This window comes from Phocoena sinus, chromosome 2 (assembly GCF_008692025.1).
Source record: "Phocoena sinus isolate mPhoSin1 chromosome 2, mPhoSin1.pri, whole genome shotgun sequence".
Taxonomy (NCBI): Eukaryota; Metazoa; Chordata; class Mammalia; order Artiodactyla; family Phocoenidae; genus Phocoena; species Phocoena sinus.
The window spans coordinates 157,106,247-157,250,425 of NC_045764.1; the positions used below are offsets into that span (position 1 = coordinate 157,106,247).

At 38.5% G+C, this 144,179-nt stretch overlaps 1 pseudogene; it reads left to right on the top strand.

Annotated features, from left to right (window-relative positions):
- Nucleotides 1-107,429: 107,429 nt before the first annotated feature.
- On the top strand, nucleotides 107,430-108,968 carry LOC116749733 (annotated as a pseudogene).
- The last annotated feature ends 35,211 nt before the right edge of the window (nucleotides 108,969-144,179 follow it).

Genomic DNA, 144,179 nt, shown 5'->3' on the forward strand with positions numbered 1-144,179 from the left:
GTGATGATCACAGTTGGAAAGGTCCCTGATCTCATAGAGCTTATATTTTTATTCTGACAGACAGAAAACTAAATGAATCACAGAAGTGTTAGATAGTGATGCATGCTCTGTAGAGATGAAAGCAGAGCACTGTGAATGAGAGTGGCTGGGGGTGACTTTAGATTAGTTTAAAGAAGCTTCTCTAAGGAGGTAGCATCAGCCAGTGATTCAGGGGGAGTGTGGAAGGGAAGAGCATCACAGGCAGAAGGAGCAATGAAGGAAACTCCTCCTGCCAGGAACATGACTGACACATTCAAAGAAGGCCAATAGGGCTGGAGCGCATGGAACAAATGAGAAGCTGAAGCTTTGATTAGGCATTGGAAGTGGCTTGGTTGTGTGTCAGAATGGGGTGGGGACAGCGTAAAGATAACACTAATGATTCAACATCAAAACATTAGCAAAAATAGTATTTGAAAAGCAGTCTTGGGATGGAGGGCAAAAGGCTGAAAATTAATCTTTGATTTTAGTCCATCTTCTGCATTAACATACCTGAAACCTGGACAAACCTTATACGTAAGTGTAGGCTGTTGCACCAAATATCCTTAAAGAAGGGTCAGAAAATAAAAAGAGAAAGAAAAAAAATTCTACACAGTTTAATCCAAAATGGATTCGCAGGGGAAGGTCTTTCTTCTCGAAAGCAATTATATTTTACAGCGTATTCTTTTCCCTGTTGTCTCAGCTTCCCATGATGCCTGACTTCATTAAAGCCTGCAGGAAACAGTATTTTCTGTGATGTGCTAGTAGAATTATATCTTCTGAGCTGCGACTAATTGTTTTGACGAAAACAGGAAAACTGCAGTATCACACTATATGAGAAGAAGAAGATCAATGCTTGCACACTGGGCAAACTCGGAAAGAAAGGAAACAAAGAGAAAAATAACAAAACCACAGCACATTGTTTTATCCGTCACATTTTGTTTATATAAAACATAAAACTAGGAGAGAGCTTGGCTTAATGACAGATCAGAGTGCTGTTTGAGAAAAACTCGGAGCTTTGTACAGGCATTTCTGTGTGTGTCTGTGTGATGTGTGTGTCTTCTCAAACACAATTTTTTGCTTATTTTGTTACAGTCTTGATTCCTCAGTTTTTAAAATGGGGATAAGTGTGTTTATTGTAGCCCTATCTCAAGAAATGCTGACAAGATACAGTTGTAGTGAAAAGAGATACGATAGCTGAAACACCTGAATTGTTATTGTGCCCTGTCTACTTTAATAATATGATAATAATAATACTATGAACTCAAAGTAAACCAACCACTTCTTTGTAGCTGTGAGGATAATTGGGCTCTATTTTTACCTTTGTCTCCAGAAGTGTGAGGCCCTGCGTCACTCTCCTCTCTACTCTGGGAACCCCACCTGGGTTACTTGGATTTGATCAGATCAACAGTGAAGTCCTTCCCTGTTCTGAGGTCTGTGATCGTAAATATATATCAACCCTTAATATCTCCTCCATGTATTTTGACTGTATAGCCACAGGGACTCATGGTTTATCTCTCAGTAATGTTCTGGTAATTGTAACAAATGAGAATAGAAAAGAGATAGAAGAAATACTTTATTTGAAGTCTATTTTCAGAAAGCAAAAAGCCTTTATATATCTACCAAATCCTTCCTACTTCTTATCACTATAAAAAGGAAACAAAATCATTGCTGGAACCAGAGGGATGATTGACCTGTTTGAGATCTGTGCTTACTCACGTGTGGTCTGAGAAGCAGCACTAACGTCACTTGGGAGCTTGCTGGCAGTACAGAATCTCAGGCCCTACCCCAGACCTAGAGTCAGAATCTTCATTAGAACCAGCGTTCTAGGTGAATCATTTGCCTGTTAAAATTTAAGAAGCTCTATTTCAGATGAGGTGTCCATTCTAACCTGGAACAGAGGAAACACACTGTTACTGCAAGAGACCCGCCTGCAGCGCACTGGTTGCTCTTGCCCTATACCTTGAAGTTTGTCTGCAGAATCACTTACAAAATAGTGTACAATGTAAGAAGTGGTATTCCTCGTTCAACTTCAGAGCTGAATCAGTGACCCGTTTCACTGTTGGTGGTTACTGTTCAATATTTAAAAGTGTAATTCACATTTCTGCTTGCTGAGATGAGCATATTTTGAAGAAATGCCCATGCTGGAAAAAAAATATTCACCTCAGTTTCTCATCTGAAGGCTATAGAATTGATAAGCAACCTCTCTATCTACTTGTTTTTAAAGTAATATTCAAAATACTGTTCTTCCTTTTGTGTGTGCATTGAATACAAAATTGTGTGTGTGTGTGTGCGCGTGCAGGAAAGGTGGCAGATGGATATTGGCTTCTGTTAAAATATACTTACTCTTGGTGTATGCATAGGGTCATAGTACAGTGGGCTCAAAGATGATTGTCTTGGATGGATATTTCTTTTCCTATTATTAGGGCCTGAAATTGAATAGGTGGTTTTTGTACCACAGAGATGGTGATTTTACCATAGAAGGTAAAAATGAGCTACCTTGAATGCTGTTGAGTTGCTCATTTCACCTGAGGTCTGTTATGTGGCTCTGGGAGATTAGTTGTACTTTCGGTGTATCACTTGGATCCTTTACTTAGAGAAAAATGATTAGAGAATCTCAAAAGAATGCACACAGGCCATACCTTTGACTTAAACAGGAGCAGACCAGAAACCACACAGTGCAAAAGGGAATCTTATTGGCAAGAAGTGGGAAATCTTCTGGAGTCATCAGGGCAATATTTGAATTGGACGACAGCAGAAGTCAACAGACTTCAGGTTTCAGCTTTAAGAGCTGAGTGTGTCTTAGCTGACACTGTATACACTATCAGTTTGGAGACCTCGTTTATAATACAATAAGCTGCTTTGGTCAGTCTGTATAGGAAGGGGGTTCTTCAAGAAATGGGAAAGCACATCAAAAAATCTTTTGAGTTCAGGTCTCCAATAATAACTCCAGACATACAGTTCTTTGCCTCTGAATAGTTGATCCTGTGGAGAAGAAGTAAGAAGCGGGGAGTGATCCAAAAGAGTTGTTTAATTTTATTCATATGGTTGTGGGCTTGACCTATGTCACAGCTTCATAACATGTTAGGTTTCCTGGAAGAAGCATTGGAGTTATGCTAGTTAATCCTTTTATTCTATAGATCGGTGAACTAAGTCCCAGTGAGCCTGAATGACATGCCAAGCTCACAGAGTTCGGTAGCAGAATTAGGACTGGAACTCAGTATTCTTGAATTATAGGACAGTGTACTTCCTGCACCATGAGAAGATAGAATGTTATATGGGCATAGAGAATACAGGAGAAGTTAACCCATGAAAGTTTAAAGCAGACCCCCAGATTACAAGAACTTGTATCCAGTTGTCCCAGACTGCAAATGACCCTTTGCCTAGCCATCAGTGCCATGACACACAGGTCCTGAACTTTTCCAACCTGGTATATGTGTGTGTAAAAGGCTTCCATACAAAGGAAGCTCAAGGGACACCTTCATAACAAACTGGCAGGAGGGAAATCTGCTCAACCAGAAGATGGGAGGTAGAGTGTGGGTAGGGTGCTGCCAGCCCTTTACCGTGCATTCATTTGTTCAACAAGGGTATCTTGGCTATAAGCCAGCATCTGAGTTCAGCAGCAGTAGTGTAAAAATGAGCAAAGTACATACTCTGTCTTCAAAAAGTTTATAATCCAGTGGAGGAGACAGGTAGGTAAATAGGCAATTTCTTTATTCACTGCATTTTTTGAATTCTGTGTCATACACTGTGTTTGTCATGGGGAACACAATAAAAACAATCCAGACACAGTCCCTGCACTCAAGGAGCTCACTATACAGCCAGGATAACAACATTAAAGAAATCTGTGAAGAATTAGTTTGGTGATAAAGGTTTATATCTGGATTTTGGAAGCATAAATTAAGGTCCTTTGATACACATGAGGATGGGGGGTGGGGTTAGGGGAATGATTGACTTGAATTCAGTCACGAAGAGCAGTGATGAATTAAGCAAGAGATACCCCTCAGAGCTCATGGTGTCCCTAGATTTTTCTGGCCCTTTTTCGTAAGTTATGGAATGTCCTTGAGAACATGCAAGGATGAAGATAGATTTATTTCCCTAACTTGAAACAATACCTTCTCACTAGGGCCCTGAGAGTTGAATGAGGCAATCACTTCTTTTGATTTCTTTGGCTAGGAAGAGAGTTTTGGCCCTTTCCCCAGCAGGCTGTTTTCCGCATGCATCACTTTGTGTGACAGCTCACCTATATGATTAGTAGGTACTGACTTAAGCAAGAAACATCCTGCTGGATGTAACTGGACTATGGGGGCTTATTGTTTGGGGCTATTTCCATTGGGATACTGGAGACCTCAGATGGTTTGTTTTTGTTCCCTTTCCCAAAATGTTCCTCTCTGAGGCTTTGAGAATCCAAGTCAGGCTCTCAAGGACTGTTAAGCTTTCTAGAGAGTCTGTAGATGCTAAATAGAGAAATTTAACTCAGAAGATTGTTTACAGGTGCCGAATTGAAGTGCACCCTAGACCCACGATTATTGCTTCTTGTACTCGTGTTAGACTGTTCGCTTTGCAGAGACTGTATATTTAAGTTTACAGTCATTTCCCAAGCAACCCACCTGCCAGCCTTGCCCCTGGAGGTTTAGATGAGACAATTCTGGGTGTGGGAGTTTAAAGCTCTTGTCTTAGAGTACAAAATCATGTTGATAGCAGGAACTGGATATTTTTCATCTTCGTATTGTCAACTCCTAACACAGTCTTGGAATGTAACAGAGTTTTAATACATATTAATTAATTTTTTTAATTGAAAAAATTGGATATAATTTTGGTTAGTTGGAAATCTTGTCCCATCAATGCCACTATCTAGCTGTGTGATATTAGCTCTTCTGAACTTCTGCTTCCTTAGCAGTAAAATGGCAGCATTCATGCATTCAACATATGTTTATTGATCACTTACTGTATTCCAGGAAATGTAATATGTTCTAGAGAGTCTATGAAAGGTAATAGAAGAAATAGTCCCCACCCATTGTGGCTGCTTGTCTGCTGGAGATGAAAGACAGTTAAAAAGCTGATGTAATAGAAGTCTATTCATCAATAATGATGGAAACCAATAGTTACTTGATTAATTTTTAGGTTAAAGTGAGGAGTTATAAAACTACCCACATGCATTAAACATTATTTTTTAATTGTAGAATATACATAAAACTTACCATTTTGACCGTTTTAAACTATATAGTTCAGTAGCATTAAGTATGTCCACATTGTTGTGTATCACCACCATCCTTCTGCAGAATTTTTTCATCTTCTCAAACTGAAGCTCTGTATTTATTAAGCTGTAACTCCCCATTTTCCTCTCTTCTCGGCCCCTTGCAATCATCATTCCATTTTCTGTCTCTATGTGGTTAACTTCTTCGGGTACCTAATATAAGTGGAATCATATAGTATTTGTTCTTTTGTGACTGGCTTATTTCATTTAGAGTGTCTTCGGGGTTCATCCATGTTGTAGCCTCTGTCGGAATCTCCTTTTTTAAGGCTCAGTAATAGTCCATTGTGTGTATATACCACATGTTTCTCCATTCATCCACTGGTGGACATTTGGATTGCTTCCAATGTATTATTTTAGTTTAGACATTTTTATGTAGACTGCTGATTGGAGTTTTCTCTCATTGTTCTCACATAAACCATACCCATAATACATCATCTAGCATTTCCAGTTTTGGTTTCTTTAATGTGGAGAGAGAACCTAGATACTTGTGAAGTAATGTGAGTACAGAATTCCAGATTTTTGTGATTTTTTTCCACAGTCTTTTAAATTAGTGTTGACTATACTAAATTTGATTGACTCATTTTTAGCAACTTATCTGTTCTTTTCAAAATATTTAACTTCTAGAAAAAATTCTCTTGCATATCCACATTTTATCAGTTACATACAGTTTAATTAAATCCTACAATTAGAATAAGAAGTGTAGCTGACATTAAACGGTGTGGAAACAAACATTTAGCTCTTGGTGAACATTTTTTTAGCGCTCTATTTTATTTTATTTTATTTATTTATTTTTGGCCATGGCATGTGGCTTGTGGGATCTTAGCTCCCTGACCAGGGATTGAACCCATGCCCCCTGAAGTAGAAGTGTGGAGTCCGAACCACTGGACTGCTAGGGAATTCCTGGCTCTTGGTGACCATTGATGATGATGGCTGAAAGCCTGCAGGACTGTTAGAGAGCAGGCAACTAGTCAACAGTGTGTTTTCAGAAGAGTTGAAAGGGTTAGTTAATCCAGTTGATCGCTTCATTGGATGTTAAAAAAAAAAAAAAAGAAAGTATCTGTGCTATTAGATGGGAATGCACAGAGGATTTGGGAACACAGAACTTCTAGTTACTAATCCCTATTAGTCTAGGGATAAGAAAGTACCTCCGAAGAAGGCATTCAAATTCATCTTGAGGGGGACTTCCCTGGTGGTCCAGTCGGTAAGACTCTGAGCTCCCAATGCAGGGGGCCCAGGTTCGACCCCTGGTCAGGGAACTAGATCCTGCATGCTGCAACTAAAAAAGATCCAGCATACTGCATCAAATACCTGGCACAGCCAAAATAAATCTTAAAAAAAAAAAATTCATCTTGACGGTTGGGGAGAAATTATCCAGAGAAATCTAGGGAAGATGTTTGAGGTAGAAGGAATAATATGTACAGTTGTATAAAACAGCAAAAGCATCTGGAACATTTAAATATTTTGTTATGTTGGGTGTAAAGGTTGCATCCCTTATTTTTTATTTTTTCCGGTACGCGGGCCTCTTGCTACGGTGGCCTCTCCCGTTGCGGAGCACAGACTCCGGACGCGCAGGCTCAGCGGCCATGGTTCACGGGCCCAACCGCTCCGTGGCATCCTCCCCGGACCGGCGCATGAACCCGTATCCCCTGCATCGGTAGGCGGACTCTCACCACTGCGCCACCAGGGAAGCCCGCATCCCTTAATTTTAAAAGACTTACTGTGTGCCAGGCACTGGGAGATACAATCTAAACAAAATAGACATGGCTGCTACCCACATGAAGATTACCATCTAGAGGTGAAGACAGGTACTTCAAACACAAATAAATATGACACTATGACATGTGTTAGAAAGGAGAAATAGAAGGTACAAACAAGATCCTGTAATAGGGCAGGCAGTGTGGCACAGATATTGGGGGAAATGTTAAGAGAAAGGCTTTGGCAAAAAATGTAAAAGTTTGGAGGTGAATATTGAAATCAAGAATATTCCACAAAGAAGAAACACATGTGCAAATGCCAAGGTGGCAGGAGACATTAGAACAAGTAGGAGAGTTAAGAGTGGGGAGTTGGACTAGTACAGACAAGGTCCTGGTGTCATATTGAAAGACGGTAAGATTTGGGCTAGATGATTTCTAAGCCTCTAAGCCTCCACGTGTCATTCTCTAAATGTCGTGTATGTCAGTTCAGTTAGCATATACTCCTTCCTGCCTTCCTCCATTCTGCAATTATATTTGTTTCAAGCTTTTAGGGAGATGATGAATGCATCTGGATTGCATGGTAAATCTTATCTTCTGTGGAATTCCAATGGTTTGTCAAAAAACTGTATCCCTGGTGACTTAAAAGAGAAATGAGCTATTTGTTGTTGTTGTTAAGGCTTTTCTCTTGTTTTGCATCAAGTACAGAGGAGATACTGAATACAGTTTCCAGAGTCCAGATTAGATAATTTCTACTGTCTGCTAAGCACTGATGAATCCTAATTGGGTGGATTACTTCAAATGCAGGATAGTCGTTATCCAAAGCAAATGAAGTCCACTCTTCCCCTTATTCCCTTTGTGGGTAGCTTGTATATCATACTTGATTAAGTGATGGCAGCTGAGATGGTGGTCTACCTTTAGTCTACTGGTTTAGTTTCTCTGGTAGAATAGTTACGCTTCGCTTATAAAAGTTCTTTCACGTCATGTATTCTTTGTGTCCAAAACTTCCCCTTTGTTACATAGACAAAGAGCTAGTAGAAGTATTCCAATGACCACCCAAGGTGGTCAAACCTTATGTTGGATTTTGTTTCTTTTTAAAGGCAAAGTAAATACTGATTCTAAACATTTTCATGTCTACTTTGTGTATTCTTCTAGGGGCCAAAAGGGCGGGTATGAGTGGTTTCATAAATCATTAATATTAATATTGTTTGACAGTGTAATTATAAAAATATATAATGATAATGAAAGCAGAGGAAATAACATTTGGTTTGATCCCAAGGTCAAATTATTTTCCTTAATTTTATATGTGAAATGCATTTTAAAACCTCTGATCCTTCCTAAGATTTTGCTGCTTAATTTATGAATTTAATTGTGAAATGACACTTCCTTGTATACCACTGTGCAGTAATTCAACTGGGTCTCATTTGAACCTTCCAGTTGTGTTTCAGAATTTCACATGTTTGATGTAAAGCAAGGGGATGCTAATGTTTTGTTTGTTTTTTTTTTTTGCGGTACGCGGGCCTCTCACTGTTGTGGCCTCTCTCGTTGCGGAGCACAGGCTCCGGACGCGCAGGCTCAGTGGCCATGGCTCACTGGCCTAGCCGCTCCGTGGCATGTGGGATCTTCCCAGACCGGGGCACAAACCCGTGTCCCCTGCATCGACAGGCGGACTCTCAACCACTGCGCCACCAGGGAAGCCCGATGCTAATGTTTGAATAATGACGTATTCTTTTGCATCCTCTAGCCCTATGAAACCACTTCCAGTTCCCCCAACATTACCCAAGACTTTTTATGCCTCTGGTTTTGAGTCTGCTGTTTCCTCTCCCTATAATGCTCCTTCCCTTGCCTGTTAAACAGCCACACATCCTTTAAGCCTGAGCTCAGGTGTCATCTGCACTGTGAAACCTCTCTGCATTCCCCTAGTCATAAGTACGTGTCCCTCTTTCCTGTTCTCATAGGATTACACATACACTTTATCTTCACACTTATCAAAACTACTCATTCATTAGTTATTGTGCTAAATTTACTGTATTAGGCATACTACAGAATTGCCTCAATAATTTTCTCCCCAGGTCTGTGAAGTCCTCAAGGCAAGGAGTTCTTCCCTGGCACTGAGTAGGAACTCAGCAAATTTTCGTTGAATGCATAGAGTGGTGATAATGTGTGGCTAACCTGTATCGGATTATTATTTTCACTGAGAGTAAACTCCTTACTTTCATCAGTTTACTTAACGCTCACAGCAATCCTTTGATGTAGTTATCATCATACCCATTTTACCTTTAAAGATATACCGAGGTTAATTAGTTTGCCCAAGGTCATCCAGCTACTAAGAGAGGAAGCTAAGATTTAACCCCCAGTTCTGTGTTATTCCCAAGGACATATAATCTGCCTCCCACTGGTGTGATTTATGTTGAAATCACGGAAGCAGTTGTGTAGAAAAAATTAGAATGGTGATTACTAATAACTCACATCTGAATGGCACTCTACCATTTACATAGAATCTTACTGTGCATTATATCATCCAATTAAAAATTATAAGTTTTTACACACAATACTTTTCCGATTTGAAGGAATTATGAGTAAATTATGTATAAACTAAAGGAAACGACCTCCAAATTTCACCACCCAGAGATAACTTTCATCAGTGTTTTCCATCAATATTTTTTTGTATATTTTCTCTCCCCCCCCATATGTGTGTATTTATGTGATGATGTTATTTACAATGTCCCTTTAATAATTTATCAATAAATATCACTAACTTTTCGTCATGTCTAACGTGGTATTTTATGTTATTCCATTTTGGGGTTGTTCCATAAATTATTTTGTTGGTATTTATGTTGACTCATCCACTCTGATCCCTGGGATTTTTGCTTCCTTGCAGCACTGACCCGTTTTATCTCCAGAGGGCAGAAACTGGACCACTTGTCCCACGTCTAATTACTCTTTGTCTCATTTGCATGTTCCTTTTCTCACTCTAATATTATTAATATAGTGGTCTGTGCTCACTCAGACCACAGTTTAGTCTTTGTCGGACTCTCTGCTCAATTAGGTCAAACTGCAACTGGCTTCCTGACTCTCTTTTTTGTGGGAGCCACGAGTGTGAACATTCCATGATTTTCTTTCTTTGCTTCTGCATAAGGTACTTGCCGATGTGCACATATTTCTTTGACTTCAATGACTTAACCCATTTTATTATTTTTTTAAATTAGACTCAACTAATTCTTTAATCCATCAAAGAAATTCTCCTTTTGATGAACTGAGTCCCTTAAAATTTAGGCAGTTTGCAAATTATCGTTATTAACAACACTATGAGGTCTGTAGGCAGATACTGCTATCATCACTCACTGACAGATAAGACTATGCAGTCTCAAGAAGATTAAGGGATTTAATCAGTGACACTAGGTAGCAAATGGTAGTTTCAGAGCTTGGGTCTCCTAACTCTGAATGTGAAGGTCTTAGCTTTAGCCATACTAGCTCTAATGGTGAACAATGTTATGACAGATTTATGGACTGTAAGAAGTAAGCATGGCTGTCATTTTTGCCTACTGAGCATCACGTTCCCAGTTTCAAACTTTAACTGACTTGAGAAGTGGTTAACTGGTTGTGACTAAGTACAAAAACTGATATGGGATTTTTTACTCTAACTCTTCTGTTAATCAGGTTTTAATTACATTTCATTGCCTGTCTTCAGGATAAAGTTCAAGGTTGTTAACTTGGCATTTAAGATATTCCACTATCTGAGCCCAATCTACCCTTTCCCACTCTATCCTTTATTACTTCTTTACAGAAATGCTTTGTCTCATTTAAACTTTCTCTGCACTGTCGTCCAAATGTTTCATGTGTTCCACATTGATCTTTAATCTACTTTCCTCCATTTACCTGCAGATAAATACATAAAATGACTCACCTCCTCCGTGAAGCCTTCCTTTACCAGGCAGGTAAAAGAGATCACTTATTTCCCTAGAGTCAGAGAGGATTTGACATCTCTTGAATTATATCTTTATGCCATATGCCTTTAAATAGGTTATATAAATGTTTGCTATCTCACGATTTCTATAGGTTGGAATTATAAGCCTGGCGTAGCTGAGTTTCCTACAAGGCTGCAAGCAGTTGTCAGCCAGGGCTGGGTTCTTATCTGGATATAGAGATCATGGGGGTATCTTAAAGTTTATCTGTCATGGATGGTTTAAAGAACTATATGTGAAATGAATAAACAAATAAGTAATTAGACCATTAAGAAAAACTAGGCAAAATATAGGTGCATATTTTTCTGACCTTGCATAGCGAATGACATTTTAAATATAAGGCAATAAAAAAAGTTAAAAGAAAACAAAATAGATTTAAAAAATTTTCTGATTGTAAAAATTATGAAAAATTAGATAGAAATTTTGAGACATGATTTCAACAACCGTGATTAACAAAATGTTAATGTCATGAACATATATAAAGCTTACACAGATTGATAAGGAAAGCAGTAGATGTTCAATAAACAAATGGGAGGGGACATGTAGGAAATCACAAAAAAGAAAATACAAGTGACTAGTAAATGTGTATAAATGTTTATCTTCATTTGTAATTTAAAAATAAAGCAATAGTAATACTTTCAAGTATCAAATTAATAAAATAAGATATAAAATGCTCAATACTGATAAAGATATGGCAAGTGAGCTCTCTCTTATCACTGCTAAGAGTGGAAAATTAGTATAACCATTGCAAATGCAAGCTATTACTCTGTTTCAAAAGCCTCAAAGTTGTACATATTATTTTACCTAGTAATTCCTCTTCTAGAAATTTAACACAATGAAATAATCAGCAATGCAGACAAAGCTTTATGCACAATGATTTTCTTTGAAACACTGTTCATAATGAGGCATTGAAAATAATCTAAACATCCATCAAGAGGGGCAATGTTGAGTAAATTCTGGTGTATCTATAGTATGGAATATTGTGGAGCCATTAAAGTGATATTTAAGATGAATATTTAGTGATTTGGAGAAATGCTTAGATGGGTAAGAAAAAGCAGCATACAAAATTGCTTATAACATGGAACTAAAGTGTAAAATAATGTATTACTAGGAGGAAATACGTTAAGATATTAACAGTGGTTTTCTTGGGATTCGGAATTGTCCCTGTCAGAAAATTGTCCTCAATACAGAGTTAATTGCCTTATTTTGGAGTCTTTGTAAAGTTTATCATATTACACATGTTCTTTCACTTTCCTTTTTTTTTTTTAATAAAGAATTAATGTTGGGGAAGCACATTACCCTGAAATGACCTCAATCAAAGTTAGTTTTGGACACTTGTAGAAGTCACTTGACAAAATTGGTAGAAATGGAGGCAAAGAAATTGACTTCAGATTTAGAAATTATTCTTGGTCAACCTGACAATGGCCAGGGTAGAATGACATTGTATACAGTACACAGTTAAAGAACACTTTAAAAAATAGTAGAGTAATTGAGGTTTGGTATTTTGTTTATTGACATTGTGAATATATTACCTATATACCTAGGAATAAGAAAATAAAATATCCTGATTTATGTGAATGGATAGCTTTAGCTTAGGATAAAATATCTAGTGAGCGTCACAAACATTTCAAAATATTTTACCTGAAGCTACTTAGCGGAAGTGAAAATGGCATGTACCAGGACATTGAGTTAGATGATTATGTGAAGGGTGTAGTTAATATTACTTCAAAGAATGTGAGATAGAAAAAAATAGATTTTTCTGTGTTCTATGTGTAACTTAAGTATGCATTCATAATTAAATTATTAAATATTATAGGTATACATTTGACCATTTGATTTATATTACTAGTAAGTAAATATCTAGCTTAGATAAAAATAATAGCATCAAAAGTTTGATCTTCTAATTGTGAAAATGGAGAATTGCCTAATATTCATGCTCACTTTATAGCTGACACATACTGTTTTATATTTTGTATTTTTCTGCAGTAAAAAATGTATCTTTTCTCACAAAAAAGTCAACACAAGTTTTTAGTTTATAATTTGAAAGGGAACTTAAAATTACAAATACCCTTAGGGGAGGGAAAATATCCTTCATTCCGTTTAAGATAAACAGATCTCAAATCCTTCTTACATTGGTAGTTTGGAAGTGTGTGTAAGAGGCATAGAAATTCCAGGAAACCTAAAGTGCCGGAGGAAAGGATCTTCTATGAATGCTGGAGATAAACTTCCCATTTTTCATGGTTCTTTTTATGCCTTGTTGTCTCACTGAACACAAGTGTAACTTTTTTTTTTGGTCTTAAACTACAACCTATCACTCAGAACTTTTTTGTTCCTTATGCTAAGCTTCACAAAGAAATGGAAAGAACTCCTTTCTCCAGAGGGGTGACAGAAACTTACTGGGCACGTCCAGTCCTTGATCTTGAGATGAAAGTCAGCCTGTGGATGAACGGAGATGGTGTTTAGTAGCCTCTGTGTTGTGACCTGCTGCCTTCTCGGTAAATGAAGATGAGGAAACAGAGGATTCTATGCATCAAGCCCCAGTTTAGCCCCAGGCCTGGCCTTATTTAAAATAAAATAGCTACAGTTGGAAGCAGAAAGGATGTTTTTAAATCTTTGAGCCCCAAATCCATATGATAAAGAACAACACATAGTTGGAGAAACAGAAAGTTATATAATATATTCTTTGGTCCAGTTCTTATTTTTATTTTCTCCAGGTATTTCTCTCTGCTTTAAAATAAATGAAGAATGAGAAATTCTTACCTTCAGAAACTGTCCTAAAATTGAGTATTTCAGAAAAACATTGTCAGCCTAAATGATTGAAACTTCTACTACTCTCCATAGCCTTTTTCCTCCCTTCCTCCCTGCAGAGAGAGGGGCACAGCATGCTGTGATTCTCGTTTGCTGTCAACTTTTGGTTAAAAAACAGATGAAGACTTCTATTAGACTGATAATCTCTTATCCTTGAGTTATTCGTATCTTGAGCAAACTCCACGTTAATGTATTATCCACCATTCGTTCACTGGGGGCTTGAACTTCAGTATTCTTATTAAGATGTCATTTCCAGGACCTCTGTATTCATTTATATTTTTCAAAAGATTGCATAAGAAAGCCTAGGTCTTGCTAACCAATTATAGAAATTCCTTTCAAAATTATTTTGAAAATAATGGCATTAATAGCTACTATTTACCAAATATTACTTATGTGAAAGCAGGGGTAGTTAAGAGCAGATACTTTCAAAGTCTGGGGTGTCTCTTCAAAGTGAGTCAGTTTGTCTGTTAACCTTTTGATGATCATTCCATACTGTCTATTAAATATTATATTTTAACATATTAATTTAATTGTTAAGAAAGATCTAGCAGCAGGTCTGTTTTTTCCCTTTACGGAGTGATGCCTCCAGGAAGAAAGAATGATTATTTGGTCAAATGATTGTTTGGTGTGTAAACAGGCAAACATAATTGGTATTCACGAGCAGGAGGTTCCTCATCTATAGAGTCCTTTTAGAATGATGTACCCAACCCAACTATGATAAACAAACCTAGAATCTGTTGATTCATGGAGGATGGCTTGCTGGAAAATGTCACGTGAGCTAATTAGAATACAGAATGGGAATGCATTATGATCAAACAAGCTCCTTTTTTTGTATGTTATGCTCTTGCAAGCATCACTTGGAGACCACATGTTACATATAAGCTACAGAGTGTCTTTATGTGCTTACGGTCTTAGATTGTTCCCTTCTTGCCTGTGCCTTCTAATTACTCGAATTATTAGTACAGCTCGATATTGGGGAATACCTTTGATTCTTGTGAGCCTGATTTGACAGACATTTCAATCCTTTGTGCTATCTCGAATGCAGACCTTATTCAATACAGGTTTAGGGAGAACCCAGCTTGATTAAATAAGTGGCACGGTGTAATCAGGACCAGGGTCACCTTTAATAGTTATACAGATTATTCATTTCACTTAAGAGTCTTTAATGGTGGGAAAGTATAGTCTCCATTGCTAAAAATTCTTACTATTAAATGATCAGGCACTGACTAGGAGTTTCAAGGTTGGTACAAAACAATCCTTTATGTTTCGCTTGTTTAAGTTTGGATTTGCCCAGAAGCAGGCCCTGAGACACAGAGTAGGGTGTCAGTAGCTTATTTGTGGGGTGGAAGGAACACCTGTAGAAATTGGGGAAGCCATACAGTAAGGGGAAGCAGCCAATCAGTGATGTGCTACTAAACCAACTATGATGGCGGGTGCGTTTTCATCCTAACATAGACTCTACCCCTTTGTCCGGCTTTTCCTTAGCCTACTTTCTATTGTCCCTGTCAGAGCCCCAGAAGGGACATGAGTATGAGTCCTGTCCCCAGATATGTGGGTGAATGAGGCCATGGATGAAAGCGTAGGGATTAAACAAAGAAAGAAAATAAATATCCACAACTGCATCCCTTATTTAACCCTTGGCACAAGCTGTGTCTGTGACTATATGTCTTTTCTTAAGGGTGTGTGATGTCTTAACTTCAAAAATGACCAAGAACCATATCTCTGAGCATGATATATTCCTCACAGGACATATTGTATTGCCTTATATAGATTAAATGTTAAATACAGATTTGTTAAATAATTTTCTGTTGGTCAGAGTGTGGTGATTAGAGAGAGAAAAAGAATTGAGCTACGGAGTGAAATGAATAAAACCTATGCTTCCTGCTTTCTCTTATCTGATCCTTGTCACAAACTCAAACTGTAGGAGTTGACTACCTACTGGACCTCAGAGTTGTTGAAACTGAACACCCACCTTCCTCTTTTGCACATATATTCTCAGGAGAGAGTTCTGTGGATGCATTTCAGAGGCAGCTGCAGGGGCAGCCTTTTTAGTTTGAGTACCAGAGCTGAGTCATTAACACTGGAAAACCTTAGTATTAGTCCACCTCCTCCCCTCTACCTACTGCTTCCCACCCAACATCTTTAAAGAGAAGAACATTTAAATCTAGATTATTTGGGGGTATATACTTTATGTTATAAACACTAAAGTCATTATCCCATTGGCTGGTTGATTTTAATTTGCTTGTCTGTTATCTGCTCAATTCCACAAAGGTTTGGAAGCAGTTATATATGCGTCTGTATAAAGTATAGAAAAAGCTAGAGGAAAAATACAATTGCTAGATTGTTTGATACAGATTAGAATGTAATAAGTGGACAAAGAATTGAAGGATCATAGTGGGAAGTACTAATCAGGAGAACCTTCTCGGAGTCAATTAATATATTATGACACACTTCTATTCAATCAGGTCCCTGGAGTGACCTTTTCTTTGGTTTTCTGCTGAGTTGCTCTTAGACTGTTGGTATAATATGAAGGCTTACCCTTAACTAATATTCAAATTTTTCATCATGTTTATTTCAAAAGAAAAAAAAATGAGAACATCCTCTAAAGAATGGGACTGTTATAGCTTGTATTGATAAGAAGCCTAGATATTTCATAAAGCACAACATTGTAGGACATTATCATAGAAATAGAGAATAACCTTTAGGAGGAGAATCAGAGTTATCCAGAAGGAAAAGAAAATCAGAAAAATGAAAGAAACTTCAAGCAAAAGGCAAACTTTTTAAAGGCTCCCACTGTGAAAATAAGTGACTGTGGTCAAACCCGCTTAAAGCTTTGCTTTTCATTTTGAAGTCTTGGAGCAGGGAGAGATCTTAGAGTTCATTTAGTTCAATCCCTTCATTTTACAGATGACAAAGCTGGAACCCAGAGAGGTTAAGTGATTTGCCCATGGTCACACAGACAGTGTGGGGCAGAACAATAACTGTATTTCAGATTGTCTGACTCCTGGTCCTGGGCAATTTGTACTACTTTTTATTGCTGCTTCCAGCTGATGTCATTTTGGGGAGGAGGCATCCAGGGGCCTGAGCAACATGGGCCAGCAGGGAAAAGGAGAGATGCAGGATGCACAGGAGAGCTGGACACAGTAATCTAGTGGGTAGGCTGGAACAAGCAAGGGCCAATGAACCAAACTCTACAAAGAGTATGGCAACCAATATGACTTTTTCCTTGCAGAACTGAATCTTTTCATAGGATTGCCTAACCCTTCCAGAATTAAACATAGAGATAATTCTACCAAATCAAGCAAACTCTTAATTCTCATCAGCCCTGAATCTCAGAAGCCAGCTATGTAATGAGGACAATTTGTGGCAAACAGTGGTTCCATGGGAAGCGCTAGCAACATGTCCAGAGTAAGTAACTTCATTCCTCAGATCAGTGACAGTTCTGAGAGCACACATGTCTCTAGGTTCAGGAAGTTAGGGTGTTGTTGTGATGTTCCTGAATACTGGAAGGTCAGTGCAGGAAATGGTGGTGGGGTGGGATGGGGCCAGGAGACAGTTCAGGGCTTTCTTTCTTCCCCTTTATGTCAGTAAAGGCATTTTTCCTGAAGGTTGTGAAGAGGGGGGAAAGTTTTTGAATGTTTTATATTATGATTGATGCTGACAAATATTTTCCTAAAAAAATTTTTCTTACCTTTGATTGTGTACAACAGTAGTGATTATGATTTATAATCTTCAAAGTAATACATGTTCTTTTATCTTTTTCTTAGTGTATGAGCAGCATGTGTGATGGTTGCTTGAGGCTCTAAGTGGGCAGTCTGGAAAACGTCTTCCCCTCCACACCCTTTCTCTATGCCTTATGTTCAGAATCTGTCCAGTCGACAGGCTGACGAGGAATGTTTCTCCTTTGAGACTGATTGGAAGAGTGAACAGTCAGAAAAACCTTCTATTGTTCTTTGAGCTTTCCCATATGATAGAGCCCAACCACTAACCAAGTCTCTCTTCATTGTTTTGTCTCTTAGAGGAGAGAAGCGTTTAGAGGCACATTTGAAGATGTGCCAAATGGATTTCAGAGAGCTTTACATTCCTTAACATCCCATTAATTGGGAACAACAGTTGCATATTCACATTTTACCATTTGCCAGATACAAAACTGCACATAGCAAAATGGAATTACTCTTCTTCTTTATTCCTTATTGTCTTGTGAAATAATAGGATACCATTCTATTAGAATGTGTTTTATTTATGTTAAATAATTGGCGATGGAAAAAATAATTGCCAGTGGGATTCTCTCTTTAAGGCAGTGTTAACATAAATATCTTGGGAAAGAATTTACTAAATCTGAAAGTTTATTGTTAGCATTCCACTCTTGTTAAGCAATGCCCCTGTCAGTGTGAATGTACCCTTTTCTTCTCACTTCGCTAAATTTAGCATAGATCATTAAAGATTAGACACTTCTAAATTCCCAAGAACTGCTGGGCCCCATTTCTAAAAGACAGGTCTTATGTTTCCAAATTTCCATTATCAAAGAATTTTGTAGAAACACCCTGGTTAGACTGATCAGTCTTGGCTATGTTTGATTCTTTGTCTGAAATAAAACAGTCTTTCAATGCCCAAATCCTTTCAACACTGCATCTCTCTCATCCCAGTTGTTGACCCTCAAAACCTGCTAGAGGTAGAACAGTTTGGGGATATAAGGAGGTGGCATTCTGAGTTACATCTGCATGCCATCTGGAGTGTTTCTCCTTAGGAGGGTTGAAACCAACAGCAAAAAGTGAGATCAGTTTTGGTTATGATGATGTTAATAATAACAGTTACAAAACTATTGAGGGCCTGTTGTGTAGTAGAAACCTTCTAGAGCTGTCTCCTTTAAACCTCAGAAATGACCCTACAAGGTAAATACTATGAAGGAAAATGTACGTTGTTCTTCATGAGTATAATGGGGGGAAACTATTCTAAAAGTTTTACTGAGGAATAAACATATAAAGCAAAAATCTGATGAGTATCCACTAGAAGAATAGAGAAAAGGATGCTCCTGGTAGATGGTGAGGTTATGCAAAAGCCCAGAGGTAGCAAATGGTTCAAGCTATTCAAAAAGGAGAGAGTGGGCTAGTGTAACTGAAAGCTTGTGAGGGACAGGAGCATGAAGACAGTTAAATAGGCAGGGATCAAAACACGAAAGGGTCTTTTTCTCTGACCTGGTTCTAAGAGTTGGTTATTTATATTGATGCTATCTATGTTCTCAACCGTATCAAGTCAGATAGGGCATTCAGCTACTTCTCTGAAAGCAAAACTGACCCAAGGCTTTGTGTCTGCTGTAGACTTTGTTAGAATTGAAGATACTGACAAAGTTATACGGTAGCCATGTAAACAAATTCAAATTTAAATATTAAGAGTCAATCTTTTAAAAATATCTTACAGCCATATCTACCATTGTGGACTCCAGCCTCCCAGAAGTTTGCTTCTCTCTCTTTTCCCTCTCCTCCCTTAGTCTTCTCCTCCCTTCTCTTAACATTTGTTCTCTCTTATGCTTTCTAATTAGCGCACACCTAATTCCTGCTCATTTTGAGTGCAGATCAGTTTAATAATCTTTTCTTTCTGTTAACTAACATTCTCAGGGTCTCATCTTCCACCTCAAATGACTTGACTAGAAAAATAACTTTATAAAACAATGATAGGTCCTTTTCCATGAGGAATTCTGCTGACATATGTTAAGGTAATATTTTTTTAATCCCTGTACCTGTGAATTGCAAACTGTCACTCTTACTAGTTCATCCACACAAAGAAACACACAAAATAGTACACATTTCATTCATTTTTTGGTGACAAACTTACCACCAAGGGCTGATTTGGATAAGAAAATGAGCTAGATAGTATTTTAGTTGTGGTTGCATTAAAATGCTATCAGAATATTCCACTTTCCTGGGTCCATTACGTATAAGGAAATATGAGTTCTCTTTGTCTATGGACATGACCTGTTGTGACAACTTATTATCTAACCATCCCTTTACACCAAACCTGGGCTTCTTCCTTTTTTTATCTTGGTATGGAATTCAGGATTCTTTTTTTTTTTTTTTTTTTCAGTACGTGGGCCTCTCACTCACCGCTGTGGCCTAGATGCGCAGGCCCAGCGGCCATGGCCCACGGGCCGAGCCGCTCCGCGGCATGTGGGATCTTCCCGGACCGGGGCACGAACCCGCGCCCCCTACATCTGCAGGCGGACTCCCAACCACTGTGCCACCAGGGAAGCCCTGGAATTCAGGATTCTTGGTTGTAAACAATAGAATCTTCTCAGACTGGTTTAAGAAGAGGATATTAGTTAAAGGAGTTTAGTTAGTGCACAGGCTGTCAGAATTGCAAGAGATCCAGTCTCATAAGTTATGCAGCAAAGAATAATACCCAGATATATTGGAAAAGGGGGATGGAGGAGACAAAAAATCTTCTTAGATACTTTGTTTGTAAAGTCAACATAATTTGAAGATTAATTGGATATGGAGATAAGAGAAGGAAGAAATTAAATATGAATCTCAGATTTGTGGTTTAAGAGCTGGTGGTTTGATGATTCCATTTGCCAGACGTTGTAGACATTTGCCATGTGTGGCTATTCAACATCTTTTGAATTCCCTTGTTGGGCCTGAAAAATTTTTGCATTACAATACTGTCACACCAAAGTGGAAGCTAGAATTTATTTTTACAACTCTCTTTATTGCTAAGTTGCATCATAGGAGATACTTATTTTTCCCCAAAAGGAGCAGCGTGAAGAAATAGCATGTACAGACTCAATCTTTGAGATAGCATGGTGGCAAGTCCCAGAGCTTTTGCCTTCCAGTTTGGAGCATCTTCATCTGAGCCTCAGTATTGCTGCCAAGCAGTGGAAGCCGTAGTGTTTTTTGTTAGAACAGCTCTAATGGGATATAATTGGGTCTGAATCCTGGCTGCGTAACTTCCAGTTTTACTGGTATACCCTCCAGCTTCTTTTCAACTAGTCTTCCTCTCCTGCCAGTCTGTATTTTCCAGTGTAGTCAGAGTCATCCTTTTAAACTGAAAATCTGATAATATTGCTCCCCTAATCAAATCTCACCAGTGGCATTTTCTTGGCCTGAAGAATAGCGTCAAAACTCCTAAGATATTTCCTAGGGATGCCATAACAAATTATCACAAACTCGGGTGGCTTAAAACAAAATAAAAGTATTCTCTTACAGTTCTGGAGGCTAGAAGTCTGAAGTCGTGGTGTCAAGGAAGCTAGGCCATGCGTCCTCCAAAGCCTCTAGGAGAGGATCCTTCCTTCCTTCTTCCAGCTTCTGAGAGCCCCAGGCTTTCCTTGGCTTATGACAGCATAACTGCTGTCTCTATACCTCTGTCTTTGCATGGCTTTCTCCTCTTCTTATAAGGAAACCAATCACATTAGATTAGGACCTACCCCAATTCAGTATGACTTTGTCTTAAATGGATCACAACTGCAAGATCCTATTTCCAAATAAAGTCACATTCACAGGTATTGGTGATTAGGACTTCAACATGCCTTTTGGGGTGGGGGACACAATCCAACACATAACAGTGGCCTGTGAGGTAAGCTACAGTGTGACCCGTGACCCCTGTGTACTTTTCCAACCTTACCTTGTTCATGAGCCTCTCCCCTCATTCTACTCTCCAGCCACTCCTGAGTTCTTTCACGTTTTTGAAATCATCATGCCCTCTCTAATCCCACACATGCTTACAAGTAGATCCCCTCTCCCTGGAATACTCTCTCTGCTTCATCACTCTCTCTGCTTCCACCGTCTTCCCTCCAATTCTCACATGTCCTTTATATCTCCTGGACACCCTATACTAGGTTAAGTATCTCTTCATTGTGCTCCCACAACTAATTGGTCTTTCTCCATCATAATTAACACGTCACAATTTACAGTGATTCTCACCCAATACCTTAGCTCCAAGAAGTCTGGGATGGTGTCCAATTGCTCAACAGTCAAACCCCAGAATTAGCATAGTGCTTGTCACATAGCAGACTTTCAATAAGAAAAATAAATTTGGCAGCTCTTTGGTAGTTTTGAATACCTGTGAACCACTTAGTTATTTAGCTTTGGATCTTGTTGGAAGGGCCTAGTATTTTGTCAGTCAATACTCTTTTTTTTTTTTTTTTTTTTTTCAGTACGCGGGCCTCTCACTGCTGTGGCCTCTCCCGTTGTGGAGCACAGGCTCTGGATGCGCAGGCTCAGCAGCCATGGCTCATGGGCCCAGCCGCTCTGCAGCATGTGGGATCCTCCCGGACCGGGGCACGAACCCGTGTCCCCTGCATCGGCAGGCAGACTCTCAACCACTGTGCCGCCAGGGAAACCCCAGTCAATACTCTTTAATACAGGGTCCTGTTAGTGGAAATAAATTGCAGTTATTGGAAGGTTGTATGTCACAGAAACTTTCTACAACTTCCTCTGCATAGGAATGACCTTGGGTAATCGTCCTGTGATAATCTCTTATTGGCAGGCTGGATCCTCAGGTAACTTAATGAAAACACAATTTCACAATACTTTTTAGACTTTGCCCATTTCTATTGATTTATTAAAGTCTTTTATAACAATTTTATGCTAGTCATTACAATGATAATTAATCTATTATTTTCTAATTATTATAATCATTATCAATTTCTAGCAATGTCAAGGCTTCAAACACCGAATATAAAATCAGTGTTTTGTGCAACCACCATAGATTACTGGTTGTTTAGATGAACTGCTTAGCATTCAGGACTGAGATTTCTGATTCCCACTCTATATTCTGTGTCAACTCCTCTCTCACTTACTCATACCTCAAGAGGAAGGCTTGGTATTCCTCAAGTGGCAGCTAATACAAACGTATTTCAGTTTCATCTTTGGATCCTGTTTCTGTATTTATGAGTGATTAGGAGTATGTCTGTTTTAACTGTTCAAAATTACTTTTGAAATGCACTAATTTAACATTAGTATCTTATTCTCTGAACACGCATGCCCTTTCTGCTATCTTTTTGGTTCTTGGAAGAAGAGCATCTTAATGTTTTTATTTTTTAAACTTCTCTTATTGTACTATAAGTTGCATGAAGGATTAAAAGGAAAGAAGAAATAAAAATTCATTTGAGGGCTTCCCTGGTGGCGCAGTGGTTGAGAGTCCACCTGCCGATGCAGGGGACACGGGTTTGTGCCCCGGTCCGGGAAGATCCTACATGCTGCGGAGAGGCTGGGCCCGTGAGCCATGGCTGCTGAGCCTGCGCGTCCGGAGCCTGTGCTCTGCAACGGGAGAGGCCACAGCAGTGAGAGGCCCGTGTACTGCAAACAAACAAAACAAAACAAAACAAAAAATTCATTTGAGGAAACCCTTTATCAAATTTTCTGCTAAGTTAATTTAGGGAGTTCTTAACTACCAGCATTATTTATATAATAGTATATATAGTAACAAACAGATGCTCGTCAGTGGCATATATTGTCATAAGAAATTGCTGAATTTCAAAGTCCAACATAACACTTAAGTAATCTGTTTTTAATCTCCGTCTATTCTCTACCCAATGCACACAAACACACAGACACACACCGATATACCCAGACATTTAACTGGAATTACACGAGTGCAGGAACCACTGTCTGTTCACCACTGTTTACCCAGCAGGGTATCCAACAGGCTAATGAAGAATCATAGGGCCGTGGGGTGTGTTTTAAGAAGTGAAACCCCTCCCCCTTTGTTCCTCCACTGGATGTTTCCATCTTCCTGCTCCTCTCCAGGGATTCCATGATTCTGCAAAGTGTATATCAAAGGATTCAGGGGTTGATTAATTTGAATTGGAAAATTACATCTATGTTTTCACTAACTTCCCAGTGACACTTAGCATTTTCTTCAGCTGAGTGTAAGCCACAAACCTTAGTAATTTTAGCAGTCTTTGTGACTTTTTCACCAAGAGAAACCATAAATATTTCTTATAATGATTGTTGCATATATCACAAAGATATTTTTGAAATTGTGGTAGTATTCCAGCAAGATCTTAATACTGAATGCATAGGAGACACATGTATTATACCACAAATTTGTTTCTTTTTAAAAATTTTGTTAACTTGTCCACTTTTCTTTGTAATCAGTTGAATTTTATGTATTTAAAAATATTCTGTCACCAGAATGACAGAGGATCCATGGCACAAAATGTTTAAGAACTCCTTGCTCTTGGCATTGTGAGCTGTAGTTTTTGATTCTTTCATTTTATTTGGGAGGCATTTACCTGGTGATTTAACAGGTCCCAACACATCAAGGGCGATAGTAACATGGGCCAATCACTTCCAGGTGATTGGCCCCGTGAGTCCTGGGATAACATCTCCCATGTCCCTCCTCACCTCCAGGACTCTCCTCCCCACCACAGACAAGTCCAGGCTTCTAGTTGCCTGCATATGTATCCTTTCTCTGACTTTAAGGTTATTGCAGAACCATTTACCCTTTAGGCAACGTGACAATTTGGGTCCAAGTCCTGGCTCTTTCACTCACTAGTATTCTGTCCTTAGATACTTTACACAACTACTCTGTGCCTCAGTTTCCTTATATACCTGACTATCTTCACTTGTAGGTTGGTGGTGAAGATAAATGACTTACTATATGTAAGGCCCTTAGATGGATGTGTGACAAATAGAAAGCGCTATGTAAATATTTGCTATTATTCTTAATGACTATGTTCATGAGTCCAATAACTGTGTAATAGGTAACTGTAATTTTAAAAATTAAAGCACTGGACCTTCTATTATGTGCCACCTGAGATCATCTTGGCCTCACCCTTGTCTTATTCCAGCTACTGCTGAGGCAACCAGCAATTTATGGGCTCTCACCAGCACATGCACATCCAACAGGGCAGTGCTTCATGTAGATCGTGCTGCAAACCTCTCTTCTCCTGCTCTAGGGTTTCCTGCTGAGGTAGAGGTTTGGTAACCCTGTACATGTACGTGTACAGCTCAGTGCCCAGTCCAGAAGCACAGAGGAGTTAATGTCCCTGGAGAGAGAGGTCAGTGGCTATATTTGCCATGTTTCGACGTTTTTATGTTTCTTGGAGATGGCAGAAATCCTTCCTCTACAAAGGTGTATTCTTCTAGATTTGTGTTTGCCTTCATTAACCTTATTCCATCTTGTTCCATTCCAGAAGGAACACAGAATGCTTGATCTAATGACAGCATTGCCTCAGATCAAAGAATCCAAAGAGGAGAAGCCTAGACGGTCATCCCTTGGTGTCTGCAAGGGGCTGGTTTCAGGACCCTCACAGATACCAAAATTCACAGATGCTCATGTCCCTTACATAAAATGGCATAGTATTTGCACATAACCTTTGCACATCCTCCTGCGTACTTTATAAATCAACTCTAGGTTACTTAAATACTTAACACAATGTAAATGCTATGTAAATAGTTGCCTGTGCACAGCAAATTCAAGTTTTGCTTTTGGGAAATTTCTGGAATTTTTTTTTTTTTAATATTTTGGATCTGTGGTTGGTTGAATCTGTGGGTTCAGAGGGCTGACTGTATTAGCTATCGTGTATTCCATCACCCAGGCTTAATAGAATAACGATGGATTGCCTGTTAAAATCTTGGCTAGAGGACCAGGTCAAGAAAAGCACTCTGTGGTTTTGATGCTGACCTCCAAAATGCAGTACATGAGCCGAATCAATGACCAATGTATAGTACTGTGTCTCCAGTAGCTAGAATATATGGATCCAGGAACCAATGGATGGAAGTAGAATTGGTCCATTTCACCATAACTCCCAGGGATCTATTTGGTATGTGAAATATGTGCTTACTATCCCACAGCTCTGTTCCAATAGAGTTTCCAGGTCCCAGGAAGGATCACTTCAATCAGGATACAGTAAAGAATTTATCGACTGATCTTGAAGCTGTGATTAAGACATAATTTCTTCAGGTTCATCATGCTAATTACCAGTAGCAAAGAAAGAAGCTACTGAACTAATGGGGGTAATCACCTTTATTACTAATGAGGAGTTAGAATTGCTGCTACACAGTAGGAGGGTGGAACAGTTATGTCTAGAACTTGGGGACTAACTTGGGCATCCCTTGATTCTTCCATGCCCGGTGGTAATGGCAACAAGGGCAAGGCAACTAAAGCCTCAACTCTCCATGCAAACTCTTATTTTAACAAAATGTAGTTCATAAAGAATTTACAACAGTGAACAAAGGGTAGGTGTTGAGTAAAGGCAAAAATAAAACAGGTCAATTATATTTTAAAAAGAAACAAACTCATAGAAAAAGAGATCAGATTTGTGGTTACCAGAGGTGGGGAGTGAGAGGACGAGGAATTGGATGAAGGTGGTCAAAAGGTACATACTTCCAGTTATAAGATAAATAAACACTAGGGATGTAATGTACAACATGATAAATATAACTAACTCTGCTATATGTTACATATGAAAGTTAAGAGAGAAACTCCAAAGAGTTCTCATCACAAGGAAGAAGTATATTTTTTTCTATCTCTTTAATTTCTATCTACATGAGATTATGGATATTCACTAACCTTATTGTTGTAGTCATTTCACGATGTATGTAAGTCAAATCATTGCTCTGTATGACTTAAACGTATACAGTGGTGTATGTCGGTTATATCTCAATAAAACTAGAAGGAAGAAAACCAAATCGGAAAGGGTTAGAGCCTCTCTGAGGTTACTGTGAGAAGCTTTACCAGTTGATTTTGATGATTGGCTTAGTGGCACACTCTATTTAGTAACTATATATTCTCACTATATTTGCAGAATGAATATGGATTTCATGTTAGAAGTAGGTTGATACTAGATCAATATTGGTGTTTTTGTAACATTTGCATTTCTGTGCTGGTATCCTGTAGTGATTTGTGTGGGAGTGGGCCCAGAACAATTGTTTCGTTGATGCCTGTTCGTTCTTTCTTGACTTTTATCTTCATCTATCCCAAGTGGGTTGGTAGCATGAGAGAAAAAAAAAAAAAAAAGTTGGGCAATTGCCCATAACATAAATTCATGTTAAGAAACACCAGTAAACAACTGAATTATTTAGTTACTCCACAGACCCTGATGTTTAATAGCTTCTTTAGGGGTATATTTGAGGGTTCCATATTAGCTGACTATTTTCTCAAAGTCATTTTGTGAAAGGCTTTTATTTTATTTTTAAAAATCTATTTCATGAAAGCCCTATTATATTAACATTTCAATAAATGCTAGTGCAAAAGTGCAGAGTTCTTGTATACCCTGTAACATCTTCACATAGTTCACATTATTCTATGATTTCTTTTGTTCATCACATGAATAGGGTAAAGAAGATGAATATAGCTTCCAACTTCACCGTTTTCTAATGGAATAATGTGGGCACATTATTTTTACAAGCTTTGTTTCTTTATCTGTAAACAAGGGAATAGTTTTAATAAGAAGAAAAAAGAACAAAGATCTAACACTCTGAGAGAATACATGCCCTTGGGCAAGTTATGAACCTCGCTGTGCCATGGTTTTCTGATATGTAAAACATAGATGGTTATATCTACTCCATTGTGAGGGCTAAATTAATTGGTATACATAGAACACTTAGAATTATGCCTGGCATGGAATAAGGTGTTTATTATGTGCCAGGTGTTTCATTTATATTATCTCATCTGTTTATCCCCAAAACACTAAAGGTAGGTACTATTTTTGTCATCCCATTTTATAGCTGAAGAAACTAAGTCCCATGGAGATTACTTGGCAGAGGTTGTACAGACAATAAGTGGTAAAATCATGTTTTCAACCCAGACATTCTGGCTCCATTCCATTATATTGCCTCTCTAACAAGCACCTGCCTAACCTCCTGCAAATATTCTAGGAATCGTATGAGACAGTTGAGGCAAAACCACATGATATACTGTAAACAGATACCTAAATGTTAAGCTATTAAAAATCATATATAAAGCTGAAAATAGGTGTAGTCATGTTATACTTACTACTTAAAATTCCCCAATTCACCTCTTTTAGTGTCCATCCAATGTTTCAAAAAATTGACTTAGCATAAGCTTTTTCCTTACCTTGAGTATTTGGCTTCTTTTTATTCTTTATATAATTTTATTCTTCATATAATTCTAGGAGAGGGTTCAGACCTCAGCCAAACAGAATGCTGAATCAGGTGGAATTTTAGCATCAGTAGGGAAGTAGTGTGATGGACAGGGAAACTGAGGCAGCTCAGTACTAGGCCAGGAAGTAGGCAGGTACATGGAGGACAGTTGTGAAGGTGTTCAGGGCTCTTCCCAGACAAAAGGGATGCCACAGAAACAAGAATCCATTCTAGTGCTGGACAGTTGAGTTTATTAACCTGTCTTGCACATGAATTTGTACTAGGAAAATGCCAAGTTAATATACTCGTAAATATTCCAGTGTGTTGAAGGCACCAGTTTTGGAATCCTTGCTTGTGAAAAGTTTATCACATTTTTGTCTCCTTAGGCCATAAAAGCCTGAAGGTAGAAGTGGGGTTATAGTTGCTGAGTCTAAGTGTATTCCCACGTGGAATGCTGGTACTCATAGGACCTACCTTATGGAGTTATTGTGGGGATTGAGTGAATGCAAGGAAAGCAACTCGCACAGTGTCTGATACATAGTCATTGCTCAAAAAAGATTAATTATCATCAACATCTATTTCAGTGAGGCTTCAGCTCCCTGAGAAATCACCCCATTATTTCTGGAAGTCACTAGGGCATATCACTCGTGGGATCACAAAGAAGTCTTCTCAGGGATGATGTGATGGTCTTCAGCTTCCTCCATTTCTGGCTGAGCTTTTAATCCCTGCTGGCTTGTGGGAGACCCCTCTTCATCTCAGCTGGTGGTGTCCAGTGCTGGTTCTGAAGCATGCCATGATTCCACCGTGGCTTTGGGAGTCGTCTGCTGTTTTAATGTGACAGCACGTCTCTCCTGCAAGGCTGCACCCCATTCTGGAGTCTCAGTGTGCTGGCAGCATGTTGGCTGCCTCATCTTATAGTGTTTTGCAAGTAGATACAGAGCTTTCAGATTATAGCGCTCACAACTTTCTCTCTTTAGGTTTGGAAGGATCAGTATGTGGGGACTGCTCTATAAGACAAATTCGGGTGAAGGATAACATTCTGTCCTCGATTTTGCTTCTCAGCTTACCTGCCAGTTTTGTCTGTTCTTAAAATGAATGTTTTCCTGGACAGCCTGTCCATTTCTCCTACAAAAATAAGGACAAAGGTTGTGCTCCTCCTATACAGCCTCCAGACGTTTCTTAATGTCATCAATAAACAATGTTTAGTATTGGACTGAACCATACCTCAGACATACACATGGTCTATTTATACTAGCAAATAGGAAATGAGTACTAAGTTTGCCAGGAGGCATTGTTATTTTGTTCCATTTGAGTGAGTATGCGTAATCACTTGACTCTTTTTCAGTTCTGCTGGATGTTAGCTGCTATGACTTAGGATGACATTGTTCAGCATATTTTTTTTCAGTAATAATGTTTTGTTGAAGGTCATTCTTTCTTTAAGTTTACTACTAAGCAACACAATAGTACATTATGCTACTTACTCTCCTCTGAGTCATAGTCGAGCTTCCTATCCTCTTTTCAGGGTTCAAATAATTGATGGCTATTAGTGTTTGTATAGAAAAATTTTAGTAAATGCTTTAGCATCTATTGTAAAAACAGTTTCAACTGATGAGTTTGGAGGCTCAGCATTTGAAGGAGAAAGAGAAGAGACCATTGATGTATCTCATACTTTGCCAAACCTGCTGCAGCAAGAATTAGGTTCAATCTGTAAAGAATTTTGTTATTTATAAGCCATGCAGAGCAAAGAAAACCTGAAAGCACTAAGCCAAAAATAAATCAGCAGATAATAAGTATTCACTTGTGGCTGACTTTGTACCATTGTTGTTGATAGCACAACAGCGCTGTGACACTTTCATTCTTGACTGTCTAGTCAGAAAATGACAGCTCTGTTTTCCTGTTCTAACCCTGAGTAACTTCTGTCATGTCAACAGCTTTTGTAATACTAACTTTGATGTCTATGTTTACCTTACATGAATTATAAAAATATAAATAAGTAATGGTTTGACCTTGAATTTTTATAACTTTTTGTTCTTTAAAGTGTTTATGCAGCAAGTGATAAAAAAAGAGTCTATTTTTAATAATACACAAAAAAGCCAGCCTAATTTGCTTATCAGACTGTCTTTTAATTAGCATTTCTCTGAGAATAAGCTATATATAAAGCTACTGTTGTTTTTAATTTTTTCTAGATGAGGTGTGGTTGGAAAACTTTATATATATAAGTCTCTTAAACCCAAGATAGTTGAATTTATACTCCAAACCTCAAACTTTATATTTCAATAAGCTATGAATCTTCTGTTACAAAGATTTAGTACTATCTCCCACACCAGTAAGACCTGCACAGAGGCATTTTATTATTATCTTTAAAATCTGAAATATTCTTTCTAACTCCAGGCCTTTGTTGGCTTAGCTAATTTCTACATACCTTTCCCGTTCTTGCTTAGCTAATGCTCCTCACAGGAGGCCCTTTTGTACCTTCTAATATATATTATGTATATTAACCTCCTGTGTATTCCTCTTACTTTTTACACTTTTCCTTTCCACAACAAAACATATATCAAGTGTATATGCAAATTTCAGGTTTACATTTTGTCTCTAGGATTTCTTCTCATTCCAACTCTCCTGTAGGTAAAAACTTAAACTTCAGACAAGAGAACAATGACCTGAAGGCACTGGAGAATGAAAAAAGCAGGCATATTCTTGTGGGAGAGTTGAAACTTGTAAGAATGGACCAGAGCCAGTTGAGTTTCTTGTCTTCAAAATGGCTTTTATCCTGTGGATAGACCAATGTTACTACAGTACAGGGTGGTCAAAACTCAAATAGAAATCTAAAGCCTTTATGGTCTGTAGAATAGAGTATAGATTTGGAGGACACTAACCATGAAAAAGAGAGGGGATGGAGAGAACCAGAGAGAGGGAGCCCCAAATTCTAGTGAGTTGGCCAAAAAGTTTGTTCAGGTTGTTCTGTAATATGTTTTGGAAAACTTTTCAGCCAACTCAATATTTAAAAATAATGAAATACTGTTTGCATCTCTGGCTGGCCTCCTGATCCAGGCAAGGGCAAAGAATTCTCAAATCTTCACAGCTAATCATAAAGACTGAACTGAAATTGAGCTGCTACTCAAAAGAGAGTTTGCCTACTAGATGCAACCAAGTTAACTGCATATAAAAACAAAAACATTAATACTCTTTTGAAGAGTATGACAGGATCCAGAGTCTCTATGACACTGTATTTACAATGTTTGGGATACAGTATTACTTGGTATATGGAGAACCAGTCTCAAAAGAAAAGGAATTCAACTGAGATGAACCATGAGACGATTCAGATGTTGGAATGAGCTAAGGTTTTAAAAAAGCTATTATAATAATACTCAGTGAAGTAAAAAAATTTAAAAAAAGCTGATAATAACATGGAAACATAGGAAATCTCAGTAGAGAAATAGAAATAAATGGAAATTCTAGAGCTGAAAAAATAACCCAAATTAAAATTCCCCAGATAGGCTTATCAGCAAAATAGAAATGAGAGGGAATGTCATCTGTGAATTTAAGGATAACTCAATAGAAGACTAATCTGAAGACAGAGAAAATAAGATTGTGGAAAAAAATGAGCAGAGCCTTGGGGACCTGTGGGCAATAACAAAATAGCAAAAGCAAAAGCATAGCATAATCAAACTGCTGAAAGCCAAGGATAAAGAGGAAATTTTGAAGCATCTAGAGAATAATGACATTTTACATGAAGGGTATAAGGAAAATGAATCTATGATGAAAAATATCAGAACACTGGGGAGAAAGGGACAGGAACTGCCTGGGAATTGACATGAGAAAACTCTTTGGATTGATATTGTGATAGAGATTTGGGTTACATAGGTGTGTGCTTTTATTTTAACAGCAAATATACACTTCAGATTAGTGTATCTCATCTCATTATGTGTATATTTAAATTTTACATTAAAAGAAAAAAAAAACTAAACCAAAAATTACAGTTTATCCCCACTAGCTTTAAATACTCTGAGGAAAGAGACTCACTGTATTCCCATCACTGTGTCCCTTGTGCTGAATACAATGCATGACATAGGATACATGCTCAGTAAATTTTTGTTGAATTAAATTTAATTCCACGTATTCCCTTTGCATTTCTGCTGATCTAATGCAGATGAGTAGATCATGATCAAAGTTTTAGGAGATAAATAGACAAAGAATCTATAATCATGAGCATGATAGGCTAATGAGAATTTAAATATAACATACAGGGGAGGTCATGTAATAACATGTTAGGGTTTGCATTTTTAGATCTTCCATTGCCCTATATCACTTGCCTAATGTAAGCCAAGAACTCAACATACATGACCTCAAAGAACATATAGCATATATTATCTACAAGAGCACTGCAAAGTAAATATCATTATCTCCTTTTTTCAGTTGATCAGATAGAGACTAAAGAAACATAAAGGACTGGGATTACGTGGCTGACAAGTGAGTAGCTGTGTCAGTTAGAATACTAGCAGGAAACAGTTATTTCCTGCTGGTTAAATAAAGAGAATTTAATGACAACCTACGTATAGAGGTATGGGTAAAGTGAACAAAAAGGGGATGATGAGGTACTCAGAGACAAGCAACTTAAGGAAGCCATTACAATCCCTTAGGTCAGGAGGGACCAAGGGAGGAAATTATATTTTTACAGCCCAGTGAGAACTGGACATATAGAGGAGGGAAAACCTGGTGGGAACTGTGGTAGTGGAGTCTTGCAGCTACTGCCAGAGCTATGGGATGAAAGAAGGAAAAGATACTCAACTCCTATCACTTCCTGCCATCATATCTCCTGCAGGGGCCTTCCATTGGTTGAACCCAACTGGATGCTAACAGCCAAGGTAGCTGCCAGAGCCAGACTCTCAGGGCACAGAGTAGGTCAGAGAAGAATGGAGAATAGAATGGGTTAGGGGTAATTGGAAATTAGCTAGTACTTGTAGCCACATCCAGAATTGATCCCATGTTTTTGTGTCTTCCAGGCTTGTGTTCTTTCTTATACATCATACCGACTGTCATTTTAGGCACAGGAATTTTAGTAGCAACCATGGATTTTATTATGGCTAGATACCTGTTGAACTAGGCCCTCTCAGTTTTTCTTCCAGCCATCAGAAGGTCATCACATAGTTCCTGAGTTTAGACGTGAATTGGAGAATGGGAACGAACTGCGATTTAGTTCTTGGATCATTAGCTCAGACAGCCCACCATCTTTCAAGTTCAACATACAGTTGTCCCCAGGTTAGTAGACTCTTTCAGGACTTTCACATGAATGAAACTGAGTTACTAATTAAACGCCATAAGGCTGAAGGCTAACTGATGGATGGTTACTCTTTAATGTGACATTTTAGAGCACAGAAAAGACAGGGATTAAGATAATTGTTCTCCAGCTAGCTAAGTGAAATGCAGCTAAGAAAAAGGACTAGGGTGCAGGGTCTGGCTTCAATTATTTCCAGCCCAGCAGGTCTTTTAGAAATGTCTTTTAGAACTGCCAGCCCTATCCAGTTGTCTTGGCAGCATGAAACACAGGCTCCTTCTCATGAAATGTGGCTGAAAATACAGATCAAATGAAATATTCTTTTCTAAGTGTTAATTAAACTAGTTAATTAATGTCACTGAGCCTCAGCTTCTTGTATGCAAAAAGGGGATAATAATAGTGTGTACCTCATATGACGGTTGTGAAATTTAATGAGGTAACAAACACAAAGCACTTATAACAATGCTTGGAAAATAATAAGCATTCAATAAATGTTAGCTATCATCATCATTGTTATTATTTTACGTTGTGGTGAGCGATGACCTTTGCTGTCTTTTGGTTCCAATTCCCTTTTTAGGTTGTTTCAAAAGCCCTCTGAGATTTCTCTTCCTATTTTTTTCCCTCATTTTCTTTAAAATTTCAAGTTTGTGGTCTTGGTAGGGACATTTGCACACTGGTATTTCTAATTTTGATAACTATAACGTGTGCTGAATATGAGTCCCTACATGGCACTGCCATGGGAAATAAGCCGTATATTCACGGGTTCATTCTGGAATGAAACCCTGCAGATAGTAGACTGTGACCCATATTTCACTTACATGTGCTTAGTAGAAGCAGGATCAGGGGTTTATATCAAAAGAGAATTATTGATCAAAATCTTTAAATTTCTACATTCTCCTCTTCAAGTTGACCCCAACCTTTAACTTAAGCTTCTTCTCTGTTCTTTTTAATAAGAGATTTTGGGTTCAAATTCTGATAATGCCATTTATCAATAAATGACCTTAAGGAAATCACATGCCTTTTCCATGTCTCAATTTCCACGTCTGTAAAATAAAGATGACTTGGTGCCTTCGCCGTGTGTGTATTTGATGGCAGAGTGGAGTGTCTAGCACATATAACGGGGTCAAGGTAAATCTTGAAACTCTATCTTCTTCGGTCTGGGATGGAATTCGAAAGAGTAATTCCTATACAGCTTTTCAAATACTTTTTCCCAGGTGCTTAGATTAAGAGAATTTAATGGCAACCCACATATAGGAGTGTGGGTAGGGTAAAGGGCATAAAAAAGGGATGATGAGATATTTAAAGTCAGCAGCTTAAGGAAGCCATTATAATCCCTTAGGTCTGGAGGGGCCAAGGGAGGAAATGACATTTCTAGAGCCCATGAGAACTGGAAATATAGAGGAGGGGTAGCTTGGTGCGAACTCTGCTAAATCTAATGCTTCTCTGACTTATTTGACTGCAAATCTTTTCTGAAAATAATGAATTAAAATATTGCCAAATGCTGATGTTCTGCGCATAAAGGAGGGGATTGGATTCTGGAGTAGAAGATATCAAATCCCCTCTTCACACTGGAGTTCAATGAGTTAATAATTATTTCATGGTATGATATATTGGTGTCACTATTATGCTTTCCTTCTGTACACTTAGGATATGAGTGTTTTAAGCTCTCTTCTTTTTTTTCAAGGGAAAGGGTGTTAATATGGTTGATTATATAATTTGTATGGGTCTACAATTTACTAAGGGGAAGTGTTACATATTATAAAGGCATAAACCCAGGCTTTCTTTGTCCTTGGAATTACTTTTTTTCTTTAACTGGTTCCAAAATTTATATTTAGAAGTATAGAACTTCAGTATAGCCTTTTACCAATAAGCCTTACATTTGGCATACGTGCTGGGTTGATAGCTATAAATAATGTAGCACTTGAATTTTGATTCTGTTATTGTTTATGTGTGTTAGTTGCCCTTCAGAATTGAGCGGGACCAAGGGGAGCATGGTTGGCAAACAGAGCTTCAAAAATTCTGGGTTTCTGGCCATATTATAAAAACCATGGACACCCCACCTTCCAAAGGAGAATAGCCATTCCATTGGCTGTTTTCTAATTGATGAAGCTAAGAAAATCCATTTTGACTTTATAGTTGCTTCATTTGAGCTGGTAGATCCGGAATTTAAATAACTCTACTGTAAGAGTAATCTTTTCATTGTAGAATTTAATTGTGAAGAGTGAATAATGAGAGGACATTTCCCGTGGAGTGCTGTCTTAGGGTCCTGGAAGAAATAGATGGCACACTCAAACTGGATAAATGAAGAGGGATTTATAAATAGACTGTTTACAAGGTGTGGGCAGGGAAACCAATAAAAGATGGTAAAGTATCCTAGGACTAGGGTTCATGATGAGCCATTATTAGCTTTAGGCCTGAAAAAAAAAGTGTATTTATCACATTTGAAAAGAGTAGCTGTGGTCAGGGCATCTCAGATCTATGTCCTTTGGGATTCAGTCAACCCAAGGGAAAATGCAAGCCAGGAGACAAAAACCTGATCATACTCTCCTCCTGCTTTATAATCCCCTTAAGATGGTTCAACCAAACCAGAAGCCAGAGGTCAAGGGAGCCTGTTAACTCAATCCAGATCCCTTTTAGGGTAGAGAGTACATCTGATGGGGGAATGGAAAATACCTTGTACAGGTGCCAAGAGGTAAAGTCACATGCTTTGATAACTTTCACAAGAAAGGAAAGGTCATAACTGAATCTATTCAACCCAATTCATCCTAAGCGTTGAAAGTTTACCTTGGCTTACTTCTCTTTAGTCATTTTTAAGCTATCATTACTGTTTTCCATTGTGATAGGAAGAACCATCCCTATTTTGAAATGAATATGCGTTTATTTAATTTTATTTTACAAGCATGTATAGCAACTACCATGTGTCAGGCACAGTTCTAAGTACTTTAAATATGCTAATCCTTTAATTCTCGTAACAGTTTTCCAATTGTTACTATTATTCTCCTCATTTTGCAAATGAGAAACTGAACATAGGAGGCTAAATAACTTGCCTAGCGTCATAAACCTAAGAAGTGGTCAGCATCTGCATTTAGGCAGCCTGATTCCATGGCCTTCCTTACTTTATTTTATTTTTTTACCATTTTTCATCTTGCTTTTTTATTTTTAAAATTTTACAGTATTCTGTGGACATACTTCCATATCAGTTCATTTAATGTCATCTCATCCTCTGAGGGAAGCATGGTATTCCACTGTGTGAGGGTTCACTAATTTATTAACTTATCCACTGTGGAAGGATATTTAGGATTTTTTTCCCTTCCAAATTTTTGTTATTACAGACAATGCTACTATTAAATACTTTTATTATGTTTTGTTGATTCTCAGAGGCACATTTTTTCACATTTTAGTATCTGTGAATTTTTGCAGTTGTTACACATTCAGCTGGCTGCCATGAACATAATCATCATTACCCATGTATGCATCAAATTGGTCATAGCTACTTATAGTGTTGATATTTTAATTTAGTTACGGACATTAGTGGTATATTAACATTTTGCTTACTAAAATTTCTTCAAAACTTTTCCAATGATTTGACATTGAAAACAGAAAGTTGTTTATGTAGAAAACCATGGAAATAGATCAGCAATGTATAAAAGCAAGTATCAGCATCAGAATGGCTTGCAGGAAAGAGAAAATAGGACATTTAAAAGAGACACTGAAATTCTGAAATCTTTTATTTTTTTTATTTTTAAAATTTATTTATTTATTTTTTTTTGTGGTACGCAGGCCTCTCACTGTTGTGGCCTCTACCGTTGTGGAGCACAGGCTCCAGACGCGTAGGCTCAGCGGCCATGGCTCGTGGGCCCAGCTACTCCACGGCATGTGGGATCCTCCCAGACCGGGGCACGAACCTGTGTCCCCTGCAACGGCAGGCGGACTCTCAACTACTGCACCACCAGGGAGGCCCAAAATCTTTTATTTTAAAAAAATTTATTTATTTTTGGCCATGCCACATGGCTTGCAGGATCTTAGTTCCCCAATCAGGGATTGAACTCAGTCCCTCAGCAGTGAAAGTTCAGAGTCTTAACCACTGGACCACCAGGGAATTCCCTCCATGGCCTTCTTTTAAGTCATAGACTATGCTGCTTGCCTATATGGTATGCTGTCTTGCTAAGTAATTAGCCTTTACATTCTCAACTGCCTCTATTAAACAGTTAAAGTAGTGTCCTTTCTTTCACATGTGGTGGTAGGGTGTTGTAAAAAGAGCATGCACTTTGGAATCCAAGGCTGCTCCTGGTAGCGTGCTGGGCCCCAGGCAACTTACCCAGAACCTGATCAAAATAAAAGTCCTTGAGAAATGACTGTGATCTTAATTTAACATCCTTCCTGGGCACCTTGGGATATCACTAAGGGAGATGTTGCTAAATTGAATTCAAGTAATTATATTAAAAGCAGGTTGATTATCCTGAACATTGCTCCCTGCCAAGCATGGAAGCCCACAGGAGCTGACTGTTGTCCTACCAAAGAGTCAAGACAGTCAGATACACCTAGGTTCAAATCCTAGAAATGCTTATTTGTTGTATGACTAACTTGAGGGGTGAGAATGGCAGGGAACATTTAATATAGTTGTCAAAACATGCGTTTCAAAAGAAAAGACAGAGTCCAGGTTTTAGTTCCACTGTTAATTCAGTATTTGTCTAGTTATTTAACCTCTGATTTGTAGCTTACTCATCTATAAAATAGGGCTGAAAATAGCTACTTCCCAAGTTGTTGTATAAATCAAGTGCAGTAATGCATGTATATATAGCAGTGTTTGAAATACAGTAAGCATTCACTAAGTGAGAGTTAGCTTTATTTTATCACTCTCCTCTTCCTCATCATCAGTGTCTTTGGGAAATGCCCCAAACCATTGTGGTTCCGCTGAGGCTGTCAATAATAGTTTCTTCTATGCCCTCTGCTTGAAGGGTTGGGCAAGAGACCGAGACCTGGTTGACCAGAAGTCCTCAGGAATTGGTCCAAAGGATGCTGTATTAGTTTCCTCAGGCTGCCGTAAAAATATCAACAGAAAGAGAAATTAATTCTTAAACAACAGAACTTTATTCTGTCACATTTTTGAAGTCCAGAAATCTAAAATCAAGGTGTTAGCAAGGTTAGTTCCTTCTGGAGACTCTGAAGGAGAATCTGTTTTATGCCTTTCTCCTAGCTTCTGGTGGTTGCTGGCAATCCTTGGTGTTCCTTGGCTTATGGACACATCACTCTAATTTCTGCCTCCATCATCACATCAGCTTCTCCTCTGTGTCTTCTTCCTTTTTGTGTCTCACAAGGACACATGTCATTGGAATTAAAACCCACCCAGTTAATCCAAGATGATCTCAGGTAGAGGTCATTAACTTAATTACATCTGCAAAGATTCTTTTCCAAATAAAGTCACACTCACAGGTTCTGGGTAGCCATATTGTCTGGGGGCCACCTTTCAGTCCATTCCAGATGGGCACCTGATTCAATCAGGGTTCTTCCATGACTATCAAACTCATCTCGTAGAGAGAGCTTCTATAAAAATCAAGACATTAAAGATGTAGCAATGGGGAAAGCATGGGAAAAGGAGAAAGAGAGGGAAGAGAGAGTGAAGAGGGGGGCAGGGGGAGAGAGAGAGAGAGAGAGCTCAGTATCTCAAGGGAACACCTGGATCCCATAGAGCCCTAAATAATTTCCACCTCTGGACTTCTCAGTTCCATAAGCTAATGTTTTTTATTCTTTATATAAGCTTGTATAAGTCGAGTTTTATCACACGTATCTAAAAGAATCCTAAATAATTCAACTACTAATACTAACAGATGCTAATTCCTTTTCTTTATCTGCCCTTGGTAGGAAGGGGAAAAGGGATTGTTGGAAAGAGCTTCCTGATAGGTGGTTACTTTAGCTGGAGATGGAGTAGACACTAGCCCTTCTCACACTGGATTATAGCTGCTTGCTTCCTTCTAAGGATGCTTAGCTTAAGAGCTAACACATACTGAGAGCTTTCTACTTTGTAAGTACTGAGAAAAAAGCTTTGCATATATTATATTTTATCTAATCCTGTAGAAAATCTATGAGAGAAATGATATTATCCTCATTTATAGATAAGAAAAGTGAAGCTCAAAAAGTTGAAGTATTGTCACATTTCTTGCAATTAACAAGGAGTTCTCTCAGGCAGCAACTATGTTGTCTTCACTGTGGTATCTCCAGGATTTATCCCAGGGCCTGGCACATAGTAGAGCAATGGTTCTTAAAGTGTGTTTCCTGAATAAGCATTACCTGCTTTACCTGGGGTCAAATGTAAATTATCAGGCTCCACTCCATACATACTGAATCAGAAACTCTGGGGTGGGATCCAGCTCCCAGGTGATTCTGGTGCACTAAAACTTGAGAGCCACTAAGTGGGTATTCATTAAGTGTAGAAAAACAGTGAAATACTGAACCTAAAACTGGAAGTCTTAGTTAAGGGAAAAGGTTTAGTCTAGGGTCTATGGTTTCCCACAAAATAACCTGACTTCTACTATTAGAGTGACAAGTGCCTGTAGGTACCCTAAATTTACCCTGATCCTTATGTGATCTCAGCTGACTGCTAAGTTATTCCTTTGGCATATAGAGTTTGGAACCCATTGCAGTACACTTGACATAATCATAAACACATTGAAAGCAAGTACTTCTCGCCTTCCAGACAATGGAGGGCTTCAATCTCTCTTCACGTACAGTCCTGAGCTCTGTTTCTGGTGTCTTTCAGCCTTTCCTTACAGCACAAAATTGCAGAGGAAAAAAATCATCTGTTCACACCGTTTAGGCCATTGCTTACCTAATGGGACATATAATGTGATGAAATTGCCAGCTGGTGGTTGAGATATGGGACAGTTCCCAAGGGGATAATTAGGCGGCCTATTATTCACTATTTTAACTGTACCTACTCCAAAGGCGTGCCTGTGGAGTTAGTTCATGTTATGACAAGCTTTAGATTGAAACTGAGATTTTCAACACTTTTAAAGTGGCAGAACAACAGTGTCTAGATTTAGGGGGAAAAAAATCCCAGCCACTTGATTTTAAAGAAAAAATTATCATAGATGCAGGCATTTAACACATAGAATGAAACATGACTGAAGGACAAAAATGAAGAGTAGTACATAAAAGCCCAGAGTTTAGAAATTGGTACATTCATTCATTTTGAAAACAATGTTCCATGTTATGAATGTAATATCATATGTAGAAATAATATTGATAGAAAGTTAAATATCTCTTAAAAATGTAACTTTATAGTATATATTTCTGGGAAATTCCAGGACAATTTGAGTCTTTTAGATGCAGTCTCTCCCTGGGGAGTATTGAAGTACTGTATTAGTTGGGATGGAATAGGTTTTGCTGCAAAAACAAATTAATCTTGAAGTACCAATGACCTAGCAACAACACCAAAGGTTAATTTCTCTCTCATTCTCCACGTCCAACACAGTTTGATAGGGAACAGTTTTCTACATAGCTGCTCAAAGACTCAGGCTAATGAGAAGCTCTGACAATTGGTACTTTTATCATCTGGACATGAGAATGCAGCATTACCAGAGCTTAGGAAGAAAACGCATTGGCTTCTCTATGTTCTGGCCTAGAAGTGATATACATCACTTCCCCTCATGGCCCATAGGCCAGAACTTATCACCTGGCTTCACTCAGCTGTGAGAAACTTGGAAATATGGGGGTAGTACACATATTTTTGGAGAGTAGTGAATATCTGTGTCCAAAGCACCTATTTGTTGTAACTAATTTGATTTCCTTCTAGGTCACCCTGAGGCTCAAATCTGGATTCTGATAGCCTATTGGGACATCACATCAAAGTCCTCAACTCTTATAGTAGACTCTGAATATTGTCTCTGTCTCCTTGGATAGCCATAGCATGAGAATCTTCTTTCTATAGCTGATATCCAGCTTTTATCAAAACATTAAGAGAAAAAATATTGCCTCAAGGGCTTATAAGAGATTTTCTTTTCAACTGTTTCTTCAGGACTAAGTAAATTTTTAGAATTGAACTAGATCACCAGAAAGTACCATTCCTGGGCCTCCTTAATTTAACCTTGTATAGAAATACCTTTAGTGAGTTAAATTTTAATATAATATAGAAGCAGCAAAAAGTTAGTCATTCGTGAAGATATTGGCTCTTTTATCATTAAATAATGACTGGGTAAACCTCTGTGTTCTTTTCCCCATTGCTTTGGCTACTAGGAAGCTCAGACCTAGATTTAATGTTTATCAAGAGTCAACACAAGAATACTGTATTGGGCAGCTCTAAATTCTTGAATACCCTTTGTATAAAGACCCATGGGATACCATCTTTTTATGGATCAGAGTGGAATAGATGTAGACTTTGGAACTGTAGGCTTTAGTATTAGATTTGAACCCAGAGTCTAGCAATTCTTGTCTTTAGTGACCCTGGTTCAATAACTTCATCTTCTTCCTTCTTAGTATGCTACTATAGAGGATTAACTGAGGTCCCGCATAGCCTTGTGGTTAAGAGTTTGAATCCTGGAACCAGGCTTAGGTTTGAGCCCCATTACTAATACTTACTAGTTATGTGGCCTTGGGCAAATCACTTAGCCCTCTGTACTTTGATTTACACATCTGTATAATAGGGATAATAATAGTATCTATATCCAGAGTTATTGTGAAAATTAAATTGGTTAATATATGTAAAGCCCTTAAAATAGTGCCTGGCACAGAAGAAATAGTATATTAGTTAGTGCCAGCTATTATTACGATGAAGACATAGACATTGTAGACAGTGTTTACAGAGAATCTTTCACCTAGTAAGTGCCTTATTATATAGAAGCAGCAAAAAGTTAGCCATTCATGAAGATATTGACTCTTATTATTAAATAATGGCAGTGTAAAACTTGTACTCTTTTTTTCCCCTTTCCTTTGGCTACTAGGGAACTCAGAGTTAGGTTTAATGCTTAGTCATTATATCTACACATCTTTACACTGTTGGATTTACTTGTATGTAATATAAAATGCTGAAATCCTCTTTTAAAAGAAGGCAGGGTAAAAACAGTTTTTTAATAGTAGAAACGTACTAAGATCAATTTTTGTTATTATAACATTTTTTTCTTCCTTTCTTCCTTCCCTCTTTCCTTCCTTCCTTCATTTCTTCATTCATTCCTTCCTTTTTTCCTTTCTTCCTTTCTTTCTAAGGCAGGTAGGACTGGAGAGATTTCCATCCTACTCTGTAACTCCTGTGTTACAGGGCTAACCTGTGTAGGAGCTAGATATTCTTCTGGGAGGAAGCAAGCAGCTAAGTGAAGTAATACTTTTTTTTTTTTTTTTTTACGGTATGCGGGCCTCTCATTGTTGTGGCCTCTCCCGTTGCGGAGCACAGGCTCCGGACGCGCAGGCTCAGTGACCATGGCTCATGGGCCCAGCCGCTTCGCAGCATGTGGGATCCTCCTGGACTGGGGCACGAACCCGCGTCCTCTGCATCGGCAGGCGGACTCTCAACCACTGCGCCACCAGGGAAGCCCTGAAGTAATACTTTTGAAAATACCCATGATTTAAATAATGGAAGGGTTTCCTAAATTCTCTACAGTTTATTTTCAAGTTTCAGTGACTCCTTCTCTTACTAAAGCTATTTCCCTCTTACCATGCCTTGTATCTCTCTCACTGACTGGCAAGTAGCTTGTACCCTCTGAGCTCTGCTCTCCCTGAAAAATATCTGTGATTAAATACCCCACTCATTATGGACAGAAGGAAGAAGTAGAACTCAGGGGATTTGTTTCAGACGACTCCTGGTTTCATTTGAACTGGTGTGTAAAGAGGCACAGTTCCAGAAAGATATGACTGTTGGAAAGAATTCAGTGAAATGAATGAAAATATGGTCTGTGGCAGGTTGGAAGTATTGAGTTCTTAGGAACTGTCAGAGGCCAAGTACATAATAAACTTCAATAAATGACAAGATGATGTGGGAAAATAATTGCCCAGAGGTTTATGGTGGGTATGAACACCTAGGAAGAAGAGGAAATGCGGAAGAGGATTTCAGACAGCATGGCTGTGAGCAATAGAAAGAAAGGTATCTCTCTGCTGAATTCCAAGTACCTATTGTTTATGCAATTCTTTTTGGAATTAGTCATTTTTATCACCCAGAACATTTCCCATGTGGTTTTGTATTGTCACCTGACCTCTTACCTGTGGATGTCTTATTTCCACAATATAATTATAAATTACTGGATGGCAGGGACCACAGCTATCCTTCTCTGTGTCCCTGTCAATGAACAAATCAAATGGTTCTAATCCTAGCTCTGCTGTTCACTAATGGTGCAAAGTAGGACAAGTTCCTTGTCTAAGTTTTAATTTCTTCTGCAGACTGGGGCAAAATTCACACTGTAGAATTTTAGGGAAGTTTAATGGTATATAAAATTCTTGGATATATTATGTAAGATGCAAATGCCAGCTATTAGCGTTCCCTCTCACAGTGGCTGATCACGGTGCCTGACATAATATGTATAATATTGCACTGTTATAGTATAGATTGGTACAATATATAGTATAGTATAGTACATAAATGTACAATATGTAGTGTATAAATTATAGTATAATTACCCTACATATATGGATTTATAATATATAAATAAAGTAAAAATATGTAGCCCATTCACATAAGCTTTTACAACTTTGTGAACCTTGTTTTGCTACTTATGTATGTACCCATTTTGTATGTATTAGGTATTCTATATCTATGTATATATCTAATATACACCTGGAGTCTCAGATAATGGAATTAGCCTGAAAGTTTCCCATGTTAGGGAGATCTTGAGTAAATTAAGCAGACCTACAATCCAGCCTCATGTTCCAGTGTTTGGCTGTATGTCAAGTGCTGTGAGGCTCATTTGACTGTGACCTACAGGTCCGAGGTATCAGGAAAGCACCAGGGTGGTCTGAAGCTGAACTGAGTCAAGTTGCACAGACCATTGGGAGCTAGCTCTCTTTAATGGGGAAAGTCACATGGAGCTTGGTTGATGTGACCTAACCATGAAGTTTCATTTTCAATCGCCATTTCTATGAAATCTCTCCTAATTGATTACAGAATCCAAATTCAAGGAGAACAAGCAGCTGTCTCTAATTCCTTTTAAGCTCTCTGCAGACCCCAGCACCACTTTTCTCTTCAAGTGTTCTCCATTCCATAAGGGGAATGAAGCAGCAAAGAGAGGGGGAGTAGGTAGCTGGTTTGCATGCAGCGCAGACAGGAAGATCAATCAGTCTCGCGCAGGTGTCTTAATCAGAGGCCTGCCGTTCGCTGTGGTGGTTGAGTGCTACCTCCTTGCCAAAGGCATCTTCTGTTCAGAGATGCTATTGATTGCTCCTCTCCCCTTCTCTTCTGGGAGAGTGTCCGGCTGCAAGGTGGTGTCAGGAGAAGGGCAAGGGGAAAGGTGTTTTGTTAACAGTGCATGGGATTTGGAGCCAGGCTCTAATTTCCAAAGCAGCAGATACAGTGCCACTCAGTGCAGACTTTTTAGAATGGTGATGAGTGGGGCTGTATGGAAGAGGAGTGAAGAGCCAAGGATGCCCGTAGAAGGATAGGGGAGAGTGATTCAGTGAGTGTGTAAGCAGTGGATTTGGTTTAGACATGAAGATGGTAGGACCGTAAAAGAGGTTATGCTGAGTGTATTATCTCTGCCTGGAAGAAACAGGAGAGAGTTGCTGGTTAAAATCATTTCTCTGGAGAAATGTAAAATCTGGAAATCAGGCAGGGACTGAGGGTGTAATGGATCTATTAGTAGACTCTGCTTAATACATTAATTATTTCTATGTGGACATTGGTGAGCAGGCAAGAATATCCTTAGAAACTGAGATCATAGAAGAAACTTAAATTATTTTGCACATAGAATTGGGAGTAGGAAATATAGAATTTAATAATTCTTGATTCAGAGTTTGCTATGAGGATGAATAATTGAACACAATCAAAGACATTTTTTTTCCTTCAAGCTAGAGAAGTAATGCTGGGGCCGAGACACAGTGGGAAGGAGACTCAAACCAATATAAGGTTATAAATGAGAAGATGATGTAATTTTGTATATTGAATGGTTATGAAAATCAGAAACATTCTTTACTGCTTGACTGTTGTTAAGCAATTCAGAGGCAGATATATAAACTGAGGCAAACTGAAGCTTCCAAAGCTATAAAGCAGTAAACTGAGAGAAACGGAAAAAAAGATTTTCAAGTCTCAGATAGACATAGATTCAAATTTTAGGTCAACCACTTGTCATTGTACTTTGGTTGAATTTCCTGTTTTTCTGAAACTCATTTTTTTATAGGTCATGTGGGGATAACGTGTGCTAGTGTGCTCCCTCCCCACCTTGCAGGTCTATATTCATTTTCTACCTTTTTCTGACATATTCTATGCTGGAGACACTTACCTCTGTGTGTGCTTCCCCTGGGCTCCCCTGCCAGGTGACTTCAGGTTGGGTTTGGCCAATGGGAGATACCAGCAGGTCGAGAGCTATGTCCAGGTATTTCTTCCTCATTCTTTCCCTACTTTTGCACCAGGTCTCTGGCAGCGGCTTTGTCCTGTCATGACCAGAGCTCTTACCAGGTGGACCCTCCTCATGGTTCCTATTCTCACTGGGCTCCAATAATGTTCTCTCTTTGTGCCTGTCAACCTGGGGAAGTCAGGTAAAAGTCTCCCATTGTTGCTAATGGCTGAGTGCCTCACATGCATTGTTTGTTCTCTTAATCCTGTCCACCCCCATTGACATGAACCATCTGGGGTGAATCCTGTTTTCTGATGGAACCCTGATTGATACATAACCGTTGTTGCATTTCAAAGAAACTGTTAAAGTATCCTCCCATCAAATACAGAAAGGGGTATCATTTCTAGAATAGTCCTCAAAAGATGGTGTGTGGTAGGCTGAATAATGGCCCCAAAGATGTCCAGGTTCTAATACCTGGAACCTGTGAATCTCGCCCTATGTGACAAAAGAGGTTGCCAGATATTATTGACTTAAAGATCTTGAGATGAGGAGATTATCTTGGATTATCCGGTTGGGATCTAAATGCCATCACAAGTGTCCTTAGAAGAGGGAGGCAGAGGGAAATTTGACCCAAAAGAATAGGGCAATGTGACCACTGAATCGGGATGCTCACTGCTGGCTTTAAGATGGAGGAAGGGACCAAGAATCAACACATGCCTAGAATGCAGCTCTAGAAGCTGGAAAGGGTGAGGAAAAGAGTCTTCCTAGAGCCTCTCGAGGGAGCATGACTCTGACAACACCTTGAATTTGGCCCAGTGAAACTGATTTTGGACTTCTGACCTCCAGAACTGTAAGAGAATAAATTGTGTTGTTGTAAGCCACCGAGTTTGTGGTAATTTGTTACAGCAATCATAGGAAACTCTCAGTGAACATACCAAGGTACAGGACTTAGCTTGTAGGTTGCAGTCACAGAATGCAATCCTCAGCTACCATATCCTTTATCGGGATGCACTCATGTGAGCCAAGATATGAGACTGATGCATAAAATCACAATGACAACTCATCAATTCTCCATGAGAGATCTAACTCTCCTGTTGACTGGAAGACATGTCAAACTGACCAGTCTATTTTCTCCCTATAAACAGACAGGCTTGGGAAATCGGTCCACAGTCAGGATGCCAGTGTAGTGATTTATAATTAAAAAAATAAAATTCTGCCACACAGATGGGAATCTTCAACATTTTCACAAGCAGCCCATTTTCCACCCTCCAGCAGGCAAATCTGGAAAGACAAATCACAGCTGAAGGTTGTTTGTGCAACACTGACTCTGAACAAGGGCAGTTAGATTAATTACTTGCTGAATGGTGACAGACTTTGAGAATGAAGCACTTGAATTCCTTTGGCTAGAATCTTATTATCCATCTCTCTTTTAGGGAAGACCTTGCCACAGAGCCAGGATAGGTGTGCTTGTTTTGTAAGATTCCCTTTCTCCTGGTCCATATCTGGATGGTCGATAACAAATTAACCCCTGTGTTTTTTTTTCCTATGTGAGTATCCATCCTTCCACCTATTTTGGGGGCTATGTGGAGCTTTAATTCTATCCAGAGTTGAGTCTTTCTGGCATAGAACCCATATAGTTTCTTTAAAGTAGCCTTACATATCTCATTATGTGTTGACATAATAATAAAATGGACAATCGTATTTTCCTTCAAGTTGTGGTAGAGAGATATGCTTCAATGTTTTTCCATAAACTAATAACAAATCTTGTGAGGATCATACAAGGTAATGTATAAAAAGGGCTCAGCTCTGTTCTATAGAGAGGGCAATCAATAAACGTCATTTCTCATGTCATACTCCCCGAGTGCCTGGAGTGTAGTATGGTGTAAGGATACGTTGGAAGGTTAAAATTCAGAATGAGAACATCAGAACCTGTCATTCTCTGACAGTCTTAAACATCTCAGGGAAGCAGAAAGCCCAGCATTTAAAGCTCTGTTTCTTTGTTCTTTTGATGGAACATATATTGTTCATGAAAGAAATCTATTTTTTTCTATTTCACTCTAATCTAACTGTAGAGATACTTTCAGACAGGGACAAGATTTTATTATTACAGAGACTTATGAAATCCTCAGTAGGCAAACACATCTTTAAAAGACAGTGTCTTCACTTTACATGTTGATATATTGTAGAAAAATAAACTTAAATGATAAATGTATTTCATTTAAAGTTTGTAAATCATATTTTTATATAATAGCCATCTTTCCCCACATATATTACAACTCCTGAAGCATATTCCTATCAATAAATTGAATGCTGGAGAATAAAAATATTCATCCTCGAGGATGTAGCAAACTTAAAATTATATAATTAACCAGATACTAATAATTTCATAATAAAACATTCTCACAAATTGTCCTATACAGTACTATACTTAGGGCACAATGTAGCAGAAAGAAATGATCTCAGATTTCAAAGCTAGACAGATATGGTTTTAAATGCTGGTTTGGCATAAAGTGTTCATCTCTAAAATGATGCTGATAAAATCATGTAGGTAGATAACCTGGTTTATAATTATTTGTTAATAATGAGAATAACAGCTGCATTTTCTTGATGATGATACAGATAAATTCAATAATGTCTGGAACTAGAAAGTTGACAATGATTTATGGGAAGAGAAAAAACCCTTTTATAGAAAAATACTTAACTGTTTTTTTTCCATTTTTAAGTTTATCAACTTTAAATATTTTCCCCTATACCTATCTTATTCTCTTACCTGTTCTCTCTAGACATGTTTATTAGAGGTAGTGATTTCAACTGTAATAGAGATAATGTGTTGTACCTGATACTTAAAATAAAGAAGCACTTTTTAAAAAAAATTTAAGAATTAGGGAAGAAAATGCATTTTAGTATCATAGAAAACTGCAGACATTATTCCAAGGACTTATATCAAATCAGCTGGTAGTGAGCTAAGTCACTGTTTGGTGTCGCTTGGTTACAGGAAATGAGGGACAAGGATTCTGGGAAAAAACAGGAGTGTTTTGTTACCGAATCTAGAATTTCTGGAAAAGAGTTAGTTAATGGAAGTCTTCCTTCACCTGAGTATCTGCCTCCTAAACACAACAGCTCACATTTTCATATTGTCTTCCTATAGTATTTGATGCAGTCGCCTCAAACACAGAGTAAAGACAGTTGTACAGATAGTATTATTATACCCCCTTCCCTTTCTAATTTGTTATATCTTATTTTGTTTTACAGCTGAGGCAGTAGACACACTTTTTTGGCATAGAGTAGGAATCATTCTGTTATGGCTCTTTAGACCCATGTACTCTGGAACTATAATTCTTTTTAATAAGTAGAGAACAGAATTTAGAAAAGATGATTCTATTTTGACCTCAAGTCAGATACTTGAGATGCTAAAATATTACAAATCTTTCAGTATATGAGTTATTTTCATCATGTGTCTGTCCCATTCTTAAAAAAGGCATTTGAAAATTTAAAAAGGAAAAACCATCCTCTTTGCAGAAAAAAAGACATTAACACACGTACATAAGTATTTCACAATTAATTTCAGTGTTGAATTCGTTCTTGAGTTTGATAGAGTGTTCCCAAACCTAGCTAATCATCACAGTTATTGGAGGTCCTTTAAAACTTACAGATTACCTGCCTCTGCTCTAGCAGATTCTGATTGATAAGTTTGGGAAAAAGCCTTATATACTTGAATCATTTCCTTAAATATAAGATGAGATCAAAGGAAGACAGAAGTCAACAGATATGACAAGCAAAGTAGTTAAAGGCTGTTCTTACACTGTCGAACATAGATCAGTGGAGAACTTGTGCAAATAAGTCAGGTGACTGAAAAATACATTTCTGGAGTGACTTTATCATAAAAACTTTACTTTCAAAAATACATTTCTGGAGTGACTTTATCATAAAAACTTTACTTTCATTTTGTCCATAATGGTCATGAAAATACATAATGGAAAGCTATGGGCATAGAAAGGGTGTGCAGAATATGGTATGGGGAGGAAAGGTTTGCAGGATATAGAACAGAGAGGAAGTTTTTCTTTCCACTGTTGGTAGCGTCTAGGAAGTACCTGGGAAACTGATCAACCTGGAGGCACAGAGACTTCTGGAAGATGATACTGTGTTTTCACTTTGTCAGGTTTTAGACATTGAATAGTTGAGTAAAAATATTCAGTTCATTTTGGATATAAAGCTAATTATTGAGTCATGAAAGAAGGATGATAAGCAATAATGAAATTATAAGCAACATTCTCTGATGAAACAACAAAAATCTCTTAAAAGAAAGTTAACAGATTTGCAATGAGATGTTTTGAAATATTTTAAAAATTTCCCTCATGGATTTTCATTAGGAAAACAAAATACACCATTTGCAAGAACTGTTTCTTTGCTGTCTTAACCAGAGAAAATCTTTGGGTACAAAGTATTAGGCCGAATGTTAGAAATAAAAGGGTCCAAATCTCCATCACCAAGTGTTAATTCCTTTCCTCTTTTTTTTTTAGTTTAATAACGATTTCAAAGATTGATTCTACTTGCAGTTTTCAATATTAATTAATATTGTAAACACAACAAATTTATACACGTTGATGAAAATGCTAGGATATTGATGCAGGGAATTTTTCCATAAGGAGAAAATTTCTTTCTATAACTTGTCCCTCTTAAATATAACTTGTTGAGAAAAAGTTGTAAAGATGTTTTATAGCAGAACTAGGATAAGAAAATTCATTGAGCACACTTATATGTAAACAACTGAAGTAGCAGAGTATTATGGAGAATATCAATTTGAAGAGGTAGGATACCTGGATTCTGAGGTGTGTTATATTTCTCTTCTGAGAGCCTCAGTTTGTACGTGGTGAAAAGTGTGGGTGCATGCACAGCGGGGATGTCATATCCTGGAAGATCACACGTTTATTCAAGAAGCATTAATTGAGTGCCTACTTCATTAAAGTCTGATGGTAGACACTGGAGATCCAGATGTGATAATGACTTAGCCCTCAAAAAGCATCTGAAGTCTAGTGGGGCAGCAAGATGGTAACTAAAGAAATTACAGGACAGCATGATAGGGGGAGGATACAGAAGCAAGTGAAATGTATAGGGTTCTGTGAGAAGGAGAGCTTGAGGACTGCATGATTTCTAAGTTTCCTCCAACTACTTTTTAAGATGGATCCTTATTTAGGATTTGATGGTGGGTAGGAAAAGGGCCCAAAACATGGCAAGAAATGGGAGCCCAAACTGGTGGGGATGACTGAGTCTTTGGAGACTGTGAACATCCAACTTTTATTCATTGTTGTGTCTAAATCTCCCTACTTCTCTAACCATTTAGTAAAGTCTGCTCTGTGTACACCAGCCTCATGCAAATGGTTGCTTTATAGGAATCAAGGGAAAGCAGCCAAGTTCCAAGTCTGATATGAAACAGAGAAAAAGTAACATTCATAAGGCAACATGAGCCTTAGATTTAAACTTAAACAGGATACTGAATCCAGAGGTGACTCTGAGAATTGTTAAGCAGGTGGGAATTTGCAGTAACCTCATGTTGGACTGCCATTGGTTTCTACAGAAGAAATAAGAATAATTGTGCTGGAAAATTTTCCATTTTTTTTTCTCTCTAGAATCACACTCTTCATGCATTTTCACCATGCTCTGTGCCCCAAGAAGATAATAATCCTTATGGATTTTATCCAAGGGCTGTCTTGCCCTCTGAACTCTGATTTGGTTTGAACAATGGGAAGCACTAGCAGGCGGGTGGGAGGAGGGAGAAAAATGAGATGGGGAATTTAGTTCCCTGATTTCCTTTCTGCAGAGTTCCACGGGTTGTTTGCCTCTGTCTCCAATGAGCGCAGGTCTTGGCAGAAGGTCTTGTTTGACCGTCCCATGGTCCCTTCATTCCTAATGATGACAAAAGCTCCCCTGCAGTTACTAGCCCCAGGGTACTGCACTGTTCCTTGTGATTTCCTAACAAATGCCCGCACTTATAAAATAGTTTATTAAACTCTCCTCAAGATACCTACTTTAAATGTGCCAATTGTTTACTTTTGGAAGCCTGACTAGTATAGGTGTAAAAGATGTATACTTACATATACTTTAAGTGAGTCCTATCTAAATACTGATAAGCAGTATGGAAACACAAAAATAAAAGAAAGATACGAAGGATAAATAACTCAGAAATAAAAAATAGTTGGTACTCAGTATGAAGATAAAGTGAATAACACTATAACAGGCACTACAATGAGTTCAGCAAAGTTTTTGGCAAATAAAATCATAGATATTTGTGTCACAGGGAATTAGTTCTATAACCTTATTTTGTAGATGAGAAACATAGACCTTCCAGGAAGAAACTGATTTGCTCAGTTACCCTGTTTTTTAGTGGTGGAATATGAGTATGTCTAAATGTGTATGAGTATGTATATGTGTGTGTGTGTGTATGCACATTCTCATATTCTCTTATTTATTTATTTATTTATTTTTACCTATTTGTTTTTGTCTGAGATATTTGAGAGCAAGCCGTGGATGTCATAACCTTTCATATGCAAATCACTATGCATTCATCTTCTAAGAACTAGGGCATTCTGGGAAATAACCACAATAAAACTACTAAAGTCAGGATATTTAATTTTTATATAATACTCTTATCTAAATATAGGCCATTTTGCCAATTTTTAAATAGTGTCCTTTATAGATTTTTGTTTGTTTTTCTTCAAGGAGCAAATCTAATAACAAGTATTTTATTTAGTCATTATGCCTCTTTAGTCTTCTTTCCTCTGAACTACTTTCTCAGCTTTTCATTATCTTTTATGACATTGGTATTTTAGAAGAGTACTAGCTAGTTATTTCTGCAGAAATTCAATTTATGTTTGTTTGGCTATTTGCTTATTTATTTATTTAGAATTTTATTTTATTTATTTTTTTATACAGCAGGTTCTTATTAGTCATCTCAATAAATGCCTGTCTGTCGATGGGCATTTAGGTTGCTTCCATGACCTGGCTATTGTAAATAGTGCTGCAATGAACATTGGAGTGCATGTGTCTTTTTTAAATTTTCTCTTTCTTTCTTTAATTTTTGATTTTTATTTTATTTATTTTTTTATATAGCAGGTTCTTATTAGTCATCAATTTTATATTCAGCAGTGTATACATGTCAATCCCAATCGCCCAATTCATCACACCACCACCCCCAGCCCCCACCGCTTTCCCCCCTTGGTGTCCATACGTTTGTTCTCTACATCTGTGTCTCAATTTCTGCCCTGCAAACCAGTTCATCTGTATCATTTTTCTAGGTTCCACATATATGCATTAATATACGATATTTGTTTTTCTCTTTCTGACTTACTTCACTCTGTATGACAAGTCTCTAGATCCATCCACGTCTCAACAAATGACCCAATTTCATTCCTTTTTATGGCTGAGTAATATTCCACTGTATATATGTACCATATCTTCTTTTGAATTATGGTTTTCTCTGGGTATATGCCCAGTAGTGGGATTGCTGGGTCATATGGTAATTTTATTTTTGTTTTTTTAAGGAACCTCCATACTGTTCTCCATAGTGGCTGTATCAATTTACATTCCCATCAACAGTGCAAGAGGGTTCCCTTTTCTCCACACCCTCTCCAGCATTTGTTTTTTCTAGATTTTCTGATGACGCCCATTCTAAGTGGTGTGAGGTGATACCTCATTGTAGTTTTTTTTTTTTTAACATCTTTATTGGAGTACAATTGCTTTACAATGGTGTGTTAGTTTCTGCTTTATAACAAAGTGAGTCAGTTATACATATACATATGTTCCCATATCTCTTCCCTCTTGCGTCTCCCTCCCTCCCACCCTCCTTATCCCACCCCTCTAGGTAGTCACAAACCACCTAGCTGATCTCCCTGTGCTATATGGCTACTTCCCACTAGCTATCTGTTTTACGTTTGGTAGTGTATATATGTCCATGCCACTCTCTCACTTTGTCACAGCTTACCCTTCCCCCTCCCCATATCCTCAAGTCCGTGCTCTAGGAGGTCTGTGTCTTTAGTCCCATCTCACCCCTAGGTTCTTCATGACCTTTTTTTTTTTCTTAGATTCCATATATATGTGTTAGCATACGGCATTTGTTTTTCTCTTTCTGACTTCACTCTGTATGACATACTCTAGGTCCATCCAACTCACTACAAATAACTGAATTTCGTTTCTTTTTATGGCTGAGTAATATTCCATTGTATATATGTGCCACATCTTCTTTATCCATTCATCTGTCAATGGACACTTAGGTTGCTTCCGTGTCCTGGTATTGTAAATAGAGCTGCAGTGAACATTTTGGTACATGACTCTTTTTGAATTATGGTTTTCTCAGGGTATATGCCCAGTAGTGGGATTGCTGGGTCGTATGGTAGTTCTATTTGTAGTTTTTTAAGGAACCTCCACACTGTTCTCCATAGTGGCTGTATCAATTTACATTCCTACCAGCAGTGCAAGAGGGTTCCCTTTTCTCCACACCCTCTCCTGCATTTGTTGTTTCTAGATTTTCTGATGACACCCATTCTAAGTGGTGTGAGGTGGTACCTTATCGTAGTTCTGATTTGCATTTCTCTAATAATTAGTGATGCTGAGCAGCTTTTCATGTGCCTCTTGGCCATCTGTATGTCATCTTTGGAGAAATGTCTATTTAGGCCTTCTGCCCATTTCTTGATTGGGTTGTTTGTTTTTTTAATACTGAGCTGCAAGAGCTGTTTATATATTTTGGAGATTAATCCTTTCTCCGTTGATTCATTTGCAAATATTTTCTCCCATTCTGAGGGATGTTTTCTATTCTTGTTTATGGTTTTCTTTGCTGTGCAAAAGCTTTTAAGTTTGATTAGGTCCCATTTGTTTATTTTTGTTTTTATTTCCATTACTCTAGGAGGTGGATCAAAAAAGATCTTGCTGTAATTTATGTCATGAGTGTTCTTCCTATGTTTTCCTCTAAGAGTTTTATAGTGTCCGGTCTTACATTTAGGTCTCTAATCCATTTTGAGTGTGGAGTGGGGAGTGTTCTACTTTCATTCTTTTACATGTAGCTGTCTAGTTTTCCCAACATCACTTATTGAAGAGACTGCCTTTTTTCCATTGTATATCCTTGCCTCCTTTGTCATAGATCAGTTGACCATAGGTGTGTGGGTTTACGTCTGGGCTTTCTATCTTGTTCCATTGTTCTGTGTTTCTACTTTTGCACCAGTATCATATTGTCTTGATTACTATAGCTTTGCAGTATAGTCTGAAGTCAGGGAGTCTGATCCCTCCAGCTTCATTTTTTTCCATGAAAACTGCTTTGGCTATTCGGGGCCTTTTGTGTCTCCATACAAATCTTAAGATTTTTTGTTCTGGTTCTGTAAAAAATGTCATTGGTAATTTGATAGGGATTGCATTGAATCTGTAGATTGCTTTGGGTATTATAGTCATTTTCACAGTATTGATTCTTCCAATCCAAGAACATGGTATATCTCTCCATTTGTTGGTATCATCTTTAATTTCTTTCATCAATGTCTTATTGTTTTCTGCATCCAGGTCTTTTGTCTCCCTAGGTAAGTTTATTCCTAGGTATTTTATTCTTTCTGTTGCAGTGGTAAATGGGAGTGTTTCCTTAATTTCTCTTTCAGATTTTTCATCATTAGTGTATAGGAATGCAAGAGATTTCTGTGCATTAATTTTTTATCCTGCTACTTTACCAAATTCATTGATTAGCTCTAGTAGTTTTCTGGTGGCATCTTTAGGATTCTCTATGTATAGTATCATGTCATCTGTAAGCAGTGACACTTTTACTTCTTCTTTTCCAATTTGTATTATTTTTATTTCTTTTTCTTCTCTGATTGCTATGGCTAGGACTTCCAAAACTATGTTGAAGAATAGTGGTGAGAGTGGAAATCCTTTTCTTGTTCCTGATCTTAGAGGAAATGCTTTCAGTTTTTCACTATTAAGAATGATGTTTGCTGTGGGTTTGTCGTATATGGCCTTTATTATGTTGAAGTAGGTTCCCTCTTTTGCCCACTTTCTGGAGAGTTTTTATCATAAATGGGTGTGGAATTTTGTCAAAAGCTTGTTCTGCATCTATTGAGATGATCATATGTTTTTTCTCCTTCAGTTTATTAATATGGTGTATCACATTGATTGTTTTGTGTATATTGAAGAATCCTTGCATCCCTGGGATAAATCCGTCTTGATCATGGTGTGTGATCCTTTTAATGTGTTGTAGGATTCTGTTTGCTAGTACTTTATTGAGGATTTTTGCTTCTATATTCATCAGTGATATTGGTCTGTAATTTTCTTTTTTTGTAGTATCTTTGTCTGGTTTTGGTATCTGGGTGATTTTGGCCTCATAGAATGAGTTTGGGAGTGTTCCTTCCTCTGCAATTTTTTGGAAGAGTTTGAGAAGGATGGGTGTTAGCTCTTCTCTAAATGTTTGACAGAATTCACCTGTGAAGCCATCTGGTCCTGGACTTTTGTTTGTTGGAAGATATTTAATCAGTTTCAATTTCATTACTCATGATTGGTCTGTTCATATTTTGTATTACTTCCTGGTTCAGTCTTGGAAGTTTATACCTTTCTAAGAATTTGTCCATTTCTTCCAGGTTGTCCATTTTATTGGCATAGAGTTGCTTGTAGTAGTCTCTTAGGATGCTTTGTATTTCTGCAGTGTCTCTTATAACTTCTCCTGTTTCATTTTTATTTTTATGGATTTGAGTCCTCTCCCTCTTTTTCCTGATGAGTCTGGCTAATGTTTGATGAATTTTGTTTATCTTCTCAAAGAACCAGCTTTTAGTTTTATTGATCTTTACTATTGTTTTCTTTGTTTGTAGGTCATTTATTTCTGTTCTGATCTTTATTATTTCTTTCCTTCTGCTAACTTTGGGTTTTGTTTGTTCTTCTTTCTCTAGTTCCTTTAGGTGTAAGGTTAGATTGTTTATTTGAGATTTTTCTTGTTTTTTGAGGTAGACTCGTATAGCTATAAACTTCCTTCTTTGAACTGCTTTTGCTGCATCCAGTAGTTTTTGGATCATCATGTTTGCATTGTCGTTTGTCTCTAGTTATTTTTTGATATCCTCTTTGATTTCTTCAGTTATCTCTTGGTTATTTATGACATATTGTTTAGCCTCCACGTGTATGTGTTCTTTACGTTTTTTTCCTTATAATTCAGTTCTAATCTCATAGCTTTGTGGTCAGAAAAGATGCTTGAAATGATTCAGTTTTTTTAAATTTACTGAGGCTTGATTTGTGACCCAAGATGTGCTCTATCCTGGAGAATGTTCCATGCACACTTGAGAGGAAAGTGTAATCTGCTGTTTTGGGATTGAATGTCATATAAATATCAATTAAATTTATCTGGTCTACTGTGTCATTTAAAGCTTCTGTTTCCTTATTTATTTTCTGTTTGGATGATCTCTCCATTGGTGTAAGTGAGGTGTTAAAGTCCCCCACTATTATTGTGTTACTTTCGATTTCCTCTTTTATAGCTGTTGGCAGTGCCTTATGTATTGAAGTGCTCCTATGTTGAGTGCATATATATTTTTAATTGTTATATATTCTTCTTGGATTGATCTCTTCATCATTATGTAGTGTCCTTCCTTGTCTCTTGTAACATAGTCTATTTTATCTGATATGAGTATTGCTACTCCAGCTTTCTGTAGATTTCCATTTGCGTGGAATATCTTTTTCCATCCCCTCACTTTCAGCCTGAGTGTGTCCCTAGGCCTGAAGTGGATCTCTTGCAGACAGCATATATATGGGTCTTGTTTTTGTATCCACTCAGCAAGCCTGTGTATTTTGGTTGGAGCATTTACTCCATTCACATTTAAGGTAATTATCGATACATATGCTCCTATGACCATTTTCTTAATTGTTTTGGGTTTGTTTTTGTAGGTCCTTTTCTTCTCTTGTGTTTCTCACTTAGAGAATTTCCTTTAGCATTTGTTGTCGAGCTGGTTTGGTGGCGCTGAATTCCCTTAGCTTTTGCTCGTCTGTAAAGCTTTCGATTTCTTCATCGAACCTGAATGACATCCTTGCCGGGTAGAGTAATCTTGGTTGTAGGTTCTTACCTTTTATCACTTTAAGTATATCACTCCCTTCTGGCTTGTAGAGTTTCTGCTGAGAAATCAGCTGTTAACCTTATGGGAGTTCCCTTGTATGTTATTTGTCGTTTTTCCCTTGCTGCTTTCAATAATTTTTCTTTGTCTTTAATTTTTGCCAATTTGATTACTGTGTGTCTCAGCATGTTTCTCCTTGGCTTTATCCTGTATGGGACTCTCTGTGCTTCCTGGAGTTGGGTGGCTATTTCCTTTCCCATGTTAGGGAGTTTCTGACTATAATCTCTTCAAATATTTACTCTGGTCCTTCCTCTCTCTTTTCTCCTTCTGGGACCCCTAGAATGTGAATGTTGTTGCTTTTAATGTTGTCCTAGAAGCCTCTTAGGCTGTCTTCATTTCTTTTCATTCGTTTTTCTTTATTCCGTTCCGCAGAGTGAATTCCACCATTCTGTCTTCCAGGTCACATCCATTCTTCTGCCTCAGTTATTCTGTTATTCATTCCTTCTAGTGTAGTTTTCTTGTCAGTTATTGTATTGTTTATCTCTGTTTGTTCTTTAATTCTTCTAGATTTTATTAAACATTTCTTGCATCTTCCTGATCTTTGCCTCCATTCTTTTTCAGAGGTCTTGGATCATCTTCACTATCATTATTCTGAATTCTTTTTCTGGAAGGTTGCCTATCTCCACCTCATTTAGTTGTTTTTCTGAGGTTTTATCTTGTTCCTTCATCTGGTACATAGCCCTCTGCCTTTTCATTTTGTCTGTCTTTCTGTGAATGTCTTCTCTTATTTGTCTCTGATCAGTAGCTGAGAATCTTATAGAAGTAGCTCCAGGAGTTCATCTCAATTGCTCTGGATTGTTTTTCTGTCAAGCTGTTATATATCACTACCTTTTCAACATCTCATAAACTTTCTCATTTCTTTGATGACTGTTTTCCAGGGAAGATTTTTTTGTTTTTCCTTCTTGGGGGGAAGGAAGGGGAAGCCATCTTGTGAGGATCCTTGCAAAAAGAATGAGCTGACAAAAATAAAGCTATCTTGAGATGTGCAACATAGCTTATTGGCTTACTCCTGCAAATCAACTGTTTATAGTGTGCATAAATTTCAATTCATGCATCAGATATGTTCCATATGACATTCACAATTGAGATTTGATAAAAAGAGTCAAAATGGAGACTGTTTAGTCCATGGATGTTAAATGTGTGAGTCCAGTTGTTTGTTCCTGAAAATCTAGTTCTAGTAATTTCTGTAACACAAATCACTTGCGTTCTTTTTAGTTATCACACAGTTTCTTCAGCCTCTCCTAAGACTTACTTAATCAGAACTAGGAGTGGGGTCCAGGATCCTTCCTTTTTAAAAAATTTTCTGAAACAACTTTTATGTACACCCAAGTCTGAAACTGTTATACTGGGAAGAAGAACTTTGAAAATACATCAGAATTAACCAGTGCATTCAGCCTGATATTTGTTTGGTCAGTATTGATGAAAGCTAGCTTTTTAAATGTTTTCCCCAAAGGCAATGACTGTCTTTCTTGGATTTAGATGAACAGGTGAGTTAGGTCATTGTGTATATTGTGCACTGAATTTTTGGTAACAGACTCAGTTCTCTAGCAAAAATAACTTTCCAGCTACTGTGGGGTTGAGTGAAAAATACAATCACTGATTGATGGCCAGACCCCTATGTTGTTTTTAACTTTTAAAGAAGCTAATACTGGGTGGCTGATTTGTGGTTGAAAGGGACTTAATGTTCCCTCCAGGAGTTCAGGGAACCAGCTGCTTCCTGAGTTGGCAAAGAAGAGAAAACCTTGAGGCAGAGGTGCTTCAATCTGCATGAGATGTACTAAGCAATCCTCCCATTAGCTGGCTCTTGCCTCTCTTGATGACTACTTTGGAGAGGAGATCGAGGTTATGAACTTTGAAGTGGATTATTAATTACTCATGCCTCCTTTGCCTGGATGGAGGTAACCTGCATCTCAGGAGCCAGGCCCAGAATTCATTTTCTTCCTGTAGATGTTTGCAGTGAAAATAACACTGAATATTAATCCTTTCACCTTTATTCTTAACTCCCTCTTCCCCCTCCTCCATTCTGTAGATCGGTTATCCAAAATCATGGCTCTCCCTTAGTTCTTCCATCCCTGATACTCCTGAGCCATTTATTGTTTATTCAATTATTTGGAGGTCCATTAAACTGAGAATTAAGTTCAAGGACTAGTTGTTTACTTGAAAACTCCACAGAATGCCATATTTCCCTACTCAGATTTTCAATTTATTTTTCAGCATGATTGTGATAATCATGTCATGATGAGTGACTTGTCATCTGTCCCTTTTTTATTTCTGTATTTTGAAATTTTTGGATTTTCATTCTTTTCCTGTTCCTCAGGTAGAGTTCTCTAGGGATGTTGCTGTCAGGTTTAGTCAGGGTTTTATACTAAAAAGTGGAAGACTTGTTCTTGTCGAGTGTATGTGTTCATGTGTTTGAGTTTATGTGTGAATATGTGTATGTGCCTCTTAAGTCTGTCTGTGTATTTTTCTTGTTAAGAGAGCCAATAGATAAATCATTACTTATGAAAAATGTAAGTTAATTAAATGGGAGGTCATTAAGTCCTTGTAACAAAGAATAATCTGCCTCATTAGCTGATATATTGAGACAAGGATTGATTCAGAGGTGGATTAAGATTAGTTTGCAGAAGACTTGGTATGAAGATTCATAAACAGGAAGGGGAAAATATAAAGAAAAGTATGACATGGCAATAATTAATTGAACAAGTGTAATGACAGTCACTAAGTTAATGCCAAGAAATTTATGTGGTCAGTGTTGATGCTTCTAGCCCTTGCTATTTTGGCTTTGTTCCAACTTGTCTTTTGTTCTACTTATTCCCTCTGTATTCTTGTTTTTTTCCTTTTTCTTTCTATTAACTAAAGTATAATACATAGTTTACGTTAGTGTTCACCCTTGATGTTGTACATTTTGTAGGTTATGACAAATGTATAGTGTATAATATAAAAGTATAATATATCATATATTCATCATTACGGTATCATACAGAATAATTTCACTGCCCTAAAAATCCCCTGTGCTCTGCCTATTTATTCTTCTCAGACTCCTGCCCTCAGAACTTCCGGCAACCACTGATCTTTTTACTCTCTCTATAGTTGTGCCTTTTCCAAAATATCATGTAGTCGGAAGCGTACAGTGTAAAGCATGTTCAGTCTGGCTTCTTTCACTTCGCAATGTGCATTTGTTGTTCCTTTATATCTTTTCGTGGTTTGATAGCTCATTTCTTTTTATCGCTGAATACTATCCCCTTCTATGGATGTACACAATTTGTTTATCCATTTACCTACTGAAGAACATCTTGGTTGATCTGGAAAATTTGAATAAACCTTCTATAAACATCCAAATGCAGAATTTTATGTGGACATAAGTTTTTAACATAATTTGGGTAGATACCAAGGAGTGTGATTGCTGGATTTTATGGTAAGACTATGCTTAACTTTGCAAGAAACTGTCAAACTGTCTTCCAAAGTGAATGTACCATGTTGCATTCCCACCAGCAATGAGTCAGAGTTCCTGTTGCTCCACATCCTCACCAGCATTTGGTGGTGTCAATGTTTTGGTTAACCTATCTAATAGGTATGTAGTGGTATTTCATTGTTTTAACTTGCAATTCTCTAACAACATAAAATGTTGAGGATCTTGTCATATGCTTATCTGCCATCATATATCTTTTTTGGTGAGGTATCTGTTCAGATATTTTGCCCATTTTTAAATTGGGTTGTTTGCTTTCCTACTGTTGACTTTTAAAAGTTCTTTAAATATTTTGAGTACAAGTTCTTTTGTGTTTAGCAAATGTTTTCTCCCAGTCACTGACTTTTCTTTATATTCTCTTAATAGTCTTCTACATAACAGAATAGTTTAATTTTAATGAAGTCCCATTTATGATTTTTTTCTTTCATGAATCATGCTTTAGGTATCTTTCTTTTTTTGCATCTTCCTTTCTATTTTTCTTTCTTCTTCAGAACTCATAGTGCACTTCTGAGTGAGTTGTGACCTTGCCACTTTCTAGTCACGTGATCTTGGACAAATTTCATTGCCTCTCTAAATTTTAGTTTCCAGGTTCTTTGTGTATAAAATGGAAATAATAATGTTGCTTTGTTTTTGAGTGTGTTGGAAAAGTTATATAAGATTCTGCAGTGAAAATTACCATTTAGGGCTTCCTTGGTGGCACAGTGGTTAAGAATCGGCCTGCCAATGCAGGGGACACGGGTTCGAGCCCTGGTCCGGGAAGATCCCACGTGCTGCGAAGCAACTAAGCCCCTGTGCCACAACTATTGAGCCTGCGCTCTAGAGCCCGCGATCCACAACTGCTGAGCCTGCATGCCACAACTACTGAAGCCCACATGCCTAGAGCCATGCTCTTCAGCAAGAGAAGCCACCACAATGAGAAGCCCTTGTACTGCAACAAATAGTAGTCCCTGCTTGCCGCACCTAGAGAAAACCCACATGCAGCAACAAAGACCCAACACAGCCAAAAATAAATAAATTAATTAAATTAAAAAAGAAAAAGAATTTACCATTTAAACTGTAAATTTCTATGTTACTTTCTTTTATTTTTCCTTATCTTCCTCATTTGTCTTTCTTATCATTTTCTGTTACCTAGTCTTGAATATGAGACATATTTGCCGGTCATCATGTACATGAATAAATAATTCTTCTGCAGAACTGTAGGTAGTTAACAGCAGGCTGCGTGTACATGAACTCAATCAAAAGCAGGTTTAAAAATGATTTAAATTGATTGTTTGCACCTAAGTCAAGTAAAGTGAGAGGGTGAGTGATTTCTTTTTGTGCATTTTCATTTTGCACCTGGTCTTTTGGTGCAGTAGCCTAGTGAGCTCCGAGTACTCATAAAATGAGTCCAAGATCATATTTTAACCCTAAAATTAGTTTGGCAGACAGAACAATTCCATTTTAGAACCTCATCCCCAACCTTGTCATAAATATTTGTTCAACAGCAATACCTCAAATCCAGTGAGACAGTGGTTTTCAAACTGTGTTCTGTGGAGATGTTGGGGTTGATGATATGTCTATCTTGCAGTTGTAAGGCGGGGGGGAACCATACTGTTAGGACTCTGAGATCATGCCCTTGACTTCATCAGAACAGTTTTGCTTGTTTTAATTAAGTTTTCCTTGAAACTGTGCTTGAAGAAATATTTTTCCTGCTAACAAAATATTCTTTTTTTATCAAAATTATAAACTGAAGTTCAAGATTCTAATGAGTTCACTGGTACTCTGTCTTAGAAACTAGATAATATATTTCAAGTCTGTTTATGGGAGGAATTATATTAAATGCATTAGTTTTATATGACTAGAAGGCCACCATTGGGTCTGTTGTCCTAGGTATGGTGTTTGAACAGTGAACTCTTCTTACTTTAAAGCTTTCTGTTTTTATAACTGCCTATGATAGAGCCACTCTGTCTTGTCACTAGTGCAACTCAAGTTGAAAAGCACTTATGCCCACTCTCTAATTTTTCTCTCTCACTTGATTTATAAACCTGGCCTTTATATTTTGAGAGCCAAGGATGTGGCTGTGAGACTTGAGACATAAATGATGAAGTTCTTTATTATTCTCTTCCTTCTCCAAAGAGACAGATCAAGAGTTAGAAGCAAGAGTTGTATGAATGGAAATAAAAAAGAAGAAGCCTCAATGGAAATATTCAGCCCATTAATTTTAGATGCTCAGTCCATTAATTTTTTTTTTAAATCCAACCAATGATCAGAAATGCATCATTTCTAAGCAAAGGTGGGTTTTGTTTTGTTTTTTTTTGTTGTTGTTTTTTAATTAATTTATTTATTTATGGCTGTGTTGGGTCTTCGTTTCTATACGAGGGCTTTCTCTAGTTGTGGCAAGCGGGGGCCACTCTTCAACGCGGTGCGCGGGCCTCTCACTATCACGGACTCTCTTGTTGCGGAGCACAGGCTCCAGACGCGCAGGCTGAGTAGTTGTGGCTCACGGGCCCAGTTGCTCCGCGGTATATGGGATCCTCCCAGACCAGGGCTTGAACCCGTGTCCCCTGCATTGGCAGGCAGATTGTCAACCACTGCGCCACCAGGGAAGCTCCATTAATTGCTATTGATTGATCCTCTGAAATGTCTTCTGTATCTGGTCCTCGCTTTCTATTCCCACAACTTCCATCCTGTCCAAATATTCCTCAATTCGTGTAATTCTCCCAAAGTTCATTTCCTCTCACCTTGAATTCATTCTACACATGGCCTTTATTTTTTTGTTTGTTTGGGTTTTTTTTGTTTTTGTTTTTTTTTGCAGTACGCGGGCATCTCACTGTTGTGGCCTCTCCCATGGTGGAGCACAGGCTCCGGACGTGCAGACTCAGCGGCCATGGCTCACGGGCCCAGCCCCTGGGATCTTCCTGGACCGGGTCACAAACCCGTGTCCCCTGCATTAGCAGGCGGACTCTCAACCACTGTGCCACCCGGGAAGTCCTATACATGGCCTTTAGAATTAACTTTCTAAAATGCCAATTCTATACTATCACTTCCATGGTAAAACAAACAAACAAAAATTCTCATATGAATACTCATTGTGTCAGGATCAAGTCCTTACTAAACAGCATGGCATTTGAGTTATCCATAAATTTCATTTATCTTTAAAAAGATTCAAATTCTATCTTTTAGTATTTCTCAGTCTTACTTTTCAAGCCTTTGCTCATACTTTGTTTTCTACACTCTCATCTGGTTGTCAAAATAACTGGACTGTTCTCCCTTGAAAGTTCAGTCTGATCCTATGACCATCTTTGGATCAGTGTGTTATGCTTCTGTTGGAATTTCTCTAAATATATATTCTGAGAAATTTATTTTGATTAAATTAATATTGCTTTTTTACTGTTTCTATTATATTGATATTTATAAGTAGATTGTCATCTACTGAAAAACAAGAATCAGGTCTTACCACAGAACCACAACCACTGACAACAATAAAAACAACTACACTTTTTTATGAGTACTTATTATGATCAGGAAATGCGATAAGCACTATATCTTATCGCTTTTAATCCTCAAAGTCACTGAAAGCTAGTCTTTATTATTCCATTTGACACATGAGAAAATGAAGGCTCATAGATAGATGTTAAATAGCTTTTCTAAGACACCACCGATAATGTTTGGTAGAGCCAGGATCAAAACCTAATTCTGTCTGAAAACAAACAAACAAACAAAAAACCCTTTTAAATTTATATATTGTACAATATTTGCTTTGGTATCAATTTCAGCAGACAGGACAGCTCTACCAAAGAAGAAAATTTGAAATGAGTTTTTGAAATCCAGCCTTAGAGAAGGAAACACTAGTCTCAATAAGGAAGCAGCTTAACATATCTCCAGAGCTTCCTTAAAAAAACTAAATTCCTCTCTCAAAAAAAAAAAAAAAAGAAAGAAAAGAAAACAAAATAAATCCACAAAAATCAAGTAAATTTGTGTCAGCCAAGGAACTGATATTGGAATCAAGTTAGAGATCCTTGCTAGTTGTTCTCTGACATGGACTTTTACTGGATTAAACAAATATTATAAAGCCCTGTGAGCAAGGATAGAAGAGAGTAGGGTGGTCCTTTTGATGCCAAAACCTCAGCCTCTGTGCACCAGTGCCGACTTGAATCTCAGAGACAGAGTTTTGGGTGAAGTAGAAAAGAATAGTTTTATTGCTTTGCCAGGCAAAGGGGGACACAGTGGGCTCATGCCCCTCAAAACTGTGTGTCCCAGCTGTTTGGTGAGGAGTTTTATAGCAATAGTTCAAGGGTGGGTTGCTGATAAGATTAGGGTGTGTGCAGAGCCTGCACTCCTTTAATCTGGTCTCAGGTGGTCTCCTGATGAGCTTCTCTGGTTCTTGAGATTATCAAACTGTGACCTTCTCTGGAATTAAGAATGCTTCATCAAGTAGTTAACATCTTCCATTTGTTGGGGGTTTTAGAGCTCAAAGATATTGCTATGTATATCCCTTGAGGCAGAACGAGGACCCTGCCCCAAGGCTGCACTATTGTTTCTTGACTGCTCCTCCCTTGTCTCTGCATTCCCGCCCTTCCCTGATTAGCAACTGTTTGAACCTGCCCTTTGGAACTCAGGGAAGGTCGTAGAGGCTGTAGTCTATTCCCTACAAGCAAGAAATGGGGGACACAGAAAAACTTCTGTTCCAAGGAGCCCCACAGGGTCCTGCTCCGTTTCACTTGGAAAAACCTCTGTAAAGTATGGGCTTTAGATTTTTCTTTACTGAAGCCAGAATATGTATGCCAAATACCCTCTACTGCTTCTCTTTGCTGAAAATACTAGTGAGACCAGAAGTAACACTATTTTGGTGGAATAAATAGCAGAATTGTCTTGAAATCCCTTCCTAATTTCTTTGGGACTTAAGACGTATGGAGGTAACAGAGCACCCACTACGTCTTCTGAGGAAAGAGTAAGCCTTTTGTAAGCTCCTTGGTCTGCAAAATGTTTTTCTTCTTTGTTTAGAACATTGAAGAAAGACACCTTTGACTTATTTCTTTGTTGGTTTATATTATCTCCTCTGATTATTATAAGCTATTTTTCTACTTCTATGATGCCTTTGGCCATTATGAATATATATCACACCACAAATATTATCCAGTAATTTAGGCAAAAAGGTAAGGGTTCCTTTAGTAATCATAGAGATGGGAAAAGAAATCTGGAAATCTCGATTTGTCCTAGCACTTACAATTTCTTTCCTTTTAGTCATTAGTTTAGATCAATGAGTAAGACAGCTACACCTGGAACTCTAGGAGTCCTTAATTTTCTCCTAGGCAGATTTCTTATCTTTCTGGGACAGACATGGTCTGGTTCTAATCAGATTGTTGACTGAGAAAACAAGAGCTTAGAGAGAGATTGAATAACGTTCAAAACAAACAAACAAGGAAGCCTAGGGAATCATGAGTACTCTCCCAAAAGAAAAAAAAAAAGAATACACGTAAACTATTTTTTCCCTCAAGTATGTCATTTCTTAACCATTTGAGTTAGATCACTATTTGGGAGGTGTAATATCCATTGAGTATTTTAGCACTAAAGTTTTAAAAAATCTGGCTACATTTTTAATTTATTATAGATTAAAATCTGGGTGTGAGCTATAGCTATAACTTCTATATCCTTCTTTTTACATAGGTCAAATAAGTTTAGACTATTAACTATCAATGTAAAATAAGTTAGGAAAACTTAAGAGGAAAAAAGTGTTTGGGTAGTATTAGGAAGCAAATCTTAAACACAGAGAATTTCATGGGAACTAAAGTTATTCAGATGATATGCCCCTAAAATTTTATATGGTTTAAAAATTGTTGCTAAATTCTTACAGAGAAGAAGCAAGTGCATTTTGGATTTTAGTGAGGCTCCAAACGTTAGAAATGCCACTTGAAAGCCTTGAAGGACACAGCAGGATTTGTCTATCCTTATTAATTAGAGAAGGTTGGTAAAGCACTCTAAAGATGAACAGTGTTATGTAAAGACTAGTCTTGCTATTGGGGTCATTAAGCATGAGTTCACGTATACTTATAGAACCGATCAATCTTCCTTAATCCTAACGGGCTGAATTTTCCCACTGTATATTTTCCTTGTGGTGTTAAAACTCCTATTGACTTCTGAGTTGTGTTTTTTTAAAGAACGACATAAATATGAGTACATCTTAATTCTATTGTTGGATCATTATTTTACTCTAATCTAGAAGGATGTAAATAATTTTTTGAAATAAAATTTAATGTACCATTTTGGTAACTTTGAAGTTTAAAAATTATCTTTACTGTTATCTTGTTATAAAGTTTAATTATCCTTCCTCTCCTTGGTCTATACATTCTCTTATTTTGAAAGCTAAAGTAGCTGCAAGGAGATTATTAAATATTAGGAATGTGAAATTCCTCATTTCCTTCATTCTAAAAAATTTTCATTGAACATGTTCATATCAGTTGTTGGAAAAATTTTTTGTTCATATGAAACAAACCTTCAATTTGATAATGAGCTTTGTCTCCAATAAGACTGCTTCCATTATTCATTTTATTTGTTTTATGATGCTTTTACTTGGCTACTGAAGAATACCAATATTAATTACGTTTAACTGTAATAATACATTTCTCTCTAATTAACAAAATGACTTCCTTCATTGAAAACAAAATCTATAAACATTGAGGGTTGAGAAAAGAGAAACATCTATCAAGTATTATATAGTCCATTCGTAATTGTTATTTATTCATTCAGTATATATTGATTACCTGCTTATTATTAATTTGAGTAAAAGTAACATATTATAAAAGTTTATTTCTTAACTGATGACCTTTTCTTTTGTTGAGAAAATTTACATTCTCTAAATTCAGCTCAGTATTTGGGTTGAGTAAATTCAGGAAAATAATTCTGATTTCCCTATGTGTGAGGCATTTCTGTATAGTTTAAACTGAAAAGAAAAGGGCATTTTCTATATACTACAAACCCAAAATTCAGAAAATTGATATCATTAATAACTATTTTTAATGTTAATTGTTTGCTTGATTATTTATTTGTTTTTATGTTAGTGCTAGCTTGACTAACGTCTTTCACTTACCTGCGTGGTAGTTTAGCCACAGGCAGACATAGTAATGGAAAAGCTTATAAAATGAGAGACATAGAGTCATAGCTGTAAGATAAGTAAATAGATGTATGAAATTTTAAGTTTTTAAATTTATGTCATGTCCACAGGTGGTACTTAAGGCCACAGCCTTAAAATAATTAATCCCACCCCTCAACTTTCCTCCTTATACTGAATCTGCTTTCATACGTCAGTTGGCAAATATTTGCCACTATCTCAGGCTTGGAATGTCTGCCAGCTGTTTGATTTTGGAAATATTAACATCTTTGTATAACAGTGTTTGTGCAATTATTTGACTATTTTATGTCATAATGTCTTTTGAAATGAGTAGAAAATTGAAAGTGCTAAAATGATGGAATTATTAAGCATATTACAAGTGAAACTTTTAATCCATTTGAATGTTCATTAAATTTAATTCGATTATGAAAGAAAATAAAAAATGAAATGATATAAAACCCTAGAAATCTATAATTAACTCAACTTTTGAAAGGTGAGGCTTAAAGAAAAATTTATATTAAACTTTGGTTTGAGTGATAATAATGTTATAGCTAAAAATTTTGAATGCTTCTTTGCCCAAGCACAGAGCTAAGGTTTATAAGCGCATTGTGTAATTTTATTTCCACAACAACCATATGAAATATATGTCAGGAACTGTGAAGGGGCTGAGATTTTTATTCTACATGCCTACAAGTTAACATGACAGATACATGGATGCAGGTAGAGGATACAGACTCTTGGAACAGAGATGAAGAACCGTTTACTACAGAAACGGCAGAAACCAGAATGTCAGCATTTGTCCCAGTTCCCTAAATCCAAATTCCTACAGGGCAATGCAGTGAAAGCCAGGTGACTGCTGGCTTGATATTTATAGGAGAGGAATCCCAAGTTTAGGAAACCTCATATATATATATATATATTTTTTTTTTGCAGTATGCGGGCCTCTTACAGTTGTGTCCTCTCCCTTTGCGGAGCACAGGCTCCGGACGCGCAGGCTCAGCGGCCATGGCTCACGGGCCCAGCCGCTCCGTGGCATGTGGGATCTTCCCGGACCGGGGCATGAACCCACGTCCCCTGCATCGGCAGGCGGACTCTCAACCACTGTGCCACCAGGGAAGCCCGTGGAAACCTCATATTTTTAAAGGGGCTATAAGCGAACTGGCCAAATTTTTGCCCAGGATGGAGACATTATGATTATTATTCTGGAAAGCAAAAGGTAGTGCTTCTACCGTGGCACTGTCTCTATCTTCCAAGGTTGTTTGCCATGCAAATATTTTAAAAAGATAGCTGGGAACAAAGTGTTGTCAGGATCTTGATTCACAAGGTATGCAGAAATGCAGAAGATCCATGGGAAATTGTCTCCCAACATCATGTATTTTGTTATTCCCAGTTTAAAGAAACTGAGGTTTTGACACCTCAGGTGACTTGATTGAAGTCACACAAATTTGTATCAAAACATCATTTTAGTGATCTAAATGCAAAGGGAAGCTCATAATTCTATCTAGCTATTGATAGGATGAGAATTCACCAGAGAATCCTTTGTTTAGAGAAGTTTACCATTCACATTTCTCTGGTTACATTTTGTTATCCGTGGACTATGCAGAAACAAGAACAACAACAACAAAAAACCCTGGTTTTACAACTGCAGACTTAATCCATGATCAATCTCTTGCAATTTTTTCAATCATAATCTTTTTCACAATATTAGAACGAGTTCCATCTTTGTACTCAATGTCACCTCAGTTTAGCTTTAAAAACTAACTTTCTAGAACATGTAAAATTAATTTGTATGGTCTATAGCAAATGGAAATCAATTGTGTTAACATTTGAAATAATTCTAGATATTGGATAACCTAAAGAAAAACAATAGCAGCAACATTGGTAAGCCAAAGTTATCATTGGTAACATTGATTTTCTTCTTTTAATATCCCAAAATAGTATTTATTTATTTAATTTATTTTATTGAAGTGTAGTTGATTTACAATGTAGTGTTAATTTCTGCTGTACAGCAGTGATTTAGTTATTTATATATATATTCATATATATACATTCCTTTTCATATTCTTTTTCAAAACAGTTTATTACAGAATATTGTAATAAACACAAGTCTGTTCTCTATATTTGTGAGTCTGTTTCTGTTTTGTCAAATTCATTTGTGTCATATTTTAGATTCCACATATAAGAGATATCATATGGTATTTGTCTTTCTCTTTCTGACTTATTTACTTCACTTAGTATGATAATCTCTAGGTTCATGGCATTATTTCATTCTTTTTTATGGCTGAGTAGTATTCCATTATATATATAATGGAATATATATATGTATATATATGCACCTGTATATTTTTAATAAGGAATTTATAAAAAGTTTTAGTTTTCTGAAAATGGAACCTTAATTTAAAATCTGCAAGCTTATTGATTGTAGACATTCAAGTACCACTGCAAGAATGCACTGTCTGTTAAAATACAGGATTTTGTGTGCACGTCAATGTTGGGGATATTCAGGAAGACAATCAATTAATGCCTCACTTCATATTATTTGGGAAATGCACAGTAGAAGTGCAATCTTGTGCTTAACTTACGGTAAAAAAAAGAGCAGGGATAACCCTTAGGACTGGAATGATAGAGTCCACAGGCCCTGAATTGGACTTCTCAAGTGAATTGAAGTGAGTGGATTTTGAAATAGAGGAAAAGAAGGAAGTTTCCTACCTACTCTTGTTTGTCTATTTTGTTTACATAAACTGTGGTTGAGATTTAATATTTGCTCAGAATTACATGTTAACCATACTTACTGTGATGTGTAAATAATACTGGGTAAACCTCCCCACTCCGGGGAAGAAGAACAGTTGATTCTATTTACATGTTCTTCTGAATAATCCAAAATTGAGTTTATGAGATTATATACTGTGTTTGTAGAACTGGCTTCTGGATTTAATTTCTATTAAATGGGATATTTTCTTCTCTTCAAGATACTACTCTCATTTTATGGTAAGACAGTAAGTTATGTAACATAATCTTGTTAAACGTATTAGGCTGCAGAGTAAACTCCAGGGTGACCTTGGGGGAGTTTTGCACCTGTGTTAATCAACAAATATATGCATATATGAAGAAAAAGTGCTTTATTATTTTCTCTCAAACACAAACGGAACCATCAGCCAATCAGAATTCTCTGTCAATTCCCCTGAGCTTAAATACCACATGCTCCATCCTGTACAGGGTATATGAAAATTTGGTTGAATTCTGCACTGAGTTCTATGCTGTTCTGGGGATTTATTGAGCAAAATTAGCCAGTTGTGTCCTTTTAGTTACAAATGGTGCTTTTAAGGTACAGATTAAAATATCAACAAAAAATTCCGTCATCTGATTAGCTTCCCATAAATTGTGAAGACCCTGTACCAGGTCAGACTTACTGTATAAATCCTATTCATTTCTGACCTGTACGAAGAGCCTGAATGAAATTTTCTCTGATCTTTATATTGTAGTTCAGATCAGTGTTTCCCATTGCAGGCAGTCTGTAACACGGCAGCTGGGTTATAGTGTACTGTACCAATTGTAAATTCTTTATAGTAATAAAAGAGATGGGGATACAGTAGACACAATCCCAAGCCACAAGCCTTTAACTACATAAGTCACTTACAGTCTGATTATTTCATGCATGTATGAGAGAGCTAATACTATGAGACCCAGGTTCTTTTTACTTCATTAAAAAAAAAGATGTAAGACATTTAAAAGAAGGAAGGCATACAATGTTTAGAGGTTTCATACTGAGAATCAGTGATTATTGCTATTCTTTTTCTGTTTCCAAGGGTGAAGGACATTATCTTAAAAGCATTAGCAGATTTCAGCTGTGCAGAAATAGCCACCTGGGGCCTAAAAAGAGTGTTGAGGAAGCTGTAGAACCAAATCACGTTGGAGACGTTGAGGTAAAGAATCAGGAGGAAGGAAGTCATGGAATTAGAGCTGGTGAATGAAGCTGAGTTGGAGCCCGACACGGGTAGGTAAAAGGTGATGAGAAAATGGTAGTCTTTAAAATCATTAAAATAGATGGGAATGCTGACTCCAGCGCATGGCAGAACAAGGCTGAGAAAACCCTGACACTCACTCTGAAGATCGTGTATGCATACGCTAAATGGTAATGGAAGGAGCCCCCTCTGTGGTTCACCCCAGCTGCAGTGTTTCTCATTTTCAATAAAAACTTAATGCCTCTCCCAGAGAATGAATGCGTGCCCTGAATTATAAAGGGATAATACACTGGCCTTATTTCCAATGTCTGACAGATCAGCAAATACACATAGGCACAATTGCCTATTTGCAATTTACTACTACAGTAAATGGCAAGCCATAAAGTGCCATCTGTTTAAATTGCATTTTGCAGATAGTCCTTACTTTGTACCATACACTGTGAAACATTATTATTATTATTTATGAGGCACAGTTAAGGGTGCCTGGTGCTGGGAAAATTGTGGATTTCTTTGACGTTAAATTTTGCGAATGGAAGCGACCCAGAGATGATCTTATTGGGGACTTTCATTTTATGGTAGAGGAAACTGGAATGTTATAACTTGACTGTGATCATGCATATGACTACAGATGGAGGCCAACAATGAATACAAGTTCCTAGCATCTTTTTATTTTAAGTTGGACTAAAATAGCCATGTTCCTATATTTAAAGCAGTTGTTTGTAAGAGAAAATAAGATTCCCAGTGAGTAAGAGTCATTGTCACCGTGAATGAGCCCTTTAAATATGCCATTCAGAAAAGGACTGTGTATATCTATCAGCTGTCTCGCTTGTTGTCACTGTTTAGGTATTTCGTCTTTGAGAAACTTATCAGTCAAGATTAGGATTTTTTTTTTTAACATCTTTATTGAGTATAATTGCTTTACAATGGTGTGTTAGTTTCTGCTTTATAACAAAGTGAATCAGTTATACATATACATATGTTCCCACATCTCTTCCCTCTTGTGTCTCCCTCCCTCCCACCCTCCCTATCCCACCCCTCTAGGTGGCCACAAACCACCCAGCTAATCTCCCTGTGCTATGTGGCTGTCTATTCCCACTAGCTATATATTTTACGTTTGGTAGTGTATATATGTCCATGCCACTCTCTCACTTTGTCACAGATTACCCTTCCCCCTCCCCATATCCTCAAGTCCATTCTCTAGTAGGTCTGTGTCTTCATTCCTGTCTTACCCATAGGTTCTTCATGACATTTTTTTTTCTTAAATTGCATATATATGTGTTAGCATACAGTATTTGTCTTTCTCTTTCTGACTTACTTCACTCTGTATGACAGACTCTAGGTCCATCCACTTCAGTACAAATAGCTCAATTTTGTTTCTTTTTATGGCTGAGTAATATTCCATTGTATATATGTGCCACGTCTTCATCCGTGCATCCGATGATGGACACTGTGGTTGTTTCCATCTCCTGGCTATTGTAAATAGAGCTGCAATGAACATTTTGGTACATGACTCTTTCTGAATTATGGTTTTCTCAGGGTATATGCCCAGTAGTGGGATTGCTGGGTCATATGGTAGTTCTATTTGTAGTTTTTTTAAGGAACCTCCATACTGTTCTCCATAGTGGCTGTACCAATTCACATTCCCACCAGCAGTGCAAGAGTGTTCCCTTTTCTCCACACCCTCTCCAGCATTTATTGTTTCCAAATTTTTTGATGATGGCCATTCTGACTGGTGTGAGATGATATCTCATTATAGTTTTGATTTGCATTTCTCTAATGATTAATGATGTTGAGCATTCTTTCATCTGTTTGATAGCAGTCTGTATATATTCCTTGGAGAAATGTCTGTTTAGGTATTCTGCCCATTTTTGTTTGGGTTGGGTTTTTTTTTGTTATTGAGCTGCATGAGCTGCTTGTAAATTTTGGAGATTAATCCTTTGTCAGTTGCTTCATTTGCAAATATTTTCTCCCATTCTGAGGGTTGTCTCTTGGTCTTGCTTATGGTTTCCTTTGCTGTGCAAAAGCTTTGAAGTTTCATTAGGTCCCATTTGTTTATTTTTGTTTTTATTTCCATTTCTCTAGGAGATGGGTCAAATAGAATCTTCCTGTGATTTATGTCGTAGAGTGTTCTGCCTATGTTTTCCTCTAAGAGTTTGATAGTTTCTGGCCTTACATTTAGGTCTCTAATCCATTTTGAGCTTATTTTTGTGTATGGTGTTAGGGAGTGATCTAATCTCATACTTTGACATGTACCTGTCCAGTTTTCCCAGAACCATTTATTGAAGAGCTTGTCCTTTCTCCACTGTACATTCCTGCCTCCTTTATCAAAGATAAGGTGCCAATATGTGCGTGGGTTTATCTCTGGGCTGTCTATCCTGTTCCATTGATCTATCTTTCTGTTTTTGTGCCAGTACCATACTGTCTTGATTACTGTAGCTTTGTAGTATAGTCTGAAGTCAGGGAGCCTGATTCCTCCAGCTCCTTTATTCGTTCTCAAGATTGCTTTGGCTATTCAGGGTCTTTTGTGTTTCCATACAAATTGTGAAATTTTTTGTTCTAGTTCTGTGAAAAATGCCAGTGGTAGTTTGATAGGGATTGCATTGAATCTATAGATTGCTTTGGGTAGTAGAGTCATTTTCACAATGTCAATTCTTCCAATCTAAGAACATGGTGTATCTCTCCATCTATTTGTATCATCTTTAATTTCTTTCATCAGTGTCTTATAATTTTCTGCATACAGGTCTTTTGTTTCCTTAGGTAGGTTTATTCCTAGATATTTTATTCTTTTTGTTGCAATGGTAAATGGGAGTGTTTTCTTGATTTCACTTTCAGATTTTTCATCATTAGTGTATGGGAATGCCAGAGATTCCTGTGCATTAATTTTGTATCCTGCTACTTTACCAAATTCATTGATTAGCTCTAGTAGTTTTCTGGTAGCATCTATAGGATTCTCTATGTATAGTATCATGTCGTCTGCAAACAGTCACAGCTTTATTTCTTCTTTTCCGAGTTGGATTCCTTTTATTTCCTTTTCTTCTCTGATTGCTGTGCTATGTTGAATAAGAGTGGTGAGAGTGGGCAGCCTTGTCTTGTTCCTGATCTTAGTGGAAATGCTTTCAGTTTTCACCATTGAGGACGATGTTGGCTGTGGGTTTGTCATATATGGCCTTTATTATGTTGAGGAAAGTTCCCTCTATGCCTACTTTCTGCAGGGTTTTTATCATAAATGGGTGTTGAATTTTGTCGAAAGCTTTCTCTGCATCTATTGAGATGATCATATGGTTTTTCTTCTTCAATTTCTTAATATGGTGTATCACGTTGATTGATTTGCGTATATTGAAGAATCCTTGCATTTCTGGAATAAACCCCACTTGATCATGGTGTATGATCCTTTTAATGTGCTGTTGGATTCTGTTTGCTAGTATTTTGTTGAGGATTTTTGCATGTATATTCATCAGTGATATTGGCCTGTAGTTTTCTTTCTTTGTGACATCCTTGTCTGGTTTTGTTATCAAGGTGATGGTGGCCTCGTAGAAGGAATTTGGGAGTGTTCCTCCCTCTGCTATATTTTGGAAGAGTTTGACAAGGATAGGTGTTAGCTCTTCTCTAAACGTTTGATAGAACTCGCCTGTGAAGCCATCTGGTCCTGGGCTTTTGTTTGTTGGAAGATTTTTAATCACAGTTTCAATTTCAGTGCTTGTGATTGGTCTATTCATATTTTCTATTTCTTCCTGATTCAATCTTGGCAGGTTGTGCGTTTCTAAGAATTTGTCCAGATTGTCCATTTTATTGGCATAGAGTTGCTTGTAGTAATCTCTCATGATCTTTTTTATTTCTGCAATGTCAGTTGTTACTTCTCCTTTTTCATTTCTAATTCTATTGATTTGAATCTTCTCCCTTTTTTTCTTGATGAGTCTGGCTAGTGTTTTATCTATTTTGCTTATCTTCTCAAAGAACCACCTTTTAGTTTTATTGATCTTTGCTATTGTTTCCTTCATTTCTTTTTCATTTATTTCTGTTCTGATTTTTATGATTTCTTTCCTTCTGCTAGCTTTGGGGTGTTTTTGTTCTTCTTTCTCTAATTGCTTGAGGTGCAAGGTTAGGTTGTTTATTCGAGATGTATCCTGCTTCTTAAGGTGGGCTTGTATTGCTATAAACTTCTCCCATAGAACTGTTTTTGCTGCATCCCATAGGTTTTGGGTCGTTGTGTCTCCATTGTCATTTGTTTCTAGGTATTATTTATTTCTTCTTTGATTTCTTCAATGATCACTTCATTATTAAGTAGTGTATTGTTTAGCCTCCATGTGTTTGTATTTTTTACAGATCTTTTCCTGTAATTGATATCTAGTCTCATGGTGTTGTGGTCAGAAAAGACACTTGATACAATTTCAATTTTCTTAAATTTACCAAGGCTTGATTTGTGACCCAAGATATGATCTATCCTGGAGAATGTTCCATGAGCACTTCGGAACAATGTGTATTCTGTTGTTTTTGGATGGAATGTTCTATAAATATCAATTAAGTCCATCTTGTTTAATGTATCATTTAAAGCTTGTGTCTCCTTATTTATTTTCATTTTGGATGATCTGCCCATTGGTGAAAGTGGGGTTTTAAAGTCCTCTATTATGAAAGTGTTACTGTAGATTTCCCCTTTTATGGCTGTTAGTATTTGCCTGATGTATTGAGGTGCTCCTGTGTTGGATGCATAAATATTTACAATTGCTATATCTTCTTCTTGGATCGATCCCTTGATCATTATGTAGTGTCCTTCTTTGTCTCTTCTAGTAGTCTTTATTTTAAAGTCTATTTTGTCTGATACAAGAATTGCTACTCCAGGTTTCTTTTGGTTTCCATTTGCATGGAATATCTTTTTCCATCCCCTCACTTTCAGTCTGTATGTGTCTCTAGTTCTGAAGTCGTTCTCTTGTAAACAGCATATATATGGGTCTTCTTTTTGTATCCATTCAGCCAGTCTGTGTCTTTTGGTTGGAGCATTTAATCCATTTACATTTAAGGTAATTATCAATATGTATGTTCCTATTCCCACTTTCTTAATTGTTTTGGGTTTGTTATTCTAGGTCTTTTCCTTCACTTGTGTTTCTGGCCTAGAGAAGTTCCTTTAGCATTTGTTGTAAAGCTGATTTTGTGGTGCTGAACTCTCTCAGCTTTTGCTTGTCTGTAAAGGTTTTAATTTCTCCATCAAATCTGAATGAGGTCCTTGCAGGTTAGAGTAATCTTGGTTGTAGGTTTTTCTCCTTCATCACTTTAAATATGTCCTGCCACTCCCTTCTGGCTTGCAGACTTTCTGCTGAAAGATCAGCTGTTAACCTTATGGGGATTCCCTTGTGTGTTATTTTTCCCTTGCTGCTTTTAATATGTTTTCTTTGTGTTTAATTTTTGACAGTTTGATTATTATGTGTCTTGGCATGTTTCTCCTTGGATTTATCCTGTATGGGACTCCCTGTGCTTCCTGGACTTGATCTATTTCCTTTCCCATATTAGAGGTGTTTTCAACTATAATCTTTTCAAATATTTTCTCAGTCCCTTTCTTTTTCTCTTCTTCTTCTGGAACCCCTATAATTCAAATGTTGGTGCGTTTAATGTTGTCCCAGAAGTCTCTGAGACTGTCCTCAGTTATTCTCATTCTGTTTTCTTTATTTTGCTCTGCAGTAGTTATTTCCACTACCTTATCTTCCAGGTCACTTATCCATTCTTCTGCCTCAGTTATTCTGCTATTGATCCCTTCTAGAGTATTTTTAATTTCTTTTATTGTGTTATTCATCGTTTCTTGTTTCGTCTTTAGTTCTTCTAGGTCCTTGTTCAATGTTTCTTGCATTTTGTCTATTCTATTTCCAAGATTTTGGATCATCTTTACTGTCATTATTCTGAATGCTTTTTCAGGTAGACTGCCTATTTCCTCTTCATTTGTTGAGTCTGGTGGGTTTTTAATCTTGCTCCTTCATCTGTGGTGTGTTTTTCTGTCTTCTCATTTTGCTTATCTTACTGTGTTTGGGTCTCCTTTTTGCAGGCTGCAGGTTCGTAGTTCCCATTGTTTTTGGTGTCTGTCCCCAGTGGCTAAGGTTTGTTCAGTGGGTTGTGTAGGCTTCCTGGTGGAGGGGACTAGTGCCTGTGTTCTTGTGGATGAGGTTGTATCTTGCGTTTCTGGTGGGCAGGTCCCTGTCTGTTGGCGTGTTTTGGGGTGTCTGTGAACTTATTATGATTTTAGGCAGCCTCTCTGCTAAGAGGTGGGATTGTGTTCCTGTCTTGCTAGTTGTTTGGCATAGGTTTTCCAGCACTGTAGCTTGCTGGTCATTGAGTGAAGCTGGGTGTTGGTGTTGAGATGGAAATCTCTGGGAGATTTTCGTTGTTTGATATTACGTGGAGCTGGGAGGTCCCTTATGGACCAGTGTCCTGAAGTTGGCTCTCCCACCTCAGAGGCACAGCACTGACTCCTGGCTGCGGCACCAAGAGCCTTTCATCCACACGGCTCAGAATAAAAGAAAAAATAGGAGGAAAGAAAGAAAGAGGATAAAAGGAAAGAAAATAAAGTAAGGTAAAATAAAATAAAGTTATTAAAATAAAAAAATAATTATTAAAAAAAATTTTAAGTAAAACAAAAAGCAAAAAAATGGACGGATAGAACCCTAGGATAAATGGTGGAAGCAAATCTATACAGACAAAATCCCACACAGAAGCATACACATACACACTCACAAAAAGAGGAAAAGGGGAAAAAATAATATATCTTGTTCCCAAAGTCCACCTCCTCAATTTGGGATGATTCGTTGTCTATTCAGGTATTCCACACATGCAGGGTACATCAAGTTGATTGTGGAGATTTAATCCGCTGCTCCTGAGGCTGCTGGAAGAGATTTCCCTTTCTCTTTTTTCGCACAGCTCTCTGGGTTCAGCTTTGGATTTGGCCCCACCTCTGCCTTTAGGTCACTGGAGGGTGTCTATTCTTTGCTCAGACAGGACGGGGTTAAAGGAGCTGCTGATTTGGGGGCTCTGGCTCACTCAGGCCGGGAGGAGGGAGGGGTACGGAGTGCGGGGCGAGCCTGCGGCGGCAGAGGCTGGCGTGATGTTGCACTAGCCTGAGGCGCGCCGTGCGTTCTCCCGGGGTAAGTTGTCCCTGGATCCTGGGAATGTGGCAGTAGCGGGCTGCACAGGCTCCCGGGAGGGGTGGTGTGGAGAGTGACCTGTGCTCTCACACAGGCTTCTTGGTGGCGGCAGCAGCAGCCTTAGCGTCTCATGCCCGTCTCTGGGATCCGCGCTTTTAGCCGCGGCTCGCGCCCGTCTCTGGAGCTCCTTTAAGCAGCGCTCTTAATCCTCTCTCCTCGCGCATCAGGAAACAAAGAGGGAATAAAAAGTCTCTTGCCTCTTCGGCAGGCCCAGAGTTTTTCCCAGACTCCTTTCCGGCTAGCTGTGGTGCACTAGCTCCTTCAGGCTGTGTTCACGCCGCCATCCCCAGTCCTCTCTCTGTGCTCCGACCGAAGCCCGAGCCTCAGCTCCCAGCCCCGCCCTCCCTGGCGGGTGAGCAGACAAGCCTCTCGGGCTGGTGAGTGCCGGTCAGCCCTGATCCTCTCTGCAGGAATCTCTCCACTTTGCCCTCCGCACCCCTGTGGCTGTGCTCTCCTCTGCGGCTCCGAAGCTCCCCTTCCGCCACCCGCAGTCTCCACCCGGGAAGGGGCTTCCTAGTGTGTGGAAACCTTTCCTCCTTCACAGCTCCCTCCCACTGGTGCGGGTCCCGTCCCTGTTCTTTTGTCTCTGTTTATTCTTTTTTCTTTTGTCCTGCCCAGGTATATGGGGAGTTTCTTGCCTTTTGGGAGGTCTGAAGTCTTCTGCCAGCGTTCAGTAGGTGTTCTGTAGGAGTTGTTCCACGTGTAGATGTATTTCTGATGTATCTGTGGGGAGGAAGATGATCTCCGCGTCTTACTCTTCCGCCTTCTTCCCCCTCTCCCCAAGACTAGGTTTTTAAAGTTCATCATGTGCAATGATTGTGGAGATTATGGTCCAGTGTTTCTATTAAGAGGCTAAAATAACAGATCTCCCAAGACCATGAAATGAGATATGTCTGTTTTCTGATATTAAGCATTAAAACATAAATATAATAATCAGGGCAAAGATAGGTGAAATTTTTTCAAAGAGGCAAAATATTTCCTAGGGTTTTAAGTGCAGACTTTAATCTTATTTCCATATATTTCAACTCAACTGGTGTCTTGATATCTTCACTTGGATGTCTGCCAGGCATTTCAAAGTGGAAGTGAACTCATGGTTTGTCCATCCAGACCAGCTCCTCCTTCTCTTGTTTTTCTTCCTTTCTGTAAAAAGCTCCAGTGACATCCAGGTTCAGAGACCAAAATCTAGGTGGGATCTTTTTAAAAAAATTATTCACATCTTTCATCTCAAAGGCATCAGTACATACTGCTCACTCTTCCACCAAAACATATTCCAAATCATCTGCTTTTGTCCAAATCCCGTTTCATCTGGCTTTGACAAATGTAAGAATCTTCTGATCGGTGACCCCTACTTCTGCTTGAACACTTCTATAAATTGTTTGCTACACAGCAGCAAAAGTGATTTTTACAAAATATAAATAAGACTCCTTTGATGAGAAATAGTGCAGGGCTTCTCATTGAACTTAGTACAAAGCAAGCAAATGAATTTCTTTTATATAACTTTATATAACCCTATAAGAGCCATTTCTTTGAACTCACTTAACACCAGTTTTCCCTTTTCCCTCTAGGGTCTCATTTAATGATGCTTCTTAAATTCCTAAAACAAGTTAAGCCCATTCATCACCATGGGGTCTTTCTACGATCTAGTTCCACTGCCAGGAATTGGCTTTCTCAATCTTTGTATGGATGTCTTCTAAAGATTATTTAGCTTAAATGACACCCGTTAATTAGGTCTTCCTGACTGCACAGTCTAAAGTAGCCTAGCAGCCCTCTCTTTTCCTTTTTCAGGGACTTCATGGGAGAGGAACAAATTTCTTTGAGAGAACCCACCCATTTCTTGTCTCACCTCTTCTTCCTTCCCTTCAGCGGTGAAGAAAAAAAACATCAACTAGTGAAAAGTGCTATGCAGAAAATTAAAACAAGGTGAGTAGGCATAGTCAAATAATCATAGGAGCAAACCCGAGGCATATGTAATTACAAATGATGGCAAGTATTAAAGGGAATTATGGAGTGTTATGAAGAGTGCTATGGTGTACGTACACACTCCTCAGTGGTCCTACCTGTGAGCTATGGGGCTACCCACATCTTTGCATTGATGTTGACTCAAGTGGGTTAGTGGCCTGTGAGTGGTCAGGAACAGTCTAAAACCAGGTTTTCACACAGATTTGTAAGCCATATTTGCATATTCATTAGTTTGGCGCTTTGACCTATTCTTTGTAGATAATAAGGTACCAGGAGCCGGTACTTTATTACTTATTCACCTGAGCTGTGAACTAATTACAAGACTAAATTGTTGAGATTTAGAAACTGGATATCATTAGCACACAATAGACAAGATTGTTCCAATGTCTTGACTTGAAACTCATTTTATTATTCCCCTATTTTATTTTATTTTTTTGTAATTACTTTAGGAAACTTTAACTAATCTATTCTGGATTCCTTTGAGAAGTAATACAGTTCCTAGAAAGAGAAGTAGATTGTGTGTCAGAAAGGGGGAAAGAAACGCCAACACAAACATGGATTGCGCATCTTCTGTGTGCTAGATTTTTAGGCACTTGTTATATGCTCCCATACTACACTGTGGATATCTCTTATACTTATTGCAGTTAATTTATATGATAATTTGATTAATGTCTAATTCTACAAGTAGATAATCAGTAAAATGAAAGCAGGGATTTTTATTTTTTCTTTAACTTACTACCTGGCACTGTGTTTAATATGTAGAAAGTGTTGGAATAAAATTTTTGAATGTAAAAGATGAACATATGTTATTTCATTTGATAGTTTTATTAATCCCATCAAGAGTAGTATTTCACAGATAATACCACCACCCAGAGATAAAGCTAACATTTTGTTTCATGACACATATAAGTCTTGTGGACAAATAAAACTATGTCTACATAAAACTGTTCAGTAGGGCTTCCCTGGTGGCACAATGGTTAAGAATCTGCCTGCCAGTGCAGGGGACATGGGCTCGAGCCCTGGTCCAGGAAGATCCCACATGCTGCGGAGCAACTAAGCCTGTGCGCCACAAGTACTGAGCCTGCGCTCTAGAGCCTGCGACCCACAACTACTGAGCCCATGTGCCACAAATACTGAAGCCCACATGCCTAGAGCCCATGCTCTGCAACAAGAGAAGCCACCACAATGAGAAGCCTGTGCATCGCAATGAAGAGTAACCCCTGCTCGCCGCAAGGAGATATAGCCCGCACACAGCAACAGTGACCCAGCACAGCCAAAAATAAATAAAAATAAAATAAATTAATTAAAAAAAAACTGTTCAATAGTTGTATTCTATTGTAGAAAAATACCAACATTATATGGTCAGTTCCATCCTACTGGAAATTTAGATTGTTTCCATATTTCTACCATTGTAAATAATTCTCTAAAAAATACACATATATAATATTTTGTGTGATTTAAAACAATATCTTTGTCTTTTAAAATGCTTCCTGATTCCTAATTTTTTGTTGTTATTGTTTCTGTATTTCCCCCTTTATCTTGATTAGGCCAGATTGTGGTTTATCTGATTTTTTATTTTGATTTTTTCAAGGAAATAACTTTGAGATAATGTTTTGGCTATTCTGTTTGTAATTTTCTAATTCATTTATTTATATGCCAATATTTTATTAATTCCTACCCTTTTTTTTTTTTGAGCTGTGTTGGGTCTTTGTTGCTGTGCACAGGCTTTCTCTAGTTGCAGTGAGTGGGGGCTACTCTTCGTTGTGGTGCGCGGGCGCTAGGGTGCAGGCTCAGTAGTTGTGGCTCGCAGGCTCTAGAGTGCAGGCTCAGTAGTTGTGGCACACGGGTTTAGTTGCTCCACGGCATGTGGGATCTTCTGGGCCTAGGGATCAAACCCTTGTCCCCTGCGTTGGCAGGTGTATTCTTAACCACTACGCCACCAGGGAAGTCCCTACCTTCTATTTCTGCTAGATTTTTTGTTTGGCATTCTTTTTATAACTTCTTACATTAAATGCTTATTCTTTCTTCCTTAAAGTAAAAGCATCTACAGCTGTACATTTGCCTCTAAATATAGCCAAGTTCATGTTTTAAATTTTGATAATTCATGTTCTAAATCTTGGATTTTGATTTATATTTTGATACTTTGGTACTTGAGTATGTTGATGAAATTTTATTTGAAATAAAACACACACATAAAAGTGAATAAATCATGACTGCATGGCTAGATGAATTTTCCCAAAATGAACACACCCAGTGTACACCCCCTCCCATTGTCTCCCTCTAAATGTTACTTTCTAGGTTTATTGCTTTGTAGTGAGAGAAAACAGTTTGCACGTTTCTATTTGGCAGAGAAGAAGGAAACATATGCCATTTTCATCAGTCTTTTTTACACTCTTATAGATCCTCCAAACTCTTCAAGTCTCAATCCACATGCCTGCTTGTCCACCCATTGGTGAAAATCACATAGATTTTCTGAGTGTTTCAATGGTATTTGGTGAGTCAAAGGCCAGTTTATCAGGAGCATCTACCAGGAGGCCCAAGTTTTAGATTTGTCTGGGGTTCATTCTTACAGCAGAAGACAGGAACTAATATTTATTAATATCCTAACACTCAAACAGGTATAAAACATTGGCTGAGTTAATTTATATTATTTGACTATGTATTTCATGTATACATATTATTATCCCCACTTTATGATTGAGGAAATAGAGATACAAATTTTAAATATGTCCTCTTGGTAAAATATAGTGAATGATGTTTTGCTGAGCAGCAGAACCAAAGGCCTGATTGATAATGGATGGAAGTAAAATTAAATAAGACTGCCTGTGAAATTCTTCCCACGAATACTTGGCTGCCTGTGAGCCTGAGTGAAGAATGTGAGCAGTGCAGTCTATTCAGGGTTTGGATTTAATGAACAAATATGAGTAAGTGATATGACTGTTCAAGTGAGTATTGTGACAATGAGTAGAGTAACTGACCAAGACCCGGTAGAGAGGCACGTGACTCTGGAAAAGAGCCACATGCATTGTAGGGACAGATAGAGACGGAGGGGCTAGAGGTAATAAAAGGGAAGAAAAATATGTACAACACAGAGAATGAGTAGAAGAAGTGGAAAGATAAGAGGTATGGTAAAGGTTGGGAAATTCAGAATTTTAGATCTTGGAAGTGGAGAAATTTCAAATAGTGAAAACCTCAAGGTATGGCAGACCAAAAGAAATGGACTTGAGGGTTGCTGGAGTTCAGGAAGTCAAGGATCTGTGAGGTTGGCATTTTAAGAATCATTGACACGGTGGTGAAGTTACCACCAGTGGTCACAGACGAAGTGGTAGACTGGAAGCTTATGCATTGGTGGGCAAGTTACAGTAGCTCGGAAGATTGTAATAAGATTGAGAACAGGGTGGTTTAAAAACAGGATGACAACTACCCTATGTTACCTTCATGTGATTAGAAAATCTTGATGCTGCCCTGGGCTAGGTCTCAGATTTTTAGGTAGTGGTGCTTTAATTGGATTTCAGCTCCTACCTATGGGCATCTTTTGAACATGGCACAACCTGCAGAATCACAGCCATATTTAGAGATGGTATGAACTTTAAATGAGAAAAGGCATTGAAAGATGGTAGAACATCAGTGGTCAGCCAAGTCTTTGCAGATGCCCAACCACATCCCACAAATTCTTACAATAATGATATCAGATCATGTGTATACATTCTCCCATGATTAGAGACGATGTAATCATCCTAGAGCCATGACTGCCCGCAAAAACAGTGATGAGAATTAAATAGAGCGATCAGTTCTGCTTACCCTGAGTGCCAGGTGGGAGAAACAGCTTTTATTGCAGTGGATTGCAAGAAAGGATCCATCCCCTCCCCAAATGTGAAAGCCAGGTATCACTTAGGAGGGAAGTTGGAGTAGTGTTTATAGGAGAGGCTAAAGTATAGGTCTGAAAGTCCTAAAGTCAGGCCAGCTGAAGGAAAGACCTGGGTAAGGTAAGGGGGAATGGGCTGGAGTTTCTAGGACTGAGATTCCAGTGAGAAATAGCAGTGGAATAAGAGTGTGAGCTCAGAAAATATGACACAAATGAACTTATCTATGAAATAGAAACAGACTCGCAGACATTGAAAACAGACTTGTGGTTGCCAAGGGGTAGAGGGAGTTGGGGAGGGATGGATTGGGAGTTTGGGATTAGCAGATGCAAATAATTATATATCTGGTTTTAATATATATACAGCTTCATTTTCTTTTATAGCCTTGAGAAGTTAATAATTCATACTTATTTTCTTGTTTATACTAGTAGGGTCATGTATGCAAAAGAAGTACCCACAGCTTTGTTACTCCAGTTCTATAGACCTCACAGAAACTCCTACTACTAGACCATGAATTTCCTGGTGGGGGTCTAAGTGTTATGAATCTCTGCATTCCCGGTGTGTAGCAGAGTCTGACACGTAGTAGATCTGTAATACTTTTTGGTTGAAAAAATAAATAAATTGAGTCAGAATGCAGTCTTACAGAATTGGAGGCTGTTGTCTACCTCTAAATCCTTTTATGTCAGAAGTTATTGAATTTTGGGGGTGGAACATAAATGTCACCATGTGCATGTTTCAACCACATCAACACTAACACCGTCTTACTCTGTTATTTTAACTGAACCTGAAGTAATTGGGACCTGGTCTTCTTGTCTGACTGATGAGTAATCTGCAAACAGCTGAATGGATTGGTATGACCACACAGAGCTGGTCAGAGTCATTCTATCTATCTCATTCCCTCTGCAGACTGTCAAGAAAATGAGCCTCTCAGAGTTGTATTTATTCTAGAATAGAATGCTGTAAAAGGGAAATTAAAGTTATTTATAAGAAGGCCTGGGAGAAAAGTACACACACAATTCTTGATGGCAATGATAGGGAATTCATTTAAAAAAATCAAGTGCCCTAATCAATTTATAGCTTCCCTGATATAAAAGAACCAAACTCTCTTATTCATGGGTTAAGAATTTTTCTCTAATTTTAAAAATTGTGAGCAGATGACAAATTAATGCATGAGAAACACATTATGAGGACTGAGCATGCATGTTTATATTTCATTGTTTTAATCTAATCTAATACAGCACACACCAAAGTCCCTCATACACACATTTCATGGCATGCATAATCATGATTGTGCTGCATAATAATTAGGCATTAGTGATAAGCAGTTCCCATAAATTACTGTAATTAGTATTACTTTTACACCACCACAGCCATTTGCTTTTTTAGGTTTTCCCTTCTAATTTTGTTAATTCTTTAGTATCTATCATCAACACAAATGTCAGCCGTTTCCCTAATGTCATGTGTGACTTAATTATCATTATTCTTTGCCCAGAATGAGATCTCAATCAATCTTTGTTGGATTGAATTGAATAAACTCATCACACAGCAGCTAACATTTGCTATGTTATAAGGCAGAAAACTTGGATTTGCTCTTCAGAGGTGAGGGCCTCTGTGCATTTCTCAGGGTCGAATGCTCTCTCCTCCACTCCATACGCTTAGTCTCCTTACTCCCCTCTTGAAAGAACCTTGAGTTTCAGGACTTAATGAAATGCGGGTCAGGAAATGCTGGCTGGAGCAGAAGGTGGTGGCCATTAATTTCTTACCTGCTGTATAGCTCAGAGATCAGGAAATTGGGTCAAAGATAGAGCTGAACATGAAAGGGAGGGGAACAACGACAGTGTATTCTCAGTACTAAGCATCTTGCTATGTTGGGATGAGAAATGAGCTAAGAGATTAATTTAGTTCACCAAACTATTGAGTCAAGATCAAAAGGGGCCTGGGAAGAAATTTGATGATTTAAAAACCTGCAATACCATCTGAACCAATCATCATTGGCACCTAATGTAGGATAAAGGCAATTTATCTATAGGGTAATCTTGCCCTTGAATGACACTAGAGTTAAGAGAAGAATTCCCTTGATTTCAAATATTTCCTCTTCTATTGGCAGGAGGGCAGATCTTTCTTTCTACAATCTGAGAAAAAAAAGAATGCAAATACCTCACAGAAAACATTTGTATAAGTAAGTTTCAACCAAATCTTGAAAATGGGACCAAATCTTTTCTTGGATTGTTTAAGGGGAGGGGACTAAAATTAGATGTATAATGTTGGCAGACGTTCTGGCTGGGCAAATATTGAGAGCTCTCACATGGCTGGATATCTTGGTTTCTTAGCATATACAGTCATAGTAGTCATATACAGTAACGGTACTTAATTGTGTTTCTTGGTGGAACAACGACAAAATAAAATCACAGGACGTAGAAGCACTGAGTGACTGTATTAATTTCCTAGTGATGTTATAACATATTACTGACTTAAAAAACAGAATTTATTATTTTACAGTTGAGTAGGTCAAAAGTCCAACACATGCCTCGTGGGATAAAAATCAAGGCATTGAAAGGACTGCATCCTTTCTATGCAGGCTCTAGGGGTGAATGGTTTTCTTACCTTTTCCAGTTTCTAGAGGTCACCCACATTCCTCCATCTTCAAAGCCAGAATCTTTAAATCAATCTTCAATGTCCCTTTTGCCATGTAGGGTAACACATTTACAGGTATGGAAGTAGGATGTTGACATTTGAGAGGGACATTATTTTGCTGACCACAGCAACCGATTGTCCATCTGACTCTGGAGTACTAAACTTGTTACTGAACTGAACTTGGGTCCGCTTGCCTGATGTGCAGCAAAGTTAATCTACTGACACCAATCAATTTCTTAACTAAAAGATGTTCCATGGAAATCACATTAATCATTGATTTATAATGACTAGGAAGGAAAGTACAGCATTTATTGCAGGGTGCCAAGAAAGGAGAATGGACAGCTCATGCTCAAAAGACCTGAACTCCCTGATGGCTTTTGGGGAAGAGTTTTAAAAGGCAACATTAGGGTGAGGGTTACAGGATGCCTCAGCTCATGGACATTTTTCTGGTTGGTTGGTGGTGATGTTTTGGGACTCTCAATCATCAACCCTCTGGTTCCACCCAATCTGGGGTCTGCCTGCTGGTGGTCAGCATGCAGCTAACTTCTTCCATCTGGTGGGAGTTGTAGTATCTGCAAAACAACTCAAGAATATGTCTGAGAATATTATCTATAGCCCTTGAGGAGGAACTAAGGGTTCTTGACTTTGGTTTACGGCTAAACTATTGTTATTTTGTCTTGCTTGACTGTTTTCCTTTGTTTCTTCATTTTCTCACTTCTCTGGTTAAATTTGATCTTTGGAACTCAGGAAAGGCCTAGGAGGCTGCAAGGGGGTGGTCCTTCTCTGGAAAGACCCTGCAGGTCCCTAACAAGGTACCATAACTTTAAAACCTGTGACAGGACATTCACCCCCCTCTCTGGAGTAGTCTCCTGCCTCTAGCCTCCTTAGATCCCTTTTCACATTAGGGTTCATGTTCTAATGGAGGTCGTTTCCCTGCATTCTGTCCAATGCAGGAACAGGTTCTTGGTCATTAAGTTCCTGGGAGCCACTGTGTTTGCCACATTCACAACTTATAGATTAGACATCCTGCTTGATTTTTATGGTGACTTTCAGGTTTAGAAAGCATGAGAATAATTGTGGGTAAACATTTGCATAAAGATTACTGTATAATAGGGACTGTTTAAAATGCTTTACATATATTAACTCATTTAATCTTCACAACACTCTTATGAGCAGAGTTCTATTATTTATATTTTTAAAAATTTTTTGGGGGGTATAGTTGATTTACAATGTTGTGTTAGTTTCAGGTATACAGCAAAGTGAAACTGTTATACATACATCCACTCTTTTTTAGATTCTTTTCCCATACAGGCCATTACAGAATATTGAGGAGAGTTCCCTGTGCTATACAGTAGGTCCTTATTAGTCATCTGTTTTATATATAGTAGTGTGTATGTGTCAATCCCAATCTTCAGTTTATCTCTCCCCTCCCTTTACCCACCAATAACCATAAGTTTATTTTCTACATCTGTAACTCTGCTTCTGTTTTGTAGGTAAGTTCATTTGTAGCCTTTTTTTAGATTCCACATATAAGTGATATCATATGATATTTGTCTTTCTCTGTCTGACTTCACTCAGAGAGTGCTATTATTATTGACATTTCGCAGATAAGAAAACTGAGGACCACAGAGGTTAAGAAAAATCGACAAAGTCTACCTAGTAAACAACAGAGATGGGATTTAAAACTCATTCTGTCTGGCTTTGGAGTGCATGCTTTAAATCACTACACTGCACATTGCCTCTCACAGTGCGTGTAACAAAAGTTTAAGTTAAAAACACAAACACTACTGTACTAAACTGAAAATGATACTGAAGAGATAGAGAGTGGGAGGGGGAGTTAGGGGAAGTGAGCATGCATACACACATAGGGAAGAGAGAGAGAGAGTGGCCCCCAGAGAGGGCCACTGGGTATGAGAGGCACTTTGCATATTGCGCAAAGGCACCCATCGAGGGGTTCCTGGGGGCTGGCAGTGTGGCTAATTTGCATCCTGCTGAATAAACCCAGAGGGGATATCTTTTCCCTCTTGCACAAAGGTGCCATATGGGCCAGCAGCAGCCATGTTTACAAGCTGGTGAGTGTATATGAGCAAATTTTGTTTTTTACTAGAGAAGTGGATTTATCCAATAGATAGTATATTAAAAGATTCCAGAAATATGTTTTGTAGCATCGGGACTGCTTGCTTCCCATCAGAATTCCAAGGGAAGTATTTAAGGGATACTAGCATTGGCTAATTTTTATATGGTACCCATATAGCACTAGCCCATTCACCCTTAGACTGCTCAACTCCTAACTTGTATGAATCATTTCCTCTTTTGTTGTCAAGAGCTTAAAGATTAAGGTTTCAAATGGTCTACCTAGGTCTGAAATTTTGTGATTTGGTTCATTTTGTTGAAACATGAATAGTCCTCGAATGAAGAGATGCTGTCTTCTTTCAAAGCCACGTTGAAATGCTCTTATATCTCTCTGAGTGGTATTTGTGCCCCTGCTTAGGCTGTTAGATTTATCAATTTCTTAACTAAAAGATGTTCCATGGAAATCACATTAATCATTGATTTATAATGACTAGATAGCAGGAATTCAATAATCAATGAATTTTAATCCTGAAATATTAATTCTTAGTCACTCAGTAGTTAAAATATTTAACAACCTCATATTGGTTGTGCATTAAAACTGCTCTTTAACACATGGCTGTTTCTGAAAATGCTTGGATGTGGGAAATAATTGCATTTCTATTGAAGCTATTAGAATGAATCACAATTGGATTTCACATAAAAAGTTCTTAATGTATAGATATTTCACATAAAATGTTCTTAGGCAAGGATTCTTCAAATAAAGCTCTTTTGTCCTCAAGAAATTTTATCTGTGAGTCAGCTTTACCTCCAATTAGATCAGATATTCTTGCTTTTTCTTTCCTTTTTTTTTTCATTTGCTACTTAAATTATTTCTAGAAATGCTGTAACACTGCTGTGGACTGAATGTTTGTGTCCCCCTGCCCCCTTCAAATTCATATGGTGGAGTCTTTATCCCCAATGTGATGGTATTTGGAGGTAGGGACTTTGGTGAGTAGGTCATGAGGGTAGAGCCCTCATGAATAGAAATAGTGCATTTAAAAGAAGAGACACAAGAGAGATGAAGTCTCTGTCCATCACGTGAAGACGAAGCAAGTAGGTGTCCATCTGAAAACCAGGAAGAGAGCCTTCACCAGACACAAGATCTACCAGCACCATGGTCTTGGACTTGGCCTCCAGAACTGTGAGAAATACATTTCTGTTGTTTAAGCTACTCAGTCTATGGTATTTTGTTATAGCAGTCTGAACTAAGATAAGCACGTGTAGTCATTGCTGTGGTCACTCTGTAAAGCAAGCTGAACCCCTATCCAAAATTTGGTTTGAATATCAAGATGATGATGCCACATGTATACCAGGGTATGAAAAGGTCACATAATGGGACTTTCTGGGGATTTCAGGGCAGGACCCCAAGCTGGTCCAAAAATGGCTTAGGAGAACCAGGAAAGGAGACTGGCTTAGGTTTCTATAGTAATTAGAGGTGTAGGGCCAGAGTGAGGGCTCCTGCCAGTGGTTTGAACTTCCTACCAGAATCAAAGGAAGGAGCACTTGGGGCTTTAGGGTCAGCTTCACCAGCTGGGGGAAGAATAAGAAGTATGGCGGGGGGGTGGTGCTTAAAAGCTAACAGCAGTCAAACATCAAAAAATGAAGTCAGACTCTTTCTTACAATCCTTGTGGAATCTAGCTATAACAGCAAATTTTAACTTATTTTAAACATAGAAATTATGTACAGCATGGACTGGTGGAAAAAACAAGACTGAGAGCTAAATAGACCTAGACTCAAATTTGAGGTCCGCTGATTGCTTGCTGCGTGCATCAGGACTCTGTACAGTAAATAAAATCCACTGTAGGTACTTAAAGCATTTGGGAATTTAATATAGGGGGTTCGCTACATACAAAATTGTTAAAGAGGCTGGAGAAACAGGTTCTGGGCTGTACCCCTGGAGTAACTCTTAAGAGTTACGCGGAACACCTTCCCTAGGAAAGTACTACTTTTGATGCTGCTCTGGTGCTATGCTGGAAGCAAAAGCCTCTTTGAGCACTGCCAGTGCAACTGCTTCCATCATCCAACAGATTGGGCAATGACACTGGACTGCTGCTATAGTGAAACCTCACATTTTCATGGTCTTGCTTGCCAGAAACAAAAGCCAAGAGCCACAGGAAGTTAGCTTCTGCCTCACATCCATTTCTCCAAATCTTGCCTTAATGTCTGTAAGTGATAGAAGCCAATTCACATCTCAAATCCTAGCTTGAAGAGTCTGAGAAATGTTCATTTGAGTTTGACATGGTCCAGTGGGGGTTGACTGACACAATCTAGCCATTTCCCCCTCTCTGGGTGATCTGGGAGAAGAAGTATTTGAATTTTACTTTTCTCTTCTACAAAATGGATCTCATACTTAAATTGAAGGGTATCTAAGGACTAGAGGTCACGTAATTAAAATATCTAGTGTATGGTAGTTGGCCAAATAACCATATTTATTGTTATGGCTATGTCTATTTCAGAACTTTAGGAATCATTACACTGAAAGTCTTAATAAGTTGCTTTATTGTAAAACATGTAATCAAAGAATTTTCACTTCAGGATAATCTGTAGCGATTGTAAAGCCCAAACACTAGTTTTAGAGATAAATTATAGTAAGTAACATTGCAATTTATAAATATTGGGACTCAAACTCATGCCTCCCTCCACTTATGTATTTACACATTTATGTGTGTACATTTATGTATTTACACATTCATCAGTTCCTCAGCTCCAGATTGTTTTTACCACCTATTGTGCCAGACATTGTGTTACTAACCCTCTCCAGTTGGGTGGACTCCAACCTTGCCCAGTTCCATTGTGCCAATTGAATGAGACCAAGTTGGGCAAAGAGGAGCAGAAACTGTATTTGTTGATCAAAGAATGGAGAAGGGAGAACTCGTGCTCTAAAGACACCTTCTCCCCAAAGGGAGGAAAGTGGGGGACTTCTAAGGGGTAAGAGGAAGGTATCTTCAGAAACTGGGGAAAAGGGTAGACATATCTAGGAATAGCTAGCACATGTGCAGCCCCTTAGGCTCCCTTGGACACAGCACTGATTGGGCATAGCAAGGTATATGTCTCCATTTCGGGGCCGAGATCTTAGCATGATAATATGAAGCTAAGGCAACTTTCGGACACTTCTAGGTTTCCTCTGCACAGGCGCTGTTCTTGCAGTTAGACTGGAACTGGTTCAGGGTGGTTGACTGTCACGTTTCCTTTGAGGAAACTAAAAACATCTTTGACAAACATCAGGTGTTTTGGAACAAGAATAGAAATAGGTTAAATCAGAGATCTTTCAGCTCCCTGGGGTATGTATGGCTGACAATTGTACTTACTGGTAAGTATGGAGCAGAGAATAAACAGGCTAGATCCTGCCCACTGGAGCTTTACGGTCCAGTGGAACAGAGATATGTTAAATAAATAATCAATGCAATGTAATTGTTATGAAGGAAAAGAATGTTAGTGTGGCTAAAGTGAATATGGAAGAGAATGGCCTGGAATGGGATCCCAGGGACAGGCAGGGGGAGACCAGGCAGAAAGTATGCTCACTCAAAACAGCGATGTAAAATTTTCATTTATAAAATCATTTTCAAATCATCTTACACAGAAACTTGTAGCATATAACATATAAGATTGAAGCTACTCTGCTTGAAGGGTGGGGATATGGGGTATTTGGAAGGTCTAGACCCCTCAGTTTGCTCAGTAGTTTTCACCCCCTTCAGTAGCATCCCTCAATGGGACTAAATGGTGTGAGTTATTAGACCAGAGTGCTCCCTGAAATTGATACCCAGAGAGGGGAAATAACTTATACAAAGTTTAGTGTTCATTTTAAAAGCATCAGTCCTAAAAATTCACTGGCTAGAAATGGGAAGTTTCTAAATTTACCTCTACAATTAAGATAGTTTGAATTACAGAAAATCAACCCAGCACTTTGTGTTTGCACTGATCAAAGTACGTTCAAATCAGTTTAACATTTTTAAAATTAGCACCTCCAAGTCATCTCTGATAGGAAATCAGTCATTGGCCACTACAAGCATTAGAGTATTTGAAATCCAAAGAGAGTCTCCTTGACCTTCCCCAGCTCAAGGCAAGTCATCCCTAAGGAGGAAGGAAGCTAACATTTCATGAGCTTGTAATATGGCACCAGGTACACACTGGGTGCTTTACATAATGTCACAGTCTTCCTCTTACAAATGAAAACAGGAAGCTCAGAGAGACAAAGTGACTTGTCTAAGGTTACCATTTAATTGGGCATGGGGACAGATTTGAGTTCAGACTTGCTTGACTGCAAAGCTATTGGTTCAGAAACTGGCCCCCGTACATGGAGGTTAAGGAGAGACAAGAGAGAGAGGCAGCCACTCCAGATTGGTAGGTGGAAGGTTTAACATACAGGGAGGCTTGCCTTGGTCAGCTATAAGACAAATAGGTCTCTACACCCACCTGCCAGAATCTTTAAAAATGTTTATACAGAGGCCTTAATGGGGCTCCATCATGTATTCCATCCACATGATCTCAGTAACACATTGCTCCCTCAGGGCTGAATCCTTGAAATCAGCTCCCACTGTGGGGACAATGGGCAGAATGTACATTCCAAAGACAAGGGAGGGGGCTAGGAGCTTCTGATCCCCTGGGTCTAGCATGAGATCAACTGTCTGTCACATGCTTCCATGACCTCCTCCAACCAAAGCGTATGTCACTGTTTGAAGGAGGACTGGTCTGAAGTGTATTGCTACTGTTTAGGAGGGTGAGTAACCAAAAGTGATTTTGGTTTGTGTTTTATAGATAATATTTCAGTCTTTTTCACTTTCAGTCTTCAGTCACCTTCTTGTGACTCACTTGTAAGGGAATTAACATTTAAGTTTTAAAACAAGTTGTCAATTTCACCTGTGAAGTTTTTAATTTCCTGTACTCCTCTGAGGTGTCAGTCATCTGCTATCCAGTAGGAGAGTTTTGTCTTTCACCACAAGATCTATTGGATTTCTTGTAGTGATGGGATAAACAATATCATTAATTTATGACTGACTATAAAGTGCTTCAAAACACATTTGCACCTTTTGTTAGAACATTTCAAAGTGTTGAGCAAAGAATTTTAAATGCTACATATTATTTCAAAACAATGGCTATCTATTACTATTATTATTATGTTCAGGAAGAAAGAGAAAAATAGAAAATGCCAGACAGTAGAAGAGAAAAGAACGTGTGTATGAAAGCGAAAATAGAAAGGGATTTTTTTCTTCTAATGATTTCTGGCTATTATTATCCTTAAAAGTTAATCAAGAAAAGTAACTTGTTGAATGAAGTAGCACATAGGATTATATTTCCAATAAAGAGCTGCTTGAAATTGTGAGTTCCCAAAATTACCATGAGGTGTGGATATACTGCCCGCAGAGTTTACTGGAGTAAATTTATGACCACATTTTAAATGCAGAGTAAAATCTGGAAAAGTGAGTCTATCCAGGGACAGTAAAGAGGTGTCCTCTCAGGTGCCAGCTCTGACACCTGATTGGCAGAGAGTCTCATTCAGAAGAATTCTGAAGCCAAATCTCAGCTAAAAAGAATGCATCAGGATTGGCCAGCAATGTCTGTCATGGCTAAACGATGGATTGTTTCTTGTCGAATGTGAGTGTCAGCTATAAACTGGGTATTATAAGAGATTGGATAAGTCTCTGCCAATGTAAAGGCATACACACATGCAATGTTCAATAAATTATTTCAAACTTTTTTTTTTTTTACCATGTACTTTTAAAGAATAAGTTTGCGAAGAACTTATCTTTCTCCTTAGTATAAAAGGTAGAAAAATAAATTCTGGTCGTTCTTGGGCTCTAAATAATTGATATACTTTATAAAAATTTTATAGTAGTTGATAAATAAACAAATATAGAAACAAATTAAGAAACCGACAGCAACCTCATTCAACTGTGCTTGAGTGCAAAGCAAACTGGAAACTTGTTTATGTAGTTCTTGGGGCAAAGCTGGGAACATAATGGATAAACTGGAGAAAATAAAAGACTGAAAAGGTTGGAACCAAAAAAGGGTTATAGACAATGGAAAATCATTTTTTAAACTGTGAGGAGGAAAGTAGTACATGCTAATACTTAGAACTCAAACTATTGCAAGAAAAAATGATTTAACTAGGAGCACCTAATGATTTAGTGCTCAGAATGGACCAGAGATATAGAACTGCTTCTTTCCTTTTTATTTATTTATTTTTTATTAAAGTATAGTTGATTTACAATACGGTGATAGTTTCCAAAGGGGAGAAAGTGGAAGGGGAGGGACAATTAGGAGTATGGGATTAACAGATAGAACTGCTTCTTAATCTGTTATGTTTTGTGGGAAAATTTAATGATGGTAGATAACTTTCTTTGCATGAATTTGTCTTATATATTTATATATATTATAATAATGTAATATAAATGTATTATATATAAATATATATTAGTCACTGTTTATATTAGTTTTCCAAAATCATGGGTAAGGAAGGTATATGCTGAATTTTTCACATCCAAAATAAAAATTTCTGAATGTGAATTCAGTGCAAAAAATAAATAAATGAGTGTAGTAGGCTGAATAATGCCCCTCTACCTCCCCCTAGAGATATTTATGTCCTATTACCTGGAACTTGTGAATGTTATTTTATATGGCAAATAATGCCTTTGCAGGTTTAAGTTAAGGATTATGAGGTGAGGAAACCATCCTGGTTTATCCATGTGGCCCCTAAATGTAATCACATGTATTCTTATGAGAAAGAGGCAGAGGGAGATTTGACACAGACAGACGTGGAGAAGGCAATGTGAACAGAGAGGCAGAAGGTGGAGTGATGCAGCTACAAGCCAAGGAATGACAGCATCCACCAGAAGTTGGAAGAGAGAAGGATCAGCTTCTCCCCTAGAGAATTCGAAGGGAGCACAGCTCTGCTGACACCCCGATATCAGCCCAGTGAAAATGATTTCAGATTTCTGGCCTCCAGAACTGTGAGATAGTGGATGTCAACTCTTTTACATTTTTTTTTGACATTCCTTTATTTTGTATTATTTTCCATTATGGTTTATCACAGGATACTGAATATAGTTCCCTGTGCTATACAGTACCACCTTATTTTTTTATCCATCCTCTCTATACTAGTTTGCATCTGCTAATCCTAGTCCTTCCCTCCCCCACTCCCCACCCCCTTGACAACCACAAGTCTGTTCTCTATATCTGTGAGTCTGTTTCTGTTTTGTAGATAGGTTCATTTGTGCCATATTTTAGATGCTACATATAAGTGATAGCATATGATATTTGTCTTTCTCTTTCTGACTTACTTAGTATGATAATCCCTAGCTGCATTCATGTTGCTACAAATGGCATTATTTCGTTCCTTTTTATGGCTGAGTAGTATTCCATTGTATATATGTGCCACATCTTCTTTATCCATTCACCTGTTGATGGACATTTGGGTTGTTTCTATGTTTCAGCTATTGTGAATAGTGCTACTATGAACATAGGGGTACATGTATCTTTTTGAATTATAGTTTTATCTGGGTATATGCCCAGGAGTGGGATTGCTATATCACAGTAATTCTATTTTCAGTTTTCTGAGGAACCTCCACACTGTTTTCCACAGGGGCTGCACCAACTTACGTTACCACCAACAGTGTAGGAGGGTTCCCTTTTCTCCACACCCTCTCCAGCATTTGTTGTTTGTAGAATTTTTGATGATAGCCATTCTGATGGGTATGAGGTGGTACCTCATTGTAGTTTTGTTGGAATGTCAGTTGTTTTAAAGCACCAAGTTTGTGGCAATTTATCAGCACCACATCAGGAAGCTAATACAGTTAAAAGGGGAGCAAAGTGTTTTAAGGCACTACATTTGTGGTAACATGTTATAGTAGCCATAAGAAACTAATGCAATGGGTTTAAAAGAGGGAAAAAAGTTGAGTATTTCTTCTTTCAGTAAACTCTCCCCAGACTATGTGACCTTTCCCTAACACATACTTCTCAGCACCTCAAATTTACTTTTGGTAACAGTTGTTCATTGTTTCTTTCAGCTGTCTTGTTTACCTGTATATCCCAAGGTGCCTAGAAAAGTAACTGGCACACAGTAGGTGTTCAATAAATATTTGTTAAATGATCAAATGGAATTCAAGGCATAGAATCATTAGGGTGGTGAAAGTTGGGGTGTGGCTTATGCATCTGGTAGGATAAAGTTCTTCTGAGCAGGATGCAGATTGGGAATAGGGTACAGCAGTTAACACTGTGTATCCTACATGTACCTGTGAAGATAGGTGGTAACAAAATGTGAATCGCTTAGTCATTTTGGAAAACCAACTGCCTATCGCTGTTAAAATTACAAACATATATAACTTTTGATTGAGGAGATCCCTTCTTGGGAATTACCAGTATGTAAGAATGTATGAACAGGGATAATTAATGCAAGTTCGTTCATAGTATAAAATCCTGGAAAAAGTAAATGCCTAACTTTAGAAAAATGACAGAAACAATCATGGCATATCCATACTATGGAATATTATGCAGCCATTAAAAATTAAATACAGCTATAGGGGGCTTCCCTGGTGGCGCAGTGGTTGAGAGTCCGCCTGCTGATGCGGGGGACGAGGGTTCGTGCCCCGGTCCGGGAGGATCCCACGTGCTGCGGAGCGGCTGGGCCCGTGAGCCATGGCCGCTGAGCCTGCGCGTCCAGAGCCTGTGCTCCTCATTGGGAAAGGCCACAGCAGTGGGAGGCCCATGTGCCGCAAAAAAACAAACAAACAAACAAAAAAAAAAAAAAAAAAAAAATTAAATACAGCTATAATAATTGACTTGGGAGAATAGCCAAGAGATACTGCTAATTCAGGTGAGCAAGATGTGGAAGGGTGTTTGTTATATGATTCTTTTTCTATATATACATAAATATACACACAAATGACTCTATGAGTATGGATAATAACACAGTTTCATATAGATACATATTTAATACTAGCTGAATTATTAATAAGGGCAGTGTTATAGGGGCACTGATGTAGTTGGGAGGGAGAGGTGGAAGTGAAACAGAGCAAAAGAAAATAAAAGACCACAAAGGCTGGGGCTTCCCTGGTGGCGCAGTGGTTGAGAGTCCGTCTGCTGATGCAGGGGACATGGGTTTGTGCCCCGGTCCGGGAGGATCCCACATGCCGCGGAGCGGCTGGGCCCGTGAGCCATGGCTGCTAAGCCTGCGCGTCCGGAGCCTGTGCTCCGCAATGGGAGAGGCCACAACAGTGAGAGGCCCACGTACCACCAAAAAAAAAAGACCACAAAGGCAAATATGTTATAATTGATTAATGCACTTATGTAAAATTATATTTGTAATTTATAGACATTTAAAAAGAATAAATACAAAAATGCTTTTTTCTTCTTTTATTAAGGTAAAATTGACATATTAGTTTCAGGAGTACAGCATGATGATTTGATATTAATACATATTGTGCAGTGATTACCGCAATAATTCTAGCTAACATCTGTTACCATATACAACTACAAATTTGTTGATGATGTTGTTTAGGAAATGGCTTTCAAGCAGGAAAGGGGGCTTGAAATAATATTGTAGGAGGCTGTTGTCTTGAAAAAATAAATGTATGTTATGGTCCCAGTATGCTAAGGTTTTGCAGTAAATCAGTTCTAAGAGGAAGAAAGGGCCCGCTGTGTGGTACATCTAGACTTTAGCCACACCAGTAGGAGCGCTGGATTACTTTGGGAGGAGGTGGGCACGGAGTAGGACCCCTGAAGAGACACAGTAGGTACACACACAGCCCCACCCACATGGCCTAGGGCTGTAGCCATCAGCCCTAATGCATCCCAGCCAAGTGCAAGGAGTCTGAGCCCCCTGCCACCCCAACCCTGGAAGCCAGATCTACTGAAACGTAAGGCTTGGGTGCAACAGTCTAAAAAGTTACCTAGATTGTTTTCTCCTGCCATGTGTACCCTGCTCTTCATTTTCATAATATGTATCACATTTCACATTTATTTATGGATTAGTCACTGATGTTCATTCTCCCTTCCTCCACACACACCTCTCTATGGGAAGGTACTTAGACTCATCGTAACATCCTCAGAACTTAGCATGGTGCCTGTACTTAGTAAAACTTGAAGAATATTTGTTGAAGGTTCATAAGCATACATTTTCTATACTGTCAAATACATAAGGTAGTGATAGTTACTATTTTGTTGTTGTTGTGAGCCCACTTGGGACTTTAATGAAAGCTATGAAACTTCTTCCCAGAAAAATTCAGAATTTTGGCACATTTTCTGTGGATTCATTGACCCCCTAAAGCCCATTCATGTGGGGTTCGTCATTTCCAAATTCTGTTAATTTCCCAATTTAAACAGCAGATGTGAACTTTTACAGAGTACTTACTTGTCAGACTTTGAGCTGTTGAGCATATAATATTTCAGTTAATCCTTATAGCTCTAGGAGGTAAGTCCTGTTTTTACTTTTTAAACAGATGAAGAGTCAATTTGAGAGAGACTGACTGACTTACCCAAACTCACAGAGCTAATTAGTAGCAGAGCCAGGGCTCAAACCAAGATTTTTTTTTATATTCTAGCCTGAGTCTGCACTCCTAACCACTGAAAACCATCTGCCCGTTTTCTGTTTCCACCCATGGTAAGCGATGGAGTTATCCAGTGAAGACACTTAATCTCCCCTAGTAAGAGTCTGAAATGATGATATTAGCTGGCTTGAGCTCCTGACTTGATGTGAGCAAAGTCTCCTTGATCAAACAGGACAGGCTGTTCCCCCAACAGCAGTCTTCATGCTCAGAGAGTCTACATTCCTGCTGCACTTGTTTAGCAGTTGGCAGAGCTGTGACTCCAAATTATCTCATGCATGTTTCAAACCATTTAAATTGTCATTGTAGGATTTTGCCTATTAGCAAAATACCATCCCCTGAATACTGATTATGTAAAGTAATACAATTGCCTGGTGATAGGAAAGCAATGACTTCTTGAATGTAGTCCAGCAGTATGACTGCTCTTTTTCAATGAAATGTAAGGAAGTTGCTTCTGCAATATTCTCTATGTAATTAGATAGATTCAGGGTGTATTCATATTTTATCCCATGTTGATAGAAAAATAAACAGGCACAGTATTTAAAAAATGCTTAATTGCACATCTAAATGTCCTTTGTCATTGAGGCTAAAGAAGAGTAAAACACGCCTTTTGCATTTTTCAGCCCTCTTCTTTGGTGGTGACAACATTTTCATCAGAGATTGAGTGAACCCAAGAATACTAAATGCACTCTTGGCATAGGATTTAGCTCTTAGCTAGCCGGTCCCAGGTTGGGGGATGGGGGAAAGCACTCTTGGTTAAATCTGGAGCTTTTAGCATGCTGGTGATTGATCAGCTGAGTTATTAACTTTTAAGCTTCATCATTTTCACATTTAAAGTGATTTCAGTCAGTAAGAGAAAATTACACTCATTATATCCAAATGCAAATATATGTTTAGAAAGCATGTGGTTTAGAAAACAAATGGGATACAATCCCAACAGTAATGCCTCATAGGGGCATCTGCACACCTGTCTCCTAGCTCTTTATAATCGTCATTTTGTCATGCCTCCCTCCATGAAATAAGGAGATATATTTATTTGTGGCACTCTTCCCATGGGCATCAAGGAGATATATTTATTTGTGTCACTCTTCCCATGGGCATGAAGTGGAGCTCTCCCACCCCTATTATTTTTATTTCTTGCTTTCTGCACCAGTGACTATACTAATCAGATAAAACTGGGCCTGAAATCATGCAGAAATCCTAGGTAATGCTCTTAGAGAGGATTGTCTTATCCCCAGGAGATCTCAAAATTAGGAAACAACTTCCCTTAGAATTCCTTTAGAATTACCACCAGCACCGATCTTCAATTAGGGATCCTTAAGAGCTTGCCTGAAGTTAGCTTGTTTGCAGTAGATTAAAGATGGTTGCAAATTTTCTATTACCCTGCCCGTTGGGAGATGGAGGCGAATTCATCTCCATGGAGTCTGGGCTCACCTAGTGACTTCCTTGACCAATTCAGAGAAAAAGACATTCTGAGACTTCAAGGCAATGTCATAAGAAGGCTTGCAGCTTCCGCCCACGTCTCTTGGAACACTTTATAGGTGCCTCGAGCTGTGATATAAGAAGTCTGCCGACTCTGAGATCGTGTGCTGGTACTCCCCATGATGGTTCCAGCAGACCCCAGCCTTCCAGCTATCTCTGCCACTGCACCAGTTTTTTTGTTTTTTGATCTTTTTAAATATGTCAATGTAGGTTTTATTGTTATGCAGGTGTAGTGAAGCCCGTAAATCAGGAGATGACTGCCATTGAAAAGATAGTTTGATACTCATAGTTTCTGAAAAGAAAGGGCGTGCCTGGCCATACAGGGCCACATGAGGACGCACTGGAGTTGATAAGATGGCAGAGGAGTAAGGCAAAAGCATGGACAAGGGCCTGTATTTTGGTTCTTGTGGGAAGGAATGGAAGAGGCAGGGAAAGCAGGGAAATTGGCTAATTTGAATAATTTCAGTGGCCTTCCAGGTATAGGGGCTGACCCTAGTTGTCTGGTACCTGGCTGTGGGGTGATTAAAACAGAGGAATATTCCCTCCGAGTGTAAATGCTCTATGAGAGCCCAATAAAGAGAAGAGGGATAAAGATTTTGGAGTAGGTTGGTTTCTGTATGAAAGGTACTCTTGCTATCTCTAGGAACTGGCTAGCCCTGTGAGAGGCAGTCTGTCCCACGTCAGCAAGAGCCCAGATGCCAGAGCATCAAGAATACAGGAAATGTAGTTAATACAACCAGAAATGTGAGTGAAGCCGTCTTAGACCCTCCAGACCCGCCTATCTTCCAGCTGAGTACTAAGGAGAGAACTCCATCAGTGTACCTGAAGAATCACCCAGTTGACCACTGCCCCAATTCCTGCCCCACAGATTTACGGGATGTAATAAAGAAGTATTGTTTTCTTCTGCCGAGTTTGTTATGTTAGTTAACTGGGATATTGCACCACAAGTTTAGAGCCCTTTCACTTTCTGCCCATTCACCAGAAATCCATTAGAATGAGTACTCATTCTTGATCAATGACAAAACTCAGCAAAATTTTGAGTAACGTTGATTTCTTTGTATCTTTTGGCAGAATTCTACTTAGATAATATAATTAATCAGATTTCATTTAGCTATTCTGATAAACAAGAAAACCACATACAAAATATAAAATCACACAGATGAATACTAGAAATGACTTCTGGGTTTCTGTATTAAAAAATTACAACATTTTCAAACTTAAGTAGTTCAACTAATGTTTTTCAGACTGACTCTGCCAAAGGCTAGTGGGTGGGGCTTCCTGCTGATATTGACATAAATGGACTGTGAGGATAAATGGTCATGTGGAAAATGATGCGGCTACTCAGGGAAAAATGAAGAAAACCAATGCCATCTCTATTTCCATACAAATTAACTTCAGAGGATCTTATAGTTCTCCCAAACAGTTATTGCACGGCTGGCTTGAGTAGTGTCTGCATTTCCCTGTCCTACAGCTGCCTCCATCTGGAATTTAATATGCACTCATCTCTTTTCCATTCCAGGAGGGATATGTAATGAAAATCTCCATATTAGTCATCAGCTGTCAACATTGACAAATTTCAATTACCATCCTCTGGTCGCAGTTCACACTAGAGAAGGAAATCAGGATGGCACGCTGGGATAGAATACTTGTGACAGATCTATTTTAATTGCCTTTCTTATCCACATTTAGCCTCTATCATTTTGACAGGAGAAAGAAACAGAGGAGGTAACTTTTTCTGCCAGTGATAAAGCGGGGTGGGATGGGGAAATAAGCTTCTAGGAAGAGACTGGGTAACACGTACCAACATATGGACTGGCGTTGATTGCTAGGGGTGCTTTCCTTTCACTGTGAGGCCTGTGGTGGTAACTTTCTGCTTATCAAAATACTTTGCATTTAATCAGCTGCCTGGATGGATGCTCCTGCCGGTCGTCCATAAATTATTCATCAATTAAAAAGACTTGGCACGATCTTATTATTTTTTTTGCCTCATTTTCTGAGAGATGAACTTTCAAGAGCCCATAGCGGTAGTTTCCCTTAGTGAGTTCTCACTTCTTCTCATTCCTTGCAACAATACTGTTCATTTAGCCTTTTGATTGCAGCTTGATGGCTGCATCAGAGGCTACCTCTGCAGTGACGGATCATGTTGAGTTGTGCTATTTTGCTCTTGCTTCGTTCTTTTTCTTTAATCCTGACAGAGCTAAGTGCTTTTCTCAAAATAAGGAGAAAATGTTTTTCTCTAATAAAACATGTCAAAAAATCATTTATGGCCTCTGGGTTTTCACAGACCCATTTCTCATGGAATTTTTCACTGTGGGTTCTATTCCTTCGGTGACCTGGTTTCTGTTATGATCCAGTCAAAATGAAATTAATGTATCTTTCTGTAATAACAATTTGCTAATATTTATTGGCCCTAGCTATACTTCACGTTTGGATTACAATAGGTAACTTATTTTAATCATCAGAAACCCCTATGCAGTAGATACTGTTATTATCCATTTGTTGCAGATGAGAAATAAGCTCAGAGGTTTTTAAGTAGCTCTCTCATGGTTACACAGCTAGAAAATAGTGAACCTGGGATTCATTCTCAGGGAGTCGGACTCCAGAATCTGATTCCTAATTTCTGTGCTGCACTACGCTTTGGGAGCTCATGTCTGCAATGTTTTATTAACCGTTTTAGTCATTATTACTGCCCTGCAGAAGAATAGCATCCTCCTGGGGACTTACAAATTCATTATTGTTTTGAAAACTAGAAAGAAAGGATAATGTGGTTTCACCTATCTCAGGAAAAGACCAAAACAGCTAAGCTAGAGAATTAACGGCCAGAGACAAGGACAATAGTTAGATTTGAAAAAATTAGTAAAGGAGTTGACTGAGGCATTTCTGAATTTAGGAAAGAGTAACACCGGGAGTGAAAATGGAGTCAGATGGACCCAAACGGGTCTATCCATGACTTCTCTGTAGTCTTTTCTAGATACGGAACCACAGCGTTAGCCTGGATTCTTTCTCTCTTCTATCCCCTCTTTTCTCCATTAAGTTTTTGTTCAGGATGGATCCAGAGTATTCTAAGAGTTGTATTCACACAGTTATATGATAAGGGAAGACATGTCACTTCTTAATTCTAATCCTTAAACTAATGCAACAAAAACTGTGCAAACTGCTATGCAAATTAGCATAGTCCTCCTGAATCTTCAGGGTGTCATATGGATGTTCCTTTCACCAGAAGGACTCTGAGAAACAAGTTATGAGTAAGGTGTTAATGAAGTTTCAATTTTGAGAAGGCAGTTAAGACAGGAGAGAGAGCATGCAGAGCTGTGGATGCCTGGCCCAGAAGGAGGCAAATGACAATCATTGTAAATCATAGTGGAATTGAGAGGGGTTAAAGAGGTAATTAAAATCTTTCTTCTGAATAGAGATTGCAACCTTAACGTTGAAAGAATGGCCTTGGTGGAATTTAATAGAACTCTTCCTAATTATTAAAAGGATAAACCCCATCATTTGATAGAGTGTTCCTTTTTAAATGCAAGCAAAGCAAAACCACCCCGGGGCATGTGAATTACTGTGCTCATTTATAAACTATAAAGTGCCTTATGTTTAAGAGAATGCATATGACAAGCTGAAGACAAATCTATGAATATATTTAGATTTGCTAGTGCCAAGATTTCTTACACTTTTTTAGGAAGTATCTCAAATGAGATATAATGCAGCTCTGGAAATATCAGGACTCATTTAATGCTTGCTGCTTGGTATAATCAAGGAGTCTGTGTAAAGCAGGACTGTCTTTAGAATGATTAGTATGTTAGCACAGATTTGAGTTATAAATGTCATAGTTATCCCTGCCCCTGTGTGTATGACACATATATCATGTAGCTTTCCAGCACCTGACATATAAGGCTTGGGGAGGGGCTTACATTTATTGCATATGTATTATATATTAGGAAATGTTTGGTCTCTGAAAATTATTTTATTGAACTCTCCAAGCAGTTTTGTCCATAAGGCTTCATTAGTACTGTTATACATATGAGGAAACTGAGACTCGGAGAACTGAAGTCAGATGGCCACAGGTCATAAGACTGTAACTGTAAAAGCTGAGTTTAAATTCAAGGTCACTGGCCTTTAAAGTAAATACTTTCTATTATTATATCCTGCTGTCTTCTAGAATAATATAGGTACTTCCTGTATATAGTAGGTGCTTAATAAATCTTTGTCATATGAACTCTAAGAATCAATCCATATGTACTCAATGGATTTGAAATTTTATTAAGAGAAAAAGTGGAATAAAGTACAATTAAAAGCAACATGTGAATATTATTAAAATGATAGATGTAAACATATAGATATGATAACGTTTATAGAAACTCAGCAGAAATTGCTACTATTGAAGTATAGTATTTATCAAGGGACTCTTCTCTGAGAAGAAAACTTTGCTTTTTTAAAATGTGCAATTCTTGAATAAAACTTCCTCTCCACATGTTCTTACCAGTCCCTTCAGAAAAACATATTATTTTTCAATATTACATACTAGAAGGTGCCTAAAAGCCTACTTATCCTGCAGTAGTTTTATCTCAGCACATTTTCCTTTCAGTAATAAGGTAAATTAAGACCACCTTCAGGTGATTTTTTTTGACATAGTACACAGGCAACCATAAAGTTCCCCCAATGAAAATGTCCTCAAGTGAAATGCTCCCCTTAGGTCCTCAAGAAAATTTTAGGACTGGCAGCGTGTCCTCAAGAATAAATATCTCATTTAAGTAAGGCATGCTTGACCTTGAGAAGCAGCTGGGGATTCTGAACATCAAGCCATGTGACTTCCCAAAGGCCACAATCAATTAGTTGCTGACTGTGTGTTGACTGCACGTTTGTGAGTCCTGAAAAAAAAAAAAAAAAAGACAGAAGTAGCTTTTGGCTTAGTTTATTTGGTTAGAAGGGCCCCTGAAGACCAGTTTGGACGACACAAAAGTCAAGCTACAGCCACTTTGTTTGGGATGATTTGATTAAGGTGCTTCAGTTGGCATCTACATAATGTAAAGTGAATTCCATCAAATTGCTGGGAAGCAGGGCTTCCCTGGTGGCACAGTGGTTGAGAATCTGCCTGCGAGTGGGCCTTTAGGCCCCAAAGCGGGACTCCACCGACTCTCTGCTCACTCTTCTGCCTTCCGCTTCTTCCTCCGCCGCCAGAGGCCAGCCCAGGGCGTAGCCGCGGCTGGGCCTCCCTTTGGACCCGCCTCCGAGAGACATCACTTCCTGGTTGAGTGTTTCCGGGTCGCCGCGGCCCCGGGCTACTGGTATCTGTTCGCTGCAGCCGGCCAGAGCTGCGAGAGCCCAGCCAGGCCTGGTTTCGGCGGCGGCCGTGGCTCCTTCTTGCTCCCCTCGGCCGGGGCGTCCTCAGCGGCAGTGCCAGGAGCACTCTGCTGGTCCAGGCAGGCGACATATCAATGCTTTTAGCAATGTCCCTGCCTCTATCTCAGAAGCCATGGAGGAAATAAGGTAGCCCCTGTCCTTGGATCGGATCGGATGGGGAAACCCAGTTCAATGGATGCAAAATATAAGGATGACTTATTTCGGAAGTACGTGCAGTTCCATGAAGGCAAAGTGGACACCACCCCCAGCAAGCAGCAGCCTGGCAGTGATGAGTCCCTGCAGGTGGCAGCCTCGACCCTGCTCAGCCTGTACAAGGTGGATCCCTTCTATCGATTCCGGCTGATCCAGTTCTATGAGGTGGTGGAGAGCTCACTGAGCTCCTCCAGTCTGCGGGCTCTGCACTGTGCCTTCAGTGTGCTCGGAACGGTGGGTGTCAACCTTTTCCTCTACCCGTGGAAGAAGGAATTCAGAAGCATCAGGACCTACACGGGCCCCTTTGTTTATTACGTCAAGTCCACATTACTGGAAGAGGACATCCGAGCCATCCTGAATAACATGGGCTACGTGCTCAAGTTGGGGACTGCGTACAAGCTCAGAGCTGGTAGAGACCCTCCAAGTGAAGATGGTCTCCTTTGAACTCTTCTGGCCAAGGTGGAGTGTGAATAGATGCTGGAAATCCACTCCCAAGTCAAGGACAAAGGCTACCCTGAGCTGGACGTGGTGAGCGAGCGCAGGCGCAGCGCGGAGGACGTGCGAGGCTGCTCAGATGCCCTACGGCAGCGGGCCGAGGGCCGGGAGCACCTGACAACCTCCATGGCCCGCTTAGTGCTCCAGAAGTTGGCCAGCCAAGGACTACTACAAGCCCCATGTGACCAAGCCCTCAAGGTCGGTGGACACCTATGACAATTACTGGGAGAGCCGGAAGCCGCCCCTGAAGACCTCGTTGAGCTTGCGGAAGGAGCCTGTGGCAGCAGACTTGGGAGACGACCTCAAGGACAAGATCGTCCGCCTGTTCCCCTCGCTCCTGACCATGTCCAGCTCCCCCCACGGCAGCCCGGATGACCTGCCATCCTGCTCCCCCAACAATGGCCTTGGCTTGCTGCGTGGCATGTACTTCTCCGCTTAGGAGGATGTGGATCTGTACACAGACTCGGAGCCCAGGGCCACGTACCGGAGGCAGGATGCCCTGCAGCTAGATGTCTGGCTGGTCAGAAATGACGCCCACCCATCTACCACAAGCGCTCTATCCCCGCCAAAGAGTCCGCCCTCTCCAAGTGCCAAAACTGCGGTCTGTCCTGCAGCTCCTCCCTCTGCCAGCGCTGCGACAGCCTGCTCACCTGCTCCCCGGCCTCCAAGCCCGACGGCTTCCCCAGCAAGGCCTACGCCCATGACAGCCTGGCTTATGGGTCATCTCTGCGGGAGAAGTATGCAGGCCAGACACAGGGCCTCGACCAGCCGCTGCACCTCCACTCGAAATCCAAGCCCTCCCCTGCAGCCGCCTCCCGCTGTGGCTTCTGTGACCGCCCAGGGACCGCCAACACCTGCACACAGTGTTTGAAAGCCTCCTGCGACGCCTGCCTCAGCACCTACCATTACGACCCCTGCTGCAAAAAGAGCGAGCTGCACAAGTTCATGCCCAACAACCAGCTGAACTACAAGTCTGCCCAGTTCTCCCATCTCGTGTACAGATAGACTCGACCTTGCGCCTCACTGCTACAAGGGCTACACCACTGACCTTTCTGGTTTCATGGGGAAGAAATGTTAACGCGTTGATCTCAGAAGCACAGGCCTGCACTTGACCACGTGGTTGTGGGGGAGAGGAATCGTGTGGCTGGCTGCCCCTCCTGGGAGTTCCCGTATCGACTCAGATATGTCAGCTGATGGCTGCTTTGCCACCTGGCAAGAGAGACTGTGGCACTTGCATTCAGATTCATTTTTGCTAATCACTCCCTGTTCCGTTCTTTTGTTTTTGTCTCTCAAAGAGGATTTCTATCTCTGGGACTCTTGCCATGCCGACTGCTCCCACGGCAAAGCCAACTTGGACTGGGAAGGGCCCTCCAGGTCCCCTCCAAACACCCACCTGAAGTGGTGAGCTAGAGGCCTGTTGGCTTGTGAAATGAGCCCTCCTGCCACACTGGGCCTCATCCACTGGCTCATCCCTCCACCACACTTTCCCAAACACGAGGATCCCCGGCAGCAGCCCCCCACCCAACTTCACTGCCTCTCCATGTATCGAAGGTGACCCGAGTCCAGGATTCGCTTAATGTCATCCTGTTGCCTCCACAGCTCAGTTCAGCCTTGGGGTTTGTGAAGTTGCCTCTAGCGCTCTGAAGGGTGGACCTTCCACACTGGGACTGACTTGTCCCCCCTTCCTGTTGTTTTCACATGCCTCTCTTACTCTACTGTAAATAGATATTTTTGAGGTTTATTTTTAAATAAATATTCAACTTGCTGTATGTTTCAAAGTGGTTAAAACATTAACGATGTAGCTATTTATAAAAATGCCCCGGGTTCTTTAGTCTTCCAAGGGAGAGGCTCATGCCCTTCCACCTTGTATCCTCCACTTGCCACAGCCCGAGGGTAGAGTGGAGATTGCAGGGGCAGAGGAGGAACAGAGACAATGTCCCCTGAGTTGGTGGAGGGCCACTGTCTTCCCTACAATAAATTTCTAACACCTACCTCCAGTGTGCACTTAGGGGGTTAGTCCGGGCCGAGAGGTCTGTGTGCCTGCAGACTGTGACAACCTAGTGACAGTTCAGGAACCTCACCCTGTGGATCTCCAGCCTGGTCTTTGCCGCTTGCTGAGCATGAACGTTGCACTCCAAACTTCCTGAGTCTCAATTCAGAAGGAAAATCGTTTGGGATTCCCACCACCCCTCTATCTCAGTCCTCTTCTCTTCCTTCACCTGTTTCCCAGGATTCCTCTACAACATTTGTGACCTTTTTGCACTAAAAGTGGGCAGGAGCCAGCATGCGCCCATCAGACAGATGTGTCCTGAGATTCTTAGCCGAGCCTCAGCGCTTCTAAACCCAAAGGCCTCTTAAACTCCTCATGTGAATTGCTGACCCCGGATTTCCTTTTGGGGTGCAGAGCAGGAGTGGGGCAAGAATTTGAAAACAAAACTGCTTCCTTGTGAACTAACAGTATATTTTAGCCATAGTGTTTGTGATGTACAGAATGTTGTAGGAATTTACATGCAGTGGGTTTTCTGATAGAAGGAGGTATTCAGCTCTTGAGCACATTTAAATCTGGCTGAATCCTGAGGCCACTGTGAATTTGCTGATGTTCTTCCAACTCAGTTGCGTGATTTTAAGCTTTTCAGAATCTTCTATGGCTTTTTGTCTATATATCTAGTAGATCACGTGTAGATATTCAATGTGTATATAAAGCTGAATTTCAACCAACTTTATTACTAAGACCCACCCCTTCTGGGGCATTCATCTCTGATGTTCTTCCTTCACGTTTCAGAAGTGGCCGTGCCTGTCCCAGTCCTGAGTTTTCTAGTTTTCCATTTCCAGACTGCTCTAGCACTACGCTAACTCTTTTAGCCAACCGTGATGCCATGTAACTTACACAGCAGACGAAAGTAGGAATCACTAACTTGTCCTGGAAGAGAAAGGCCAGTGTGTGTATCATCACGGAAATACTGTGTTCGTGGACTGGAATAGGAAATGCTGTGACCATGCTCCTCCTCGTTGTGTATCTTATTGTATGAGGTTGCTGTGACTGAGATAAATACACGCTAATTTAAAAAAGCAGATGTTTTGCATTTGATTTCTACCAAGAGTTGAAATGTTGAGAGATGATTTTAAAAAAATAAATAAAGTGTCTTCCATTGTTAAAATAAATAAATAAATAAAAAAGAATCTGCCTGCCAATGCAGGGGACACAGTTTCAAGCCCTGGTCCAGAAAGATCCCACATGCCGCGGAGCAACTAAGCCCGTGCGCCACAACTACTGAGCCTGCACTCTAGAGCCCGCGAGCCATAACTACTGGAGCTCGCGTGCCTAGAGCCTGTGCTCCGCAACAAGAGAAACCACCGCAATGAGAAGCCCATGCACTGCAACGAAGAGTAGCCCCCGCTTGCCGCAACTAGAGAAAGGCCGCACGGAGCAACGAAGACCGAACACGGCCAAAAATAAATAAATAAATCTATAAAAAAAAAAATTGCAGGGGAGCATGTTACCTTTAATTCCTACCCCGTACTCTTCATTACTATATGAAAAAGTCTTTTCATCTCATTTTAGATTATTTCCAAATCATATTCCAGGTGCTCTCACTTTCTTACTTGTTCCTTCAAACTTTTATTTCCTAATTGGAGGTTTTGAGGCAGCTAAAATAAATTGAAAAATTATAGCATGAAAAAATATTCAATATTTAGTTAATGAATATGTGTAAAACACTTACAAAGGCTTTATATATTATTTCACTTAATCCGATGAGTTAGCTACTCTGCCATCCATATTTTGCAGATAAGAAAACTGAGTCGGGACTTCCCTGGTGGCGCAGTGGTTGAGAGTCCGCCTGCCGATGCAGGGGACACGGGTTCGTGCCCCGGTCCGGGAAGATCCCACATGCCGCGGAGCGGCTGGGCCCGTGAGCCATGGCCGCTGAGCCTGCGCGTCTGGAGCCTGTGCTCCGCTATGGGAGAGGCCACAACAGTGAGAGGCCCAAAAAAAAGAAAGAAAAAAATAAAACAATCTCAAAAGCTAGAAAGAAATTTTCCAAGGTTACACTTGTAATAAAAGGTGAATTCAAGTTTCAAACTAAGACCTGTATTTTTTCAAAATCCATGCTTATCTTATGACTCTGTGTTATCATCCTTCAGTTTAGGTGGGAAAGCTGTAACCCCACATTAATTGTCTCTTTTATCATGTTTCATCTACTTGTATTCATTCACGTAAAAACCATTTGTTGAGAGACTAATATATGCAGGTTATTGAAGACTGATACAAGGCACAATGTCATCTCTCTTCAATTTTTTTCTGTTTTTGCAAAAGCTGAAATTTGGTGTGAAATATCATTATGATCCTTTTTAACATCACTTACTCAGTGATGTTTTATTTCATTTATTGATCCAAGACAAGCCAATATCCCTTGTCATCTGGTAATGAGCACTTAAAGCATGAAGATCCCTGCTCTTGTCCACTTAAGCCAGCATTTCACACTGGGCTACTCAGTTTCTCTGCATCCCTTTTTGTCCCTGTCTTGCTCTTTTCTGTGACTCTTCTCATTTTAGTTTTTTGGCCTTGATATTCTTTGGACTGATGTTCAAAAAATACTTCTACTCTCAGATAAGAAAACACGATAATCAGAATGATTTTACCTCTCTTTTTGTCCCTCATACACAGATGTTCAACAAGAATAACAAAGCAGTTAATGTTTTATACTGGTCTTTAAGTTCAAGTGAACTTTTTTCCGTATTTCATAGGGATTTCTGCATTCAATATCTTCTTATGTCAACAGCAAAATCTGTTTTTTTGGGTACTGTACTTTCCCTCTATTACGATAGTTATATTGTCTTCCTACACTTGTATATCTCTATTTCTACCACTATGTTGTATACTCTTTATAATCAAGAACACTGTCTAATTTATTACAGTTGTCACCGCATCCAGGCTTAGCACAAGGCCAAAGAGCAGACACTCAATAAAGATGACTGGTCCAATTTCCTTAACTAATAAGTGTATGAACCTTTGCATTGGAGACACATCGATGAAATAAGTCAGACAAGGTCCCTACCCTTATGGAGTTTATGACCTTGAATTTATTTCAGAAAGAGTAGACAGAAGAAAGGGAAAAAATAAGGAAAGATAATCTAATATTATATGAGTAACTGCAGTGTGTGAAGTAATGTTAGCTATCTTATGTTTGCTGCCCCACTTAATGTTTTAGTGGGGCAGGAAATAAATCAATCTTTCATCACAAAGGCATAAATCAGTCTTTCCTAAACGTTTGTGTTACATCCTAATAGGAAAATAAACCTAAGCCATCAACCTTTCTGGAACATGATCATTTGGTAGTTGTTACTTCTGGGAGTCCTTTTCCTTCAGCAAAGGTAGAAACTGGATTTACTGTTGCTGTTCACATTTGAGTTCATCATTGCGAATAATAAGCGTGTCACTTTTTTTCTCTACTGATCTTCTCATCCTTCGGGCATTTGCTGGTAATAACTCACTACTCTGTTGTATTTATTTTAAGAAAATAAACTTATAACCAGGGATCTATAAAACTGCTTTTCCCCTGTCATATCACAATGTGGGGGCCAGGTGGGAGAAGTAAGTAGGCTTAACATAGCTATCAAAATGAGAGTTTTGTACTTGTTGTTGAGGCTACTTTCTTGAACTGAAAGATGATTTCTATTTGTTTTCTCTACACACTGTATATGTTAGAGCTAGGGGTTGGTGGAGACTAACTTGCAGGAAGAACACCTCCAGAAACTATATGCATATATTCATTTGACCTAAGGGATTGAAATAGCTTTTTAACCATTTACCGGGAGTCAAGGCCTTACATCAAGGTTAGAAGCATAGTTGGAAACTAAAAGGCACTTTCCCTAGGAAATGGGACAGAACGCATTTTAAAGAAAGAAACAATTGTGTCAGGTTAACCAAACTGTAGTAGTGTGATTAAATCTGGGAGATGGGAGCCCCAAACCAGGCCTGATGGAAAGTGTAATACCACCTATAGTAAAGTTCTCACAGCAACTGGAGACAAAATGACAAGCGTCTGTTTGTAGATAAAAGAGATTAACATGGAATCTCAGGACTTTGATCACAGAATCTAAAGGAGCTAGATATTGGTTGGGTTTACAAACAATCACAAGAGCCCAAACTCTGCTTAAGTAGAGTGGATGGGAAGAGAGGAAAAATTACCTGTTTTATTCAAAAGGGAAGATCAAAGACTCTAAGAAGATGATTTAAAATATAAATCATCAATATTGGTCAAAGGGTACAAACTTCCAGAAAAACAAGTTCTGGAGACCTAATGTACAGTGTGGTGGTTATAGCTAATGATACTGTTACAGGGGCTACACCAAACTAAAAATCTTCTGTACAGCAAAGTAAAGTATCAACAAAATGAAAAGGCAACCTAACACATTTTGCAATTCTAAAATTGCATTGGGTAGAATATCCTAGTTTGCATATTTTCTCCTTTCAGCTCTTTGAATATATTATGCCACTCCCTTCTGTGCTTCCTGTACTTAGGTATTTCTTTCTTTCTTTAGGTTTGGGACATTTTCAGCCATTATTTCATCAAATACATTTTGGACCATTTTCTCTTTCTGTTCTCCTTCTGGGACACCTATCATGCAAATGTTGGTATGCTTAATGTTATCTGAGAGGTCTCTTAAACTGTTCTCATATTTTTATATTTGTTTTCCTTTTTGCTGTTCTCTTTGGGTGATTTCCATTATTCTGTCTTCCAGATCATTTATGCGTTCTTCTGTATCACTTATTCTGCTATTCATTCTTTTTAGTGTGTCTTTCATTTCAATTATTGTATTCTTCAGTTCGACTTATAAAAAAATGTTTACTAGTTTCTTATTAAAATTCTCACTTTGTTCATCTATTCATTTTCCTAATTCATTTAGAGTTGTTATTACTTTTGCTTCAAATTATTTATCTGGTAAATTGTCTATTTCTGTTACATTTTATTTTTTTTTCCAGTGGTTTTCTCTTACTCTTTCAGTTGAGTCCAGTTCTTCTGTCTTCTCATTTTACTTAATTTCTCTGTCTCTTTAAATTTAGGTGAAACAGTTACCTATTGTCATCCTGAAGGTTTGTCCTTATGTGGCAGCATCCCTATACAGTCTGTGTGTACTCAGTCACTTTGGCAGGAGAGCTGGATTTGATGTGAACACAAGTCCCTTCTTTCCCCAGGGTGTGCTGTCCGCTACCACCTTGGTAGAAGGTGGGGCTGGAGATGGAGGGGCTAGGGCTGGAGCCAAGTGTAAGGCAGGATTTCCTCTCTGCTCAGTGGCTCTTGCTACCCTATTGGAGATGGTGTAGTATCTCCAGTTCCTGGAGCATAAGCCCAGAGGATTGGGTCTGAGCTGGCTCTGTTCCTTTTAAGTGTGTGTTCTCCCCTCTCTCTGCATCAACACCCTTGCCCCAGAGGGGAATAGTGCTGGAACAAGAGGGGTCCGTGCAGGCTGTCTGCTTGTGATGGGGCATGGGCTGTGGCAGGCCAGCCGCAGACAGAGGTCTGGGCTGCTTCTGATAAGCTGTCTGTGTCAGCACCAGTAATGGCTGCCCCGTCCTACTTAAACTCAGCTTGGGGCCGGAGTATCCTTTGTCCCTCACAGCTATCACTCCCCTCCGTTTCTGCTACCCCCACCCTGATGTTGAGTCAGGCTGCTGGGCAGACAGGGCCTGTGCATGCTCTCAGTGTGTATTGGGGTATGGGCTGTGGTGGTCCAGTTGCTGACAGAGATCGGGGCCATTTCCAATGTGCTGCCTGTGTAAGTGCCAGAAGTGGCTGTCCCCATCCCACTCAGACACCGCTTTGGGTCTTGGCTGCCTGTTTATTTCACAGCCAAGCATTTTCCTTGCTTGTGGCAGCCCTAGCTCCACTGTGGAGCTGCAATGTGATGTAAGCAGGGCTGGAATGTTCTCCCGGCTCAGGCTGGGGCATGCACTGAGACAGTAGTGGGAAACCAGGCAGCCTCTCAAGCTGCTTTCAATCTGCCCTCTCTGCCCTGCTTTGGGAGCAAGCCAGTGCATGTGTGCTCCTCACACGTGAAGTCAAGGCTTCTCAGTTTTCCTGTTGGTCCCACCGGCCCTCCAGCCAGCCAAGGGGGCTCCTCTTCCCTTTGTCAGAACCCAGAACTAGGGCACCCAATATGTGGCCTGAACCGTTCACTCCCCAGGGCAGATCTCCACCTGTGTTATCTCCTTTTTCCTCTGAGTCCCCTCCTAGGGGCAGAGGTTCTGACCTGATTGCTTCTCTTCCCTCCCTACCTGATTCTGTGTGGATATTTCTTACAGTCTTGGTTGTACAGGAGTCCTTCTGCCAGCTGCCAATTAGTTTTCAGTGAAAATTTTCCACATGTAGGTGTATTATTTTCGTGTGTTTGTGGGAGGAGGTGAGGTCCAAGTCTTCCTATTTTGCCATCTTGATCGATCACTCTAATTTATCTTCAGTGAGAAAATAATGGATGTCCCAGGGTAGCAGCTGGGGCTATAAGTCCATTATACTCCCTGTGGCTGCAGATCAGAGAGGTACATTCTCATAGCCGCCATACTCATGGACCCCAGGGTGAATCCTTGGCTTAAGGAAAAGTAGAAGTTATGATCAGAGAGATAATTTTTACAAGATGATTATCAAATCTACACCTCTGATTTAATCTGAAGATAATGACTTAAAATGAGTTAGACCCCAGGTATTTGTACTGAAAGTATTTCAAATCGAAATGTACTGAGGATTCTGTCAATGATTGATACCATTTATTTGTTAGTACCTCTTCTGAGCTAGATATGATACTAAGCAATTTATGTTAATTAATTAACTGTGAGGTACTATGATATTCAACTTCATAGTTTAGGAAACTGAGTAAACTGCCCATTTATCTAGAAACACAAATATAAATTTTAATGCTTTTATTTTTTTTTAGCATATAAATTTCTACATATAAATCTCTATATTACCAGTGGTTGCAACCAGTGATCTTGAGATCACAATCTTCTAGAGAAGGAAAGATGGACTTTGGGCAGGAAGGTTAGCCTCCTCTTTGTGACAAAGTCCTCTTCCCTAGTCTATGAGAAATTATTTCTATTTCTTTCTATCTTGCTTAGCAGGAGTGTAGTTGAGGGAGAAGAAAGCAGAACACAAAACTGAGGTAGGAAACAAAACTTATCCTAACGTTTAAAGAGAATAAGGCCACAAAACTGAAGACTTAAAAACTGTCTTCAACATAAAAGGGAATTATATGGAAAATCCTTATACACTGATAGTGGTACCATAAGAACAGTGTTCGTTTGCAGGAGGAAGGTTTAGGTTAATTATAAGGAAGAGCTCCTTTTCGTTCTTATTAATCAAAGAATTATGTATATACTGAATGTGAATATCTAAAAAGAGGATACAAACAAGATATGTTATTGAGCCTTCCATTTTAGAAGGATGGGTCAGAAATGACCCTTTTGTGCTATTGATACTTTTAAAAAGAACATTCATGTAGTACACTGGCTTTCGAACATCTTTTTATCATACAAAATACATGTATACACACAAACACATAGTTCATAATGACCACGGCTACCTTATTATCTGCAGTACATTCTGTTTTGTCTCTTTTGTTCTATTCATTTTTGTCCTATCCTATACTTGCTCGTTAAAGAATGCTAGTCATGGTCAACCCAGTTGATTTCACTATCTGCTAATGGCTCACAATTTGAAAAATTGAACCAGTATGTGGTTCAGCCTCCAAAAGACAACTGATTCAATTACAAGAATCATGACACCATTGAAGAAAGAGGGAAGAGATGGAAGAGAGTTTTGTGTCACCTTACCTATCACATAGTTATGGAGTAACTGTACAGTAAGGATTTCTTTTTTCGGGTGAGAGAAGTGATGACTGATTCTATATTATGTAAGCATTATCAGTTGTTGTTTAGAGGATAGTTTTCAGTGCATGACGATGAATCACAGATATTCTATTCTCTCTATCACAGGCATCATACAGAATGCTGAGAATTATATGAAGGCAGCCTGGCCTTGTTTGTAAGAGCTGTTGGATACTTTAACATTAAAAATCAGGCAGCTGCCTTGAAGAGAATGTAGATCAGCTCAGGGCTAGGCTGTAAGATGGCATGAGCCTAAGGCTCAAGGTCTCATGAGTGGTCCATCTTTTCTGACAGATGGGCCTAGAAGTTGAACAAGTTAGCCTGGGTCACAGTGATATAGTGGAGTAACATAATTGGCATTGACATAAAAATGTTTATCGTGTCAAGCTCAGCTGGTTATTTGTTCAGTGGTTGTTGAGCAAATACTGTGCACTAGATGCTGCTAAATACTGAGCATCCAATGAAAAGAAAACACAGTTTGATCTCAGGGATCCCACAAGGAAGATCTGCCATGTGGTTATTCAGTTTGCTACTCTCCTCCCTAAATTCACCCACTCCCTTCCCCGTCTGCCCTACTTCCTCACTCAGAGGTTCTCCCTGGGCTCTGAGTCATCTTGCCTTCTGCCTCATAGTTGGGCTTGGCCAAAGTGAGTCACCAGTAGAAGATTGGAAAGTGGGAAGAGAGAAGTCAGGGCTTTTCTTTTCTACTCCCTCCATATCTGGACTGTGCTTTCTGGTGATGCGTGTTTCCTCCGTAACTACAGTTCTTGTAGGACAACCCCTTTCCATCACAAGCTCTCAATGTTACAGTAAAGTTCTCTGCCCTCCTTGCTATTCTGTGCCTTTGGGTGCTAGTGATGCCTCACTGTGACTAATCTTTGCATCCTCATCATCTATTTCTGGTTTCATTAACCTTTCCCACATCTTTGCAAATGTATTGTTAGGTCTCTTGTGTCATTTGAGTACTAGTCTGTGTCTGCTGAGACTCTGACTGTTATAGGAGAAGCCATATATAATATAGGAGCAAAACAGAGGAATATCAGGAGAGGGGAACTCTGCAGTGACATTTTTAGGAAGTTCTTTTTTGGTACATGCAGTGATGGGGGCAGGGCTGCTGAGAAAGGTTATTTGAGGTAGGTCATTAATAATTGGAATAAGAATGTGTTAGACGAAGACTTAACAGAACTGAACCTGACATGATATATTCATTCAGATTTTTACTATTGCGTCTTTTCGTTTTTGAATCTTGGCTGAGCTATCTTTCAGTTCAACAAAAATGTTGCCACTTTGGACGTGTTCGTGAGCTCACCTCACATTTATTTACTGGTGAAAAATAATGATGCACTTAAGGGCATGATGTGCTTTTAGGCTGGACACTAGAGTTATGCCTTTGGGGAATATTTTATTTTTAATATAATGTTCACTTTCTCAGAGTACTATATCTTTAAGGCTCATCCTAACTTCATTAAAGACTGAAAAATGAGGACTTGTGCTAATGTATGTAGATGGTACAGTTTTCTGTATATTGTTCTATCTACTTTTTGTAATTTTTTAGCTGCTGCAACCTTTTTAACTTGATCCCATTTGACAGGTTGGCTAATTTAGCATGAAACAGTAGCAAACAAGATAAAGCTAACTTCTGCACATCCGAGGAAGACAGAGACATGCTGGATGAAACTAAACAAACATGAATCTTTGACCTTCTCCTTTAACTAGCACTCCCGTCCGCTGAGCTCATTATAGGGAAATCTGTTAGCATCCTTCACATGTTGGCAGATGACTGGTACTGAGCACATGCTGCTAGCCCATCAGGGGATCAGGAGAAGACCAGTTTGTGCATGACCCATCACTGCTAAATAGCAGATTCCTGCAGTTACTTGCATTACACAAAACTGCTTGATGCACATTAAAGAGAAACTTTTTTTGAACCCCATACTCATTAGTTTTTTTCTCTTTAATTCCGTTTTCTGACTTCTGTGGTGAGATTGCCTTCAAGTCTTATCATATGTGCTCACACTCTGAGCAGCTAATGAATATGGATGTTGTTTGGGTGAAAGGGTTGTTGCATACTTTCTTGAGTAGGGTAAAGAAGGGTGAGAATGCATTATTGTTCTCTATATGAAATACCAGTGAGTCATGTGTGAAGATGAGGCATGTCTTGTCTTCATAATTATCTAATCAGTAATACCTTATTTAGGAATATCTACAATTCAAATTTAGTAAGGCTGTAAATATTGTTTTACAGGCCTAAAATGAATATTAACCAGAGTTTGAGTTAAGTAGAACTAGTTACCCCAAATGAGGTGCTAATACATCTTTTACAGGAGTCTCATGTGACTGTGAGGGGAGATTGAGGAGTGACTAGATTTGGAATTGAAGCATGTCAACATAATTTGACAAAGTCTGAACAAGGAAACATTATCCAAGGTCAAGAGATCTTTTATTGTAGAGGATACAGTGAATTGATTCCATTTAGAAGATATTAAACTAGGTAAATCATCAAAATGTAAAAGTTAAGGGAGGGCTTCCATGGTGGTGCAGTGGTTAAGAATCCACCTGCCAGTGCAGGGGACACGGGTTCAAGCCCTGGTCCAGGAAGATCCCACGTGCCGTGGAGCAACTAAGCCCGTGCGCCACAACTACTGAGCCTGTGTTCTAGAACGCGCGAGCCATAACTACTGAGCCCATGTGCCACAACTACTGAAGCCTGCATACCTAGAGCCTGTGCTCCACAACAAGAGAAGACACTACAATGAGAAGCCTGTGCACACCAACGAAGAGTAGCCACCACACGCTGCAACTGGAGAAGGCCCGCGTGCAGCAGCAAAGACCCAAAGCAGACAAAAATAAATAAATAATTTTTTTTTTTAAAGTTTAAAAGTTAAGGGAAAGCACAAATAGACTTACTTAAGCTAGGTTAGGAATTAGGTGTCCCTCAAAACCCACATGGCATATGACTGCGTTCTAGACTGTGGTATGGAAATAATATGCACCACTAACAGTCTTGGTTTATAATCTTTCATATGAACTCCTCCTTACTTATTCTCATTATGATTGATTGGAATAGAGATAATTACGGGAAAACTTTGGAAGACATATCCTGAAGATGGCAAAGCTTCCATCAGTTTGTATCTTTGGATGATGTCATTAAAAAAGACTTTTCTGGCCACCTATTTACTTGCCCCATATTTTTACATGAACAATAAATAATCTCCTATTGGCTGACACTGTTTGTTAAAGGTGTTAGCTTTACCCTAATGAAAACAAAATCTGAGAACAATATAGAATATATGGCAGTCACTCATAAACTTTTTACAGGGTCATGAATCCTGAGAACCTTTTGAAACTTTTTCCTTAAAATGTTTGCATTCATCATTTATGTAACATTTTGCAAATAATTTCCTGAACCTTATGAAGTACATGCCTGGATATTAAAGATGTTTTAGGATTTCTAAAGAATCTTAAAATTCAGGCATGGAGCAAATGATCAGTGGGGGTCATGGGGAAAAGCCAATTGGCATAGGATATTTCAGACTACATGTTAGAGATTTATATCATTGAAAGATGTAGTTCTGGGTTACCCAAGGAATTGGGTTAACAGGCAAGATACCCAACCACTGGTGGTAGAGTTGGGAAGGCTACAGAATCAGTGCCCAGCTTCTGGAATTTTAGAAGAAAAGGTCTGTAATCTATTACCCTTATTGGGTAATTTGTAATGTACACCCAGTATAGTTTATAGATTATGAATAGTCTTTTTTTTTTGTTAATTAGGCCTTTCAGTTGCAAGGAAGAAATACTCATGAAAGTGAACTAAAGTCCTGAGGGTTGATAGTAGGGATACAGATGGCATTAATGGAGAAGGGAATCTCAGAGATGACAGCAGGTCTTGTGATATCATGTGTTAGAAATTGGTTCTGAATTCAAGGAAGCTGAGAAGCAGATTTTAGTGTCTCTTTATAGAAATAAAACTTTTTTTCTTTTTTTGCTCTCTTAAGATGTGATCCATCATGATGTCACTTTGTTCTCCATTTGTCTGTTTGGCTCAGTTTCAGTCACATTCTTTTCCTCCTACTAATGCAATACTCTTCTTATGGTGTAGTAAAAGAAAATTTGGTTCATCTAGTTATTTACAGTCATACACTCCAGACATTTTTTCATACTAGAACATCACGTAGGTTGTCATGCTGTTTAAATATTGATTGTACTTGAGGTACCGCTGTGGTAGTACAAATATCTGAAACTTTGGAGAGGAGGAGATAACATCATATAAAACAATTTGTCATCCAGGTCTTAAAGAAGAGCCCACAGAAACTTCTGTCAGTAGAAACTGCCAATGGGAAGCTTCCTAAAGATTAGAAGATAACATGGGCTTCCCTGGTGGCGCAGTGGTTGAGAGTCTGCCTGCCGATGCAGGGGACACAGGTTCGTGCCCCGGTCTGGGAGGATCCCACATGCTGCGGAGCAGCTGGGCCCGTGAGCCATGGCCGCTGAGCCTGTGCTCCGCAACGGAAGAGGCCACAACAGTGAGAGGCCCGTGTACCACAAAAAAAAAAAAAAAAAAGAAGATAACATGATGTGGCTGGCATCACATTTCTCTATTACAGTTATGAATGTGCTGGTAAACCAGTTCTCTGGAAAAAAAGAGTTCTGATTTGCAGTGCTTGCCAATTTCTGTGGTGTAAATACTCTCACCTTAGCCAATTTCAGCTACCTCTGGTTTTAAAAATGGCTGAATAAATCCTAAGTTTAAAAAAAAAAAAAAGAACGAACGAGAGAAAATTAAACATCACTTGTGCCAAGATTGGAATTAGTCAAAATGAGTAGAGGAAGTTTAAGACTCCCAGTGATCAAGAATGAGACTGTAGCACCAAGAAGTCTTTCAAAAGTAATTAAACTAAATTTTAGTCCTTGGCTTTGATATATTTGAAGGGCAGACCAGTAGAACCAAAGTAGTAGTCACTTGGGTAGTCATTTCTATTATTCTGCTTAGCTCATATTAAAATGCATAGCTCTAATAGTTTTGAATGATTAAATGGGTCTAATTATTAAAGAAGGTCTTAAATAACCGAATGGATTTGCTTAAGAAGCAGATGCTACCATTACATACAACACTGACAAAAATATCAGCTCTTCGTCCTTGGGAATTGCAATGTCTGCAGCAAGATCCCTGCTACCTTTCTAGCAACACCGAGGGTTCTCCAGTTTAAAGGAGCTGTAATTAGACTCAACAGGGGTTTAACGTATTGAAGACCTAACACTGATTTGATTTTGTATTTGCATTGATGATATATGCTTATACTTGATTTCCGTAACTGAGTCTGACACCTTTATTGGAATATTTGCAAAATAGAAAGGAATGGCTTATATGAAATATGACGACATGTTTCAGACCAGATGGATGCTTTTTGCATTCATGTGATATGGCACCTGAGGATCTGGTAACTGCTAGACTCAATATGACCACTAACTGAATGGGAAACCATTGCACTCTTGAGATGAGCCAATTTGACCCACACATTTGGCCCATGCACTTCCATCCTCTCTTTATTCACAACAGATTTGGAGCCATGCAGTATACAGAGAACCTGCTTAGTATCTCAAGCCACACATTAACATTAGCTAGCAAAAATGAATGGAGGGGGAATGATTGCTGTGAGATGAGAGTAATACCAGAGAGATGATGATGACTAAAGGAAGGAATGATAGAAACTGGTGTAAATAAATGCAAATGTTCAATTCCACATTTCTGTGAATGTATTATAAATAAAAAGTATGGTCAGTTTTCCTCAGAAATTATCTTCCTTTTTCTGTTTGGCCATAGAAAATATAAAGTCAAGGAAGCCAGATAATACTTTTTCTTTCACTCTCTGCCTCTTATTTTGATTTGCTTGGCACCTTTCCTACCTTCATTGTCTGAACCATTTGAGTTTGGACTCCTGTAATTTTCAGTTTAAGACATCACAATACAGGAATTAACCACTCTACTATGTTTAAAGAAGACTTTAACAGGTAATTCTTGAGCTGGGCTTTAAAATAATTGTGTGAATGTACTAGGCTTTTGGAGAAGTTTTCGGAGGGTGGATTGCCTGCAGAGTATCATTATTAGTTGAGGGGAATGTGTATAAGCACGTGAGGGTAGTTTTTTTCCTCAGGGAAGCCTTGCTTGGATATGAAAGCAGAATTCCAATAGTTGTACCTCCTTTGGTAATTTATAGACTAAATAATACTAAACTGTCCCTCTGAGATTTATTTCTAGAAGTTCGTATATCCTGACAGTTACCTTCCACAAGACCATATCTTTTGTTGAGTCACTGCCTCATGGCCAGCAATTATAGTCCCTCTAAAAACACCTAAGGAAAGTCTAACCTCTATAAAAATCTGAACCCTTCTCCAAATTATAGTTTGGTGCCAAAGAGTATCATGCTATATATATCCAAATCATTAGGAATACTTGTTAAAAATGTAGGTTCCTCTTGGAATCCACTCATTGATGGAGGCAGATAACTCTTTTTTTTTTTTTTTGTGGTACGCGGGCCTCTCACTGTTGTGGGCTCTCCCATTGCGGAGCACAGGCTCCGTACGCGCAGGCTCAGCGGCCATGGCTCACGGGCCCAGCCGCTCCGCTGCGTGTGGGATCTTCCCCGACCGGGGCACGAACCCATGTCCCCTGCATTGGCCGGTGGACTCTCAACCACTGCGCCACCAGGGAAGCCCAGAGAACTCATATTTTTAACCAGCAATTCATGGTTCTTAAGAATCCAACTATATTTCCAACCACAATTTAGACATTAATTCTCAGATTCGAGACATAATAACCTATAGAAAGTCTTCCTTTACATCTCATTCCAATATGCTCACCTTCATCACTCTTAGATCTATATACGGGCATCTTTTCTAGGCATAACCATAAGCTATTCAATAAGGAGGAAGGAAAAAGTCCTAGAATGCCAGTATAGAAACCCAGGAACAGAAATATTGAACAACAGAAAATACCAATAAAGAAAATAATGACATTGCCTGTATATATGTATGTGTGTGTATATATATATGCACATATATGTGTGTGTTATGATATTATATAAATAGATGGGCCTGTTCTTATAAACAGACAGACATGATAGTTATATTCTTCTATATTTCTAGATATTAACTACATAATGATATTTACAGAAGAGAGTTTGAAAGTCCATGTAGAATCTGGGAAAGTGAGAACAAGACTTGCAATGTGTTCTAGAGAAAGGAGTGATGTTGTTTAGAGTGTGGATGTCTAAATCTGAAGGCTTGGTGTTAATAACTTTTTTAAATATTAAAGAATTTCATACATTTTGGTATTGGTATTTTTTTTTAAAAAGTGCTTTTGAAAGCATTTCTAAAGAATATCTTTAATCTGGATTTCCCACAAGGTTTACTCCCATGTCCCAAATGCTCTCATGTTGTGAATTTTTCTTGTTGTTGTTCATGATACTTCTATTTAATACTTCAAAAGATCTTATAGATTCAGTGCAAGAGTATTCACGGGTATTTATATATAAAAGGACATTTTATTTTCTCAAGTTATGGGTTTTAATTACATGTACAAACTCACTGGAGCTGCCTTGATGATTTTATTTGTGGAATAAAGAAAGCATCCTCTGAAGCAGGACTCAAGCCATTTGTATGTTCATTTTTCCTTGGACCACAGATAGGGTGACAGTCTTTTTTTAACCAAATGGAACATGGGGAACTTTTATGTATCTAATGTTTCATATTCATAGGTTACAAAACTATTACTGAGACTGGAGTCTGGGCATCTGGTGCTATGCAAGGGAAGTAGAGCAGTTATTATGGGTCCAACAGCATGGAACATACTGCTTTGGATTAAGTGTTTATTACCCAGAATATAAAGGATGTTGGCAAAGGTACTACTGGAGGGAACACAAGCAATTTATTAAAAAAAACTCTCAAGACCCTCTTATCTGTCCATGTAGATTTTTCGTATTATTGCAGGTCATCAGTGGAAGATAGAGTCCACAGTAGAAAGAATAATTTAAGATAAGGCAGACCTGAGCTAAAATTCTTGTTTCCTTTATATGATATGTAAAGTTTGGCCAGTTATTGAATGCTTTTTGATCTCTGATTCCTCATATATAAAATAAGAATAAGCAGAATTACATAGAAGACCGAAAACGAAATGAAGTATGTGTCATGGGAGAAAGTAATTCATAGAAAAGTATCTTTTGATGTGATAGATTACATTGCTTGATTTTTAATTTGAAATGAACTTGCATTCCTGGGATCAACCTTTTAGATCATAATGCATTATTTTTTCATATGTTGATGGATTTTATTTGCTAATATTTTGTTAAGGATATTTATATCTATGTTTATGAAAGATATCAGTCTGTAGTTTTCATGTGATGCCTTTGCCTGGCTTGGTCGTCAGTGTAATATTAGCCTCATAACACAAATTCAAAGGAAAGATTTCTTCCTTATTTTTGTAGAAATTTGGTCAGGATTGGCATAATTTCTCCCTTAAATAATAGAATTTACCAGTGAAACTATCTGGACCTTTATTTTCAGGGAGAAGGTTTTAAATAACCAATTTTATTTATTTAATTGATATAGTATCCTCATTTTTTCTATTTTTCTTGAGTTAATATTTGTAATTTTGTATTTAAAGGAACTTATTTCACATAAAGTGAAAGGAATTTTGGCATGGAGTGTTTATAATATTCCCTTATCTTTTTACTATCTGAAGTCTTTGTATTGATATCCTCTTTTTCATTCTCAATATTGGTAAGGTGTAGTTCATTCATTTCTTCTTCTTCTAGCTAAAGATTTAGCTAGATAAATATTTATTCTAGCCAAAGATTTCTCAGTTTTAGTGATCTTCTGAAAGATTTAACTTCTATTTTAGATGACTTCTTTTTCCTTTAATCCTTTTCCACTCTTCAAATTGAATAATTTCTTCTGGTGTATTTTCAAGTTCACAAATAATTTTTTTTCTGTCATCTCAGTGCTGCTATTAAATTCATCTAGTGAACTTTTACTTTTAGTTATTGCATTTTTCAGCTTTAGAATTCCTACTTGGTTCTTTTATATTCTTTTAATTTCTCTTGAGATCCCTATTTACTGCTTATTATTAGCACATTTCCTTTAATTCCTTGGACATATGTTTTTTTTTAATTTAGGGGACATATTTATAGTGATTGCTTTGAAGTATTTGTCTATTTTATCCAACATATGTGACTTTTTTTTCCTGATTATGAGTTACAATTATTAATTTATCTGCTTATCTAGTAATTTTTGGTTGAAAGCTAGACACCAGCTAATACATTGTAGTGACTCAATTCTATTTTGTTCTTCTGACAGTTGCTGTTTTTATTTGTTTGTTTTACTAATCAGTTAACTTTCCTGATCTCCAAATGTAAAATCCTTCACTTCTGTGGTGTGTATCCACTGCTGTCTCTGCTCACTTTTTTTTAGCCTTTGTCCCTAGGGGTCTACTTTGTGCCTGTGTAGTTCAGCAGTCAGCCAATGATTTAGACAGAGGCTATTCTCAGACACCAAAAGCTTTTTTATATTTTATCCTCTGCACTCCTGAGCTGTGGATTGAGGAATACATTTAAGATGCAACAAATTTTCATGTTTCTCCAAGGCTTGCATGAATAGTTTAGAAGTCACCCAGGGATGTGTGTAGAGCTTATCTCAGCTTTTCTATGATTATCTTGGTCCCAAACTCTTTTTTGGTTTCTAGTTGCTGTGCTTTGGCTTTGAACCAAATTTCTACCTCTGGCAAGTGAGGCTGTAGTTTTCATCCTCTGAGTTGGAGATGGGAACAGTCTAGTGTGGAAAGACCACAAATTCACCCTTCTTAACCAATGAAACAACCATTTTTCATGAATAAACACCTCTCAACTTGTTGCCTGCCTTTGGTCATTTTCAGTTCTTGAAGTGATTATTTTGAATAATTTCAATCCATTTTGTAGCTGTTTTCTGCTTAAGGGAGTGACCTAACTCCTTCATGATTTCAATGCTGAAAGTAGAGTTCTGATTTTTACTATTTAATTTTATACCATTTTAAAAGTAACTAGTTAGTGCCAGGCATATAGCAGGGACTCAATTAATATTAACTCCTTTAATCTTAATATGAAGCACTGAATATGGCTATATGGTGAAAAAGACAACTTTCAGATAAGAAACAAAAGTATAACACTGCTAGTTTGGAGATAAGTAATGGCAAGCTAACATAAAAAAAACCTTGGATTTTTGAATAAGGAGACTGAAAGCAATTGATTAAATATCTTCAAAATGATTACCAAACTGGGTATTGACCAAAGTTATTTGATGAGACATCAGTGACAAAAATTCTAGTGAAATCTTCTATTATTTAATAGTCCTGTTCTTTGACCAACTCTCTATAATTTATGAAGTGGAGCTTAATCAACCTCTTTTGAATATTATGTCCTGTTCCTGAGAATGAAGTTGTGCTAAATTTTAAGGCATTGTCACTTGTCTAAGCAAGTTTTAAGAAGACTTTGTTTCTGAGGGTGCTGAGTCTCTAAAATATTTTCTATTCAGTGCTACAAAACACTTATTATTTAATAAGACACCAAACAAATTAAAATTGAGGGGTCCTTAGGAACAAAGATACTTAAGACAGAAATTTCAGCCAAAGAAATATAATGAAACAAAAGTCATTAAAGATTAAAAGGGAAGATGAAGAAGAGTAAGACGACAGAAACGGCTCATATTATTGCCTCGAGTAGCCACTGAGAGAGACTCTACTTATAAATTTAAGGAACTTGCACAGTTTAAAAGGATCTTTCTTCAGAATCATCTGCTCTTAATGTCTTATTAGTAGTATAGAGCAAAATTAATATACGAGATGACCTATATAATGGCTAAATTTCAGAATAAAGCAAATAGTGGCTAAAAAGTCAAGTAGAGCGATCAAACCGTACAACTTTACCATTTATTTTCCAGTTGGACATTACTTACATTACTGTTGATAATAGGACGGTTAACCATTAAATTTTTATTTTTATATATTTGGTCATGTCAATGACTAATTCACTTTATTAAAAATATCTGCCTTAAATAGATTTTGAAATGAAGCAGAAAGTGGCTGGAGAGAGAAGAGAGAAACAGAGAACGACCAATAGGAGTAGAGAGAGACAAAGTGATGGGAATGTGAAAATAGTATTTAAAAAAATTTTTACCTGGCAAAAGTTGTAATGTAATTTAAAAATTCAATGTAAAGTAAGAAAAAAATCTACTTTTAAGAAAAATCTTTTAAAAAATTATACCTTCTGGGCTTCCCTGGTGGTGCAGTGGTTGTGAGTCTGCCTGCCGATGCAGGGGACACGGGTTCGTGCCCCAGTCTGGGAAGATCCCACATGCTGCGGAGCGGCTGGGCCCATGAGCCATGGCCGCTGAGCCTGAGTGTCCAGAACCTGTGCTCGGCAATGGGAGAGGCCACAACAGTGAGAGGCCCACGTACCGGAAAAAAAAAAAAAAATTATACCTTCCAAATTGTATTATTTATTCTTCTGCCACATTTTATTTTTGTATTAGCTCAAACAGAAAAGGTAAGTTGAAGTTCAGAATGTATTAAAAAAAATGTAATGAATGACTCTTTGTCTCATTTATCTGACAATAATGTTATAATTTTAAAAATCTCTATCACTTTCCATAGTTCTAATTAGTTCATCTCTGAGGTTGCTTTCTCAGTGCTGTTCCTACCACATCTTTTTTTAGCATAATTTTGTGCATTTGCTGTCTGTCCTTATAATGATCTTTAATTAGTGCTTCCTGGGTGGCAAAATTCCTGATGAAAAGTTTTGTAATTCTGTGAAATTTGAGTCTATAATTTTAGTTTTTCAACTTTACTTGTTTTGCCAAAGCCAAAGCCAGTGGTTTCTTCTAACATTATAAATATGTTGATCCAACTGTCCCTAAGTCTGGAAATTTGAGAAAGGCAGTTCATCTACAGGTATTAATTTATCAAAATAAAATCAATTTGGCTAAACTTTTGTTTGCTCCATTCAAGAAACAAAAATTCTGATAACAAAATAAATGAATTTACATTGTCATTTAGCATATTTGCTAAGAGCTTAATGTTTGAAAAAAATCATAGGTGTCTTAGGAAAACAGAATTCTCCATCACCATATTAAACATGAAGATCTATTTTGAATGTGGATGCATTTTTCTTACAAGTAGTGTATGATAGAGCCCAAGGAACAAAGATTTAAGAAAAAAAAGAAAATAAGGACATTTTCATTTCTACTTTTTTATTTTCCTGGCATTTTCTCTAGTGAAACCAGGATATAGAAACATGAAAATAAGACAGAACATTTCACTTCAAGGTTTCTTTAACATTGAATGATTCATTGTTCCTTTATTTTTTTATTATTATTATTTTTAACATCTCTATTGGAGTATAATTGCTTTACAATGGTGTGTTAGTTTCTGCTTTATAACAAAGTGAATCAGTTATACATATACATATGTTCCATATGTCTTCCCTCTTGCGTCTGCCTCCCTCCCACCCTCCCTATCCCACCCCTCCAGGTGGTCACAAAGCACCGAGCTGATCTCCCTGTGCTATGCGGCTGCTTCCCACTAGCTATCCACCTTACGTTTGGTAGTGTATATATGTCCATGCCACTTTCTCACTTTGTCACAGCTTACCCTTCCCCGTCCCTATATCCTCAAGTCCATTCTCTAGTAGGTCTGTGTCTTTATTCCTGTCTTACCCATAGGTTCTTCATGACATTTTTTTTTTCTTAAATTCCATATATATGTGTTAGCATACGGTATTTGTCTTTCTCTTTCTGACTTACTTCACTCTGTGTGACAGACTCCAGGTCTATCCACCTCATTACAAATAGCTCAATTTTGTTTCTTTTTATGGCTGAGTAATATTCCATTGTATATATGTGCCACATCGCCTTTATCCATTGATCCGATGATGGACACTTAGGTTGTTTCCATCTCCGGGCTATTGTAAATAGAGCTGCAATGAACATTTTGGTACATGACTCTTTTTGAATTATGGTTTTCTCAGGGTATATGCCCAGTAGTGGGATTGCTGGGTCATATGGTAGTTCTATTTGTAGTTTTTTAAGGAACCTCCATACTGTTCTCCATAGTGGCTGTACCAATTCACATTCCCGCCAGCAGTGCAAGAGGGTTCCCTTTTCTCCACACCCTCTCCAGCATTTATTGTTTGTAGATTTTTTGATGATGGCCATTCTGACCAGTGTGAGATGATATCTCATTGTAGTTTTGATTTGCATTTCTCTAATGATTAATGATGTTGAGCATTCTTTCATGTGTTTGTTGGCAATCAGTATATCTTCTTTGGAGAAATGTCTATTTAGGTCTTCTGCCCATTTTTGGATTGGGTTGTTTGTTTTTTTGTTATTGAGCTGCATGAGCTGCTTGTTCCTTTTTGAATCTGGCACTTGAGTGACACAATTTGGAGTCAGAAGATGTGCATTTTGAAGCATTAGGGTATAGGAGAAAATAAGTAAATGAGATATAAATGTGCTTTAGAAACCAAATCACTCTAGGGATTCTATACAGATCTTTAAAATGTATACTTTTCCTCCTATAGACACATTAAGGAACAACTTCAAATCTAGTATCATATCTATGTCAAAAATATGCCATTAGTAGAGAAAAGATATTTTAATTAGATGTGTTATTGCTTATATATTTACTTTGTCTCTTCCCTCACCATATTCTAAGTGGAATTAAAATTACACTGACTAATATTGAGAATTTAAATATACATAGGTTTAAACCATTTAAAATGTACCACAAGGGTTTTTAAATTTCTGGGTACCCACCTGGTCATCAACATGTAAATCACTGTCTTAATTAGAATACAATATAATGAAACATTTTTTCAATACACTTCTAAAGTTTTTTGGGTTTTTTTTTTGGCAGGGAGGATATTTAAAATTATCAACTAGATTTGTGTTTCAGTTTCTGGTTGCTTAAAAGCTGCCACACACCCCCACCCCAGCCTGTTTACACACACACACCCTTTCTCTCTTAATCCTCTAAAAGCTAAAAAAGAGAAAGAGAATTGAGAGATAATATCAAGTGTTCTCAGTGCTTAACCTATAAAAACTAACAAGAACTATTGATGACTTTGTCTATGGTATCTAAAACTGGGTTGAGTAGAGCAGTTGTTTACTGCTTGACAGGTAGAATAATGACCAAACACAAAAGGGAGGTTTCTTTTTGCAAATTCCCCAGTTTAGAACCCAACTGTCAATTCACTCTAGCTCTGAAACTGCTTTTAATTCCTAGCTTAAATGCAAATTCAGCCCAGGGAACTTCCTCTGCTATCTTGCTTCTTAGACCTACAACTTCATAGTTCTTTACCAGCAACATTGAGGCTAGCTCTCCTGGGCTGGTTTTGGTACATTTCTAACCAAATTCAGTCTAACTTGGCCATACTCACCCAGGGACAAAAGACCTTCAAACTATAGGAATAACTTAATTTCTTCCTCATGTCTAACAATAGTTAATAATGACTGAGCACTTGTGCTGGACACTGAGCTAAGGACTATACTAGTTTCACTTCATTTAATTCTGGTCATAACCCCATGAGGTAGCCATAACTACTACTAATGAGGAAAATGATCCCTGGGATACTTGCTAGAAAGTCATCTAAGTGGTATGTGTCAGAGTCAAGGTTCAAACTTAGATTAGTCTGAATCCCAAACCCGTGCTGTTAACTACCACTCCCTACCATCTCCATCATGGCCATAGTATCAGGAAATGAGTTCCTCCATTCTATATAAAAATGAAAACAATTTAATGTGTTCTACTCATGGCTTTTCAGAATACCTTATTCCAGTTATGGATTCTCCAGCATATAGACATATCTAATCCATTTGATCACCACATTTCTGTCTGTCATTTGGTGAATCATCTATTTCCTCTTCCATACAACTTCTTTCACTTCAAAGCTAAAACTTTTTGTTCAGAAATTCTCTGCAAAATAGTTAACTCCAGATTTTCCCCCCTGCAGATCATCCATTTTCTCAAGGCTGCCTAGTCTGACATTGCCTTTCTTTGCCTCTTATCCTTGGGCTGTTTTATACCTAGAGACTAAAGATCAAAGTTATGGACTGTTCCGTGATCTTCCTCTGTAGGGTTTCTGTTTCAGCCTGAGTAAGGTTATTGGTGAAAGAAAAATAGTTACTTAAAGATATTTAAGGCAACTGATGAAAAGGAGAGAGATACTTGAAATATTATAGTACTAAACTTGATGGGTTATTATCCATCACAGATTTTAATACCAGTGGGGTGACAGAAGATCACGTAATCTTAGCACCTTATTTTATAGATGATGAATCTGAAGTCCAGAGGAGGTAACTAACTTGTGTAAGATTTCTGGGCTAGTTAATGCTAGTTAGTGGCAAATCTGAGGTTAGCCTCCTAAATTCAATTCACACTGCTTTCTTATCTTATTTCCATGGATTTGGTAACATTTGTTTATTTATCCAACCACGCATCCAATCTGTAACTAAAATTCAGGACATGTTTATCAAAGACATGCTGTGTGCAAGGTAATGCACTATAGCTTGTAAGAGATATAAATATAACATTCTGTTTGTTCTTAATGACCTGACAACTATATATAATACAAAACACACACATATGGATAACTATATTACAAATCTTGATATATTCATTCACTGTGTGGGCCAATAAGTGAATTCATTGTTATGAGAAGAAAATAAAGCACTTATTTTTCATAGAACAATTTTGTGACTAAGTAGTTGTTCATCTAGTTTGTGAAGTCTAAAGAAAGGAAAAGCTAGATGAAAACGAACAGGTTCTGGGCAGGAGGCACACAGTAGAGGTCCTCAAAGATGTTGCTAGTCTAAGAGCTCATTTGGGAAAGGGTCTGATTCTAGGCTGACTGTCATGGACTTGAGACAAGTTTGGATCCAGCAGAGTGTGGCAGAGATAGGCAGAGTTGAGGTCATAGCCACTATTATTCTAAAAATTCATTATGAAATCAGGCAAGGGTTTATATACTTGAACCTGATAACCAGGAGACAGAAGATTTTTGTTGTTGTTTCTGTTTATGAACCATGCCTTTGGTAGGGATTAAAAATAGGAAACAAAAAGAGAAAATGACTCAGAAAGCCTGATATATTTATTCCCTGAAATATTCAGTGAAAGAGAGTGGCTTCAACATCACGGCAATTCAAGAGTTCCTGGTACCACTGCCTTTGAGTGTTTTGTAGCAGAGTTATTATTTTCAAATCTTTTTGGAAGTTGTGATAGGGACTAAATTCATTGGGTGATGTGAATCAATAACCTATCAGTAACTGAATGCTTGTGATTATATAGAAAGAGTTGAAATGGATTACTAGGGGACTCATATTGGTGTAAAAACTTGCAAGGATGTGGGTGGGTATCAATCTCTTAATGGTTATGCATTAACATGATAATCTACTCCATCAAGATAGTATGAACTATACAAATATTTGTCCAATGATACAACTATATGACAACGTAGCATGATTTGTTTGTTACAAAATGAGTGATTTAAAGATTTTTCTTAGTGTCTGCATTTTTTCTTTCATCAATGTAAATGAGGTCAAAGAATGTTGAAAAGTTAGAGGCAGGCATTCATATATACATATTTTAAATTTTCTTGAGATGTGAGGAAATATCTGATTAGTTTAATTAACTATTGAATGTATTTATGGTAGAGTGTTAGACTAAAAACAGTCTCCTTTCAACTATTCAGTTGTCCTGCATATGTTAAAATTTTAAGGTCCTTCTCTATAGAAATTTTTGGTTTCATCTGACCTAGAAGTTCTTATTTATTCATGGTTCTGGACACTTCAAAACATGTTAAAGGGATAACGATCTGCTACCCCATTAGAATAAATAGATGTAGAAGCCCATAGAAGACAACAGACTTAGGTCTCAAGGTTTCTGAGATCCCAGTTTAAGAACTTCGGATAGAGATTTTCAAAGAATTCTTTCACCCAGGACTAATAGTTATACCTGTACTAAAGGAAAGGGAAGAATCAAATATGCTGGCCTGATTACTTTGCTCAAAATGATAGATAGTAATTAGGGCTGATTTAATTAAAATTCAATTAAACTATAAATTGGTAATTATTTCTCATATACATGATTGTATTAATAAGGATAATCTATTCTTATGCTGAGAAAATAAACTCCAAATCTTAGTGGCTTGATGGGACAGAGATTTACTTCACACTCATGCTATTCAAGATAAGGAGGCTTCTTCAGAGATCCAGGGGGATGGCAACTCCACTGTCTTGTGGTTACAACATAACCTGGATACACAACTTCCTGGCTCAGGGCAGTGAGGAAAGAGAAACTGGAGAATTGCACATAGATTTTCTTCATTCCCTCAACCAAAAAGTGACAACACCAATTCCAGTCCCATTTTATTGACTATAAATATTCACGAGTAGCCGCAACTGCAAAGGTTTAAGGAAGTGTAATCCTCCAGTGTTCCCAGAAGGAGAAATTAACTGGGTACAAATCTACATTAGAAGTTCCTAGCAGTGTTGCAAAAAACAAAAAGGGACATTGTTCCCACTCTCAAGGTATCTACCCAAGAGCATGAGTACACCATAAAGGATACTACCAAGGTTAGCAGTTTAGGATTACAAAAACAACAAGAATAGCAACAAAGTGTAGGGTGAATATATGTTATGGGAGAAGTCAAAAAACAAATCAAGTTGAATATTGTTTGGGAAAATTGAACGTTTCAGTGGAGTTGACACTTTTGGTTGATGAGCAAAGCTGATGCTGATGAACTCCGACATCTCAACTCATGAGAGAGAAATTCTTTTCTGGGGTCATCTTTGAATTGGTGACATTCAAATTCAAGCTTTTCCTATTGTTATGCTTAGGATGTCAGGCTTTGAAGGAATCAAGAATTACAGTGCCCAAGATGACAAGCTTTTTCCCTCATTTTCTTCTGGTGTTGTTAATTTATTAAAACAATGTTCTGACAAAATACATGAAGTCTGAAAGAAGTATCACTGCATCAAAATTCATCAATATGCTTTGAATTTGCAATTTTTGCTATTACAAATATTTTAGCATCAGACTTCTTAATGAGTCCAATGGATAACAAATAAATGCCAAGAAAGAAAAATGCCTACCATTTGAGGAATAATCCGCTATATTTATTCCAGTTTTCTGAATGTGGCAGTAAGAAATCTCTCTATAGGCCACACACATACATGTACTCTTGCAGGGATCAATAAGTACAATCTCTTCCCATGTGTCTAGGAATTAGATGTCCAGTGGTTCAGCCTTCTTGAACATATAGTGAAGTGTGCAGAAATGACCTCCAAGTGGTGAGAAGATTAGTTATCACAGCCTCGCATACTATTCCATGGCATAATGTAGAGTAAGTCTTGGACTTTCTCCTATAATCCTAGAAGTTACGCATAAAATAAACCTTAATTTTCAAGTCTGGCTAGTCTTTTCTACAATTTGCAGCAAAGAGAAGGCCAAGTGAGGAATGAAATGCGGTGAGAAAATGATGCTAGACTAACACAGTGACAAGCAGGACAGAGAAAGGAGTTGCAGTTAATTGAGAGAAAGGTCTACCAATGATTTTGAAAGTAAACACCAAAAACCCAACTCAAACCAGGTAAAACAATTTATTGAATTGTGTAACTAGGAACCAGTGGTAGGGTGGCCTTCAGTCATGGTTCAATCAGGATGTCAATTTTATAATCCTACGAGCACCATGACACTGTGTTTGGTTTCACCCTCAGGCTGGCTTTTCAGAGTCCAGAAATTTGGTGTCAGTTTGGTGTGCTTCCTTGCTCACATTCAGTGCACATAGGGAGCTTGTTTCTGATTTTGCCACATCTGAACCAATCAATGTTTTTGGTCAGGATACTGGCAAGCCCTAACAGTGTCATGCTTGAAACAATGACTGGGGCAAAAGAAATGGAGTTACCCTGATTGGACATCGCCCTGAAACTGAGAGAAAGGTCAAAGCCAGCCTCTTCCTCTAAACCACATGGCTGCTTTTCAAAAGAGATATTAGTACAGTGTTGGGGAGAAAACCGTAGTATCAGCAATGAAAGGACAGTACGCAAGTATAAAAAAAAGATGCACGAAATGGTGGAACATGGTAGTGTGGCCCTTTAGGGAGAAATCAGTTCATTGCAATAGCTTTTTGTTCAATACAACAGCATATAATAATTAGCACTTACAATGATGGCATGAGACAGCAATGTAATGTGAAATTATATTCTGTATATTCTTTTTAGAAACTATGTTGTCTCATGTCCTGTTGTTAAGTGTAACTTTAACAAGATACAGTAATGATCAATTGACTTTTTTTTACTTTCCAGCTATGTATTTGACTTTATTTATATTGAAGCAAAAACATAAACAGGCTTGTAAAAGAGTCCTTAAAAACCTATGGAGGGCTTCCCTGGTGGTGCAGTGGTTGAGAGTCCGCCAACTGATGCAGGGGACATGGGTTTGTGCCCCAGTCCGGGAAGGTCCCACATGCCATGGAGTGGCTGGGCCTGTGAGCCATGGCCGCTGAGCCTGTGCATCCGGAGCCTGTGCTCTGCAACGGGAGAGGCCCCAACAGTGAGAGGCCCACGTACCACAAAAAAAAAAAGCCTATGGAGAGGGGAGACCTTCCAGATGGCAGAGGAGTAAGATGTGAAGATCACCTGCCTCCCCACAAATACATCAAAACATATCTACATTTGGAACAACTCCTACAGAACCCTTACTGAACGCTGGAAGAAGACCTCAGACATCCCAAAAGGCAAGAAACTCGCCATGTACCTGGGTAGGGCAAAAGAAAAAAGTAAAAACAGATACAAAAGAATAGGGATGGGACCTGCACCTCTGGGAGGGAGTTGTGAAGGAGGAAAGGTTTCCACACACTAGGAAGCCCCTTCGCAGGTGGAGACGGGGGTGGTGGTGGGGGGGAAGCTTCGGAGCCATGGAGGAGAGCACAGAAACAGGGGTGTAGAGGGAAAACCAGAGAGATTCCTGCATAGAGGATCGGTGCCAACCAGCCAACCCGAGAGGCTTGTCTGCTCACCCGTCGGGGCGGGCAGGGGCTGGGAGCTGAGGCTCAGGCTTCGGAGGTCAGATCCCAGGGAGAGGACTGGGGTTGGCGGCATGAATACAGCCTGAAGGGGGCTAGTGCGCCACAGCTAGCCAGGAGAGAGTCTGGAAAAATGTCTGGAACTTCAAAGAGGCAAGAGACCATTGATTCGCGGTGTGCAGGAGAGGGGATTCAGAGCACCGCCTAAACAAGCTCCAGAGACAGGTGTGAGCTGTGGCTATTAGCCTGGATGACAGAGATGGGCATGAGACGCTAAGGCTGCTACTGCAGCCACCAAGAAGCCTGTGTGTGAGCACAGGTCACTCTCCACACCTCCCCTCCCAGGAACCTGTGCAGCCCACCACTGCCAGGGTCTGGTGATCCAGGGACAACTTCCCTGGGAGATCACATGGTACACCTCAGGCTGTTGCAATGTCGTGTTGGCCTCTGCCACCGCAGGCTTGCCCCACATTCTGCACCCCTCCCTCCCCCTAGCCTGACTGAGCCAGAGCCACTTAATCAGCCGCTCCTTTAACGCCCTCCTTTCTGGGCAAAGAACAGGGGCCAGAAGGTGACCTATGTGCAAAAGTGGGGCCAAATCCAAAGTTGAACCCTGGTAGCTGTGCAAGCAAAGAAGAGAAAGGGAAATTTCATTGGGCAGCCTCAGGAGCAGCAGATTAAATCTCCACAATGAACTTTTACCCTGCATCTGTGGAATACCTGAACAGACAACGAATCATCCCAAATTGAGGCAGTGGAATTTGGGGGCAGCTGTAGACTTGAGGTTTGCTTTCTGCATCTAATTTGTTTCTGGTTTTATGTTTATCTTAGTTTACTATTTAGAGCTTATTATCATTGGTAGATTTGATAATTGATTTGGTTGCTCTCTTCCTTTATATATATATATATCTATCTTTTTTTTTCCTTTTTCTCTTTTTGCGAGTGTGTATGTGTATATTTCTTTCTGTGATTTTGTCTGTATAGCTTTGGTTTTACCATTTGTCCTAAGGTTCTGTCTGTCTGGTTGTTGGGGTTTTTTTTAGTAGAGTTTTTAGCGCTTTTTATAATTGGTGGATTTCTTTTTGGGTTTGGTTGTTCTCTTCTTTCTTTCTTTGTTATTTTAATTACATTTTTATTTTTAATAATATTTAACAATTTTTAAAATAACTTTATTTTATTTTGTTTTTTATTTCTTTTTTTTCTCAATTTTCTTCTGAGCCATATGGCTGACAGAGTCTTGGTGCTCCAGTCGTGTGTCAGGCCTGAGCCTCTGAGGTGGGAGAGCCAAGTTCAGGACGTTGGTCCACCAGAGACCTCCCAGCCCCACATAATATCAAAAGGCAAAATCTCTCCCAGAGATCTCCATCTCAATGCTAAGACCCAGCTCCACTCAATGACCAGCAAGCTACAGAGCTGGACATCCTTTGCCAAACAACTAGCAAGACAGGAACACAACCCCACCCATTAGCAGAGAGGCTGCCTAAAATCATAATAAGGTCACAGATACCCCAAAACACACCACCGGACACAGTCCTGCCCAACAGAAAGATTAGATCCAGCCTCATCCACCAGAACACAGGCACTAGTACCCTCCACCAGGAAGCATACACAAGCCACTGAACCAATCTTACCCACTGGGGGCAGACACCAAAAACAACAGGGGCTACGAACCTGCAGCCTGTGAAACAGAGACCCCAAACACAGTAAGTTAAGCAAAATAAGAAGACAGAGAAATACACAGCAGATGAAGGAGCAAGATAAAAACCCACCAGACCAAACAAATGAAGAGGAAATAGGCAGTCTACCTGAAAATGAATTCAGAGTAATGATAGTAAAGATGATCCAAAATCTTGGAAGTAGAATGGAGAAAATACAATAAATGTTTAACAAGGACCTAGACAAACTAAAGAGCAAACAAGCAATGATGAAAAACACAACACATGAAATTAAAAATTCTCCAGAAGGAATTAATAGCAGAATAAATGAGGCAGAAGAATGGATAAGCGACCTGGAAGATAAAATAGTGGAAATAACTATTGCAGAGAAGAATAAAGAAAAAAGAATGAAAAGAATTGAAGACTGTCTCAGAGACCTCTGGGACAACATTAAATGAAATACACCAACATTCAATTTATAGGGGTCCCAGAAGAAGAGGAGAAAAAGAAAGGGTTTGAGAAAATATTTATAATTTCTTATAGTTGAAAACTTCCCTAACATGGAAAAGGAAAGAGCCAGTCAGGTTGAGGAACCACAGAGAGTCCCATACAGGGTAAATCCAAGGAGAAACACACAAAGACATATTAATCAAACTATCAAAAATTAAATAAAAAGAAAAAATATTAAAAGCAGCAAGGGAAAAGCAACAAATAACATACAAGGGAATCCCCATAAGGCTAACAGCTGATCTTTCAGCAGAAACTGTGCAAGGAAGGAGGCTGTGGCAGGACATATTTAAAGTGATGAAAGGGAAAAACCTACAGTCAAGATTACCCTATCCAGCAAGGATCTCATTCACATTCAGTGGAGAATTTAAAACTTTTACATACAAGCAAAAGCTAAGAGAAATCAGCACCACTGAACCAGCTTAACAAAAAATGCTAAAGGAACTTCTTTAGGCAGGAAAAACAAGAGAAGGAAAAGACCTACAATAACAAACCCAAAACAATAAAGAAAACGGTAATAGGAACATACATATCAATAATTACCTTAAATGTAAATGGATTAAATGCTCCAACCAAAAGACACAGACTGGCTGAATGGATATGAAAACAACATCCATATATATGCTGTCTACAAGAGACCCATTTCAGACCTAGGGACACATACAGACTGAAAGTGAGGGGATGGAAAAAGATATTCCATGCAAATAGAAATCAAAAGAAAGCTGGAGTAGCAATTCTCATATCAGACAAAATTGACTTTAAAATAAAGGCTATTACAAGAGACAAAGAAGGACACTACATTGATCAAGGGATCAATCCAAGAAAAAGATGTAACAATTGTAAATATTTATGCCTCCAAAATAGGAGCACCTCAGTACATAAAGCAAATGCTAACAGCCATAAAAGGGAAAATCAACAGTAACACAGTAATAATAGGGGACTTAAACACCCCACTTTCACCAATGGACAGGTCATCCAAAATGAAAATAAATAAGGCAGCACAAGCTTTAAATGATACATTAAACAAGATGGACTTAATTGATATTTATAGGACATTCCATCCAAAAACAACGGAATACATTTTCTTCTCAAGTGTTCATGGAACATTCTCCAGGATAGATCATATCTTGGGTCACAAATCAAGCCATAGTAAATTTAAGAAAATTGAAATCATATCAAGTATCTTTTCTAACCACAATGCTATGAGCCTAGATATCAATTACAGTAACATATCTGTAAAAAATACAAACACATGGCGGCTAAACAGTACACTACTAAATAACCAAGAGATCACTGAAGAAATCAAAGGGGAAATAAAGAAATACCTATAACAAATGGCAATGAAAACACAACAACCCAAAACCTATGGGATGAAGCAAAAGGAGTTCTAAGCGAGAAGTTTGTAGCAATACAATCCTACCTCAAGAAACAAGAAAAACCTCAAATAAACAACCTAACCTTATACCTAAAGCAATTAGAGAAAGAACAAAAAAACCCAAAAATTAGCTGAAGGAAAGATATCATAAAGATCAGATCAGAAATAAATGAAAAAGTAATGAAGTAAACGATAGCAAAGATCAATAAAACTAAAAGCTGGTTCTTTGAGAAGATAAACAAAATTGATTAACCATTAGCCAGACTCATTAAGAAAAAAAGAGAGAAGACTCAAATCAATAGAATAGAAATGAAAAAGGAGAAGTAACAACTGACATTGCAGAAATACAAAGGATCATGAGAGATTACTACAAGCAACTCTATGGCAATAAAATGGACAACCTGGAAGAAATGGACAAATTCTTAGAAAAGCACAACCTTCTGAGACTGAACAAGGAAGAAATAGAAAGTATAAACAGATCAATCACAAGCAGTGAAATTGAAACTGTGATTAAAAATCTTCCAATAAACAAAAGTTCAGGACCAGATGGCTTCACAGGCAGATTCTACCAAACATTTAGAGAAGAGCTAACACCTATCCTTCTCAAACTCTTCCAAAATATAGTAGAGGGAGGAACACTCCCAAACTCATTCTACAAAGCCACCATCACCCTGATAGCAACACCAGACAAAGGTATCACAAAAGAGAAAACTACAGGCCAATATTACTGATGAACATAGATGCAAAAATCCTCAACAAAATACTAGCAAACAGAATCCAACAGCACATTAAAAGGATCATACACCATGATCAAGTGGGGTTTATCCCAGGAATGCAAGGATTCTTCAATATATGCAAATCAATCAATGTGATAAATGATATTAACAAATTGAGGAGAAAAACTGTATGATTATCTCAATAAATACAGAAAAAAGCTTTCAACAAAATTCAACACCCGTTTATGATAAAACCCTCCAGAAAGTAGGCATAGAGGGAGCTTACCTGAATATATAAAGTCCATGTATGAGAAACCCACAGCCAACATTGTTCTCAACGGTGAAAAACTGAAACCATTTCCACTAAGATCAGTACCAAGACAGGGTTGTCCACTCTCACCACTGTTATTCAACATAGTTTTGGAAGTTTTAGCCACAGCAATCAGAGAAGAAAAAGAAAAGGAACCCAAATTGGAAAAGAAGTAAAACTGTCATTGTTTGTAGATGACATGATACTATACATAGAAAATCCTATAGATGCTACCAGAAAACTACTAGAGCTAATCAATGAATTTGGTAAAGTAGCAGGATGCAAAATTAATGCACAGAAATCTCTGGCATTCCTATACACTAAGGATGAAAAATCTGAAAGTGAAATCAAGAAAACACTCCCATTTACCATTGCAACATAAAGAATAAAATACCTAGGAATAAACCTACCTAAGGAGACAAAAGACCTGTATGCAGAAAACTATAAGACAGTGATGAAAGAAAGTAAAGATGATACAAACAGATGGAGAGATTTACCATGTTCTTGGATTGGAAGAATCAACATTGTGAAAATGACTATTCCCAAAGCAAGATTCAATGCAATCCATATCAAACTACCAATGGCATTTTTCACAGAACTAGAACAAAAAATTTCACAATTTGTATGGAAACACAAAAGACCCCAAAAGCTCAAGCAATCTTGAGAAAGAAAAATGGTGCTGGAGGAATTGGGCTCCCTGACTTCAGACTATACTACAAAGCTATAATAATCAAGAGAGTATGGTACTGGCACAAAAACAGAAAGATAGATCAATGGAACAGGATAGAAAGCCCAGAGATAAGCCCACGCACATATGGTCACCTTATCTTTGATAAAGCAGGCAAGAATATATAATGGAGAAAAGACATCCTTTTCAATAATTGGTGCTCAGAAAACTGGAGAGCTATAAGTAAAAGTATGAAATTAGAACACTCTCTAACACCAGATGCAAAAATAAACTCAAAATGGATTAAAGACCTAAATGTAAGGCCAGATACTACCAAACTCTTAGAGGAAAACATAGAACACTGTATGACATAAATCACAGCAAGATCCTTTTTGACCCATCTCCTAGAGAAATGGAGATAAAAATAAAAATAAACAAATGGGACCTAATGAAACTTAAAAGCTTTTGCACAGCAAAGTAAGCCATAAACAAGTTGAAAAGACAACCCTCAGAATGGGAGAAAAGGGTTTCCCTGGTGGTGCAGTGGTTAAGAATTTGCCTGCCAAGGCAGGGGACACGGGTTTGATCCCTGGTCCAGGAAGATCCCACATGCCATGGAGCAACTAAGCCCATGCACCACAACTACTGAGCCTGTGCTCTAGAGCCACGAGCCACAACTACTTAGCCTGCATGCTGCAACTACTAAAGCCTGTGTGCCTAGAGCTCGTGCTCTGCAACAAGAGAAGCCACCACAATGAGAAGCCCATGCACCACGAGGAAAAGTAGCTCCCACTCACCACAACTAGAGAAAAGCCCACGCTCAGCAACAAAGACCCAACGCAGCCAAAAATAAAATAAATTAATTTATAAAAAAACATTCACTTTATAGCAGTACACCATATATACTCAATAAATATTTGTTAATCAATAAAAGTTATTTAAAGCTAAGTATAATTTAAAAAAAAAAAAAGAATGGGAGAAAGTATTTGCAAACGAGGCAACTG